General features: G+C 42.9%; 2 protein-coding genes across 2 annotated transcripts in view; both read left to right on the top strand.

Annotated features, from left to right (window-relative positions):
- The window catches only part of mmp15a (matrix metallopeptidase 15a), a 162,993-nt gene extending 137,836 nt beyond the window's left edge, over nucleotides 1-25,157 (top strand). The window contains exons 6-10 of the mRNA XM_084334407.1: nucleotides 1,630-2,033; nucleotides 3,997-4,135; nucleotides 9,273-9,423; nucleotides 12,706-12,821; nucleotides 22,360-25,157. Coding sequence (XP_084190533.1) covers nucleotides 1,630-2,033; nucleotides 3,997-4,135; nucleotides 9,273-9,423; nucleotides 12,706-12,821; nucleotides 22,360-22,859 — 1,310 coding nt within the window. The 3' untranslated portion in view covers nucleotides 22,860-25,157. The remainder of the gene's footprint in view (nucleotides 1-1,629; nucleotides 2,034-3,996; nucleotides 4,136-9,272; nucleotides 9,424-12,705; nucleotides 12,822-22,359) is intronic.
- A 32,162-nt stretch (nucleotides 25,158-57,319) lies between these two features.
- Nucleotides 57,320-129,821, top strand: LOC311245348 (uncharacterized protein; the record flags this gene model as incomplete). Its single annotated transcript, XM_084335191.1, has 35 exons — nucleotides 57,320-57,403; nucleotides 57,565-57,592; nucleotides 58,763-58,922; nucleotides 59,144-59,257; nucleotides 79,518-79,590; nucleotides 81,583-81,607; nucleotides 83,787-84,099; nucleotides 85,193-85,345; nucleotides 86,651-86,701; nucleotides 87,182-87,241; nucleotides 88,262-88,321; nucleotides 92,945-93,004; nucleotides 94,827-94,886; nucleotides 96,674-96,733; nucleotides 102,341-102,411; nucleotides 103,703-103,882; nucleotides 104,799-105,046; nucleotides 105,433-105,586; nucleotides 107,130-107,298; nucleotides 111,652-111,747; nucleotides 113,222-113,373; nucleotides 115,360-115,569; nucleotides 117,685-117,893; nucleotides 119,883-119,933; nucleotides 120,360-120,446; nucleotides 122,764-122,828; nucleotides 123,080-123,202; nucleotides 123,742-123,883; nucleotides 125,279-125,438; nucleotides 126,036-126,133; nucleotides 126,760-126,843; nucleotides 127,002-127,120; nucleotides 127,513-127,659; nucleotides 127,953-128,136; nucleotides 129,257-129,821. The coding sequence occupies 35 exons, from the start codon at nucleotides 57,320-57,322 to the stop codon at nucleotides 129,512-129,514; spliced, it is 4,308 nt and encodes a 1,435-aa protein (XP_084191317.1). The 3' UTR covers nucleotides 129,515-129,821.
- Nucleotides 129,822-135,000: the final 5,179 nt, after the last annotated feature.

Here is a 135,000-nt window from a genome sequence, read left to right as displayed (position 1 = left end):
TTCAGTTATACATAGTCTGATGTTTTCAGCAACTATTTTCTAACATGCATAATGTGTTTAGAAACAACTCTCTGAATTTGCTCTAAGAAATGTTTAAAACGTCCATTGCTCCCTTAACTTAATTGTAACAAACAAAATCTTGATTTGTTGTATTCTATACTCCAGATTAATAATGCATTCTGTTATTGGTTGTGATGACCCTATTTAGAACATATGAAATCATCTTGATAAATATGGGGAAATGTGGTCAGCCAGCTTCATTAAATGTATGATTATTTTCTTTCTTTGATTTCTTTGATCCGATTGCATTTTCACCACAAACACATCGCTCCAGGGTCCACTTGGAAACAGACAGAGACCTCTCTTTAGCAAACCAGAGTGCGTTGTTTGGTGCAGATCCAAGTTCAGTTTTTGTGTTCTCATCTCCACAAACAAACAGAGTTCCATTCGATCACACTAAACAAGGAAGGTGTTACGTCATGTGAAAAAAGTAGTATTTAATCTCTTCCCTGTGTTCAGTTAAGCCAACCTGAACCATGTCGAGGTGAATTGTATATGGGTTTATAATGTATGGTTTCTGGGCTGTGAAACGGCTGTGAAATGTGTTTTGAATCTAGGCAGTTCTAAATATTCTCAGCTGTATTTTTCGGAGTGTGTCCAAGTGCCATGTGTCAACCAGCACCAGTTGTTGTCAGTCTAGATTGCGTAACTCTCTCTCTCTCTCCTCTCTCACTCTCTCTCTCTCTCTTTCGTCCTCTGTGTGTGTGCATGTTTTCCTCTCCATAGCGACCAGTGGAGCTTTCTTTCCAAAGCAGTACAGTAACATTCAGTCCCTTGGGCTTGCAGCCACTGCAGTAAACGGACATTTCGACTTGCTATGTGCGTGTGTGCAATTCTGAGGGAGAGGAGAAGTAGATGAAGAGAGGTCAAAAGGAAAAGAAAGTATAGTGAGATAACACTTTAATGTCTCCAGGGAAGAAAGGCAGAGAGAGAGAGAGAGAGAGAGAGCGAGAGAGAGAGAGAGAGAGACAGATGTTGACACGAAGAGCCTTTGCATGAGAGAGAGAGACAGATGTTGACACAACGAGCCTTTGCATGAATAATAATAATTAATTGCATTCATGTAGCGCTTTTCTAGACACTCAAAGCTCTTTACAATGTAGGGTGGAAATGGCCTCCTTCACCACCACTGGTAGCACCCAACCTTGGGCTACGCAGGCTCAATGGCTACAATACACAGGCACCCGGCACACATCACACATCACAATGGCTGAACGGCTCAGGAGACAGGGATTGATATCAGTCAATTAAGCGGAAGGGATGATTAGGTGGCCTTGATGTCAGAGATCTGATTGGGAATTTGGCCAGGAACGTCAGGGATCGATAAGATCGAGAGAGTGTGAGAGAGAGAGAGAGAGAGAGAGAGAGAGAGAGAGAGAGAGAGAGAGAGAGAGAGAGAGAGGGGGAGAGAGAGAGGGGGAGAGAGAGAGAGAGAGGGGGAGAGAGAGAGAGCTCTGACATTTGTTCTCAATGGTACGTTTACATTCTGAAGGAATTATAGTATTATGTTATCTTAGCGTACAATAATAGCTCTGTGTTCAACTCATCTCTCCATCTTGTCGTCTGCAGGCCCGCCTCTCATCACCGATACTCCGCCCACATCTGTCCCTGACCCCGCCCCTAAGGACGACCCAGACGACGAGGTCACCATGTCCCTCCCTCCTCCCGAGCAAGACCCCACTCCCCCTCCCACAGACTCCCCACCCGAGGACACCGAAGACCTCCCGGTCGACCCGGATCCTAGCCTGACCCCGCACCTCCCCATCCCCAACCCCTCCTCTCCCCGGTCTGAGCCGGAACCCGTCACCCCTACCGTCGGGAGGGATGTCCCCCGTTCTCCACCGCCACCGCCGCCTCGGCCTCCCGCTCCCCCCCCCCGGCCCACCATGAAGCCTGATCACCAGACGCCCGACATCTGCGCCGGCGACTTCGATACGGTCACCATGCTGAGAGGGGAGATGTTTGTTTTCAAGGTGAGAAACTGAACCGATCTGCCGTAGGCTGGCAGGGGGATCGAATTAATATAGAAGATCCATTCTCATCATCTTTCTATTGTAAGGTGATTTAAAAGCATCTACCATACAAAAAACTTTTGTTATTGTAACATATTTATAACCGATAGCCGATAGGGCATACTCAGCTTACAGTCTATTCTTCTAATATTTTTATATTCATATTTCATTTTATTGCCTATATTAATGTCTTTCCTCATTACCCTGCCCATACCTGTACCTCCCCCGCCCCCCATGTTGCTATGATGCCCAAATTTCCCCAAGGGGATCAATAAAGCGATATCTTATCTTATCTTAAAAGCTTAGCCCTGCCAGCTAAATGCTAAAAGGATCTAAGAGAATCATCATAGATGTGTTTTCATTCTTTAATTAGCTGATGAGGCTCTACATACAATGACAAAAAGTATTATATGTCACAGTGTATTTAGAATCTTTGGTTACATTTCACATTTCTGTAGATGTTGCCTTAAGAAATATGCGAATAAAAAGCGTATATTGCCACCTACAACTCATAAATATAACTCAGGGATCTGTTTTGAATTATACCCAAAATGTATACAGTTAAAATACCTCAAATTGGGGATGTAATTAGTTACAGACCAAGAGATGGGATTGTATTGTTTCTATCTAAGCCGTAAGGGATTCAACCTTACTCTTATGCTATGCGGTTACCTGTGTTGTTTAATCACCTGTCATTTACCCTCATTTACTTTAAATCTGCATGGATGATTGTAGAGTACATGTTCACTGGGTCACAGTTACTTTGATGCACAATCAACAATCCTTTTATGATATCCCTGTAATCTCAGCGATATCTCTTTCATTCTTACAAATAGCTTGTCTTGTTACATTAGCTTTGATTTTTTTAACGTGTTTGACATAAAATAAGATAAGATAAGAAGAATGTTATTGTTCCCATAGGGATATTACTTATTTTTGTTCAAGGAACAATAGCTTTAGTGTTGGGACTGATCATTGTAAACCTTTATTTGGCATATGACGCGTAACAAGCGGACACTAGTCAACAAGCCAGTATTTTCTGGTGTTTTTACTACCCATGACCTAAGCAGGAAATTACATTTTAGATGTGTGAATTAATGGGATGTGGGGCTCCAGGGTCAGAATCCTACCTACAAAGCCATGCAGTGGGTAATGGCCCATGGGTAATTTAAAACAGGAATGTTCCTTTGACACACTAAACTTGTTTGTCCTGGGTCATTACTTCTGGTGTGGAGGAACCATGTCCTGGACAGCACAGACACAAACACATACTGACATGTGGCACGCGCTATCCTAACCTATCCTAACACATCCTAACCTACAGTATCCTAATCCATCCTAACCTACAGTATCCTAATCCATCCTAACCTACAGTATCCTAATCCATCCTAACCTACAGTATCCTAACCCATCTTAACCTACAGTATCCTAATCCATCTTAACCTACAGTATCCTAACCCATCTTAACCTACAGTATCCTAACCCATCCTAACCTACAGTATCCTAATCCATCTTAACCTACAGTATCCTAACCCATCTTAACCTACAGTATCCTAACCCATCCTAACCTACAGTATCCTAACCCATCCTAACCTACAGTATCCTAATCCATCTTAACCTACAGTATCCTAACCCATCTTAACCTACAGTATCCTAACCCATCCTAACCTACAGTATCCTAACACATCCTAACCCATCCTAACACATCCTAACTCATCCTAACCCATTTTAACCCAAACAGTCACCTCATCTCTCTCTCTCTCTCTCTCTCTCTCTCTCTCTCTCTCTCTCTCTCTCTCTCTCTCTCTCTCTCTCTCTCTCTCTCTCTCTCTCTCTCTCACACACACTCAAACACACACATGCACACACATGCACGCACACAGCATCTATAATACAAATGCTATATTGTCCATGTTTCCCTCAGGGTCGTTGGTTCTGGCGGGTTCGCAGAAACCAGGTCCTTGATAACTATCCCATGCCCATCTCTGTCTTTTGGGTCGGCCTTCCCACTGGCATCGATGCAGCCTACGAACGACACGATGGCAAATTTGTCTTCTTCAAAGGTCAGCTTAAACCTCTTTTCCTTCTGAATAATTAGTAGAAGTTGGTGAACGTCTCTGACACAATAACTGGACTCTATACTGTGTTTGAAGTGTCCGCTCTCTTTTGAGGCCACTTGATAGCCTTTTATGGATGAGTGCCTTGCTAAAGAGCACAATGTTGAGACTGGGAGCAGTTAATTTGTCAGACAATTGACCTATCTTAAACTGTGTTTGTCCGAGGGAAGCAACATTGGTGATTGGAGGATCAAGAGAAGAGGGCAGGTTTTGAGATTTCACTCATCTTTTTTTTGTATCTACTTTTTCTCCCCATTTTCTATTTTTCTCCCATCCCAATTTCATATTATCCAATTCTCCCCTCCCCTGTCTCGAACGTTGTTAGACCATGCCTCCCACTGGTCGGCTGCAATGTGGACCAAGCCTTGCATCACGTGTCCCCTCCGGTACACAAGGAGTCAGCTGTCTTTTCACCTGTACAGCGCAATCTCTCAGCGGTGAGGAGTAACGCGTGGGAGGCTCACGCTGCCCCTGTTGCTTCCTGATTCTGCTGTACAGGCGCACCAACCGACCTGTAGGAGTCGCTGTCCACAACGTCCGATCCCCACCCACCGGCTTTCCCACCCCCTAATACTGCCAATTGTATTAGTATGAACGACCAGCCAAGCCGGAAGCAACGCCGAGAGCTGGGCTCGAACCCAGCATATCCTGCCTTAGTGGCGAGCACCTTGCCCACTGCGCCACTTAGCCTCCCCAGGATTTCACTAATCTGTATCATATTTGCAGTCCATATGAAGGATAGACTGAACTGAGACCAAATAACTAAGTGTTTTCTCTCTAACGCAAATAACTATTTAAGAGATTTATCTAGAGCAAATAACTATTTAAGAGATTTATCTAGAGCAAATAACTATTTCACTGTTTTCTATAGAGCAAAGAATTATTTCAGTGTTTTCTATAGAGCAAATAGCTATTTCAGTGTTTTCTATAGAGCAAAGAACTATTTCAGTGTTTTCTATAGAGCAAAGAACTATTTTAGTGTTTTCTATAGAGCAAAGAACTATTTCAGTGTTTTCTATAGAGCAAATAATTATTTCAGTGTTTTCTATAGAGCAAAGAACTATTTCAGTGTTTTTTATAGAGCAAAGAACTATTTCAGTGTTTTCTATAGAGCAAAGAACTATTTTAGTGTTTTCTATAGAGCAAAGAACTATTTCAGTGTTTTCTATAGAGCAAAGAACTATTTCAATGTTTTATATTAAAGTGTAAGGTGGGGAATGAATCCTAAACATATGCTTTGATTTGAACTGTTCAGAATTGGTAGACAATGCAAAAGTTTTTCCTCCCAGCATGATTTTAGACCAAATGGTAATAATTCAACACAGCTATAAAACTCTGTCCAACACACACACACACACACACAGTTAAATACTCCTGCCTGTTAAAAAACTTCACCCTTGGCAAAATTACTTCACTGCTAAAACACGCGCACCAACCGACCTGTAGGAGTCGCTGTCCACAACGTCCGATCCCCACCCACCGGCTTTCCCACCCCCTAATACTGCCAATTGTATTAGTATGAACGACCAGCCAAGCCGGAAGCAACGCCGAGAGCTGGGCTCGAACCCAGCATATCCTGCCTTAGTGGCGAGCACCTTGCCCACTGCGCCACTTAGCCTCCCCCAGGATTTCACTAATCTGTATCATATTTGCAGTCCATATGAAGGATAGACTGAACTGAGACCAAATAACTAAGTGTTTTCTCTCTAACGCAAATAACTATTTAAGAGATTTATCTAGAGCAAATAACTATTTAAGAGATTTATCTAGAGCAAATAACTATTTCACTGTTTTCTATAGAGCAAAGAATTATTTCAGTGTTTTCTATAGAGCAAATAACTATTTCAGTGTTTTCTATAGAGCAAAGAACTATTTCAGTGTTTTCTATAGAGCAAAGAACAATTTTAGTGTTTTCTATAGAGCAAAGAACTATTTCAGTGTTTTCTATAGAGCAAATAATTATTTCAGTGTTTTCTATAGAGCAAAGAACTATTTCAGTGTTTTTTATAGAGCAAAGAACTATTTCAGTGTTTTCTATAGAGCAAAGAACTATTTCAGTGTTTTCTATAGAGCAAATAACTATTTCAGTGTTTTCTATAGAGCAAATAATTATTTCAGTGTTTTCTATAGAGCAAAGAACTATTTCAGTGTTTTTTATAGAGCAAAGAACTATTTCAGTGTTTTCTATAGAGCAAAGAACTATTTCAGTGTTTTCTATAGAGCAAAGAACTATTTTAGTGTTTTCTATAGAGCAAAGAACTATTTCAGTGTTTTCTATAGAGCAAAGAACTATTTCAATGTTTTATATTAAAGTGTAAGGTGGGGAATGAATCCTAAACATATGCTTTGATTTGAACTGTTCAGAATTGGTAGACAATGCAAAAGTTTTTCCTCCCAGCATGATTTTAGACCAAATGGTAATAATTCAACACAGCTATAAAACTCTGTCCAACACACACACACACACACACACACACACACACACACACACACACACACACACACACACACACACACACACACACACACACACACACACACACACACACACACACACACACACACACACACACACAGTTAAATACTCCTGCCTGTTAAAAAACTTCACCCTTGGCAAAATTACTTCACTGCTAAAACACTCTGAAATATGGCTGTGGATATTAGGAAGGGTGTTGAGTGTGGGTGTGTGTGTGTGTGTGTGTGTGTGTGTGTGTGTGTGTGTGTGTGTGTGTGAGTGTGAGTGTGTGCATGTCCATACACTACCTGTGTGTGTATTGTGTGTACTGTATGTGAATGTGTGTGTTTCTGGTGTCTTGTATGAGACTCGTGGGGTTTGGCTGCTGCAGCTGGTCCGTTACGACTCAGTCCAGACCAGACCAGCTCAGCTCCTCAACACACACACACACACACACACACACACACACACACACACACACACACACACACACACACACACACACACACACACACACACACACACACTAGGGTATGCCGAATATGAAAGTATACCATCATGGATCAATACAAAGGTATGGATATCGTCCACGATATATAAATATTGTTAAAATAACACCATAACTATATACATAATAGTAATATCACATTGTAATTTGTACTAGAAAGCTAAATACCATCGAATACTGCATAATACATAATACATACTGAAAACATTTGTTATTATGTTGTTATTATTATATTTTATATAATATTTTGGCTATATTGCCCTGCCCTATGACTCTCTCTCTTTCTCTCTTGTCTGGTTTGGTCTCCAAAGGTTTTTAGAACCAGAGCAAATACTTTCTAGCTACTGTAGGTGGACCGAGTGTGTGTGTGTGTGTGTGTGTGTGTGTGTGTGTGTGTGTGTGTGTGTGTGTGTGTGTGTGTGTGTGTGTGTGTGTGTGTGTGTGTGTGTGTGTGTGTGTGTGTGTGTGTGTGTGTGTGTGTGTGTGTGTGTGTGTGTGTGTGTGTGTGTGTGTGTGTGTGTGTGTGTGTGTGTGTGTGTGTGTGTGTGTGTGTGTGTGTGTGTGTGAGAGAGAGAGAGAGAGAGAGAGAGAGAGAGAGGGAGGGAGGGAGGGAGGGAGGGGGGTTGCTTCAGACTCCACTGCTCGGCTCCAGATGTTAAAGATGTTAATAGGATACTTTGACATTTTACATTTTTGTTGGTTATTCTCTTTAACCTCCATGGTCAGACAAAGGTTTATACATTACGTCATTTGTTTCCCCTAGAACGCTGTGTTTGCATTTCTTAGTGTTTCATGTTAAGACATGAGGGTTGCAGCTGCCTGTAAGCTTGGAGCTAGCAGCTCTCCCTGGTCTCATGGTGGAATGCCAACAATGCTCGCAAACACTTTCAGGGAAATCGAAGGACAAATGTAGAAACGTTTTTTCCACGCAACGCATGTCTGGTTAAGAAAAAACAGCCAACTAAAATCGAATTATTCATTATGATGGCCATTTTCCTCAAGAAGTCACTCATATTTATATAAACCCGCCTAAATATGAGTGAAAATGGCCATCATGATGAATAATTATTATATTATTATGTACGCTGCTGCTGGAAACACATGATGAAAACACTACTAATGCACTTTATGGGCTCGTGTAAAGAGGCCCGGGCATGTGGGCTGAGTCAGTTGCATTGGAATTAATAGGCAGCCATTGCAGTTAGGTGCCATTGTTGTAGTCAAGCCAAAGGATTTATAAGAAAGCTGGAAATGGCTTTCATTTGCAGTTTCTTATAAACTCCCTGCCTTGACTACAATCAGCCCCTTGTATACTGTACAATGCACCACAATGCATGTTTCAATTAGCAACCCAACTTTTTAATATAAAGGTAACAACTATCACCAAATATTACATTGTATTAATTCCATCTATTCACATTCTTCAGAATATATACTATCCTATATATGCTATTCTTGTTCACGTAGGCCTACTTATTTCCCTTGTACTTGTTTTCATGCACACGGGTCCTCTTATCTCCTTCATTCCAACCTGACACACGGTGGTTCGAACCCTCCTGTGCACCAGCTAGACAGCATGGCGTCGTGCTGCCGTGTGCTGGCCGGCTGCGGGGGTGGAAAGTAGCTCAACGTGAGAATGTGCGTCAGGTGACGTTGCAAGTATGGAATTCTTTGAGGAAAATAAGTGCTGGCAACGGTATGTGTGTAAATGTGCCTCTGGTCTCACTCTCTTCTTTTGTTCTGGATTGAAAGAATATATATGGGATTCATAAAGACTCCTATGTAGATAAGATAAAGATATTCCTTTGTTGATAACCCTTGGGTAAATTCTTAACAATGTACTGCTTGTCTCTTTATTCTGTTTCTCTCTGCAGAAGATACTGCGTGTATGTATTCACATTAAGCTGGAGAGCTGCTGCCTCAAACAGTCTCGTCTCCTCCTTCTCTTTTCTTGTCCTCCTTGACCATCTCTCCCTCTCTCTCTCTCTCTCTCTCTCTCTCTCTCTCTCTCTCTCTCTCTCTCTCTCTCTCTCTCTCTCTCTCTCTCTCTCTCTCTCTCTCTCTCTCTCTCTCTCTCTCTCTCTCTCTCTCTCTCTCTCTCTCTCTCTCTCTCTCTCCAGATGACAGGTATTGGCTGTTCAGGGAGGCTGACGTGCTCCCAGGTTACCCTCAGCCATTAGAGGAGTATGGACAGGGAGTTCCAACCAACAGGATAGACACAGCCATCTGGTGGGAGCCCACCGGATACACATACTTCTTCAGAGGGGACAGGTACACAAACACAAACCAGCCAGCGCACGAACACACACGTAACAAAAACACACAACAGCCTGCGCACATACACACTCTCCCTACCCATTCTTCCTATCTAATGCAGATATTATATTAGAATAGGAAATCTGCCCGTTGCACAAAGTGATAATTGCGTTAATTGCTCAGTGATAATTGGAGCAGACAGTTTTAGGAAAAAAAAAACAATAATCCCAATTTATCATCTCCAGTTGAACTCCTGGTATCAATTGCAATGCTTCAAGTACATCGTTAGGAGAGAAGGGATGAAAGGTGAACTGAGAAGCATGGTTGCTCAAATACATCCAGCATCCACAACATGTTTGTTAAAGGCTAGGCCAATTTTATTCTGATCAGAAAGTAAAATGAATGTGTGGGTAGTGAATTAGTGGTTTTGTTTTGGTTTGAGTTTACTGCCTTCCAAAGATTTGATGGGTTTGAGTGGGAGCTAGTAATTAGGTCTAAATAATAATTTGGCTTGGCTTTCCACACAGCACATTCACTTGTGATTTCTCTAAACGATCTAAAGGGTCTCCAGAGTGTCTGGCATGAGACCCTTTCTTTCCTTTCTTTACAGAGCTGATCGCTCATGTGGGAACCAGGGTTGACTCTGTGTTTTATTCTGAGTTTCTTGAATGGAGCGTGTCTTATTTCGCTATACATTGGTAGATACAGTACAGGGTTTTATCACGGTTGTGTAATTGAACCCATATGCAGACAAGGAGGGACGGTAGGCAGAGCTGGTCAAAACCCAATATGGGTATACTATATTTAATAGAGTAGTCAAGAGTCCAGGCATGGGTCGGTACACAGGGTTGTTGTAATGTCCAGGATATACACGGAGACATGAAAGTCAGACAGACTGGGTAATAATAGGAGCAGCGTCTCCAGATCTTCACCGTACAGGCTAGGAGAGAGGATGAGAATAGAGATTAGGACAAGGTCGATGAACAAGAGATCCAGGCGAACAATTTAAGCAACAGAGTGGAGAACAAGAACATAGTAACGTGACTAACGTGGTACGAGAGTTTACGATCTGACAGCTGCTCCACGTCTGAGGTGGGTTTATATACCAAACTGTGGTACGCGTACCACTAGTGGTACTTGGTGGTACTGCTGGTGGTACTGCTGGTGGTACTTGAAAACATTTCCAAAAAAGCAAAAAAAAAAGATTATTTTTTATCTTTTTTGCAGTCAGGCCACTGAACTTAGAAGCAGGCCAGGCCAGTGTTTCTGGTTGCGGTGGCGCGATAGTTAGATAATCTAAGTGGGGAACAACCAGGAGATCACTGTGACAGAGAGTAATGCAGTCTAAACAGTCATAAATCTTTAATTCAACTTCAGCCCTGATCATAACCATTTATTTTTAGATTTTTTTTGTAATTGCTGCTAATCATTGACACATGCCTAGCCTGTAATAATCCCCCCCAGAAATATTTACTTTGCATTTGATATATTGAAAATATTTTACTTTTTGTGTGTTTTCTTTTTAACAATAATTTGTGATGCCATCACACAAACTGGCATTTAAAGGGTAAACATTAAAAAATTTATTGAATATGTGTTTTCTTTTCTTTTTTACAATAATTTGTGATGCCCATCGCAAACACTGGCATTTAACTCTTTAAATGCCATGCCTGGTTTTCCATTTTACCGCTTGAATGCCACCATCCGCGCCAATGTTAACGTTAATATCGCCTAATCTATGTTTTAAATTATGGCTATGTGTCTAATCTGCCCATCGCATTATCAAAGACTATGTTCCAGACAGTGCTGTGAAGGCAGATTGTTTTTTTATCGCGTCGTTGCCGTTTCAGAGCAGTTAGAAAAGCCCCCGTTTTGATATAAAAAACAACTCATTCTGGAGCATTCTATGAAAATCGTCTTTTAGTGGAATATTCCACAACGTTGATATTCGTCTGCCTTTTTATGAATCGTTTTCAAATAAACGCTAGATGATCAATATTATACGTGCACGCACGCACATTACGGCCGCGCGCGGACAATCGCCTTGTTGATTTCCTCTCGGACTTTTACAGTGAAAACGAAAGAAGAGATTTCACAAAACAGCTTATAACTTCATCAAAATTACTCTGATTATCCTACCACTGATAACATAGAGTCCTTACCTGACATCAGATGGTATCCAACTGGTATATTCCAATTCCTGATCACCATTCGAAAAAATCGATACGTGTATGGATCCAACGCGACACAGTGGTTCTCCATGATCCGCGGAGATCTGAGGCTCCAGAATGAACTCTAGTAACCCCGGCTGGATCAGTGAACTGGAAAATGTGGAGTACCGGATTTTTTTCCCCATTCATTTTCATTGAGTCCATTCCAAAATCACTTATGTCATCTGGGAGACGACAGGGGGCGCTTTTTTCCACAGTGATCACCGGCGCAGCTCGGCAATACTCGGGTAGGCTCGGGTGATGCAATAATTTTTCAGATCGCAAAAAAAAAAAAAAAAAAAAAATTCCGAGAAATCTCGTGAGTGGCTAGCAACCACCTATAAAAAAACACGAGAAATCTCGTGAGTGGCACTGAAAGAGTTAAAGGGTAAAAATTTAAATATTCCTGCACCAGAATGCAGGAAATTAAGTTTTTGTAACAAAATAATTGTGTGTGTGTGTGTGTGTGTGTGTGTGTGTGTGTGTGTGTGTGTGTGTGTGTGTGTGTGTGTGTGTGTGTGTGTGTGTGAGAGAGAGAGAGAGAGAGAGAGAATGACGGACAATTGCTTGCTGTGTGAGAGAGAGAGAGAGAGAGAGAGAGAGTGAGAGAGAGAGAGAGAGAATTAAGTACATTTGCTGAAATACAGTTCTTAATTTTCTCACTTACTATGTGAGAATGTTAGTTCTGTGGAAGCGTTTGCTAGTTCTAGTGCTATCCCTTTGTACATTGTGGCTGTGTCTGACAAAAGTTAACAATAAATAATGGTATTAGGAATACATTTGCCTCCTGTGTGAACTGTGCATAGCTGAATAGACTGTATTTTAACGCCGGTCATATGGTGGTACTTGGAGAGCCAGCTACGTTCTCAGGTGGTACTTGGTGTAAAAAGTTTGAGAACCACTGATATACCATGATGTACTCTGCCTCCAGACTGCAGATCAGCTGCCTCGTGACGCACCATCTGTAACTAACTAATATAAGATAATGAGCGGTAGAGTGGGGAAGAGAACAGAGAGAGGCAGGAGTGCTGACATGGTAGAACCATGACAGGTTTACCCACAGTGTCTGTTATCTCTCTCTGCGTAGGTACTGGCGTTACCACGAGGAAACGCGCAAAACTGACACAGACTATCCCAAACCCATCAGCAGATGGGGTCAGATCCCGGCCGCGCCCCGAGGAGCCTTCCTCAGTGATGACGGAGGTAAGCTATAAATCAAGTCAAATATCCGGGTATATATAATAATAATAATAATAATAATAATAATAATAATAATAATAATAATAATAATAATAATACACTTTATTTGTATAGCACCTTCCATACAAGAATTGTAGCTCAAACTGCTTCACAGCAGTAAAAATAGACAGGCATAAAATGTGCACAAAATTGGCAGATAAAGAGCAATGCATAAAGTGCAAACATAAAACAAGCATAAAATAGACAAAGTCAAGAGGCATATAACATTAAATCACATAGTTTTTCACATTAGGATCTAACATCTTAACACTTTGAGTGCCAGCCATGAGAAATCTCGTTAGTTCATGCCATGCGTTGAGTGCCAAGAACGAGAAATCTCGTTATTTAATCGTAATTTTTTTAATTATCGATTTCAATACATTTTTCATCAATCTAGCCTCACGTTACCAGTGGGGATCTGTCTGAGCTCGAACAGGGAAAATACCGCCCCCTATTGTCTCTCCGGATGGTATTGCACCCATTGGATTGGACTGAATGAAATGGATGGGGAAAAAAGAGTCCGGAATCCACATTTTAATTGTCAGGCATGTAACCGGAGACGATCCCACTCATTGCAGAGCCGCAGAACAGCGTGGAATATGTGTTACCAGTACCCAGCATTGGATCAATAAACACGATCGATATTTGGAATGGCGATCAGGAATTGGAATAATCTTTTTGGAGAACATCTGATCTGAGGTAAGGAATCTATTTTACCAGTCTTGGGATAATCAGATTTTTTTTCACCTATATCTCAGCGTGTCCCATATGTGTGTGTGTGGCTGTGAGTGTGTGTGTGCTGATCAGGAAATAAGATACCGTAATCGATTTTTCAGCCCGCTTCTCTAGCGTGCATAAGTACACATATACTATCGATAATCTAGTGTTTATTTGAAAACGATTCATAAATAGGCCGAAAAATGACAACGTGTTTTGTGTATTCCAGTAAAGCGCGATTCCTGCAGAATGTTTTTATTTTTTTCTGGAAAAAACGAGCGTTTTTCAAAATGGTGTAAAACGGAAATGAACCGATTAAAAAACAATCCGTTTCGACAATGTTGACTGCAAACAAGTCATTGATAAGCGACGGGCGTATTAGACACATAGCCATAATTTAAGATATAGTTTACGCGTTCGCAAATGTGATCGCCCTCCCATTGACTACAGCGCTGGCACTTGAGCACTATTTCTGGTGCCCCCTGCTGGCACTCAAAGTGTTAATAGGCCTCTTTGTAGGGCTGGGCGATATATCGAGTATACTCTATGTATCGCGGATGTTCTACGTGAGATGTAGTAAATTACTATATCGTGAACATCGAGTACATGTTGTCACGTGATATGAGACTTGCTTTAGTGCAGAGCGTTCCTCTCATCATTATAGATAGCCCCTTTTGTGACTGCACTCGGTACATCACAGTCACAAAAGGGGCTACATTATAGACAGACCAGCGCGGACCTTAAATGACATGCAATTGTAATTTCATTACACAGACCAGCGCGGACCTTCAATGACATGCAATATAATTGTCGACGCAAGCAATGGGCTAACGTTAGCTGCTAAGTTAAACCATAAATAGGGTTAGCTCTAGCGTTAGCTCTCGTTAGCTCTTAGCATTAGCTCTAGCGTTAGCTCCTAGCTGTTAACCATGGAAGCGTTCAAAGCGGACTCCACTACACTAGTTCCATTCGTGAGAAAAGGGGGTGGGTTATATTGACGACGCTTAACAACAGAGGTTTAAAGATAACTTCATATTTATTGGTTATTCGTTTCTTGCATCCAGTTTCAATCTCCATGTGTTCAACTTCCTGTGTTTACATTCGAGTGTGACATCATCGCCTACGGCAGCTTATACGCTCAAAACGCAAACGTGTTCTCTCTCTCTCTCTCTCTCTCTCTCTCTCTCTCTCTCTCTCTCTCTCTTCAATGATTTAAAGTAGCCAAACGTTACAGTATAAATACTAACTGGATAGTTGATGATATAAACATTTCATTTCATTATCTGAAATATTCTAAAATCATTAAGTCTGCTATAACTATAAGCCATTATCCCTTTGTGTGATTATTGTTTTCTCACAGTAGTGTATATGTATATATATAATATATATATATGTGTGTGTGTGTGTGTGTTTGGCTAAAGTGGATAGAAAACACAGTACTGTGCAAAAGTCTTAGGCACCCAATAGTTTTTATATAAAATTGTCTTAGATGTAAATAATTTTTTTTATTAGTGTGTCAGTAGACTACTCTTAGTACATTTTCATTTAATAATTTTTTTAATTCATGGTTTAATAATGCAAACATATTTTGCAGGGACTTATTATAATCATCATATTGGCGTGACTGTATGCATCAAAGGGTTAAATCAAGCATTTTTAAGTGCTTTAGAGGAAATGTCAAAATATCGCGATATATATCGTGTATCGTGATATGGCCAAAAAATATCGCAATATCATTTAGAGGCCGTATCGCCCAGCCCTACCTCTTTGTTTACGGTTTGATTATCACTGATACACAGAAAATAGACATATAAAATCATGAAATTGGCAGATACACATAAGAAAAAACAAAGTGCTTCAGCACAGCAGTATTTTAGATGTTTAGAGCTGTCAGAGCCATAGGTCTTTTTCATATACTCATTATTTTCCCATATATATACAAACCTTCCGATTACCAGACGGCCGCTCTACCTCCTGAGCCACTGTCACCCAATATAGGGCTTGGGAATAAAATTTCTGGGGCAAATGTTACGGGATCCCATTGCCTGTGTGTTGTCAGGTGGATTTCTGTGGTTAAACGATGGTCTGGAAATCTTGTTGTACAAAAATCTGCCACAGAAAATTGCACAACCATCGTGGAAGAAACCACAGCCCCTCTTTTTCCTCTGTCAGTCCCTCTGTTTTTGTACATTCTGCAGTTTTAGTGATTTATCAGTGCTGATTTCTCAAATTGATATCAGCAATCCTGGTCAAAGTGGCGACAGGCGTCCGTAGCAATGTAGCAATGTAGCAATGCAGCAATGTAACGCCCACTTCCAGAGCCCTAGATTCAGTTCTACATTAGTAATTAGGGCTGAGTATCAATAAACAATAGCTATTGGTACTGTATCAATTGTTGGTATATTGATATAGACATCAAGGCATCAAAAGGTGCAGAATGGTAGCTAAATCAAATGATTCTGTGCAAATGGCCTGATGTGTCTAAGGCATAATGAGATGAGCTTTTTACAAGACAAAGTAAGGTTTGCGATAATATTCAGTACTGAAATAGGCATTGGCATTGGCATTTCAATAATATCCAATATCTACCCCTTTCACTCTATAAAATATATAATTTTCCTGGCTGACCCCTTCACGACGGCAAACCTGACAGAGGAAGGAGCGAAAATAGATATTTAAATAGTAGCTGAAAGCATGGGCTGATGATTCACCATGGAAGGACGATGGATTAGCAGAGTAGAATGAGGAGGAAAGATGGAAGAGAGGGAGGAAGAGGATATGAGAGAGAGAGATGGAAGGAGGTAAAGGAGAGGAGAGAGAGAGATGAATGGAAGGATGGAAGAGGGAGGAATGAAAGCGTAGAAAGCTGAGATAAAGGAGATGAGAGAGAGATTGATGGATGGAGGGGAGGACTGAAATGGTAGAAGAGTGAGGTGGAGGAGAAGAGAGGACATATGAGGAAGGAGTGAAATAGGAGACGAGTACGAATGGAGCAACAAGAACAGAGAGAGATGAAAGGAGTAGGGGGAATGAGAGGGAGATAAACAGAGAGCCGGGAAAATAAATAAAGATGGGATGAAAATGAAAGACAAAGAGTGAGTGAAAGAGAGAGGGGGTAAGAGAGAGAGGGGGGAGGGATAGGGAGATAATGAGAGAATGTACGTTTCCCATGTCAATAAAGCCCATTTTAATTGAAGTGAGAGAGAGAGGGAGAGAATGAGATAATGTATGTTTCCCATGTCAATAAAGCCCATTTGAATTGAATTGAATAGAGAGAGAGAGAGAGAGAGAGAGAGAGAGAGAGAGAGAGAGAGAGAGAGAGAGAGAGAGAGAGAGAGAGAGAGAGAGAGGCAGACCTGGCTCCCAAGCGAAGACAGACTATGCACCCACTGCACACAAGATGAGGTGGAAACCGAGCTCCACTTCTTAACAACCTGCCCCATATACTTCCAACAAATTGCAAACACCCAAAGAGACTTTGAAAACATGGACAATAACTCAAAACTCCCATACCTACTGGGAGAAATACAAGAATGTGCAAACACAGCAGCAAGATTTGTGAGCTGCTGTGACAAGAAAAGGACATCCAGCGGAATGCAACCACCATAAAGACTGTACAAGAAATTCCGTCTGTAATGTACTGATTTCTTTTGTTTTATCTGTTTGATTGTTTTGTTTTGTTTGGCTTTGGCAATGTAAATGTATGTTTCCCATGTCAATAAAGCCCATTTGAATTGAATTGAATTGAATTGAATTGAATTGAATTGAATTGAATTGAATTGAATTGAATTGAGAGAGAAAGAGCGAGAGAGAGAGAGAGAGAGAGAGAGAGAGAGAGAGAGAGAGAGAGACCTCTGGTTTTGGAGATTGGCCCATCCATTCTCTGGAAAGGACATTCCTAATGCAGACACTGGGCTGCAGCCAGACCTCATCTCCACCCAAACTAAACTAATGGTTTAGTTGCACTACAGAGCCGACCAGGGCCGACCAGGGACACATGCGTTATTTATACCATTCGGTTTCCACGTTCAAATTGAAAATGAAATTGTGATTTGTTTTGCATCTTGTTGGGCAACAGAGAGGATTTTCCACTAGATTCATATTGAATAAATATTACTTTGTGTAGTAAATATGTGTTACCGTTGGCATCGACTCAGGTCCGGGGTCTGGCTCCACTTGGCTCTGCTGTGGAAGAGTTTGTTAATAGTGGACGGTTCAGAAAACAACTGACAGAGTGAAGGTCACCAAGTTAATAAAAAAAAACAAAGGAGCTGAGTCTGCAGTTTCAAATCTTCAAAAAAGCTTAAAAATGTATTTGTTTGTTTGTACAGTGATTTACACGATTCTTGTATATATGAGTTAGAAGAAGAACAAGCACAAAACCGTTTACATTTGATTTAACCTTTATTTAACCAGGCAGGTCAATAAGGAATTCTTTACACAATTTACAATGACGGCCTGGCAATGGCCTGGCTACCTGCGCAAAAGTGCGCATGCATCCGACAAAATGTCCCTGCCAGGTCGTCAGTGAGTGAGTGAGTGAGTGAGTGAGTGAGGGAGAGGAGGGAGGGAGGGAGGGAGTGAGTGAGTGAGGGAGGGAGGGAGGGAGGGAGGGAGGGAGGGAGGGAGGGAGGGAGGGAGGGAGGGAGGGAGGGAGGGAGGGAGTGAGGGAGGGAGGGAGTGAGTGAGTGAGTGATCCCAATTTGCCATGCACAGGCAGTCCTGTGGAGAACAGAGAAATAGACGGTGTCTATTGTGGTTCATGGATTTTTTTCAGTCCATTTTGAGACTTTTCAGTTCATGTACACAAACAGTTAATATTAAAATTGCATCATGATCTCTTATGGAACCTATGGACGGTTTCCATCCAGGCCCTCATCAAAGTCTTTTAATAGGCAAACTGCCCGTTTCATGTTTTAGCAAGTCCAGGCAATCCTCCAGCCAAGAGAAGCAGGCTGGTTCATACTCCGACCAGTTTAACCCTTCTGTAGTGTGATAGTAAAGGGTTAACCTTCTGTAGTGTGGCAGTGAATGGGTTAACACACCTGTATTGTTGCAGTGAAAGGGTTAACCATTTGGTAGTGTGGCAGTGAAAGGGTTAAAATAATTAGTCTTTTGGTGGATAAACAACACGATGTCCAGAGCCAGTTAACAGTAACTCCCAGCGCTATTATCTGGTTCTTGGCGCAGCAGACATGCTATGGGACATACAGGGGGATTAGGGACATTATACTTCTAACCAGAATGTTTGAACAGCTGGTCGTTCCCAAAGCAGATGAGAAGTAATGAGCCTCGACAGCACACATCTGTGCCAGGCCGGCATACATCTAGGTGTTTGTTGTCCATCTTGGATAATCTAACAGGGGTAATATATATACTCTGAATCTTGCATTGTATAATCCTAAATATCACACATTTAGATGATGTCAAAGCCGATCTCCAAATTGTACTCCACGAGAAGTTGAACAAACGTATAAAGCAATCGAGAAGGTCATCTTAAGATACAGCTAAAAGTGATTGAATGCAAATGTGGGGTTTATTCACAGACATTCATGAAGAGTTTGATTTATAGATCGAAAATAATCATATTTTACTAGTTCCTAATGTAAGCAAACTCTTTACAGCCATATGATTATAAAAGTCCTATTTACCTGTCTAGTCTAGTCTCATCTACTGTCTTGTTAACTAGTCAGTCAACTGTCAGTTCTATGCACATTGTATCTTACTACCTCTTATGCACTGTGCCGCCTAGCCCCTTACGTGACTGCGATCTGCAAGCCAGGGGCTTGCAGATAGCAGTCACGTAAGGGGCTATGTGCCGCCTAGACTCATTACATCAACACTGTAGATGAGAACTATTTTATTGCACTATTTTACTCTGTCTATTCTATTTTACTCTTTTATTACTGTCTATTTTAAAATGGCCATATAATCAAACCTTAAACAAAGAGACTTATTAAGATGTTAGACCCTTGAACGTGCTGTATCCAACCAACTTACTGCTTATCTCTTACAGAATGACCTCCTAGACCCTAATCAGTCAGGCTTCAGGACTGGTCACTCCACAGAGACAGCCCTCATTGCGGTCACAGAGGCACTTCACTTAGCAAAAGCGAAAGGCCTCTCCTGTCCTGATTCTCCTAGATCTATCTGCAGCCTTCGACACAGTCAACCACCAGATCCTCCTCGCGGCCCTCGCAGGAATGGGAGTGGCTGGCTCTGCGCTGACATGGTTGTCATCATACCTCAATGACCGCTCCTACCAAGTGTCATGGAGAGGGACCCTGTCGGCCACCCGCCCCCTGCGGACGGGTGTCCCCCAGGGCTCGGTTTTAGGACCCCTTCTCTTCTCCCTCTACACTAAATCACTGGGTAACATTATCACGTCTCATGGCTTCTCCTACCACTGTTATGCCGACGATACTCAACTCTTCCTCTCCTTCCCTCCCTCAGATATCCACGTCTCTGAGCGGATCTCGGCCTGTCTGTCCGACATCTCCGCCTGGATGACGACCAACCACCTCAAACTGAACCTAAGCAAAACAGAATTGCTCCACCTGCCGGCCAAATCCTCCCCCCTGACCGACCTTTCCATCACAGTCGAGAATGCAGCTGTGACCGCGTCCCCGACCGCCAAGAACCTTGGTGTTGTCCTCGACGACCAGTTGAACTTCTCTGCTCACATCGCAGCGACAACCAGAACCTGCCGATTCCTCCTGAGCAACGTCAGAAGGATACGCCCCTTCCTGACAAAAGAAGCCACCCAACTCCTCGTCCAATCAACAGTCATCTCCCGCCTCGACTACTGCAACGCACTGCTCGCTGGCCTCCCGGCCACTGCCACTAAGCCTCTTCAACTCATTCAGAACGCAGCGGCCCGCCTGATCTCAAACCTACCGAAGTCGGCCCATGTCACCCCACTTCTTAGGGACCTGCACTGGCTCCCCATTGCTGCACGAATCCGCTTCAAGGCCCTCGACCTAGCATACCGTGCGGCAAAGGGAACTGCTCCCGCCTACCTCCGGTCAATGGTCTCTAACTACACACCCTCAAGACCCCTACGCTCTGCATCTTCTGGCCGCCTCAGACCTACTCCTATCCAAGCTCCGGGAGGGTCATCAAAGAGAAGTCGCCTATTCTCAGTCCTTGCCCCACAATGGTGGAATGAACTACCCACCCCAGTTAGGACAGCCGAAACACGTCCAATCTTTTGCCGTCGACTAAAGACGCACTTCTTCAACCATTATCTGAATTAAAAAAAAAAAAAAAAAAAAATCTAACCCTAACTAACCATACTGTCATGCACTTGTCCTAATAAACTAACCTACACTGTAGCACTCAACACTTTGATGAACATTGTTACTCAGCTGATAGAGTTGTGCTCTTCCTGATGGCTTGTCGTACAGAACTTGTAAGTCGCTTTGGATAAAAGCGTCAGCTAAATGACTAAATGTAAATGTAAATGTAGACCCTAATATGAAAAACGATGTGATTTAATGCTCTATGCCAGGGGTCGCCAATTAGATTTGCCCACGGGCCAAATTTTCCCCAAGCCATTGTGTGGCAGGCCAATGATAAGTGAACATTTTTTAACTGTAAAAAAAAAAACGACATATACATGTTTGCACTGTCTTTTTTCTATTATAAAGTGCCTCTCAGACAGTGCATTACACATGAACAGATCAGTAATTTGATTTTAATGCAGGTGCTCGCATTATAAATCGAGATCAGTAGGGTGCATTTGATTTTAAGCACCACAGCGGGTGTATTATACATCGAATGTATTATTATTATTATTAAAACACAACACTCACCGGCATAATGCAGGCAGCCCTGCCCTGGACTTGATATTGTTTCTGCTTCGGTCCTCCAAAATCCATGTTAATAACATGTTAAATGTCCACTCGCGTTGAATGCCCACCCAACTTGAACACAGTTGCTTGCTCGTGTTGCCATGTCAACAAGCGAGAGTCACCGGTTGCTTATTGCAAGAGTTACCTGTTGCGATAAACCCGTATTTTAAGAATGACACCTGTTTATTAAAATAAGCTTTATAGGTTGTAGGCTCCTCTTCTGGCTCATCATATTTCCCCGTTGCATTGCAAAGAAGTTATTCAAAGACGTTTGTTTTGTTTTTGCAAACGTTCGCTCGCCGGCATCCCAAACGCGGAAGTGAAAGTGAAATTCCATTGGTTCTCCCAGTCCATGTGACCATTTCTAGCATTTCAATTGGCTATAGTGACAGCCATAGATATGATGAATAGATAGATACAGCTTCAAAAGACACTCTGGCGTCACAACGAGTGAATATTTCCTGCGCGTAAAATAAACATCATATTCTCAAAATAACCTGACGGGCCAGAAATTATTGCTGGCGGGCCCATTTCGGCCCGCGGGCCGCCTATTGCCGATCCCTGCTCTATGCCTTACCTTGACCGTGTCTATTTTGCTGCTATCTATTTCATGCTCGTTTTATACTTATTTTATGTCTGCACTTTATGCATTGTTATTAATCTGCCAATTGTGTGCTCATTGTATGCCTGTCATTTTCTTTTTACTGCTGTGAAGCACTTTGAGCTGCAATTCTTGTACGAAAGGTGCTATACAAATAAAGTTTATTATTATTATTATTATTATTATTATTATTATTATTATTATTATTATTATTAATTATTATTATTATTATTATTATTATTATTATTATTATTATTATTATTATTATTATTATTATTATTATTATTATTATTATTATATTATAAAAACTGTCCTCTCTCTCATCTCCCAGCACACACCTACTTCTACAAGGGCTCCAACTACTGGAGGTTCGACAACCACAAGATGAAGGCAGACAAGGGCTACCCGCGCTCCATCCTCAAGGACTTCATGGGCTGCGCGGGAGCCCCTGACCCCGAGCCAGACAGAGACACAGACGTGGACGCAGACGGAACGGAGCCCACGGCGGACAAACCAATCGTCCCATCGGTCGGAGACGACGACAGGCACAAAGAGCCGGACAGAGACTCCGGTAGAGACTCCAACGCGGACTATAACCCAGATGACACGTACGACGACGGAGAGGACCGCGGGAAAGACAGGGATGTGAACGTCGTGGTCCAGGTGGCCGATAACGAGTCCAAGGTCATGACCCTGATCATGGTGACCGTCCCGCTGGTGCTCATCCTGTGCATCCTGGTCCTCATCTACGCCATCTTGAGGACTCTGCAGAAGAAGGAGACTCCGAGGGCTCTGGTGCACTGCAAGCGCTCTCTGCAGGACTGGGTGTGACGCGCAGAATTAGACCTGATAGAATGGGCTTTCCTTTTTTTTCTTTTTTTTTTTCAAATCGACAACATCTTGAATTGTCCTTTTGACCTTTTTGGTATCACGGCACACAAATGACTGAATCAGAAGTGGTCAATCGGTCCGGTATCAGCCGAGACGGTTGAGATTTTAGGATGTGTCGGTGCGGTGCATGAGACTCTTGAGGTGTGGCCACGGCAATCATTTTGCCAACCTCTCCAGTGGCAGTTCTGTGGTTCCTACTTCCGGAGACTCATGCATCGTCCACACGTGAAACAGTGGTCGCGACGACGTTACCAACATTCTGTGTTCTGTGTACAGTGGCCGTCGCTTGTCAGCCGAGCTGCAAAGGCGAGACTCGTCGTAATTTTCACCTAAATGTTGTGTATAAACCTAACCCTTACTGGAAACCTCACGGCTAACCTTAACGTGAAATAAAGATCGTTTTCTTTTTGATCTTTGATTTTTGAAGATATAGCGATTTTTTTACCCTGCAGCTTTGCCAAAAAGTGAGGACCGTGCATGAGAGTACCATGATAAACTAGGAGGAGCCCATTCTATCCATCTTAATTCTATGGTGTGATGGCAATATGGTGGGCGAGATGGCCTTTTTTGTGATTTTTTTTAATAAATATGGACACAGTCAATAATGCACATACTGTAAGTGCACATAAGGACAAAACTACAGATGCCCTTATATGGTACTTACATTTTGTACTCACACACACACACGCACACGCACACACACACACACACATACATTCCCCTGTATTTTGACTATGGTGCTTCAACCAATTTTGACTTTTTCGGTCTTTAAAACAGACAAAATCTGCACTTTTCTTTGGTATAGTTGTTATTGTTGTTCATTGTTGCCATTGTTTTGGTGTGTGTGTGTGTGTGTGTGTGTGTGTGTGTGTGTGTGTGTGTGTGTGTGCGTGTGCAGAGCTATCTGTGAATGTCCATATAAACACACGTACACCAGTGGGGAATCCAGTCTTCCAACCGGCACAGGAATGTTAGACAGCTGTGTGTGTTCTATCTAGACCACCACCCCCTGCTCGACTCCTCCTGTGTCTCTCTCTTGCTCTCTCTCCCTACCTCTCTCTTTGACACACACACACATATGCATACACAAATGTATGCGCGCGCACACACACACCACATGATGTAACATGCTGACACCCACACACACTCATCATGTCACATGATGTAAGAGACTTGAATAACATACATTAATACGAGTTATCTATGCATACACAATGACCATACACGCACGCACACACACACGTACACACATTACCCAAACAAAGGCACATACAGTTTAGCTTGCACACAGGCACCAGACCAGTGTACTCACACCCACTCTTACAGCAATAACAGTTCAGACGGTGCTATCCACTAATAACAGTTCAGACGGCGCTATCCACTAATAACAGTTCAGACGGTGCTATCCACTAATAACAGTTCAGACGGTGCTATCCACTAATAACAGTTCAGACGGCGCTATCCACTAATAACAGTTCAGACGGCGCTATCCACTAATAACAGTTCAGACGGCGCTATCCACTAATAACAGTTCAGACGATGCTATCCACTAATAACAGTTCAGACGGCGCTGTCCACTAATAACAGTTCAGACGGCGCTATCCACTAATAACAGTTCAGACGGTGCTATCCACTAATAACAGTTCAGATGGCGCTGTCCACTAATAACAGTTCAGACGGTGCTATCCACTAATAACAGTTCAGACGGTGCTATCCACTAATAACAGTTCAGACGGCGCTATCCACTAATAACAGTTCAGACGGTGCTATCCACTAATAACAGTTCAGACTGCGCTGTCCACTAATAACAGTTCAGACGGCGCTGTATCCACTAATAACAGTTCAGACGGCGCCTGGGCTGCCATGAATAGGGAGAGAGCAGATTTGTTCATATCTAATGAAAGAAAATGGAGAGGTAGTTAGAGAGGGATGGAGGAAGGAAAGAAGGAAGGAAGGAAGGAAGGAATAAAACTAAAGACGAACAATTCCTTTTTGTTTATGTTGATAGAACTTGTATTTTGGGAGGTAGTGTGAGTAGTCCCCCTGCCCCCAAATCATTCTGCAATTTACCCCTGAATCTCAAGTTAACAAGGGTATGTATCCCATAATTTCAGCTCAGTGGGGGTGTACCATTCCCCCTCTTGCTCAGTCTGTCTGTCTCTCCCTCTCCCCCACCTCTGACCCTCTCTCTCTGACTCTCTCTCTGTCTCTCCCTCTCCCCCCTCTTCTGACCCTCTCCCCCCCCCCCCCCCCCCCCTCTGACCCTCTCTCTCTGACTCCCCCCCCCCCCCTCTGACCCTCTCTCTCTGACTCCCCCCCCCCCCTCTGACCCTCTCTCTCTGACTCCCCCCCCCCCCCTCTGACCCTCTCTCTCTGACTCCCCCCCCCCCCTCTGACCCTCTCTCTCTGACTCCCCCCCCCCCTCTGACCCTCTCTCTGACTCTCTCCCCCCTCTCTCTCACTCTGCCTCTCTTTCTCCCCCCCCCTTTCTTTCTCTCCCCCCCTCTCTCTCACTCTGCCTCTCTCCCCCCCCTCTCTCCCCCCCCCTCTCTCTCTCTCTGCCTCTCATTATGTAGTTGGAGTCAGTATAGTTTGTGAGATCTGTAAAAACACCAGTCAACCACGCAGCATCAGTTTTCTCCAGGAAAATGTCACGTCAACACAAACGGCCTCTGGAGTTGAGAAAGACTAGTTGATTTTAACGTCAACACGTGTCTGCAGTTTACAGTACCGTTGTTAAAACATCTGGCCTGGTTCCAGGATTAGGAAACGTGCTGAGATAACAAGATAACGTTTAGCTGTCAGTTTCAAAAGAAAAGAAAAAAGGTCCAGATAACGGCATGAGGTTTCAGACACTGACCATAAAGTGAAGCTTGACGCTGTGTCTCTTTAAAAGCCTGTGGGGCAACTGGAGTACAGGCAATAAACTGGACTGGAGTTATAGGTGCTGCAGTAAGCAATGCTCTCTCTCTCTCTCTCTCTCTCTCTCTCTCTCTCTCTCTCTCTCTCTCTCTCTCTCTGTCTATCATGCACACATTAAAGATCAAAGCAAAATAAGTATGCAAGTCTCTCATCCCTCTCTATCTCTCCCCACTCACCCCTCTCTATCTTTCCCCACTCATCCCTCTATATCTCTCCCCACTCATCCCTCTCTACCTCTCCCCACTCATCCCTCTCTCTATCTCCCCACTCCCCCCTCTCTCTATCTTTCCCCACTCATCCCTCTATATCTCTCCCCACTCATCCCTCTACCTCTCCCCACTCATCCCTCTCTCTCTCCCCACTCCCCCCTCTCTATCTTTCCCCACTCATCCCTCTATATCTCTCCCCACTCATCCCTCTCTACCTCTCCCCACTCATCCCTCTCTCTATCTCTCCCCACTCATCCCTCCCTCTCTATCTCACCCCACTCATCCCTCTCTCTCTATATCTCTGTCTCTGTGTGTGTGTCTCTCTCTCCGTCTCTGTCACTCTCTGTGTCTCTCTGTCTCTGGTGTGTGTGTGTGTCTATGTGTGTGTGTCTCTCTGTCTCTGTGTGCGTGCATGCGTGCGTGCGTGTGTGTGTGTGTTACTGTATGTGTATGTTTATGGGAGTTAGGAGCGAGCGGCTTACATGTGAGAAACCTGTAGGCGACAGCAGAGTGGATGCGGGCCTGCTTTCCATTACACACACATGTTGCTGATTTAGTTGTTTCAGCCACAGAGGAGGGAGAGAGGGAGAAAAATGCAAGAGGGGGGGATAAAGAGAGGAAGGAGGGAGGGAGAGGCAGGCCCACAAGCGGTTATGGGAGGGGGCAAATTGAGGAAGATGGAAAGGATAGATAGATAAAGAAAGAAAGTGGGCTTGGTGGATAGAGGGAGGGGGGTGCTTAGGAAGTTGGCCAGCATTTCCTTTGCATGAGCGATTCTCTGGAAAAAAGAGGATGGGGAAAGGAAAGATGGAGGGGGGAAGGGCGGCGCTGGCGTCTTGCCTCGTGACCTAGATTGGCTAAACTCTCTCCGCTTCTTAAACTTTACTTTTCTTTTTTGCCTTTCTGTTTATCATCATGAGAGAGTTGGCTGGAGATTAATTCCTCTTGGAGCCTGTCATCCCACCCACCCCTCTCCCTCTTTCTGTCTCATTTTCTCTCTATCTCTTCGCCCCTGTAGCCAATGATTCACTTCCCCAGTTTTGATAAATCGTCTGATATCTCCGGACTCTAGCTTGAAGAAAGGAAGACATTGTTGTGGCTGTGTGTAAACTACAGTCGTTTAGATTTGCCACAAGTGAATGGCTGACAGTATATCCTTTTTCTCTTGTGTTTTGATCTTATCTTTGTGTGTGTGTGAGAAAGAGAGAGAGAGAGACTGCATGTGTGTGTGTTTCTCTGCAGGGCCAACCTCCCATTGTTGGCAAGAATCTCTCCATCTACTCACACATACATTCCGTCATCAACACACACACGCTTGTAAAAAAAAAAACACACACACCAGCCAAAACAAAATTGTATACAACACCCAAGTGCTGTAGTGTTGTAATATGCAACAGACTAAGGAGAACATTCTGTTTGTCGTTCTGTACAAAAAGCCACTAGAACCACGCTAGAACACCTATGTTTCGCGGCAGTGGTCGGTTGCCTTTACTTTTATATATGTTCCGGCTCATCGGTGGCAGGTATTATGTGCCAATATTATCTGTTACGTTGTCTGTATTTGTCTGTGATTGTTGGATCAAATGCGTGAGGGAATTCTTTTTTTTACTTCTCTCTACAAATTGTGCGAGGGAAGCTTTTCATGAACATTATTCAAATCTTTTATTTGATCAGTTGTAGTTTTGTACATTTTGTATGTTTGCGCTCTCTGTCTGATGATTGACAGGAGCGTAATAGATGACGATGATGATGATGCATGCAGGGCATGTTCTGTAAAGCCTGTACACTCCTGTATAGAGAATGAGTAAGACATTCACAATAAAGACATTAGTAAAGGCAAAGCAAGTCCCTCTGTTGTCTCATCCCTGGCTTCTATGCACTGACGCATGGCGTATACATATACAACATACATACACAACATTCAAGTATTATTCATTTTCATCCAGCTCATTGTAGGGCCTGATATTATCATTTGTAATCTGAATGAATACCATATTTGCTCACTAGAGGGCGTCATTGTACTTAACATTATGAAACCCGTTGCTTACCATCTCTGGATGTTCTCCCTATGAACAAGACAGTACAATATTTCACTGCACAGTTCTAAATCATACATTATACACTTGTTTTTGCACACATGAGTATATTAATTGTAAAAGTGGAATGGGTATTTGGAAAAGTAAGTTAGGAAAAGAGGTCAAGGTTATTGTTAGGGGATATTATGTTTATATTATATTATGAATGTCCTCACAAATATGATAACAGGCATTTATAAAGTAGGCTATGTATGTGTGTGTGCATTCTTGCAGTATGTTAATGTCTGTACAGTATGTTAATATACCTGCCTAAATAATGCACTGTACTTTAATGTTAAAGCGACAATGTGTAATTATTCTATTCATTAAGGTCTGGAGTGTGTACAGAACAAACCGAGACACCAGCACTTCAACGAACCACTCGCTTCCGCTGCTATACAGCCGGAAATGGTCTGGTGTGACCGGCTCCAGAGGCCATCGTTTCTTTGGATGAGTATTTTCTTCCGCAACAATGGAAAATAAATACACAGCCACTCTGACCACGAGAAAGTATTCACTCTGCAGAAAGTCTGCATATGTGCATAACAACATAAAGTGTGGTGGTAGTTAACAGTCAACATGAGCTGGTAGCCATTAACGCACACTAACGTTATGAAGCACACTCTCAGGGGCTCATACAGAACCAAGCATTTCACCGTAAAGTACATGTATTTTATTGTGACAACTAATAAACAAACTTGAAACTTGAACTTAACAGCAGCCTGAGAGAACAGCAGGCAGGACACTAGTAAACATAGAGTACTTATTATATTGTTTGGCAACAGAGGAGGTCATGGGTTGTTTTGACACAGGGTTCCTGGAGCAGGGGACACAAGTGGCATAATGTGTCACAATAGGGGTTGAAAGGATGAAGTCAACAATTCCTTTTACAGATGTATAATATGAACAGACAGGAGTCCCAGTGTGTACCTATAACTGCTACACATGTCCTTACTAAATAAGCAGCTGAAAATAATACGCCTTTCTCCTCTTCTCGTGAGGTTTGAAGTCAGATTTGAGTGCTACCACTTGAAAAGCACACATACATGTATAACACCTGAGTACACTAGAGACAGTACCACTTGAGACCAGTGGGTGCCACAATTACACATTGTCCCTTTAATGTACCTGTTAATTGTGGTACGCATGCACACAGTCTGTGTGTTCCTGCCCGTGTGCAAGTGTGAGTGAGTGCATCCCCTCCTGTGTCTTATTGACGCCAGAGGTAATCAGGATTAGCTGCCATCACAGATCATCCATCACGGCTTTACCTCTGCCCTTGCTTTCTTTTACTCCCTCCCCCCCCCTCTCTCTCTCTCTCTCTCTCTCTCTCCCCCTCTCCCACTGCTGTTTATCTGTCACCTCTCTTTCTAATTTTCTCCATTCCATACCTGCCTCTCATTCTCTCTTCCACTTCCATCTCCCTCTTCCATTCTTTTTCACTCCCTCACTTATACATACTCTTTCCAGCCTGATGACGTGACCCCCCCCCCCACACACACACATGCACACCTTTCTCCAACCTGTACCCTAAAGATGCTTTGTCAATTGTCCAATGAGGATGCAGGGCATTATAGTGGTGCCATATTTCAGCTGATGAGCTGTGGTGTCATCGGCCCATCCTACCAGCTTATCCCCACCTGAGCTGATAATGGGATCTGCTCAGGGCTTCCTGTTCTTCCACAAAGGGTTTTGCGGATCCCACTCCCAGACAGAGCAACAGCCCACCCCCCCATGGGTGGGCGTGAACTGTCTCGCAGTTTGAACTGTTTGACCTGCTGATTCGTTGGTTGGTTGGTTGACTGATAATCAGTCTACCTTTTCGAGCTGTCTATGTAATTCTCTGACTTCCTAATTGCTTATCCACCTGGTTGAGTTACTGTCTGACTGACTGGTTGACTGGCAGTTGTATGGCTGTTTTATTATTTAACTGTTCCTCTGACTGGCAGACTGGCAGTATGATTATGTCTATGTCTGACTTGTGTGTCTGATTGGTTGACTGGCTGGCTCGTGTGTCTATGTATGGCTTGTGTGTTTCAACATGTAGATCTGCTATTTCCTGCCTGTTGTTGTTCTATCTTACATACTGCCATTTGGGTGGGCACTTTTATCCGAAGCACCCTTTGAGCTACATGACTTTATCACCCAAGTTTCAGGTTTATTAGTCACATCTCCTTTTACAGTAGAGGAGTGAGAGTATTGATTATTGGCTCCTTGGTGTCCCCCTCAGCAGTCTCCTTGTTTCTCTTTTGCTCTTTCTGTTTCATTTAATTTAATTTACCTTTTCTTTATGCCCCCCTCCTTCTCCACACACACATAAACGCAGACATGCACACTAATTCTCACATGCACAGAAACAGTCAGCAAGTCTATGCGCCCTGTCCCTTTCATGAATTGTATACAATTAATGGCATGGCATAGCAGACATGACAAAACAGACATGACATAAGAGACATGCTAATCACATTCTTCCAATCACTTTCTCCTTGTACTCCCATCCATTCCTTCTTCTCCTCCCCCCTATTCTCTCATTCTTTCTTACCCCTCCCTCCCTTTTCTTCCCCTGCCCACCCAATCTCTTCCTCCTCTCCTCTCTCCTATATTCTCTCTCTCCCCCTCTCTCTCTCTCCCCCCTCCCGGCCTCTCTCTCTCCCCCTCTCTCTCTCCATCACTCTCTCCCCCTGTCAGTCCCTGCTCCTCCTCACGTTACTCCTCTCTCTCATCCTCCCGTTGGTCAACTTTAATCGTCTCTTGACGTGACACAACAGAGATAGAGGGATCAATGATTCTCAGATCGACTAATTCTCTTTGACTGCCCACTACCAGCATGGCACCTGTCCGTTAGTGAAAGGATAAGCTTATATAGACCATGATTGGCCGCGTCAGCTGGTTGGGTGGCGGCTGTAATGAGGATGGAATGGCGGCTGTGAATAAGGCAGGAAGGGTATCTAGGCTACAGTACAAGCAGGTTACTTGTCTCCAGTCTGTTTTTACAAGGTTAACCCTTTCACTACCACACTACCAAAGGGTTAACCCTTTCACTGACACGTGACAAAGGGTTAACCCTTTCACTACCACACTACAGACGGTTACAATACATTGCTAATGAATATTATATAAAATTTTGCAAAGTTGCCCCCCACTTGCCGGTCTAGGGAGCATAGAAGCCTATCACATGTCTCCTCCGATACATGTGGAGGCAGCCAGTCGCATCTTTTCACCTGACAGCGCGGACTCTCATTGGGTGAGTGTAACGCGTGGGAGGTCACACTACCTCATCCAGCTCCCTTCCTTGCTGAGCAGGCGCCCGACCGACCTGTAGGAGTCGCTGTTTACAACGACCAGGACCCACCCCACCGACTTCCCACCCGCTGACACTGCCAATTGTGTCAGTGTGGACGACCGACCAAGCCGGAGGTACCGCGGCAGCTGGATTCGATCCCACTGTCTGCAGTGGTAGGCAGACGCTTAGTCCGCTGCGCTACCCGGCCGCCCTTCAAGGGGGTTTTACTCAATATCTTCCGTGACCTTTTAAAATTGGTGAGCGTGTCGTATCTGAGAAAGAGCTATGTGGTTTCCTACCCCTGCTTCATACGACAGTACATAAAAGAAGGTGTGAAAGGTTGACATGACAAAAGTTACGGGATGGACAGGTGTAGTGCTGAAGACCTTTCTGTTGTCTTGGACTCGTCTCTGTTTCTGTTCTTTTGTCTATTTTGGCTTTGACTCGTCTTGGTCTCTTTTTGTCCTTTGCCTTCATTTAAGAATTTTCAAAAGATGCACAACATTCGTTTCATTCCAACTGGGAGGGAAACAACTTATTTAATGCAGAAATCCCATAATGCACTCTTAGTTGTTGCCAAGGAGAATAGAATAAGTCTTTAAGAATGTTACCTTTCAAAGGAGACCAAACTCGTGCATGTGCTATAAGTATAAAGTATAATAAATCGCAAATAACTTTTTTTCTTAGTCAGGTTTTTTCATACAGAATACTGAAAAAATAAGAGAAATTGAGATCAATCAAGAGTTATTTTTTTTTCAATTGTCAACTGTTCAGGATTGTACTTGAAAGTACTGCGTTTTAATTTGACCTCGAAGGTGCTTGAGTTTACAAAAGGTCCTTTGCGCTATATATTATTCCGAGTTTGTTGGCCCATGTCACCCCACTTCTTAGGGACCTGCACTTGCTCCCCATTGCTGCACGAATCCGCTTCAAGGCCCTCGACCTGGCATACCATGCGGCAAAGGGAACCGCTCCCGCCTACCTCCGGTCAATGGTCTCTAACTACACACCCTCAAGACCCCTACGCGCTGCATCTTCTGGCCGCCTCAGACCCACTCCTATCCAAGCTCCGGGAGGGTCATCAAAGAGAAGCCGCCTATTCTCAGTCCTTGCCCCACAATGGTGGAATGAACTACCCACCCCAGTTAGGACAGCCGAAACACGTCCAATCTTTCGCTGTCGACTAAAGATGCACTTCTTCAACCATTATCTGAAATTAAAAAAAGTATAATAATACATTTCAAAAAAATTATCTAGCCCTAACTAACCTTACTGTCATGCACTCGTCCTAATAAACTAACCTACACTGTAGCGCTCAACACTTTGATGAACATTGTTACTCAGCTGATAGAGTTGTACCTTCCTGATGACTTGTCGTACAGAACTTGTAAGTCGCTTTGGATAAAAGCGTCAGCTAAATGTAAATGTATTCCTAAAATTGCTGCACTTTGTTAAAAATTGCATTGATCTGTTGGTCTGTGTAGTAGCAAATACAGGATTTGGCTGCTTAAACATATATATTATGTATATTCATTGATTCACTCGTATACCAAAATCGATTTGAATTGAAACATTTTGCTTTTCGCATCAAATATTGATATGCGATTAAAATATGATTAATTTAGATGAATTAACTATAAAGTCTCAAATGAATTAGATTAAAACTTTTAATTGAGTCCCACCACTAGTCTTTATTTGTCAAGCAGCAACACACGCATGTAAGATGAAGTCTTTATGTGTCATGCAGAAACACACGCATGTAAGATGAAGAAGAAGTCTTTATTTGTCATGCAGAAACACACATGTAAGATGAAGAAGAAGTCTTTATTTGTCATGCAGAAACACACATGTAAGATGAAGAAGTCTTTATTTGTCATGCAGAAACACACGCATGTAAGATGAAGAAGAAGTCTTTATTTGTCATGCAGAAACACACACATGTAAGATGAAGAAGAAGTCTTTATTTGTCATGCAGAAACACACACATGTAAGATGAAGAAGAAGTCTTTATTTGTCATGCAGCAACACACATGTAAGATGAAGAAGAAGTCTTTATTTGTCATGCAGCAACACACACATGTAAGATGAAGAAGAAGTCTTTATTTGTCATGCAGCAACACACACATGTAAGATGAAGAAGAAGTCTTTATTTGTCATGCAGCAACACACACATGTAAGATGAAGAAGAAGTCTTTATTTGTCATGCAGCAACACACACATGTAAGATGAAGAAGTCTTTATTTGTCATGCAGAAACACACACATGTAAGATGAAGAAGAAGTATTTATTTGTCATGCAGAAACACACACATGTAAGATGAAGAAGTCTTTATTTGTCATGCAGCAACACACACATGTAAGATGAAGAAGAAGTCTTTATTTGTCATGCAGAAACACACACATGTAAGATGAAGAAGAAGTCTTTATTTGTCATGCAGCAACACACACATGTAAGATGAAGAAGAAGTCTTTATTTGTCATGCAGCAACACACGCATGTAAGATGAAGAAGAAGTCTTTATTTGTCCTGCAGCAACACACACATGTAAGATGAAGAAGAAGTCTTTATTTGTCATGCAGCAACACACACATGTAAGATGGGCGACACACAGGAACATACACACATGTATTGGGTCACTGATGAAATGTCTTTCTGCGCTTGACCCATCTCGTCCTTCCGCCCAAGGGCAGCCGGGAGCAGACATGGGCTGCGGTGTGGGCCGCGCCCGGGGACCAATCCAAGTGCTCCTGTCCGTCGTTGTCAGGGACGCGACCTGTTCTGCATGTTTTTCCATTGTGTTTATGTCTTTTTGGCAGGGAAACCCGAGCACAGGGAGAACATGCAAACTCTACACAGAAAGGCCCAGGAGATACCCCACCTGGGTACCTGGCAACCCGACAATATCATAGTGTGTCTACATTTTGGCCAATAGAACACTGTGCATGAATCTTTTTAAAGAAGAGAATATATGTCTGTGGATTTCACCTGGTCATTGACTTGACTTGGACGACTGAGCGTATTGAACCCTATATGCAGAACACAGAAAAGCAGACAGGTCTTTGTAAAACTCAAAAGCGGGTGTGTTTATTATAAAGAGTCGTCTGGTATCTGGGCAGGTATCGAATATACACGGAGGGGGTTCTCATAAGGTCCGGGGCGTGTGTGGGGGGCAGGGTAGTCAAACAGGCATGGGTCATAGAACGTAATGGGTACTCAGGCAGTTCGGGGAGTAAGCAAGGGGCAGGGTAATCCAACAAGCGAGGGGTCATACACAGGAACAGATACTCATACAGTCCGGGGAATAAGCAAGGAGAATGGTCAGGCAGGCGGAGGTCATACACGGAATCCAAGAGCACAAGAACAGGATGAAGAGCCAGGTAGCGGACTGAGGGAAAGGAGGACAACACAGGGTTAGACTGTCACAGTCCCTACCTGGCGCTCTCTCTCTCTCTCTCTCTCTCTCTCTCTCTCTCTCTCTCTCTCTCTCTCTCTCTCTCTCTCTCTCGTTAAGTCAGGTGCAGAATGCAGGTGTGATGCTGTCAGCGGAGCAGCTGATTGACGTCTGTGGGCCAATTACGTCAGTAATATAACCCCGCCCCAGATGTCATGAGGCTGCCAGATCGTAACTTCGTATTTCCCAGTTAGTCGTGTTATTCTGCTCTCGCTCGTATTGTTCTCTAGTCCATTGTGCTTCGACCATGTCTAATCCTTGTTCTCATCCTTCCCCGCAGTCCTACCTGGCTCTTCATCCTGTTCTCTGGCTCCCGACAAAGACGTGCTCTAACCCCTGCCTGCCTGACAAACTCTTCTTGCCTTTCCCGGAACGTATGAGGACCTGCACCCGTCTTGACCCCTGCCTGGCTGACTACCCTGTACCCGCTTTGACCCCTGTCTGGCTGACTACTCTGTTCCCGTGTATCAACCCCTGCCTGTCTGACTCTCCTGTCCCGCGCACGCCCCTGGACTGTACGAGTGTTCCCTCCGTGTATCGACTCCTGCCTGAATACTGGACCATTCTATATTTATTAAATATACCCAAAACTGGGTTTGAACAAGATCTGTCTGCCGAGTCTCATTATCTGCATATTGGGTTCAATACGTCAAACCGTGACAGTGACACGGGATACATGAACAACGGAATAATCAATAACGAGCACAAAATGCTATGACTGACTGATATCTGAGGCGGGGCTATATAGGTGACGCAATCGGCACACAGACGTCAATCCTATGGCTCCAGCACAACCTGAACTCCATTCCATGCCTGTGATAATGAGAGAGAGAGAGAGAGAGAGCGAGAGAGAGTGAGTAGACAGGCAGTGACAGAGTGTGACAGGACTAGATAAAGGTGGTCTTGACTACAGCCCTGCCAGTAAGCCAGCAGCTTCCAAGGTAATGCACTGTAGGTCCCACAGGGCGCAGAGGTGATATTCAGGATGATACCTATTTACAGATGTAAGCATTGTAGTCACACTGTCCACATGCTTGTTGTTACAGGGATGTGCCCACCTGCCAGGGAGAATATTATAGAACCCAAGCAGAAATACCCAGATAAAATAGTACTCCATTCAATAGTACTCCATTCAATAGTACTCCATTCAAAAAGTACTAAAATTTTTACTTACTTAATCCAGAACTATTTTATTGCACTGTAAAAAAAAACGTGATTTTATATGTCTGCACTTTATGTGCAGTATTTTACTCTGTCTATTCTATCTTACTCTTTTTATTATTGTCTATTTAAAACTGAATCAAACCATAAACAAGGTGGCCTGTTGGGATGTTAGATCCTAATGTGAAAAACTGTGATTTTATATGTTTGCTCATTTTATGCCTGTCTTTTTTCTGTTGTGAAGCACTTTGAGCTGCAGTTTCTGTAAAGGTGCTATAATAATTATGTAAAAGTACATAAGTATTTGATATGGAATGTACTTAAGTATGAAAAGTAAAAGTATGCAAACATGATGTTTGTGTATTCCAATGCCTAAAGGTTATGTTAAAGTGGTATGTGGTCACAGCTCTGGCCTAATAAGGTCAATATTGGCAGCTAATAAGGTCGGTCCTAATAAGGTTGGTCAATGTTGGTCCTCTTGAAGTTGGCAGACTTCAAATTTTGCCAGGTTTTCTATGCAATATGTTTTTCTTCAAAATAACTAGTAAGTAAGGAGTAAAAAGTACAATATTACCTTTGAAATTTTGTGCAGTAAGAGTATGAAGTTCCCTAAAGTACCTCGAAATTGTACATAAGTACAGAATTTGAGTGAAAATACTTACTTACTTTACTTTTAAAAGTCAGAGTATCTGGCTAAAAACACACTTGAGTAAAAGTAAAAAAGTTTCTACTTTGAAATGTACCTAAGTACTAAAAAGTAAAAGTTTAAACTTTTTTTTATCGCAAGGGATAGACCAGGGGTCTCAAATTCATTCCATTGTTGGCCAAGTTTTCATTTTAACTACACATGAATGAAACAAGCATACACTCACACAAGGTCCAATCAGCATGGGTATGGGCGGGTTAATTTTCCATTGATGGGGATTTGATTGGCTGTTTTTTTTTTATTTTTTTTTTTTGACCAGACAGCTGGTTCTTTTTAGCGTTTATCGCTTTTTCTGGTCAAGCATGACCGACAGAAACAGGTTGAATGGGATATAGATCCCATTCAAAATACGGCGAGTCCGGGAGTCGAACTCGTGTACCCCAGATCCGTGACGCGCACGGTTGTCCCCGACGCCGAAATAGCGCCGAGATACGCGGTGAGCTACTGGAGCTCCCTGATTGGCTGTTTTTAAATAAAGTGCGGCCGCAGGATTAATAAATTAATAACATTAACCTTAGTTCGGCCAGAGAAACAAATATACTAATTAAAATGGTTGGACCGGCGAGATTTGTACTTTGTACTTTGTAGGTCTGCATTTTAAATGTAAGGAGTAAAAGGTATGTTTCCCCCCCCCCTGAAATGTAATTGACTAAAAGTACAAGTACAAACCTAATAATACTTGAGTAAAGTACAAATCCCCCAAAACAGTACTTAAGTATTGTAACAAAGTACATTTACTCAAGTACATTACACCCCTGTACATAAGTACAGAATTTGTGTGAAAATACTTACTTTACTTTCCACCGCTGACTGTTGATACAGTCTATGGGGATCTTGCAGAGGAATTGCCATTGTCGATAGAATGTATACAGTATGTGACAAATAAACGCTATCTTTGCTAACCGGGAGGCTCCCATCCGCTTTCACTCAAATCACCCTGTTTGTAGTTGTTTGCTTGGTGTGGCAGGGTTGAGGGTTCACAACGTAGGTTGCAGGGTTGATTTCCACCCAGCCTGTGTTCTTTCTCTCTGCTAATCTGAGATGGCCAACAGTCCATCATGCGCTGTCCTTCAGGAGGCTGCAGGCTAATCCCGTTAGCCCAAGCAACTGGTATCCAAATCCCAGCAAAACTCCTCTGGTCACACAACGCTCTGGATATACCCCTCAGGCATGCAGAAACACCTCTAATCACGCAGGTAAGGAGAGGTCTATTGCTTAGATATTATCTCAAAGGGTTGTGTTGATAATCGAGGAATTGAGTATACTGCACAGGGGAAGTGAATGTACTGTGATCCCAGCATGCTAAAGCTTGATAAATAGGCTTATTGGTGAGTAGCCCGCTCTAAACGCCCAGAAAGGAGGTGTGGGTTTACTTTGTATACCTGTGTACACCTTGGACTGCATGCTGATAAAACGTAAATGTTCATGCAAGTGTTTAGAGTGAGTGCTGGATATTTGTTTTAGCATTGAGAAATTCCACAAGTCATTGTTTTCTTTATGTAGGGAGTTGCTGTGGGATAACCTTTGGTGTCACTACGACTGAACTTTCTCTGATGAGTTTCTAGTTCTAATGAATATCAGTGAAAGTCTGGGATTATCATGAAATACATTTGCATGGATGATTCTCTGAAAAGTATTTACAATAGTGAACAGAGGTTGAGAATGACCCAGCCAGGAGACTTTCCTTTGATGAAAATTATTTATTGTTGAAATTGATCAATAGTTCAGTTTGCAGTAATTCTAATGAGCCTACTTTAGGTGTTCGTAGCTAATCTGGGGTTTATGCAGGCTGTAGATTAGGAGGCAGCTAGAGCTCAATCCAATACTACAAACTAGAGATTAGGTCAGGAGAGAGACCTTTAATCTCTGTTGATTGGGGTCTGTCAGAAATCACCACCAACAACAACAACTTTCAACAATTCGTTAATAATGTATTTTCTAATGTATTTCTCCTCTTTCAATTTTGTCAAACATAACCATGTTTCTTACAATACGTTTTCTGACCAAACAGGTCCTGACACATTCTTTAAGAGGTTCTGTCCCATAGTCAATATTGGCAGCTCAATATCACAGCTCTGGCATAATAAGATCATTATTGACAGTAGAATATTACAGCTTTAACCTAATAAGATCATTATTGGCAGCAGAATATCACAGCTTTAACCTAATAAGGTCAATATTGGCAGCATAATATCACAGCTCTGGCCTAATAAGGTCGTTATTGGCAGCAGAATATCACAGCTTTAACCTAATAAGGTCAATATTGGCAACAGAATATCACAGCTTTAACCTAATAATGTCAATATTGGCAGTAGAATATCACAGCTCTGGCCTGAGGTCAATAATGAGAGTAGATTATCACAGCTCTGGCCTAATAAAGTCAATATTGGCAGCAGAATATCACAGCTTTAACCTAATAAGGTCAATATTGACAGCAGAATATCACAGCTTTAACATAACAAGGTCAATATTGGCAGCAGAATATCACAGCTTTAACCTAATAAGGTAAATATTGGCAGCAGAATATCACAGCTTTAACCTAATAAAGTCATTATTGGCAGCAGAATATCACAGCTTTAACCTAATAAGGTCAATATTGGCAGCAGAATATCACAGCTCTGGCCTGAGGTCAATATTGAGAGTAGAATATCACAGCTCTGGCCTAATAATGTCAATATTGGCAGCAGAATATCACAGCTCTGGCCTAATAAGGTTAATATTGGCCACAGAATATCACAGCTCTGTAATAAGGTCATTATTGGCAGCAGAATATCACAGATCTGGCCTGATGTCAATATTGAGAGTAGAATATCACAGCTTTAACCTAATAAGGTCAATATTGACAGCAGAATATCACAGCTTTAACATAACAAGGTCAATATTGGCAGCAGAATATCACAGCTCTGGCCTGAGGTCAATATTGAGAGTAGAATATCACAGCTCTGGCCTAATAAGGTTCATATTGGCCACAGAATATCACAGCTCTGGCCTAATAAGGTCATTATTGGCAGCAGAATATCACAGCTCTGGCCTGAGGTCAATATTGAGAGTAGAATATCACAGCTCTGGCCTAATAAGGTCAATATTGAGAGTAGAATATCACAGCTCTGGCCTAATAAGGTCAACATTGGCAGCAGAATATCACAGCTTTGGCCTAAGGTCAATATTGGCAGCAGAATAGCATAGCTTTAACCTAATAATGTCAATATTGGCCACAGAATATCACAGCTCTGGCCTAATAAGGTCAATATTGGCAGCAGAATATCACAGCTCTGGCCTAATAAGGTCAATATTGGCCACAGAATATCACAACTCTGGCCTAATAAAGTCATTATTGGCAGCATAATATCACAGCTTTAACCTAATAAGGTCAATATTAGCAGCAGAATATCACAGCTCTGGCCTAATAAGGTCAATATTGGCAGCAGAATATCACAGCTTTAACCTAATAAGGTCAATATTGACAGCAGAATATCACAGCTTTAACATAACAAGATCAATATTGGCAGCAGAATATCGCAGCTTTAACCTAATAAGGTCAATATTGGCAGCAGAATATCACAGCTTTAACCTAATAAGGTCAATATTGGCAGCAGAATATCACAGCTTTAACCTAATAAGGTCAATATTGGCAGCAGAATATCACAGCTCTGGCCTACTAAGGGCAGTACTGGCAGCAGAATATCACAGCTCTGAATTTCCCCAAGGGGATCAATAAAGGAATATCTTATCTTATTTTATCTTAATAATGCATTGGGTCTCATTCCCGAACGGATTTACGACCAAAAATGTCCCCCTAGGCAGATTTCTGCCCATGTAAGACATATTAGGGCTGGTAGCGCGATTCCACACATTTTCCAGAGATCAGATTTGAGCGTGGCTGAGAGCAGATTTAAGAGTGCTGAGGAGCACACTTATGATTGATTGACTAATTGAAAATGTTATTAACTTGACAGACTGTGTTCTCCTAGTGATTCCTTCATGTCAACTCTACAGGCCTCCTTGGAATTAATTACTTAATCATAATTAAAATAAATGACAATATTTGTACAATAAGAAATTACGCATTTGATGTCGGAAAAATAAATAATATGGATTCATCTGATCACAGAGCAGCTGGATTAACCATATCTGAACCAGCTATTTTGGACAAATGTATAATTACTTTAATTACTCAGATATTCAAACACAATTATGCAATTATTGTGAAATGATTGAAAATAATTATTATTTAATGCCTTCTGTGGAATTTGTATTTCTTATTTGTTACATATCTGTTTTAATGATTAATTATATACATTTGTGTTGACAGAGTCAGCTGTGGAGGGACAATAATATGTTCAGGATGACAAGGTTTCTCTCTTTAGCCTTTGGCGTGGTTTATTATCACATTGCACCCAACAGTACACATGAGACCTTCTCCTTATGAGAGCGACGGAGGAAGAGAAAGAGTGGGGAGGGAACAATCTCTTATATACCCTCTCACCTGACGTCAGCCCCAATAGCTACGTCTCCTTGCGCCTATAGCGCCCTCTTGTGGAAACAGTTAGACAGTTACATGCAATCATACATAACATCTAACTTCAACACTCCCACTTATGGTTGTCTTGTATACTGTACAACTTTACAAAAACATCTTTTAAAGAAAATAATACAGTTCAGAACATCAAAAAGGATATGGCAGTCAATATTACATAACAGGCAATATTTACACACCAAACATGGCCTCTGCAAATCTTCTCAATTTCTGTTTGGAATGAATGAATGAATGAAAACTTTATTTAACAGATTGCAGAATGGGTACAATACAGTACGGCTCAATACATACAATTGTTAAGGGGATGCAGACCTGAGAAAGACGTTTGTCTTGTTTCCATCAGGGTCCCCCATTTTCAATTCATATAGACATTTATGACATACATAACATACATGACATTTATGGCATAGGGACATATAGGTATTTAGTACTGATACATTTGTGACATAGGCGGTATTCAAATATACAGTACTGTTACCCCTAGATCCTGACAGAGTATATACATATGATGGGGAGGGGACTGTACATTAGGAGGGGGTGGGTGGGTGGGAGGGGAATATACATACGGCGGGGAGGGAATATATACATGCGGTGGGGAGGAGACTGTCTATTAGGAGGTGGTGGGGGTTTTGGGCATTTACGGTGGCCAGTTTCGAATTGCAGCCTCCCGTAGGTGCTCTTTTGGAGACAGGCTTTGTCATAGCGTCTGCTACCATGTCGTCTGTAGGACAATAAACATAAAGTGTCATCCTTTCTTCTCTGATGACAGATCTGATGAAGTGATATTTTATATCCACATGTTTACACCTCTGTCGGCACACAGGGTTTCTAGCAATTGCAATGGTTCCCTGGTTGTCTTCATAAACAACAGTTTTCTTATATACATAGGTATCCATTCCTTCGAGCAGTTGTTCTAGATAAATACATTCCTGTATTGTCATAGCTAGAGCCATGTATTCGGCTTCACAAGTTGACAGTGCCACTGTGGGCTGTTTCTTTTTTTTCCACAAAACCAGTGAGCTGTCTGTGTTCAAACTCACACAATACTAGGGCTGCAACTAATGACTATTTTGGTAGTCGACTAATCTGTCGTAAATTTTTTCGATTAGTCGACTAATCGAAAAACGATTATATTAAAAAAATAATAATAATATGGACATTGAGCATCTTGTCAGGACCAAACAACATCCCCAGTTATCCCATTAGTTCCCCCAAACTTACTTTCGGTCTGTTATGTTAAGCTAAGAAGTCTTCAGCTGGCTGGACCAGAGCTGAGAAGCCACTTTCACAAAGATAGGTAGTGCACTAATCGTTGCAGCCCTACACAATACCCTGTGGTACTTTGATTTGATTTTTTTGATTTGAAGTCTTTATTTCGAACATGCAATGAATACAACAAACAATAACAAAAAAAAGAAAAACAACTCAATCTGCATGTTCGAAAAGGAGTAGGAAGAAGTATACACTTATTTAATCCTACCCCTTTTCCACTACTCAAATGAGTGTACTTGGTAGTACTTCTTCTGCCTGTGGTGTCTGCCGCCCAATCTGCATCACTGTAGGCTTTAAGCCCTAAACCCTCGCTGCTCTTTCTGAAACAAAGCTGTTTATCTGCTGTACCTTTGAGATAACGAAAAACATGTTTTGCTGTAATCCAGTGCTCCTCTGTGGGGCCAGCAAAATGCTGTGACAATTTACTCACTACAAAACATAGGTCAGGGCGAGTACATGTTGGCAAATAAATGAGGCTACCTACAGCTTCTCTGTACATTTTTACATCTGTCCATTTCTGAGCATCCTCTTGGTAGTCTAGTTTTTGATCACATGGTGTTTCCCTTGTCCTACATTCTTGCATGTCAAAACGTTTCAGGATCTTCTCCACATATCTCTTCTGGGATATTTTTACACAACTGGCTGACTGTTCGAAGTCCATGCCTAGAAAATGCTTTAACCTGCCTAGGTCTTTCATTTTGAATCTGGTGGAGAGCATACTTTTCACCTGCTTTAGGTTTCTAGTGTTGTCTGCTGCGATGATCAAATCATCCACTTCTGTATTTAAACATTGATCCTCTTCTGTATTTAAACATTGATCCACTTCTGTATTTAAACATTGATCCACTTCTGTATTTAAACATGGAATCCACTTCTGTAATTTGGTTTTTTCTAGCTTACACACTAGCTTCTCTCCTTTCTCCTCGTAGCCTTTAGCTACAAACCTGGCTTTGTACTTGTTGTGGCCTTCAATACCCTCCTTGATTGAGTACACCCATTTTCCCCCCACTGTCTGTCTGCCCTCTGGTAACTTGGTTAGAGTAAAGGTGTGGTTGTCCTCTAGGGACCTCATCTCCTCATCCATTGAACTCTCCCATTTTCTTGATTCAGGGGACACCATGGCCTCTTTAAAGGTCTGAGGTACTCCACTCACTACTCTGTAGCAGTAATCAATGCTGGTAAGTGTACTGTCATCCTCGTCACTTTCTCTCTGGGCATAGTCTTTCAGATACTTTGGGGGTTTGTGTTCCCGTGAGGGATACCTCCCACTGCATGAGGCACGTGACGTCACCCTCGGGTGCTCCTCGTCATCGTCCTCTGGGGGTTGCTGACTGTCTGTCTGCACGACTGTGCTAAGTACACTAGGCTGAGGTGTCTCTGTTTCTTCACACCTTACTCTGGAGTCCAGCTCTGGCTCCTCTGTCTGTGTCTCGTTCTCACATGTTGTCTTTGTGACAAATTTGACTAGCCTGTGTTTCTGCACTTTCCCTTTACCGGGATAATAGACTAGAAAAGCGGGGCTTCCTTTGTCGTGGCCTACAAAGAGTCCTTTTTCACATCTGGACTCGAGCTTTCATCTGTCCTGCTGGTAAGCATAACACACTGATCCAAATTTGTGCATTCTAGCTAGATTACACTTTTTCCCTGTCAGTGCTGTATACAGGGTGGTGCCCATGTGCTTATTAAAAACACCTGTTTCTGGTGTAAGCGGCTTCTTGTACCGCATAATGCCATAGACTCTTAGGTAAGTCACCATCTATTAGCTTACACCTAGCCATTTCGAAAAGAGTACGTCCTTCCCTCTCTGCCACCCCGTTCTGGTGCGGGGAGCAAGGACATGACGTCTCGTGTCTTATCTTGTTCCTTCTCAACAGTGATTGGAACTCTCTATTTGTGAACTCGGTTCCGTTGTCGGACCTCAAGCATCTTATGTTGCCATAAGGGGCTACATCGGCAAGGAATTTCTCCGTGGCCTGGAGTGTGTCACTCTTTGCTTTGAGAAAGTAAACAAACACTGCCCCTGTACACACATCTGTAAAAGACTGTACATATTTAAAGCCACCTATGGACTCGTTGCTTACTGGACCGGCTAGATCTGTGTTAACTAGCTCAAGTGGTACCTTTACTTTTTCTGTGGGACTTCTGTTTCTCGATTGAGTAAACTTCCCCTTTATACACACTTCACATTCTTTGTCAGGTCTATGCTTTTCACCTTTAATGTGCATGCCTTCTGTCACTGCTTGCAGTTTCAGTAAATCCTCGTAATTACAATGACCCATGATCTTATGCCATGTCTGAATATCGTGACTGACAGTCACATTACACATATCATTATTATTACACTTGTCGTTGTCATTACACTCTGTTTGTAGATAATACATTCTCTTGTACACCTCTATGTTAAATCGCGTACCGTTAGGCTCTACAAGAACATCTTTACCTTCATTGAAGAACACTTTGGCACCGTTTGCAGTAGCAGATTTTACAGAGAATAGTTCTTGTGGGAACGAGGGTATGTACTGTAGAGAGCGTTCTTTAACGTCACTGTACACCGGCGCCCTCACTGTCTATGAGGCATACCTGTGCGTCTCCTTTCCCCTGCGCCAACCCGAAAGTGCGCTTCCCGTCTGCCAGCTCCATGCTGTGTCTCTCCGGCTCGAAGTTCTTGAATCGATTCCTGTCGTTGATGATGTGGGACGACGCACCTGTGTCCACGATCAGTCCCTTCCTTTGGACCTGCTGCTGCTGCATTGGCTGGGTGACGTACGCTGTCTGCGCCCCGAAGATGAAGTCCTCTCGTCCCGCTGCTCTCCGGGTGTCTTCTCGACTCGCCTCCCGTCCACCGTTGTCGCCATCTTGTCCACAGCCGCCATCTTGTCCATGCGCGTACCGAGCGCTCTGGTCACGTTTCTTTCTGCACACTTTGTCTGTGTGCCCCGTGGATTTGCAGAAGCTACACCAAACAGTCTTTGTGCAGTTATCTTTCCGATGCCCTTTTTCTCCGCATCGCCAACACGCCAGCTCCGTCGGGGGTCTGGTCCTCTCTCTCGGTGCCGCCCGGGCCTTCAGTACCCTCTCTCCCGCCTCCGCGGCGACTGGGTGTGTGGTAGCCTCTGCTACCATGTAGTGATCTCTCAACACTTTTAGGCTCTCTCTGCCTTTGTCCTTAGTGTCGCGGAATATCAGCCCCAAGCTTGTGTCATCTAGCAGTGGTGCTAACTCGCAGTATGCGTCAGCATTTTGCTCGATATCCTGGGCTTGCGCTTCCGCCGTTAGTTCTCCGGTGGGGGCCGTCAAGATCGTTGTCTTTAGTCCCACTCCGTGCATGCAGCACAATATTCGCTCTTCCCAGAGCTCGTAGTCCTCTGCCCTTCCATTGAACGAGGGCCATTCGCTCCTTCCTCTGGTCGCCATCCTCTTTTGATGGTAGGTGTAGCTTTAGCTCCCGTTAGCCTAGCCTTAGCCACGCGGTGCTCCCGGTGCTAGACTGGCCTATACTTCAGCTAAACTTGCTACCCTTATTATTTCACCCCTGCGTGATCTGGGCCCATAACCTGTTGACAGAGTCAGCTGTGGAGCGACAATAATATGTTCAGGATGACAAGGTTTCTCTCTTTAGCCTTTGGCGTGGTTTATTATCACATTGCACCCAACAGTACACATGAGACCTTCTCCTTATGAGAGCGACGGAGGAAGAGAAAGAGGGGGGAGGGAACAATCTCTTATATACCCTCTCACCTGACGTCAGCCCCAATAGCTACGTCTCCTTGCGCCTATAGCGCCCTCTTGTGGAAACAGTTAGACAGTTACATGCAATCATACATAACATCTAACTTCAACAATTTTATTTTTTTTAAGATTTTTTTTTAGCGTTTATCGCTTTTTTCTACTGGGCAGTCCAGTAGAGAGAGAGAGAGAGAGAGAGGAAGAGCGGGAGACAGAGTGTACCTATACTGTACGTAGGGCAGAGCATATATATAGTATCTACTAAATCCTAATGAAACAAGTCATTAATGGAATAATAAGCCTATACTGCGTTCATTCATTACGCGCGTAGGCTATACAGTACTGTGCGCGCACGGTGTGTGTGTGTGTGTGTGCGCGCGCTGCGGCAGGTGTACCACGAGCTGTTTGATTGATTGATTGATTGAAAAGTTTATTAACAGATTGTAGAATGGGTACAGTACAGTACAGCTCAATACATACAATTGTTAAAGGGATGCAGACCAGAGAAAGACTTTCGTCTTGTTTACATCAGGGTCCCCCATTTTCAATTCATCATAATATATATGACATACATGACATACAGATAGACAGTACTGCTACATCTATACATTTATGACATATCAGATTTGCAAATACAGTACTGTTTGTGATACAAAAAGTGTCCAGAAAAAGAGTGTATATACATTTGACGTAGAAACTGTACATTGGAGGAGGTTGGGTGGGTGGGGTGGGGTTGGGTGGGTGGCTGGGGGCTGTACATTGGGGGGGTTGGGTAGGGGGGGGACACTACACTGTACATTGGAATACTGACAAAGCCATACTTGGTCATTTACTGTACAACTGGGTTAGGACAATTGTAGGGGCCAGTTTCGAATTGCAGTCTCCCGTAGGTGTTCTTTGAGAGTGTTTTTGAAAGTGGGTAGTGATTCACATTCCTTTACAGCTTTGGGTAGGGCGTTCCACATTGATGTGGCATAATTGCGAAACGTGTTTAGTCCCTTGTTTGAGCCGAATCTGGGTTTAACATGATTTGTGGAGCTCCCTCTGGTGTTGTGATCGTGGTATTCACTGACCTTTGGGAAGTATTTTGACATGTACATGGGTACCTTGGTCGCGTAGTGTATCTTGTAGACCAGGCCCATTGCAAGTTGCTGTACTCTGTCGTCTACTCTAAGCCATCCTAGGTTGTCAAAGTGGGCAGGGGTGAGGTGGGTTCTACGAGTCAGGTCAAGCAGTAGTCTGTACTATATATGATGACAATACATTAATCTAATCTAATTTTTATGGGTCGCAAGACTCGCAAAGCGCTTCCGCCATTCCATTTTCACGCAGCTGCATCATTAGTTGCCTTATAAGGAGCTCTGGAGGCGTTGTTTTGTATGCAAATGACCTGAACGGGACGCGCTTTCGCGTTTGAGACATATGCCATTCCCCAACGCAGATATCTCAGGTGCGAACGCTTGAGACACTTAAGACATATTACCAGCGTGTTGAGGACTCAGAGAACTTGTCATTGATTCTGTCTCAGTCGGTTCCAAGATAAGTCTTCCAAAAGAACTCTTTGGAAAATATTGGGGAATGAGACGTTGGTAGCAGAATATCACCCAGCTCCTAAGATAGAAGCTGAATTCATGCAGAACGGCCCATAGTAACAGTCTATACCTCATAATGTTAATACAACTGCCCCATAATGCTGATCACTCGGGCCCTTTGGGTCCTCCCTGGGGGTCAGTGGGGGTCTGTAGAGTTCCGTCAGTTGTTCTGTGGGCCTGATCAGCAGGTTGACAGACTAGAATTTCCCTGGAATGTGAAGGAGGGCACATGGTGGTTGAGCAATTGCAAGTAGACTTAGTAATAATGATGTCATATGTTGACAAAAAGTAAGGCTGTGTGAGAGCCATGAGGTACTTCTCAGAAGTGTCGTGCTTCTAAGGGTTACACATTTTTTCAATCATTCCCGCTGAGTCCCACTCCTCCTGGGGAATGTTAATAGACTGCAGAAGTGACCATTTGTCTCCGCTATGTGGTTCAAAAGCTACAATACTATAAAACATTTTTAAAAAGCTTGAAATGTTTCTTAGCATTAATAAGTCTCCTTAAGGCCATGAATAAAACAAAATAAATGTACTTTGCACATGCCCCATAGACACACGGCTGTTTGGTTGATCTAGCCCAGGGGTGGCCAACCCGCGGCTCGCGAGCCGTATGCGGCTCTTTGCCCGTCAATGTGCGGCTCTTCCATCCATAAAAGACGTAGAATAAACGTAGACGTAGAATAAACATTTACAACTTTTTTTTAAATGGTCCATTTGCATGTTCTTGGTATCTGAATCTAGGGACATATATGGATCAGTGTCAGAAATAGTGTGTCTGTTACTAGGCTTGAGTAAATTGTAATGAACCAAAGGAGAATATCAATTCTATTTATTTTTTTTTTATCTTTGACTGTGAATAACACCATGCTAAAATTTACCAGACCTGAAAAATCTAAGCAAATGAATAAAGGGAAGATGATTAAACAGAAGGTTTTGTAGATACAGTACTGAATTATCTTTTTTATAATGTAAATTTCTCCACCATTTTTCATCATTTTGCAAGACGTTCACAGAAAGGTAGAGAAACTAACTGCGTTCTGTTTTATGGCAATAACGTTCAGGTTTGTGGGAGATAATCCCAAAAAATAAGAGAAATAAAAAAGTAAATCCAGAAGTCAGATGATTGACAGGGGCGTTTGTGAGCTGGGTAGGGTAGTTTTTCGAAATTTGAAAGCCCTGAGTCTCTTCCTTCAAAAGACTACACTCACTTTTGGATGTGCCACTTCCTCCTGTCAATATGCGTCGGTTTCCGACTCAATGCCCTGAGATTTCTATAATCTTATATTTCACTAATAACAGTTAAAATAATTGGTAAACAAACGTAATGCTGAAAATATACACTTTTACTGTATATCTCGGGCTTAAGAGGTTAACCCTGTGAGGCCCAAATTAAAAAGACATTAGCAACTTCAGAGGCCAGAGGGTGGGACATATAAACACATTTACTATCAAATAGCATTGTGAGGCTGAACAACAGGACCAATTGACTATACATGTGCTTAAAGGGGAACTATCTTATAAATGGCCTTTTTCAGTGTTTACCATTGTTTCTTAGCTATGTGGACTTATATTAATAGGATCTATGTCTCTAATTCTCATATTGGCGCATTCTTCCAATTCTCCTCTCACAATATTCACCCTCACTGAACTGAGTCATCTGAAAATGTGCATATCTGTGATGTCAGAGATTTCTCAGCTGCATAATAATGTGGCAGTTGATGTGGCAGTTGGCACCAGGCCACACAGTGGTTGGAGCCCAGCCTCAAAACGGCTTAAGATCTTGAGGTAGAAAAATGCGGTTTTTGAGTACTTGATTAGAAATACAAAACAATGAATTTTTTTTGAAAAAAACCTAGGTGTTCCATAGACTCACAGGAATTGTGTAAAAGTGCCCAAATAGTGAAAGAAATAGTAAAATAGTTCCCCTTTAACATTTTTTAAATAAATGGCTAAAAGTGATTTTGTAATTTTGCAACCGTGGGTCTCACAGGGTACTTTTAACCCTGTGAGGCCCAAATAAAAAAGACATTAGCAACTTCAGAGGCCAGAGGGTGAGACCTATAAACACATGAAGGGTGCCGTGACTGAAAAAAAAGGTTGAGAAACGCTGGTATATGGTGTGGCTCTTTGTGGTACCACAGTAATTTTTGTGGCTCTTAGTCTCTGACTGGTTGGCCACCCCTGATCTAGCCGAACACCCCCCCCCCCAGCTATAATACATTTATATAATATACATGTATTAAAGATCCAGTACAATGATGTTTTAATTCAGTCGGAAAATGCAGTACCTGTGGAGCCTCCTGAAGCAGGTCATGGTGTAGTGTTTTACAGTACCTGTGGAGACTCCTGAAGCAGGTCATGGTGTAGTGTTTTACAGTACCTGTGGAGACTCCTGAAGCAGGTCATGATGTAGTGTTTTACAGTACCTGTGGAGCCTCCTGAAGCAGGGCATGGTGTAGTGTTTTACAGTACCTGTGGAGACTCCTGAAGCAGGGCATGGTGTAGTGTTTTACAGTACCTGTGGAGCCTCCTGAAGCAGGTCATGATGTAGTGTTTTACCTGTGGAGACTCCTGAAGCAGGGCATGGTGTAGTGTTTTACAGTACCTGTGGAGACTCCTGAAGCAGGTCATGGTGTAGTGTTTTACAGTACCTGTGGAGACTCCTGAAGCAGGTCATGGTGTAGTGTTTTACAGTACCTGTGGAGACTCCTGAAGCAGGGCATGGTGTAGTGTTTTACAGTACCTGTGGAGACTCCTGAAGCAGGTCATGTAGTGTTTTACAGTACCTGTGGAGACTCCTGAAGGAGGGCATGGTGTAGTGTTTTACAGTACCTGTGGAGACTCCTGAAGCAGCCATGGTGTAGTGTTTTACAGTACCTGTGGAGACTCCTGAAGCAGGGCATGGTGTAGTGTTTTACAGTACCTGTGGAGACTCCTGAAGCAGGGCATGGTGTAGTGTTTTACAGTACCTGTGGAGACTCCTGAAGCAGGGCATGGTGTAGTGTTTTACAGTACCTGTGGAGACTCCTGAAGCAGGGCATGGTGTAGTGTTTTACAGTACCTGTGGAGACTCCTGAAGCAGCCATGGTGTAGTGTTTTACAGTACCTGTGGAGACTCCTGAAGCAGCCATGGTGTAGTGTTTTACAGTACCTGTGGAGACTCCTGAAGCAGGGCATGGTGTAGTGTTTTACAGTACCTGTGGAGACTCCTGAAGGAGGGCATGGTGTAGTGTTTTACAGTACCTGTGGAGACTCCTGAAGCAGGGCATGGTGTAGTGTTTTACAGTACCTGTGGAGACTCCTGAAGCAGGGCATGGTGTAGTGTTTTACAGTACCTGTGGAGACTCCTGAAGCAGGGCATGGTGTAGTGTTTTACAGTACCTGTGGAGACTCCTGAAGCAGGTCATGATGGTGTAGTGTTTTACAGTACCTTTGGAGACTCATTTTTTTTTGTATCTACTTTTTCTCCCCATTTTCTATTTTTCTCCCATCCCAATTTCGTATTATCCAATTCTACCCTCCCCTGTCTCGAACGTTGCTAGACCATGCCTCCCACTGGTCGGTTGCAGTGAGGACCAAGCCTTGCATCATGTGTCCCCTCCGGTACACGAGGAGGCAGCTGTCGCATCTTTTCACCTGTACAGCGCGATCTCTCAGCGGCGAGGAGTAACGCGTGGGAGGCTCACGCTGCCCCCGTTGCTTCCTGATTCTGCTGTACAGGCGCACCAACCGACCTGTAGGACTCGCTGTCCACAACGTCCGATCCCCACCCACCGGCTTTCCCACCCCTAATACTGCCAATTGTATTAGTATGAACGACCAGCCAAGCCGGAAGCAACGCAGAGAGCTGGGCTCGAACCCAGCATCTCCTGCATTAGTGGCGAGCGCCTTGCCCACTGCGCCACTTAGCCGCCCCACCTGTGGAGACTCCTGAAGCAGGTTATGGTGTAGTGTTTTCCGTGAGCTGTTTTATGGTTTGGTCACACTGGTTTTTGGCCATGCCAGGTTCCTTCGCATGCTGGTGTAAAACGTGGGCTATGATAGGCCTTTTTCATAATCATCATCATCATCATCATCATCATCATCATCATCATCATCATCATCATCAGGTGGCTTCTTTTTTCCGAAGGTTGCCTATCACTCTGCAACCCATTCTGTCCCCAATTCTTCTATCCAACTCCGTGACTCCGCCTCTCACTCCGCTCCAATCACAGACGTCGTCTACCCAGCCTCTTCTTGGTCTTCCACTTCCTCTCTTTCCATCCACCTTCCCCATCACCACATTCTTGAACATCTCCCCACTGGATCCTCTCAGAATGTACCCGCACAATTCCATCTCTTTTTCAACCTCTCCAGCAGCTGTCCTCCTTGCATACCCGCTCTTCTCAGTCCCTCCTCATTCTTGATCTTATCCTTCCATGTTATCTTCAGCATCTTCCTCAGCGTCCACATTTCAAAAGAGTATATCATCCTCTTTGCCTCTTCATTCAGCATCCATGCTTCTGCTCTGTATGAAAATACTGACATAACATACGTTTCCAAAATGTCTTTGTTTTCCAACTTATATGTTTCGTCTCAATAATTATTTGTGGTTCCAGAATGCTCTCTTTGCAATTCTGGTTCTTCTCTTAATGTCCATGTTAGCTCTTCCACCTTCACTGATCCAGCTTCCAAGGTACATGTACTCTTTCAGTCCTTCACTTTACAAACAATTCCTGGTGTTTTTTCAATGATCATTACTTTTGTTTTCTTTGTGTTTAGCGACATTCCATAGTTTTTACATTCGACATTCAGCTTATTCATCATGTCCTGTAGATATTCTTGACAGTTACAGATTATAGCGGTGTCATCAGCGTATCTTATATTGCTGATGTTCTCTTCGTCCAGTTTTACTCCTTTCCCTCCTCTCAGACCTTTTTTCATCAGTGATTCACTGTACATATTAAAGAGTACAGGGGACAAGATGCATCCTTGTCTTACTGTGGAAACACTTAAATGGAACAGGACCGTAATTAATGACCATAATAGGGGTGAGTCCTGGCGGCGTGTCAAAGTGTCCTTGAGCGAGACACTTAACCCCTAACTGTTCCCGATGAGCAGGTTGACACCTTGCATGGTTGAGACCTTGCATGGTTGCCTCCGCCGTCGGTGTGTACCGTGTGTGAATGGGTGAATGTGAGGCATAAGTTGTAAAGCGCTTTGGATAAAAAGGGGCATATAAATACAGTCCATTCACTATGTTTACCCTGCTGTGGAAAGGGCCTATAGATATGATGCTTGGTGTTGTGAAGGGCCAGATTAAACCGAATATATATATTTATTTATATATATATATTTAATTGTATTTGTATATTCTCTAATATTCCCTGATATCCCTTGTATATTCCTTGTACAATATGCATTGAATATCCATTCTAGCCTACTGAACATCCCATAATAGTCTCCATTCTACTATTGGTCGAGACCTTGGTGCCAGGCTGCCATACCCCTCAGACCCAGTTCAAACGTACCGCTCCACATGTACGAACAAGTCCTAGTTCCGCGTAGGAATCTGGCTACCGCACCACTAATGGGACTATTTGTTCATAGTGCGTATATATACTGCGCTACTAAAGTAGGACTTTCTTTTCAGTCCAGTTTCTTACCCTCCAATAGAGTCACAGACGTAAAGCCTCCCCGCGACGCCACGTGTGGGAGTAAGGCCAAGTTCGCCTACCATCGGTATTGAGACATCGTGTATATTAATATTTGAATAGTCATATTTGGCACTATATCGTCGAGTTGGACGTAGTCTATTAAGCTAATAATAGTCTGTTAATATATAGTGCTTCGTGCGGTGAGAATACTACCGTAGTCAGTACCCCATCGTTTCGGGCAGAGAACTGGCTGCTTACCCAGGGTGGTTGACCCCATGTGAAGCTGCACCCGAGGAGCCCCAGAGCCGACGAGCGAGTGGACCTGTATACCGGATTATTCTACCGACGACAGCCCGCCTTCCCAGGCACGGATTATGCTTTGTATACTTTGATTATTCCATGGATAAAGACCCCCGACACTGCCGTGTGTTGGAACCCCCCCCCCTGGAGAGGACGCAAGGTGAGGAGACGCTCTGCAAGACGAGGTCGCTTCACGTCTCTCCCCCGTGGACCGGAGAGAGCCGGCCCACAAAGAGTCCACCTGCTTTCATCTGTGGTCCAAGGATCGCCGGCGCATTGAACGGCACTACAGTGGGTTCACCTGGGATACCCTTGGCCGGACGAGGCAGCCGGATTCTACCCCCCCCCCCCCTCCTACTCCTGTCGGCTTACAAGCGACCGGATTAACCCCCTCTAGTGTATCTAGTATATAATCATTAAAGTATCATTGCTGTTATTCCTTAACTATTCCAGGTCGTATATTTACCACCTGCGCCTTCAGAGATTGGACATTCTCTATTGATATACCGACGAATACTCTTTGCCATAAAAGTGCATACTATTTCAATTCATAAATGTAATTAAGTGATTAAGTGCTTGTTCTACACACCATCGCTGTGTAAAAATAAAGACCTGTTTCGACTTCGTACATTTGTGTTGGATCCGTTTCATCTACGTGAGAGTGTTTATGATAATATATTTATGCCGTGTACTGGGTGGCCGAATATTAAGTACAAAGGTAGTGGTAGTAAGTATCATATCTAGTAATACAGTCAGGGAATTGTACCCCTCAGTTACACTTGGTGTTCAGTCATTCACTGCTCATCAGCTATAATCCTCTCAGCTGCTCCCACATTGGTTGACTTGAGCATACATGTGTCCTGCAATTTCGCAGGTCAAAGTTGAACAAAATGTTAACTTTGACCAAGCAAGCAAGGTAGCATTCCTTCCTTCACAATGGAAGGTGAACAGTGTGCCACACATTCTTTGTGTGGTTTTGAATGGTGGTGAATGAGAGATGAAAGGATATTCACACTAATGCGACCACGCCATGAGACTCCTCCCACATTTGCTTTTCAATCACACTGCACAATGACATGATAGAGATTTGAAGCCCTGCTGCTATTTTACATCATTTCATTGAGCAGTAATTAACACAACACAAGGATTCTGAGTCATCTGAGGGCATCACTGGAAAGCGACAGTTTCTCTGAAATAGGGGCAGCAAAATGGAGCAATGCAAAGTGAGTGAGATTATGGCAGAAAGACAAAAATAAAAAAGAAGAGAAATACAAATCCATCACTGCCAGCAAAGTGTCTCATATGATCTTATTATGTGAAAGTGTCTCATATTAACTTATTAAGTGAAAGTGTCTCATACAATATTATTAAATCATACAATCTTATTAAGGTGAGACAGCACCCCCAAAATTGCCTTTTTGCTTTTTTTTCTCTACGATATTGAGATTTTGTTATATTTTGCTTCCTAAACATGTCTTCTATGAAACTAGTGACAATAAAATGTCAATAACACACATTTAGTTGTTTATTTGACTTCATTTTGCCTGATTGCATCCATAAATGTGCACATATTTAATGGGGAAGTGCCTCATTTGCATATATAAACATAAAATTCAGGAGACTTGCAATATATATGTTCTTAGTTTATATGTACATAACAAACTGGGAAAGTTTCATAGTGATATCTATTAATTTTTTTTTGCCTATTAGGGGGTACTACTACACTATACTACACTGTTTGTAGCCTGTGTGTAGTTCTGTTCAGTTCAATAACATCATTATTATTATTATTCAGTTATCAGGCATGTGTTTAGGTTGTCTATTACTAATGGTTTGATTGGGTGTTGTGTTTGTAAATAGCTGTTTCAATGAATTTCTTTTGGCATTTTACAATACAAAACTTTGAGGACGTTTTCTGAAAAACTAGTTTTTATGCATTTTACTTACACACAAAGAGTTGGAACTCCATTTCCCTAGTACCTACACACACCAAACTTTCCACATTTCTTCCCATCCATATTATGCTTCTTTCTATAGAAAGTTTTGTTGATATATATCATTCATAGCCAGGTTTATAGTACATTTTATACCAAAACTAGGCGGAAAATAGTTTTTTTTATGACAGTAGACAGTATTTCCTGATGTACTGATAAGAGGACATATCCACAAAGTCTTTCTATACAAAGTTTCGTTTTGAATGTATCAACAAAATGAAACCAAGTTTTTTAATCTGGCATTATCCATTTTGGTGATGCGAGTCTTGGCGATACATGCAAATTATGTGCATATTTAATGGTGGAAGTGCCTCATTTGCATATATAAACATAAAATTCAGAAAACTTGTAATATATTTTTTCTTAGTTTATATGTACATAACAAACTGGGAAAGTTTCATAGTGATATCTATTCATGTATTTGTTTTCCCTATTAGGGGGTGCTGTCCCCCCTTAAGTGAAAGTGTCTCATATTAACTTATTAAGTGAAAGTGTCTCATACGATCGTATTAAATCATACAATCTTATTAAGTGAAAGTGTCTCATATTAACTTATTAAGTGAAAGTGTCTCATACGATCTTATTAAGTGAAAGTGTCTCATATTAACTTATTAAGTGAAAGTGTCTCATACGATCTTATTAAGTGAAAGTGTCTCATATTAACTTATTAAGTGAAAGTGTCTCATACGATCTTATTAAGTGAAAGTGTCTCATACGATCTTATTAAATCATACGATCTTATTAAGTGAAAGTGTCTCATACTGTACAATCTTATTAAATCATGCAATCTTATTAAGTGAAAGTGTCTCATATGATCTTATGAAGTGAAAGTGTCTCATACGATCTTATTAAGTGAAAGTGTCTCATATGATCTTATTAATTGAACGTGTCTCATACGATCTTATTAAGTGAGTGTCTAATACGATCTTATTAATTGAACGTGTCTCATACGATCTTATTAATCGACCGTGTCTCATACGATCTTATTAATTGAACGTGTCTCATACGATTTTATTAATTGAACGTGTCTCATACGATCTTAAGTGCTCTAATTTAAGGAGGAAATTGTTGCTTTGATCAGGGACAAATGGTATGGGATTATCATTGTTATGATTATCAACAATGTCTAAAGTGCAGTTTTCACAGACCTACATTTTATTCTATTTGATTCTAGGGATGAATCATATAGGTTTAGGTTATATGATACGTGCCTGGGTGCATTTCTGTATGTTTCTTGTGGAGTCCATGTGGATGGAATGCCCCAGTCTGGACATGTATTAAAGAGAATTTTTTTTTTAAAGCGTATTTTATGGGTTATGTTTATGGTTAGGGTTTGCATTAGACTTGGGTTTTAGAGGTTAGAGTTAGGGTTTCTAACATTCTAATGGAATGTTTGAAGTTATGCCACAGGTATATTAACGCAAACGTGTGTGTGTGTGTGTGTGTGTGTGTGTGTGTGTGTGTGTGTGTGTGTGTGTGTGTGTGTGTGTGTGTGTGTGTGTGTGCGTGCGTGCGTGTGTGTGTGTGAAACAGGATGTTTAACTGGGTGGTGAAAGTGGTCCCCCAGCCACCTGATGCTCCTGGGACTCTAGGAGAGGAGGCCAACCACACTACTGCTGTAAGAGACTATACAGATAGATCACACACACGCACACACACACACACACGCACAAAGAGGAAGCCAAATAATGAAAGATCATTAGTTAGAATGTACCATAATGTTCTATAATAATAATGATTTTCTAAAAACGTACATCCATCTCCACTGTTTCTTTGTAGAAGGCACCTCAGAAGCCCCCGCCCCCAGGTGAGAATACTCTTCTTGTCTTTAAATATTTCCTGTACAAGTGAATAAATGATGCACACGTCACACAATATAACTTCATTTTTTTTATCCACTTTTTCTCCTTATTTTTCAATTTTTCTCCCATCCCAATTTCGTAATTCCAATTATCTCCTCCCCTGTCTTGAATGTTGCTAGACTATGCCTCCCACTGGTCGGCTGTAGTGAGGATAGAAGCCTTGCATCACGTGTCCCCTCCGGTACACGAGGAGGCAGCCTGTCGCATCTTTTCACCAGACAGCTCGAACTCTCAGTGGCAAGGAGTAACGCGTGGGAGGCTCACGCTGCCCCCGATACTTCCTGTTTCTGCTGTACAGGCGTCATCCAACCGACCTGTAGGAGTCGCTGTCCACAACGTCCGATCCCCACCCACCGGCTTTCCCACCCTCTAACACTGCCAATTGTGTTAGTATGACGGCCGGCCAAGCCGGAAGCAACGCAGAGAGCTGGGCTCGATACCAGTATCTCCTGCGTTAGTGGTGAGCGCCTTGCCCACTGCGCCACCCAGCCGCCTACACAATATAATTTTTTTTTCCTACTTTTTCTTCCATTTTTCTATTTTTCTCCCATCCCAATTTCATATCGTCCAATTCTACCCTCCCCTGTCTCGAACGCTGTTAGGCCATGCCTCCCACAGGCCGGCTGCAATGTGGACAAAGCCTTACATCACGTGTCCCCTCCGGTACACGAGGAGGCAGCTGTCGCATCTTTTCACCTGAACAGCGCGATCTCTCAGCGGTGGGGGTCTGCGTGGGAGGGACACGCCGCCCCCGTTGCTTCCTGATTCTGCTGCGCAGGCGCACCAACCGACCTGTAGGAGTCGCTGTCCACAACGTCCGATCCCCACCCACCAGCTTCCCACCCCCTAACACTGCTAATTGTGTTAGTATGATGGCCGGCCAAGCCGGAAGCAACGCAAAGAGCTGAGCTCGATACCAGCATCTCCTGCGTTAGTGGGGCGAGCGCCTTGCCCACTGCACCACCCAGCCGCCTACACAATATAACTTGATACAAAACAGCGTGCACTACTAAATTCAGTAGATTGTATCTGTATTAATTTGTAAATGTAACTATCTGTATGACTTGATTCCTGTTTGCTGAAGTGACCTGTATGTATTTATGTGTATCTTGCAGCCCCTGCTGCCCCTGCCGCACCAAAAGCCCCTGCCGCTCCAAAAGCCCCTGCCGCTCCAAAAGCCCCTGCCGCACCAAAAGCCCCTGCCGCCCCAAAAGCCCCTGCCGCTCCAAAAGCCAAACCAGTGAAACCCACAGAGGAGGAGGCCTCAGATGACAGGTCTGCTTTTGTGTGTGTGTGTGTGTGCGCGCATGCGCGTGTGTGTGTGTGTGCGCGCATGTGTGTGTGTGTGTGTGCGTGTGTGTGTGAGACTGACTATGTGCATGTACTCGAATGTATAAATTATATTCCACATGGGAGTTCATTATGGACATAAATCAACGAATCAAACTCTAAACTAACAATCTGTCTCTTTTCACCGTCCATCTCTCTCTCTACAGTCAAGGCCAGACTGGAGTGCTAGGATGGCTGTCCAATGGTTTTGTCAGCGCTCTGCCCAAGCCCACCAGCTCGCCTCTCAGCAGGTCCAACTCGGATGCCAGGGTGGGTCCCCAGTGAGAGTGGTCTATCCTGCCTCACGGGACTAGTGCACTCTTGACCCATCCGGCCCTCATCAGTGTGTTGAGTGAACAATACAATGAGAATTGAGAATACAAACAACATTTTAAATTCAGATTTCAGATTCAGATTCAGAGTTTTATTTGCCACATGGAAACAATACAATCATAGAGTTTTTCATACAAAATCATAAATACCATACCATGGGCAAAAGGAGCAGGAAGAAGAATAATTCTTATAGTTACCTGCCCCTTATTCCTAAACTAAACAAGTATTACTTGATGGTCGCGTACAACCTAATTTACACAAAATAATAATTTATACCATATACAAAGAAAGAAACATTCCACAGTTTAAACAAGAAACAATTAAATGATAATAATAATAATAATAATAATAATAATAATAATAATAATAATAATAATAATAATAATAATAATAATAATAATAATAATAATAATAATAATAATAATAATAATAATAATAATAATAATAATAATAATAATAATAAGAATAAAAGAAAAAAATAAGAAAAGAAAAGATCTCACTATTCGGATCACATTTGACTTTCATACTGACTAAATTTATTTTTTTATAATTATTTTTGAATTGACAAACACTATTACATTCCTTAAGCTCGCTATGGAGAGAATTCTACAACTTTACACCAATAACTGAAGGACACATCTGTTTAAGTGTGGTACGTGCAAACTGATGTTTAAAATTAAATTTCCTACTACTAAACTCACTTTCTAAATGAAAAATATTTTGTAGTTTTTCTGGCAGTGTATTATTTCTTGCCCTAAACATAATTAACATTGTTTGAAACTTAACCATGTCTTCACATGTCACAAAAAGGGCAGCAAATTAGACCCGGGCAACTACCGCCCTGTTTCTATCCTTACATCCATCTCGAAAGTCATGGAAAAAATAGTATACGAACAGATCGAAAAGTACCTCGCGGAAAAAAATCTAATCTACGAATTCCAATCTGGCTTCAGAACATCCCACTCCACTGACACATGCCTTCTCTACTTGAACGACCACATCAAACAAGAGGTGGACGCGGCCAAATACTGCGGCATGGTCATGCTGGACCTACAAAAGGCCTTCGACACTGTCAATCACACCATTCTGATTGACAAGCTAAAAGCAATTGGTTTTGATAGTTTATCAGTGAGCTGGATACAATCCTACCTGGAGGGGAGGGAACAGATGGTGGAGGTAAACGGTACCCTATCCCCCCCCCTCACAGTGAGCTGTGGTGTTCCACAAGGAAGCATACTAGGACCGCTACTATTCCTAATTTATGCAAATGACATGTCGTCAGCTTGTGACTGCAACTTGTTCCTGTTTGCGGACGACTCCCTGCTGAGTCGTCCGACGGCTTCTCGGTTACAGTGGGTGACAATATTATCACAAGGAAAGATGAAATTACCTACCTGGGTTCCATCCTAGAGGCTAATCTTTCCTGTGACAAAATGGCATCCAATGTAATAAAAAAAGTCAACCAACGAACGCAATTCTTGTACCGGATCTCCTCTCTGGTAAACAAGAATACCCTGAAGACTCTAGCAGGAGCACTCATTCAAGGGTACTACGACTATGCTTGCACCTCATGGTACCAAAGCACCTCAAAGGCACTAACAAACAAATTACAAACATCTCAAAACAAGCTAGTCAGACTACTGCTTGACCTGACTCCTAGAACCCACCTCACCCCTGCCCACTTTGACAACCTAGGATGGCTTAGAGTAGACGACAGAGTACAGCAACTTGCAATGGGCCTGGTCTACAAGATACACTACGCGACCAAGGTACCCATGTACATGTCAAAATACTTCCCAAAGGTCAGTGAATACCACGATCACAACACCAGAGGGAGCTCCACAAATCATGTAAAACCCAGATTCGGCTCAAACAAGGGACTAAACACGTTTCGCAATTATGCCACATCAATGTGGAACGCCCTACCTAAAGCTGTAAAGGAATGTGAATCACTACCCACTTTCAAAAACACTCTCAAAAAACACCTACGTGAGACTGCAATTCGAAACTGGCCCCTACAAATGTCCTAACCTAGTTGTACAGTAAATGACCAAGTAAGGCTTTGTCAGTATTCCAATGTACAGTGTAAAATGTGTGTGTGTCCCCTACCCAACCCCCCCCCCCCCCCCCCACCTCCAATGTACAGCCCTCACCCCCTCACCCACCCAACCCCACCCCACCCACCCAACCTCCTCCAATGTACAGTTTCTATGCCAAAAGTATATACACTCTTTTTCTGGACACTTTTGTATCACAAACAGTACTGTATTTGCAAATCTGATATGTCATAAATGTATAGATGTAGCAGTACTGTCTATCTGTATGTCATGTATGTCATATATGTTATGATGAATTGAAAATGGGGGACCCTGATGTAAACAAGACGAAAGTCTTTCTCTGGTCTGCATCCCCTTAACAATTGTATGTACTGAGCTGTACTGTACTGTACCCATTCTGCAATCTGTTAATACACTTTTCAATCAATCAATCAATTCAAGTTTAATTATTCTAGATTTAATAAATAATGTGTTTGTGTGTTCTCGATAATTCACTTTGTGTGATTCTTACACAATGAGAATGGCTCCTAGACATAATGATTTTGAATGTCTGTAGGCCTACACCCCGTGTACATCTCAGTTGCAGATAGCTTGTGTTTGGTTGGCTCAGGTACTGTAGTCTAGAATCTTGGTTCAGCATTACATGGAAGCCACACTTTTTATTGATGTTTATTTAGTTTGTTTGTTACAAGCGATTTTGTTTCATGTATGATATTGTGAGGAAGGGGCAGGACTAGATAAGCATTTACTTCCTTCTGCTCCTTCTCGAACTCATTTGTTTATCATTTAATGAAGAGTGTAAGATTTTTTCGAGATAAAATAAACTCAACTCAACACTGACCACATCCCCAAGGAACAGGGTGGAAAGAAATCCCAACTAGAGCAAAAATCTAATTGTTCACATTTTCCGATCAATTCGCATGCGATTTACATGACTCCAGTCCACATGTGCTCATGTGTGATTTTCACAGTATCACATGTGAAACGTGAAGCTAACATGTGATTACAATACATTTTCATAATATGTGAAATACCGTAATTCCTCTAATAGTAACCGGGTCTCAAATACAAGCCGGGTCTCTATTAATGGCCGGGTGCGCTCTTGAGCTAACCAATTATAAGCCGGCCTCCTAATACAAGCCGGGTTACTAATATACTGAGCTGCATACTGAGCTAGTTACTTGATTTTACTTGAAAACGTTGAAATGACCAGTGACCACCTGTAATTGCACTGTTTACTATTTCATACAGTACTTGGTTTCAATAAATTAACCCAGTACATTTTACTGCGTTCAAACTGACACAAAATGTTGATTTATTCATTATGATCCGTTTGAAAATTTGAAATATAGGCCTCCCTCTTATACAGGCCTCCTCCTAATACAAGCCTGGTACCCGCTACAGTTGAAACAAATACAAGCCGGGGTTACTATTAGAGGAATTACGGTACATGTGATAATATGTGAAAACAAAGTGCACATCATGTCGTGACATCATGTAAAGCATGTCATTTTCCAAAAGCATGTAGGAAACATGATTAGGTGTCTTTTTTCCACAAAGGATCTATATAAAACTTGCTACTAAATTATTTTAATGCTCCCTCTTCACTTTATTTATTTGTAATTTTTTTTTCTTTTTTTTTCTTTTTACATCTACCAGTCAGGGGATAATGGAGAAAGGTACAGTATGTTTGTATGAAGATGTATGTTGGATATTGTGTACAAATTCAGTATTGTGTATAGTTCAAATTCAGTATTGTGCATAGTTCAAATTCAGTATTGTGTATAGTTCAAAATAAAATTATGTATTGTGTATAGTTAAAATTCAGTATTATGTATAGTTCAAATTATCTATTGTGTATAGTTCAAATTATCTATTGTGTTTGTCTATAGTTCAAATTCTGTATTGTCTATAGTTCAAAGTATGTATTGTGTATAGTTGAAATTATGTATTTTGTATAGTTCAAATTATGTATTGTGTATAGGGCAAATACAGTAAAACAATAGCATTTTAAAACTGCTGGAAAACGACAGTATTTTATTCCTCTGCATTGAAAATGACTAGAAATATTCTCTCTCTTTAACCTCTCTCTCTTTCTCTCTCTCTCTTGCTCTCTCTCTCTCTCCATTAGGAATGTTGTAATGGGCTGGGTGACCCAGGGTTTGAACAATTTTTTGCCGCAGCCTGAAGAGAAGTACAAAGAAATCGAAGACGAAACCGATGAAACAACGGAGGTGAGAGATGATGTCATCATTCTGTGACTTGTGATTCTCGTGATGTCATCAACAAGTCAACAACAATAAGAAGAATGTGAATAATAATAGGCTTAGGATATCCTAATTTCAGTGGCAAAATAATGGCATTGAAGAATGAAGATGAAGATGAAGAATAAGTATGATACTGACCCACAGTCTTACGTTTGAAACAAATTAAGAGGAAGCTTTTCATATTAAGCTATTAACATGGAATAAAAATGTATGTACTAATGGTAGTTTTGACTATTGACTACAAATTTGATACATTTTATTCATAATGTACTTGTTTTATTAGAGGTCCAAAAGTTCAGTACTGGAACTGAATTGTTTTAGCTCTTCTTGCTATTTATCTCCTCCTCCTTCTCCTTCTCCTATCACTTCCCCCACCCCTTCTCCTTCTCCTTTCCATTTGCACACCCCTTCTCCTTCTCCTTCTCATCGTCATTCTCCTTCCCTTCCTCCTCCTTCTCCCCCTCTTCCACTCCCCTTCCCATTCTCCTTCTCCTTTCACTCCCCATTTCCTGCCCCTTCTCCTCCTCCTTCTTCTTCCACTCCCCCTTCTCCTTCCACTCCCCCTTCTTCATCTCCTTCTCCTCCTTTCTCCTCCTCCTCATCCATCTCCTTCTTCGTCTTCTTCTTCTTCTTTCGCCTAAAGAGTATCTGCAGCTCAGAGACCCTGAAGTGAAAATCCATCCTCAAATATCCATACTTTACATTATGCAAGTCCAATGATCTTGGACAGTTCAGTCAGTATCTACAGTATAAACACAGACATCTGTCTCAGAAATCAGACCATCAAGGTTTGTTGTAATGTCATCAAGCGACACTTCCATTGTAAATGCCAACTAGTGACCGACTTTGTGGGCAAACATTTTTGTTTGAGATGTTACATGCAAATTAGTTTTATTTAAAAGTAGGGCTTACAGCTCTGAACCACCAAAGGTACCCATATCCGAGCAAAACCAATATAATGTAGAGCAGCTGCATGCCTATAAATCACATCAATATAATCCAAGACTGAAAGAAATACTGCGCCCGTCTTTATGCACTGCAATCTATTCTTAATGAGTGTGAATAGAGTGAAATCTATTTGCTAGCTACAGTAGTTCTGAAACTATAAGTGCAACAGAGAAGCTGGGAAAATTACATTAACATTCCACAATAAGCTTTTTCTGACATAATTGACATCATTGGACTGGTTCAAGGAACATACATATACTTGCCATCTTCCCCAGAGTCAGACGATTGATATCAGTTTCATCTCTGTGTGTCCAGTAGCCCCAGAGAGAGGTCCAGGAGCATGATAGCCTAGCTTAGCACAAGGAGTGGAAGCAGTAGGAAGCAGCTAGCCTAGCTCCATCAAAAGTCAAGAAATACAACTCATAACAATTCAAAAGCTAATGCATTCTCCACTTGCACAATGTGGGGGCATCATATCACATTGTGATACATATTACAACACATATAACTCAATTAGTATCGACGTGGCATCTGTTAGACCCATGTTTGATATTCTGGAAAGTTGAAAAAGTGACGATAAAGTTGTTTAATTGACGGGAGAAAAGTTGCTAAACTCAATGTATTGTGATGGGACCGGAAGAAGTCTGCAGGGCTAGAGACGTAACCGGATATGACACCCCCACATTGTGCAAGTGGAGAGAGATTAAATCAACCTTCTCGCCTGACAGGCATTTTAGCAAGAGGGCCTGGAGGCTTTAATAGCAAATAACTGGGTTATTTTATTTTCATAGTGAGGTTGCAAATGTATACTCCCTATTATTATTGTCTTGAAACTCCAGTAAAAATCCAACAGATTATAGATTTAGCTCAGTTTCAAAACTACTGTCAAAGCTATCTTTACTCTTTTTTTTTTATCCACTTTTTCTCCCATTTTCTATATTTTCTCCCATCCCAATTTCGTATCATCCAATTCAACCCTCCCCTGTCACGAACGCTGTTTCTTGCCTCCCACAAGCCGGCTGCAATGTGGACTAAGTCATACATAGCACAAGTCCCCTCCGGTACTTGAGGTAACAGCAGTCGCATCTTTTCACCTGTGCAGCTCGATCTCTCAGTGGCGAGGAGTAACGTGTGGGAGGCTCACGCTGCCCCCGACACTTCCTGATTCTACTGCGCAGGCGCACCAACCGACCTGTAGGAGTCGCTGTCCACAACGCCCGATCCCCACCCATCAGTTTCCCACCCCCTAATACGGCCAATGTGTATTAGTACGGACGACCAGCTAAACTGAAAGCAAATGTGGAGCGCTGGGCTCGAACAGGCAAGCCCAGCGTCTACAGATTTCGTGGCGAGCGCCTTGCCCACTACGCCACGTAGCCGCCCAAAGCTATCTTTACTCTTTATGTTATTGTTTTTATGTAACATTATATTTTCAATAGACTATTGTAAGGAATACCATAGACCATTTTTCAAAATTATATAAAACTATAGTTATTCCAAAATGTTTAAATATACATATAAAATAAATACTTATATTTAGACCTAAACCATTTCTAAATTGTACTTAGGAGCAATAGGCAGCTGTTGATTGTGGGCAGAACTTGGAAATATTTTCAAATCCTTCAAAACTTAATTTGACAATATACTACCACGCCGCGCTAGGTAGCTAGCAGGCAGCTACTGTATGTATATGCGCCCAACTGTTATGCACATAACAAGTGCGCATGTCACTAGAGGGTTTGATAGACAGCTTGCTCGTTCCAATCACTTGGTCATTCGTTTAATTGGATATCATTGTTTTAGCTCCTGCCCCTTACCGGAACAAAATATGTATTACTAGTACTATTGATTACTGTCGAGATATAATAACAAATCTTTTTTTTTTATCTACTTTTTCTCCCCATTTTCTCCCATCCCAATTTCGTATTATCCAATTCTACCCTCCCTTGTCTCGAACGTTGTTAGACCATGCCTCCCACTGGTCGGCTGCAATGTGGACGAAGCCTTGCATCACGTGTCCCCTCCGGTACACGAGGAGGCAGCCGTCGCATCTTTTCAGCTGCACAGCGCGATCTCTCAGCGGCAAGGAGTAACGCGTGGGAGGCTCAGGCTGCCCCCGTTGCTTCCTGATTCTGCTGTACAGGCGCACCAACCGACCTGTAGGAGTCGCTGTCCACAACGTCCGATCCCCACCTACCGGCTTTCCCACCCCCTAATACTGCCGATTGTATTAGTATGAACGACCAGCCAAGCCGGAAGCAACGCCGAGAGCTGGGCTCGAACCCAGCATCTCCTGCGTTAGTGGCGAGCGCCTTGCCCACTGTGCCACTTAGCCGCCCTATATAATAACAAATCTAAAATGTTGCCAAAAATCTGCGGCCGCCTATTGATCCTTTAAACTGTATTTTCATTCAGGTCCAAGACACCGCAGTGGTAAGTGATGAAAATCAAGGATAAAACATCTGACCCCTAGTATTGCCGTGTTTGTGGATGCCATGCAATTTCCACTCTCTGGACCAGCTGTGTTATATACTAATAACACATCTTGAACAAATGCTGTGTTGAAAAGTACCCAAATGCAACATTTGTTGCTCCAATTATATAATATATATTGGGATGTACCTGGTTTAAGCAGTTGAGTGTAAAATGTTTAACACATCCTCTTTTGCTGTTAGATAGTGTTAGTGCTAACATTAGATAGCTACCAAAGGTTTGAGCTAATGTCAGCTGCCGAATGTGGTACAGTATATATATATATAACGGCAAACGAGGATGTTAGGTGTTTTGAATTGTGGGATAGATAGAACATCAACTTCAGGAGAACCATGTTAATACAAACTAGTTTTTATATAGCGTTAGGGGAAAGGTTATGCTAAGGATGGCTCCAGTGAGCCATGATTTCAGAAACGCCCCCCCTATAAAAATAAATGGTGAAAAACAGTTTAACGATCTAACTCCACAATTCAGTACTTTCTAACATATATAATGTCTTTAGAAACAAATCTCAACTTTTGCTTTACCCGTACATGAATAATTCCATAGATACTGCGATAAATACCTCGTCTCTCCATCCCTCTTGACTTAGCCGCGCCCCCCGCCCCACCACTGCCTCCCAGTTTGCTCCAGTTGCCCCCTCCATCATCTGTAAACTCATCAGCTCATCCAAACCCACAACCTGCTCTCTCAACCCCCTCCCCTGCTGATATGCCTCCCTATCCTATGCCCCTACCTCACCAACCTCTTCAATTCCTCACTGTCCCATGGAATTGCCCCCTTCAACTTCAACGCTGACACTGTCACCCCAATCCTCCAGAAACCTGGTCTTGATGCATCCTGCCCCAACCACTACTGGCCAATCTCCAATCTGCCCTTCCTCTCAAAAACCCTGGAATGCTTCATCACCACACAACTCCAAACCCACCTGCACTCCAATAACCTATTTGTACCCCTCCAGTCGCCCACTCCACAGCACAGAAACGGCCCTCCTCAAAGTTCTCAATGACCTCCTTACCTCTGCTGACACCGGAGCCCTTAACCCTTTCACTGCCACACTACAGAAGGTTAACCCTTTACTATCACACTACCGACAACCTGCTGTTGTGTGGCAGTGAAATGGTTAACCTTCTGTGTATTGTCGCAGTGAAAGGGTTAACCGTTTGGTAGTGCAGCAGTGAAAGGGTTAACATCCTCATCCTCCTGACCTGAGTCCAGCCTTCGATACAGTGAGCCTCAACATCCTGCTCACCAGACTTGAACACCTTGGAATTGAAGGCACCGCACTCAGCTGGCTCCGGCCTTATCTCTCCAACAGATCACACTTTCTCTGTCTCATCCACTGTCTCATCCACTGTCTCGTCCACTGTCTCATCCACTGTCTCGTCCACTGTCTCGTCCACTGTCTCATCCACTGTCTCGTCCACTGTCTCATCCACTGTCTCGTCCACTGTCTCGTCCACTGTCTCGTCCACTGTCTCATCCACTGTCTCATCCACTGTCTCGTCCACTGTCTCATCCACTGTCTCGTCCACTGTCTCGTCCACTGTCTCGTCCACTGTCTCGTCCACTGTCTCATCCACTGTCTCGTCCACTGTCTCGTCCACTGTCTCATCCACTGTCTCGTCCACTGTCTCATCCACTGTCTCATCCACTGTCTCGTCCACTGTCTCGTCCACTGTCTCGTCCACTGTCTCGTCCACTGTCTCGTCCACTGTCTCGTCCACTGTCTCGTCCACTGTCTCATCCACTGTCTCGTCCACTGTCTCATCCACTGTCTCATCCACTGTCTCGTCCACTGTCTCGTCCACTGTCTCGTCCACTGTCTCGTCCACTGTCTCATCCACTGTCTCATCCACTGTCTCGTCCACTGTCTCGTCCACTGTCTCGTCCACTGTCTCATCCACTGTCTCGTCCACTGTCTCGTCCACTGTCTCGTCCACTGTCTCGTCCACTGTCTCGTCCACTGTCTCGTCCACTGTCTCGTCCACTGTCTCGTCCACTGTCTCGTCCACTGTCTCGTCCACTGTCTCGTCCACTGTCTCGTCCACTGTCTCGTCCACTGTCTCATCCACTGTCTCATCCACTGTCTAATCCATTGTCTCATCCACTGTCTCGTCCACTGTCTCGTCCACTGTCTCATCCATTGTTTCATCCACTGTCTCATCCACTGTCTCATCCACTGTCTCATCCACTGTCTCATCCACTGTCTCGTCCACTGTCTCATCCACTGTCTCATCCACTGTCTCATCCACTGTCTCGTCCACTGTCTCATCCACTGTCTCGTCCACTGTCTCGTCCACTGTCTCGTCCACTGTCTCGTCCACTGTCTCGTCCACTGTCTCCTCTCGTCCACTGTCTCATCCACTGTCTCATCCACTGTCTCATCCACTGTCTCATCCACTGTCTCGTCCACTGTCTCGTCCACTGTCTCGTCCACTGTCTCATCCACTGTCTCGTCCACTGTCTCGTCCACTGTCTCGTCCACTGTCTCGTCCACTGTCTCGTCCACTGTCTCATCCACTGTCTCGTCCACTGTCTCGTCCACTGTCTCGTCCACTGTCTCATCCACTGTCTCGTCCACTGTCTCGTCCACTGTCTCGTCCACTGTCTCGTCCACTGTCTCGTCCACTGTCTCGTCCACTGTCTCATCCACTGTCTCGTCCACTGTCTCATCCACTGTCTCGTCCACTGTCTCGTCCACTGTCTCGTCCACTGTCTCATCCACTGTCTCGTCCACTGTCTCGTCCACTGTCTCGTCCACTGTCTCGTCCACTGTCTCCTCTCGTCCACTGTCTCATCCACTGTCTCATCCACTGTCTCATCCACTGTCTCATCCACTGTCTCGTCCACTGTCTCGTCCACTGTCTCGTCCACTGTCTCGTCCACTGTCTCGTCCACTGTCTCATCCACTGTCTCGTCCACTGTCTCGTCCACTGTCTCATCCACTGTCTCGTCCACTGTCTCATCCACTGTCTCATCCACTGTCTCATCCACTGTCTCATCCACTGTCTCATCCACTGTCTCGTCCACTGTCTCATCCACTGTCTCGTCCACTGTCTCGTCCACTGTCTCATCCACTGTCTCATCCACTGTCTCGTCCACTGTCTCGTCCACTGTCTCATCCACTGTCTCATCCACTGTCTCGTACACTGTCTCGTCCACTGTCTCGTCCACTGTCTCGTCCACTGTCTCGTCCACTGTCTCATCCACTGTCTCGTCCACTGTCTCATCCACTGTCTCGTCCACTGTCTCATCCACTGTCTCGTCCACTGTCTCATCCACTGTCTCATCCACTGTCTCATCCACTGTCTCATCCACTGTCTCATCCACTGTCTCGTCCACTGTCTCATCCACTGTCTCATCCACTGTCTCATCCACTGTCTCGTCCACTGTCTCATCCACTGTCTCGTCCACTGTCTCATCCACTGTCTCATCCACTGTCTCGTCCACTGTCTCATCCACTGTCTCGTCCACTGTCTCGTCCACTGTCTCGTCCACTGTCTCATCCACTGTCTCGTCCACTGTCTCATCCACTGTCTAATCCACTGTCTCGTCCACTGTCTCGTCCACTGTCTCGTCCACTGTCTCGTCCACTGTCTCGTCCACTGTCTCGTCCACTGTCTCATCCACTGTCTCGTCCACTGTCTCGTCCACTGTCTCGTCCACTGTCTCGTCCACTGTCTCGTCCACTGTCTCGTCCACTGTCTCATCCACTGTCTCATCCACTGTCTCGTCCACTGTCTCATCCACTGTCTCGTCCACTGTCTCGTCCACTGTCTCGTCCACTGTCTCATCCACTGTCTCATCCACTGTCTCGTCCACTGTCTCATCCACTGTCTCGTCCACTGTCTCGTCCACTGTCTCGTCCACTGTCTCGTCCACTGTCTCGTCCACTGTCTCGTCCACTGTCTCATCCACTGTCTCATCCACTGTCTCATCCACTGTCTCGTCCACTGTCTCGTCCACTGTCTCGTCCACTGTCTCGTCCACTGTCTCGTCCACTGTCTCATCCACTGTCTCATCCACTGTCTCGTCCACTGTCTCGTCCACTGTCTCGTCCACTGTCTCATCCACTGTCTCGTCCACTGTCTCATCCACTGTCTCATCCACTGTCTCATCCACTGTCTCGTCCACTGTCTCATCCACTGTCTCGTCCACTGTCTCGTCCACTGTCTCGTCCACTGTCTCGTCCACTGTGTTCCCCAAGGTTCTGTACTCTGCCTATTCCTTTTCATCATCTACATCCTCCATCTCTGTCAGCCTGGACTTCCATTGCTATGCTGATGACACTCAGATATACCTCAGCTCCAAATCCCCCCACAACCCACGCCTCTCTCACATCGGCTCCTGCTTGACTGCAATTAAAAGCCTGGATGCAACAAAAATGTCCTCAAACTTAACAACTGACCTCCTCATCGGCTCCAAGTCCACCTTCAGCAGAATCAACAACATCACACTCACCATTGATGGCACCACTGTTTCCCTTTCCTTCCAGGCACCAAACCCTGACACCGCATCACCCAGTCCTAAAAGACTTTGGCTTCTTGTCTCCCATCGGATCAATTACAAAACCCTTCACCAACCCGCCCTCCCAAATCTCACTGACCTCCTACCAACCCGCTCGGTCCCTCAGATCCACCTCAGTTTCCCTTCTCTCCACCCCCTTTGCTCCCCCAATGTACAGTTTCTTCGTCAAATATATACTCTCTTTTTTAGACTCTTTTTGTATCACAAACAGTACTGTATTTGTAAATCTGGTATGTCATAAATGTATAGATGTAGCAGTACTGTCATGTATGTCATATATGTTATGATGAATTGAAAATGGGGGACCCTGATGTAAACAAGACGAAAGTCTTTCTCTGGTCTGCATTTGTGTGTATTGAGCTGTACTGTATTGTACCCATTCTGCAATCTGTTAAGTCAATTTTCAATCAATCAATCAATATCAGAGTCCCTCACAGTTTTCCAATCGAGCCTCAAGACCCATCTTCTTTTAACCCCCCCTCCACACACACACACACACACACACACACACACACACACACACACACACACACACACACACACACACACACACACACACACACACACACACACACACACACACACACACACACACACTATCATTTCATGGTCTCGTGAAATGATATGAAGGTGAACTTTTATATTATGAAATCATTACAATGACAAAATAATTAGAATTACAATAAAGTGATAAATATATTCAAATTTGTGGTGTCATTGTGGGCCACAGAACATCCTGCTGTGCCACAAAGAACTAGGCTATGTGTAAACTGATTTGAATATAAATGTCTATTCCACTCATGGAATATATGTATTCTGGCAGGATGTATTTCTATTTTACATTTATTTTTATTTTCCTTTAGGTTTATGATGTAGTAGAAATGCCAGGTATGTATTTTATTATGATCTTTTTATAATGTTTTATTTGTATCTATCCATCATTTGCTTCTATTAACCAATGTTAAAAGAAAAGTAAAACATATTTCGAAATATGTCAAAAAATATTTTTTTTAGACATACTGTACTTGCAAAATATAGTGGATTAAGTATAGGGGTGGTGCATACATTAGGGACAATTTGTTGGAAATAACGCTTAGCCTCGCTTTCTCCTTGATACAATTACAAGAAAATTAACATACTTTCTGTGATTGGTTGTCAGATTATGATCCCTACCCAAACATCCCAGTGGTAGAGATGTTGACTGAGGACGAGATGTCAGAGGTCGAACCGCCTTCATCGTTCCCTCCAACGTAAGGCAGACACGCACACACACACACACACACACACACACACACACACACACACACACACACACACACACACACACACACACACACACACACACACACACACACACACACACACACACACACACACACACACACACACACACACACACACACACACACACACACACACACACACACACACACACACACACACACACACACACACACACACACACACACAAGATACATTTGGAATCAAACATACACACAAATGTACAGTATATATTTTGGTAATTGTGGGAAAAGGGGAAATTAATACAGACTGTGTGATTATCCAGATTAACCAGTTAATGTGTACATTTCCTGTTGGGTCTGTAGATGTGAGATTTACTGCTTTAATGTGGGTGGGAAAAAGCATCACAGCTGTGTGCATGTCGATGACATGGTAAGCACATTTAGTTTAAATGAGTAATTGAAACAGATTAAGATATCAACCACCAAGTGAGTTTCAGCAAGTGATCTCTATTTTAGGTTAAAGTTAGGCATGAGGTCTCCAGTAAAGTTAAGGTTAAAAGTAGGGTAAGGGTTATTGAGGCTAATAATCTGTTAATATGGCTCTACTACAATGAACCCTTGATGGCTGATATCCTAATCTGTTTAAATTATTCACTACAACACTTAAAGGGGCACCTCACCAAAAAACAATGCTGATTTATTTGCACATAATCTCACACATTCATTGAGAGTAAATGAGTTTGAAAATGGCCACCGGTGATGTTATCAGGGTCATTGAATCCTTGTGTTGTGTTAATTACAGCTCCATGAAATGATGTAGATGAAAAGAGGAAATAGCAATACCATGTCTTATGATTTCATTGAGCTGTAATTAACACAACATTCACAACACAGGTGATTCAAAATGTGACCCTACATGGAATGTACACATTCACCAGTTAATATATACATTCACCTAAACCCTCCTACTCCTACAGGCCCATTTAGAAAATCCCTGAACATGAATTTGCATCGGTTTGTGATAGATTATTAGTTACTGGGTATTTTAAAGTACCTCATAATTGGTACGATTTTGAAGCTAACAACTAGGGCTTTCCAATGATATAAAATATGTGTCAATCAATATTATTATTCTTCATATGTAGTTGCACTTGAACTTGTTGAACTTAAACTTGAAGATAAAAATGGATTTTCAAGCACTTTCCTTACTTGGGATCAGAGAAATTAGAGTATGGAATGTAGACAATCTTGTTGGCAATATAGAACAGCTGACAGACTAGAAATAGCATCTATTGTTAAAAAGTTATGAATTAATTAATGAAACTAGATTAGATTAAAAAAAAATCTTTGTTTTTACATATTAGATATTATTCATAACAAAATGTCATGTGTGTGTTAAAAATTGTCTTCAAACTTACCCCGTTCTCTTCCTAGAGCCTTGTCTTCCTCCATACTCTCTGCCTCCCTAGAAGCATCTTCCCTGGGGGCGAAGGGTAGCCAGAGCCCTCTGGATCTCGACTTCCTTGTTGTTAGCCAGCTGTCATCTCGACTTCCTTGTTGTTAGCCAGCTGTCATCCTCCGTTCTGGGTTGATACAAATTAAATATATTATATATAGAATATGACCCAGTAATGAATCAACTAAATACAGCAATGTGGTTATTTGAAAACATTGCATTCACTAAATAAATACGTTGTCTGTTGGGCACGAGCGGGCGCTCACCGCGTCGTGGGCGTGCACACAGTATGAGCAACGTTAGCTTCCAGCTCAAATTTTATTAAATATATTATATATAGAATATGACCCAGTAACTAAATACAGCAATGTGGCTATTTGAAAACATTGCATTCGCTAAATAAATGTCACAGCTTCACCTTCGCCAACTTAGCCCACAGCTATCATCTAGCAGCAGCAGACTGAGACCGACACACAAAGCACGTTTCCTGTTTTTTTTTCAGACATTGTATCGGTACTTTTAGAAACAAGCTTTTTGAGTGGAAAATATTACCAAAATCTCTGGAAAAACATCTCACAAGCACTATAGACTGTCAGAAACTTTAACGAATGCTATAATATGGCAAATAATTGCCTATAAAGAGTACTTACACTGCCGTTTCAAACTGCATGCAGGGCTCATAATCCTGGGAAGAAAATTATTCCATGACCGCTCGCTATGGGGCTTGCGGAGTAGCCCATGTAAAAAAAATCTGCATCTGCCCTAAACTGCCTGTATGGGAAGAATTCGCCTGGCAACAGGCTCTAGCTGGCGTCGACGCCTAGGTAGCGCCAGGAGTTTTTTTTAAATATACACATTAACCAGTTAATATACGCATCCACTAGTTATTATATGCATTCACCAGTTATTATACGCATTCACCAGTTATTATACGCATTCACCAGTTAATATACACATTCACCAGTTAATATACACATTCACCAGTTAATATACACATTAACCAGTTAATATACGCATTCATTTGTTAATCTTGCCTAGGGACTGCAGTTGAAAACTAGTTACCCAGCTAACACTGGCATATTGACAGTGGTGGTACTTTGTCTCATTACTTTCTTTTATATATTATATATATACACATTTACCAGTTAATATACACAATCACCTCGGAGTTGGTGAATGTATCACACACACAAACACGCATCCACACACATAGAACATGAACATGAACACAGTGGCTCGGGAGGTAGAGCAGTTGATGCCCGCTCCTCCCGGGCAGCGTGTCGAAGTGTCCTTGAGCAAGACACTTAACCCCTAATTGCTCTTGATGTGCAGGTTGGCACCTTGCATGGTTGCCTCTGCCATCGGTGTGTGAATGTGTGGAACAAATTGTAAAGCACTCTCTCTCTCTCTCTCTCTCTCTCTCTCTCTCTCTCTCTCTCTCTCTCTCTCTCTCTCTCTCTCTCTCTTTATGCTGTAGAATGGTGAACTGGATAAAGCTGGCCATGCCGCAGCCTGCAGTGATTCTGCCTCCAGGAGCTGTACCCATAGAACCTCAAGTCGGGTCCGGTCGCTCCTCCCTGGACAAATGTACACACACACACACACACACACACACAACACACACGCACACACACACACACACACACACAATGCTTATTTTTTATTTACTCTTGAGTATGTCTTTCCTCTCTAGTTCTGACTTCACCGCCTGAGTCTCTGAGTGCCATTTCTCTTGATACTGATGGAAAGGCCTCTGGGTATGTTGTCACCACAGCACCACATAAGGTAGCAGATTAGAACATACTGTTGAACACTAGAACATACTGTAGGACACTAGAACATACTGTATAACACTAGAACATACTGTAGAACACTAGAACATACTGTAGAACACTAGAACATACTGTAGAACACTAGAACATACTGTAGCAGGCTAGAACATACTGTAGAACACTAGAACATACTGTAGAACACTAGAACATACTGTAGCAGACTAGAACATACTGTAGAACACTAGAACATACTGTAGAACACTAGAACATACTGTAGCAGACTAGAACATACTGTAGAACACTAGAACATACTGTAGAACACTAGAACATACTGTAGAACACTATAACATACTGTAGAACACTAGAACATACTGTAGAACACTAGAACATACTGTAGAACACTATAACATACTGTAGCAGACTAGAACATACTGTAGCAGGCTAGAACATACTGTAGGACACTAGAACATACTGTAGGACACTAGAACATACTGTAGAACACTATAACATACTGTAGCAGACTAGAACATACTGTAGGACACTAGAACATACTGTAGAACACTAGAACATACTGTAGCAGACCAGATCAGAACCGTTGGACATAGTATGTGGGGTGCCTCAAGGATACATTTTAGGTCCTCTATTATTTTTGATATAATTATGTCAATGACATGCCAGCATCTGTGAAATGTAAACTATTATTGTATGCAGATGATTCAACACTTCTGGTGCCAGGATGTCAGGGAGATTGAGAGAGCTCTGAGTTCTGAGCTAGAAAGTGCCAGAGAGTGGCTCATAGATAACAAGCTGTCCATTCACCTAGGCAAGACTGAGTCGATCCTTTTTGGCACAACAAGGAGATTAGGCAAAGTCGATTACATGGAAGTCTCCTGTAACGGAGCAGTAGTCACAGGGAAAACTAGCGTCAAATACCAAGGACACATACATCTGTCTCAAGACTAGTCCTGCATGTATCAACAAATGCACATGTTGTGAATTTATGTGTGCCATTATTACTACCAAATGTAATAATTGTGGAATATTACTATAATGAGCTGTGTGTGTATGAACCAAGAATCTCACTGTAATGTACCTGTACTTTATACTAGGGCTGTCAGTTTATCGTGTTAATTAGATTAATTAATTACACAGCAAATTATCGCGTTATGAAAATTAACTAAAAAAAAGAAAAAAATAATTTTTAAATTTTTTATAAATCTCATTCATTCCATAAGAACGTAGAATAAACATTTACAAACTTTTTTTTTAAATGGTCCATTTGCATGTTCTTGGTATCTGATTCTAGGGACATCTATGGATCTCAGGGAATGTATTCCCAGTGTCAGAAATACTGTGTCTGTTACTAGGCTTAAATAAGGAGTAAATTGTAATGAACCAAATGAGAATATCACTTCAAATTATTTATTATTTGACTGTGAATAACACCATGCTAAAAATGGACCATATATGAAAAATCTAAGCAAATGAATAAAAGGAAGATGATTAAACAGAAGGTTTTGTAAGTAAGTAAGTAAGTAAGTAAGTATTTATAAAGCACCTTTCATACATGTCATGTAGCTCAAAGTGCTGTACACAAACATAGGCATATATAACGATAAAAGCAATAAAGTCACAGTGATCAGTTAAGATCAATGTTTTAAATAAAAAATAAAAAATAACGTAAAAATGAAAACAGTCATTTGCGGACCAGTTTGGGAGAACAGGTCCGCACAAACATGTCCGTTCAGTAGCAACCGGAAGTAGGAAATGCACTAAACCAATGCACTTGTACAGTAGGTACAGTAGCAATGTTAGCTCTCATAACGTTAGTATAGTTACGTTTTTATTAGTGGTCGTGTATTGTATGTACAGTACTGTAGATACAGTACTGAATTCTGCCATCCGGACACATGCAATTTGAAATATGATTATAGAATATAAAATAGCAGGCCTAAAATGGTTATGCGATTAAAATGCGATTAATTAGATTAATTAATTACAAATCCTGTAATTAATTAGATTCATTTTTTTTATTCGCCTGACAGCACTACTTTATACGTGACAAATAAACTACTACTACTACTACTACTACTAGAGCAGTCTCTCTCATGTGAATCTAGTCTACTACTACTAGAGCAGTCTCTCTCATGTGAATCTAGTGCTGCCAACATTATATACAAGCTTGCAGGCAAACATAAATTCCTGTATCGGAATACCAGGCTTTTTGAACTTGCTGTTAAAAAGCTGTTAGTGTCATCCTTGCTTCAGTGTCATTTTGACTATGTGAGCGCAGCATGGTACTGTCGACTACATTTTTTAAATAAACTTCACGTGATGCAAAACAACACTATTCGGTATAGGTGTGCCTCCCAGAACGCATGTAGGAAGTGCCGAATTCATAAAGGTGGGGCTGCTACCAGTGCACCTCAGGGTTGAACAGATAAAACTGAACCACATGTTCAACATAGTAAATGGTACAGCCCCAAGCTATCTGAAGTATCAGATCCATAATGGTCCACATGCAGCATGGACAGGCCAGTGTTCGCTCTTGTAAGGTGCCGCGGGTCAAATCTATGGCTCAGAGCAAATTTTTCTACACCGGGATCTCAACGTGGAACAGCCTTCCACTTAGGATAAAACTGTCAGGATCTAGAGGAATATTTAAAGGTCAGGTTTGCTAATTTCTCTGGGGTAAAGTGGCCGGATAGCTGTCAGGTCATACTTGGATTATTGTTTTAATGATGGTATAAGAAATGCGCTATTTTATGGTATTTGGTCAGGATGTTATTGTCTTGTTTTTAGATATGTAGAATATGGATTTGTTGTATTGGACTTTGCTTTATGTGTTGTTTTATGTTATTTGTATATACATGTCCTTTGGTCAGAACATCGGGGACCATGCTGGAAATAAGTGTTGTCACTTTTGCATGTCATCCCTTGGATTTGTTGTGTCTTTGGATCCATAAATAAAATCAATCAATCAATCAATCAATCAATACAGGTAGAATCTGTAATGCAGTCAAAGAGCGACCTCTAGGCAAATAAGTCCCGCTGGGTATTATACTATGATTTCATCTGATGGTGTGGGTTTTGTTACTTATTATAGTGTGAATTTCTCCAGACCTCTCTTGGCTGAGACTGAGGTGTGGCCAGCTATAGCAACCTCTTCCTTATACCCACTCAAATCCAACCCACACATCAGACCAAAACAAAATAATTTAAACCAAGCGGGCGCTGTTTGATGGAATGACAGTTTCCTTAAATTGAGAGTTTACATGGTTCTCTATGCCGAGAGAAAGTTCCAATCATTAGTGACTCACTACTATAGATAAACTATATATTATTGTTTCTCGCAGAGGGGATCAAGGGTCATTCAAAACACTAGTCCCCCATAATTCACACTATGTCTCTATTTCATTTCTCTACCTGTCTTTCCTGCAGTGTGGTTGGCTGGTTCTTCTCAGGACTGGGTCTCAAGATGCCTCAGCCTATTACTAGAACCAAAGACGAGATGGTAGGTTAGCAGGACCAGCTGATGTTTGACATGTGGGTTTTTTTCTCGTTTGATTTTTACCTTTATTTATCCAGGAAATGTAATAGGAGCACAATTGCTCTTTTCCTTTTCAGCAAAACAGTGCTTTACACATGTTGTCCCTTTAGTGCCTTGCTCAAGGGCAGCTCAACTGTTGATGTTGTTTTTGTGGAGGGGAGAGAGCAACTGTGAACCATTTAGTTACAAGCCCACTTTTTTTTACTTTTAGGCTACTGTTGCCCCCAAACAAGGTGGACATACTTGCAAATCAGTGGCTGGGTAGTGTAGAGGTAAAAGCACCGGGTCGGCTGGGTAGTGTATAGGTAAAAGCACTGGGTCGGCTGGGTAGTGTAGAGGTAAAAGCACTGGGTCGGCTGGGTAGTGTAGAGGTAAAAGCACTGGGTCAGCTGGGTAGTGTAGAGGTAAAAGCACTGGGTCAGCTGGGTAGTGTATAGGTAAAAGCACTGGGTCGGCTGGGTAGTGTAGAGGTAAAAGCACCGGGTCGGCTGGGTAGTGTAGAGGTAAAAGCACCGGGTCAGCTGGGTAGTGTAGAGGTAAAAGCACTGGGTCGGCTGGGTAGTGTAGAGGTAAAAGCACTGGGTCGGCTGGGTAGTGTAGAGGTAAAAGCACTGGGTCGGCTGGGTAGTGTAGAGGTAAAAGCACTGGGTCGGCTGGGTAGTGTAGAGGTAAAAGCACTGGGTCGGCTGGGTAGTGTAGAGGTAAAAGCACTGGGTCGGCTGGGTAGTGTAGAGGTAAAAGCACTGGGTCAGCTGGGTAGTGTAGAGGTAAAAGCACTGGGTTGTCTGGGTAGTGTAGAGGTAAAAGCACTGGGTCGGCTGGGTAGTGTAGAGGTAAAAGCACTCACCTACCACCGCAGAGACCTGGGTTCAATCCCCAGTAGCCATACTTCCAGCTTGGTCAGATATTCAAATGAACCCAATTGGCAGTGTTCGTGGAGTGGGGTATTAATCCTGGTTGTTGTTGGGTATTACTACTGGTTGGTCAGGACGCATTCAGCATGAAGGGGATCTGGGGGAGATAGCGTGAACCTCCACGTGCATGATGCTTTCCCAGTGAAACTCCTCGCTGTCAGGTGAAAAGAAGCGGCTGGTGTCTCCATATGTACAGTATCATATCATGTGGTAGTCTACACCCTCCCCAGACCGACAGAGGAGGCATGTGGTAGTCTACATGCTACCCAGACCGACAGAGGAGGCATGTGGTACTGTGGTAGTCTACACCCTCCCCAGACCGACAGAGGAGGCATGTGGTAGTCTACACCCTCCCCAGACCGACAGAGGAGGCATGTGGTAGTCTAGACGCTACCCAGACCGACAGAGGAGGCATGTGGTAGTCTACACGCTACCCAGACCGACAGAGGATGCATGTGCTACTGTGGTAGTCTACACCCTCCCCGGACCGACAGAGGAGGCATGTGTTAGTCTACACCCTCCCCAGACCGACAGAGGAGGCATGTGGTAGTCTACACCCTACCCAGACCGACAGAGGAGGCATGTGGTAGTCTACGCTCCCCAGACCGACAGAGGAGGCATGTGGTACTGTGGTAGTCTACACCCTCCCCAGACTGACAGAGGAGGCATGTGGTACACCCTCCCCAGACCGACAGTACGGCAGTGCAACGACCAGGACCATGACACACATAGGGAATTGGCATAATGACTCAATTGTGGAGAAAATGGGAGAAAAAACAAGTGAGTGCTTGCAATTCAACACAGAAAACAACATAGAATGCACTGCTTGAAATCTGCTAAACTAGTAGAATCTGTGCCTTCCTTCCCTATGTTCTCCTCTCCCCGTCCCCTACCTTCTCTCCCTCTCAGTCCCTCTCCCCCTCCCAGCATCCTCCTCTCCTCTGCAATCCTCCACAAGATATATCCTGATATGAAAATAAAAACATAATTAAGAATATATCAAACATTTTGACTTACAGCAATGTTTTCATTTTACTTCCAGAGTCCAGCTGACGTTTTACAGAAAGGTGAGTTCAACGTATATTTATTTGTATTCATCCTTTATCTCCTAGTCTCACTGGAGCCAGTGCAACTTCTACAATAGCTACACTGTATCATAGGACCACAGTTCACAGTTCAAATCAAGTGGATTTATATCATAATTCGTCACCAGATGATTATATAATGATGATGCATAATGATCATAAATGGAATGAGATAATAAGACTGATTTTCCCTCAATTGTAAAAAAGAAAAAAACATTTAAAAGTCATAATCACTTACAGGAGATCGTAGGAAACGCTTCCTCAAATATTTTTGGGTTGTATTTGATTTAACTTCTTAAAGGAAGTTTAAATGTCCATCGAATTATTAGTTATAAAAAAATAAGATGTAAATTTTATTTTTTAACTCCCATCCCACTAATAAATACAAAAGACGAAAGATATAAAAAATAAAAACCAGTTACTTCATTTTTGCACAGAGATACATCAAAGCGTTTCGACTTTCATTAAAGTTATTTATTGGTGAAATATGGTGATTTGGAAGATAATGTATCTTTTGATGGCCTCTCTTTTTCCTCCTAGTATTTGAAGAGGTGTGTTTGGAGCGATGTGGGGTTTGAGCCAGACGGTCGGAGCCTAACTCAGTCCCTCTTCTCCTTCTGTTTCAGGGGGGAAGGCGCTGAGAGCCCCTTAAACAGCAGGAGAAGACGACTGGGGGAACGCTCTGATTCACAAAGAGACTGACTGACATTCAATCTCACAAACAGGCAGGCAGACAGACAGACAGGCAGGAATATATATATATATATATATATATATATATATATATATATATATATATATATATATATATATATATATATATATATATATATATATATATATATATATATATATATATATATATATATATATATATATATATATGTTTGTTTTTGTTTTTTTTGCCAGGTTTGGCCCATTGAGATCCAAGATCTCGTTTACAAGGGAGACCTGGCCAAGATAGCAGCAACAGACTATCAGAATAAAACACCTATACATTACAGATACAAGTATACAATTACAAAGTGATCAGATACAACATTTGCACACAGAAAACCTATAGTTTAATATATATACTGTAAATGCACATATATTATTGTATCAGATATATTAGACATGCATTCATATCTACTGTATGGCAATGTACTGTATGCGTTTCCACTTTATCATCAAAGCCTGTAGAAATAGGTTAAAAGGTTAAAAGACAAATGAAATAAGATAAGATAAGATTAGATACAAAATGGCATGGCAGCTAAACATGTGATGTGAATGTAGATTGAATGTGGTAACATTATTTATTTTTTTACATTGACGCTGTTAGTTAATATTGGACTAAACCAGGCTGCTATTTCTGAGTTATGTTTGGATGAGAATTTTCGAAGCACTTTTTCTCTGTACCTTGATGTACTCAAAGACATTTTCAAATTGTGGGTTTAATTTAATTGTATTATTTTATATAATGTTCAAGTTGAATGCTGAACCAAAAAAGCTTTTGCTATGCCCAAAAACTAAGGCTTAAAAAAAGTATATACTTCAAATAGGCTTACTTTGCACTATGATCTCTTTCCATCGCCTTGAACTGTGAAACTATGAGTTTTGTGATACTGTTCATTCTATAAGTCTCATTCGACTTGACTTGGGAAAGACATGCAATTTAAATTGAAAAAAATAAATATGTATATTTTTATTTTATTCAGTCTTGTTGACAAGATGCCTGAATATGATAGCAGCTATATATTTTCTATTATATATACTATTTATTATATATATTGTATATTATTATACAATAAAGATATTGCCTGAAATGTGTTGTGTTTTTTTATCCACCGTTATAGCCTGCTAAATGCACACACACACATACACACACAACACACACAAAATTATAATAAATGGCTGTATCTTTCCCACTGCATCATCTGAACTGAAACCTTTAACATTTCCAATGTGACATCAATACACCAAACCCCTTCCTGACCATTTCTACCCCTATCTTCCAACCTAAACCCACCAGTTAGTTATTATTCTCAACAGCCCCCAGACAAAATGACCCCCCCTGCTGTGACCTGGTAGTTGACTGGGCTGAAGTCATAAACACACACTGTCTAATAAATCAATTTAAATATGCAGAAAGACAAAAACTACCTTTTCTACCCTTCAACAGTTTCAGTGAAACTCAAACCCGACATAGTTCTAGAAGATGTGGACTCAGACAACGAGGGTAAACAGGAGAACAAGGCCCCATCTAAAACCTCAAGAGTCCGGGTGCCGCCCACACCGACACAGCAGGCTCAGTCAATGACCTCGTCGACTACGGCCGCACAGTCGACTAACACCGAAGCACCCGCACAGAATGTCGCGGACACTGCCAAGATCACTCTGGAGGACGCCGAGACCCAGACGGGCCGCTGGACGCCGTTCATCGACAGCATCAAGAAGGAAGCTGAGGGGGTTGCCATGGCTACCATGGAAGAACGGTAATGGGGGGCAATGGAGATGAGAACTCTTGACAGCAATAGTGATACTGAGACTTGTTTACAAGATACAGTAATAAGACACCAATTATTACAGATTTGTTGATATATTTCAAATGTTTCAATGTGTGCATTGACTTGCACAGAGCAACTGTTGTCTCTTCCAAAATTGAGGACAAATGGCCATTCTAAGACCTCTATTATAACCACTTGCTGTTGTTCCTTAGAGGCTACATTAACCCTTTCACTACCACACTACAGAAAGTTAACATTTCACTACCACACCCTACAGACGGTTAACCGTCTAGTGTGGTAGTGAAAGGGTTAACCTTCTGTAGTGTGGTTGTGAAAGGGTTAACCCTTTGGTAGTGTGGTAGTGAAAGGGTTAATTTAGTCCCATTTGCCAATCCCCATCCGAGCATCCCAGCTGGAGGCGGAGCCAATATCTGCAATGTCCATTAGCTCAAGACATGTGTCATCACCTTGATGGCTCCTGAACCATAACGAGATCGAATTTATCTATCAGATACCTGTACATTTCAATGCAAGATCTTACTGAAGGCCCCTCCACCTCTAAACATTCTAATTTAACCCCTGAATATATTCTACAGTGGTAGTCATTGAAATCTCAAACCCTGCCCTCTTTTCCTTGATCCTTCAATTACAACTGTTGCCTCCCATGTGTGTGTGTGTGTGTGTGTGTGTGTGTGTGTGTGTGTGTGTGTTGACCCATGTATAGGGATTTTTAAATGTAGCAAATGGGGATTTTTGATTGAGGAGGTAGAATTATATGTATACTGCAATTTCAAATAACATGATCAGTGCCAACTTCTCCCCAAGCTACAAATTGTACATTTTGTACAAAATACAGTATGAAAAATACAAAATATTCAACAAAATGCAAATATTCAACTTAAATAACCAAATAAATGTCAAGAATCATAATGCAAATTTAGGTTTTTTACATGTTTTCCGAGATCTCTGGGAGCTCATAATAATCACAATGATATGTTTGGCTCTAACAGGTAATTAGAAAATAATATATATTATTATTTTTAAATGTATTCGCTAATTATCCTGTGTGGTCCCGGTCCAGTCTCATGCAGGAGCGTGTTGAGATGACACGCATGGCTGAGGAGGTGGCCAGGCAGGCTGCAGAGGCGGCCATCAGACAGATGACTGCTGAGAACCAGAAGGAAAACTCTATCAACCTCTCCATCTACAGCGAAGACCTGCTGGAGGACGCAGAGTATGTGTGTGTGAGAGAAAGAGAGAGAGAGAGAGAGAGAGAGAGAGAGAGAGAGAGAGAGAGAGAGAGAGAGAGAGAGAGAGAGAGAGAGAGAGAGAGAGAACAAAAGGAGGGAGAGAGAGAAACAACAAAAAGAGGGAGAAGGAGAGAGAGAGACAGAGAGAGACACAGAGAGAGAAACAACAAGAGGAGGGAGAGACAGAGAGAGAGAAACAACAAAAGGAGAGAGATAAACTACAAAAGAAGGGAGAAAGAGAGAGACAGATAGAGACAACAAAAGGAGGGAGAAGGAGAGAGGGAGAGAGAGACAGAGAGAGAGAGCAACAACAAAAGGAGGGAGAAAGAGAGAGACAACAAAAGGGGGGAGTGAGAGAAAGAAACAACAAAAGGAGGGAGAAAGAGAGACAGAGAGAGAGAGAGCGAGCGAGAGAGAGAGAGAGAGAGAGAAAGAGAGAGAGAGAGCGAGAGAGAGCGAGAGAGAGAGAAAAACAACAAAAGGAGGGAGAGAGAGAAACAACAAAATGAGGGAGAAAGAGAGAGAGACAGAGAGAGAGAAACAACAAAAAGAAGGAGAAGGAGACAGAGACACAGAGACACAGAGAGAGAGAAACAACAAAAGGAGGGAGAGAGAGAAACAACAAAAGGAGGGAGAGAGAGAAACAACAAAATGAGGGAGAAAGAGAGACAGAGAGAGAGAGGGGGGAGAGAGAGAGAGAGAGGGGGAGAGAGAGAGAGAGAGAGAGAGAGAGAGAGAGAGAGGGGGGATGGAGAGAGAGAGAGAAACAACAAAAAGAGGGAGAAGGAGAGAGAGAGACAGAGAGAGACAGAGAGAGAAACAACAAGAGGAGGGAGAGACAGAGAGAGAAACAACAAAAGGAGAGAGAGAAACTACAAAAGGAGGGATAAGGAGAGAGGGAGAGAGAGACAGAGAGAGAGAGCAACAACAAAAGGAGGGAGAAAGAGAGAGACAACAAAAGGGGGGAGAGTGAGAGAAAGAAACAACAAAAGGAGGGAGAAAGAGACAGAGAGAGAGAGAGAGAGAGCGAGCGAGCGAGAGAGAGAGAGAGAGAGAGAAAGAGAGAGAGAGAGAGAGAGAGAGAGAGAGAGAGAGAGAGAGAGAGAGAGAGAGAGAGAGAGAGAAAAAAACAACAAAAGGAGGGAGAGAGAGAGGAGCATATGTGCATGTGCGCTTGTGCACATAATCAAGTTGGCATACATGTGTGTTTATGTGCCTGTGTGTATATTGATTCTAGCATCATGTGTTGTGTTGTATTGTAAATGTGTCTCACTGCTCGTGGTAACCAGGTTGCAGGTTCCAACAGATGAGGACAATGGGATGAAGAATGGAAGCACAGAGTAAGGAACCATCGATAGAGAGGTTTTGAGCCTCTCAATAGGGAACACGAAGAACGTTATAATGTTTCATAGAGTCCTATAGGGTTTGTGTAGTCCATAGGCTTAGTTTAACTTAAGACAACGTAGTCACCCCTATAGAAGACATTTAGCATAGGTTAGATGTTTTGTAGTTTTGGTACTTTTACTAGCCAATTAGTAAAATGCTATTATCAGTGTTTATAAACGGTATCTATATGTGAGAGTGTGTGGGTGAGAGAGAGAGAGAGAGAGAGAGAGAGAGAGAGAGAGAGAGAGAGAGAGAGAGAGAGAGAGAGAGAGAGAGAGAGAGAGAGACATGTGCACATGGAGATTGACCATGAACGACAGAGAAGGATGCGGACATGTGTGTGTGTGTGTGTGTGTGTGTGTGTGTGTGTGTGTGTGTGTGTGTGCGCGTGTGTTGTATTGTGTTGTGTCTCACTGTGTGCTCATTATGACCAGGTCGCAGGGTCCAACAGATGAGGAGAGTGAGGTGGAGAGCAGGCAGAATGCAAACACAGAGTAAGGATACAAAGGATACAAGCTAATGTCAGCTAGCAAATGTTTCAGCTCACGCTAGTTCGTTTTACAGTCTATGGTTAAGACCATCACTTGCGTTGTAACTGTAACATTCAGTAGCTGATCCTAATAGACAAAGAGGACACTAGACGCTTTGCATTGTGGGACAGATGGGACACTCTTGATAGCTTCACACATGGGGGCAGCCATTATTTATACAGTCCCCCCATTTGAGAGAGGTTATACCGGTATGTTGTATAGAATAGAATAGAATAGAAATACTTTTATTATCCTGAGGGAAATTTGACACTGCAAATCGCTCAACATTAAACATTTAGACAGAACAGGTCACGAATAAGAATAACAAAACAAATCAAATAGCCTAGGATAAGAATAGAAAAAAAATTAATACAAATGGAATAGAATATACAGTAAATAAATACAGTAAAAATATATTGAAGTCTACAGTAGGTGTAATATTGCACTGTGCTTCCTGTGGCGTTCAGTGCTGCATTTAGGTAGTGTGAGCCTTTCATGTGTTTTAACGAGCCTATATTCATAGTATTTCCATGACATTTCTTGCCAACCAGAATGGCTCAGTGGCACAACTAATTGGCCTCGTTGTCATTTAATGATAATTACCTGCTAGTTGATTACAATAACCTGTTGTTTACCAATCAAATGTCTGCAATGTAATACTATGAAGAGAGAATGAATGAAGGTTTTCTCACACATGTAGGAGTGATACAGTGAGTATGCATGTGTATATACTGTATACACATGTAGGCTATGTATGTAGGCTATTTGTGTGTGTGTGTGTGTGTGTGTGTGTGTGTGTGTGTGTGTGTGTGTGTGTGTGTGTGTGTGTGTGTGTGTGTGTGTGTGTGCGTGCGTGTGTGTGTGTGTGTGTGTGTGTGTTTGTGCACTCACACATATGAGTATTTTGACTCTATATTCCTGTGATGTGTTGTATTGTGTTGTGTTGTATTGTGTTGTGTCTCACTGTGTGCTCACCGTGACCAGGTTGCAGGCTCTTCCAGATGAGAAGATTGAGGTGGAGATCAGGCAGAATACAAACACAGAGTAAGCAACCAAGAGCATTTGTAAAACATAGGCTAGTCAACAGGCGTAGTTAAAAACCCATCCTCTCATTTACAGGTTAGTTTAAAAGTGAATGTAGCCTCCCTAGATCATAGGACTTGTTGCATTGTAGCCTACCATAGAATTTGAATGTAGTTTGAGTTAATCCCAATTTGCAGCTGGCCCATGGGCCGTTTTTATTTAATTGTCTTGTAGCTGACTGTGTGTTGTATTTACCTTTTAACCCCAGGTAGCCTATATTAGAATTTCCCAATTTTATAAAAATGCAGGAGACACAAAAATGTAAATGTAAGTCAGCTCAAGCCACTTTCAAGTCAGCTCAAGCTGAATACAAACATTAAGAAACCAGGAACACAAGGGATGTATAATAAATATCATGAATTACTTGACAGCTAGGGCGGCTAGGTGGTGTAGTGGGCAAGGCACTCGCCACCAGTGTGGAGACGCTAGGATTCGCGTGTTCGAATCCAGCTCTCCACATTGTTTTTCAGTTTGGCTGGTCGTCCGCAGTAATACACATTGGCCGTATTACGGGGAGGGAAAACTGAAGGGTGGGGATCGAACGTTGTGAACAAGCGACTCCTACAAGTCGGTTGGTGCGCCTGCGCAGTAGAATCAGGAAGTGTCGGGGGCAGCGTGAGCCTCCCACGCGTTACTCCTCGACACTGAGAGATCGAGCTGCGCAGGTGAAAAGATGCGACTGCTGTTACCTCAAGTACCGGAGGGGACTTGTGCTATGTATGACTTAGTCCACATTGCAGCCGGCTTGTGGGAGGCAAGAAACAGCGTTCGTGACAGGGGAGGGTTGAATTGGATGATACGAAATTGGGATGGGAGAAAATATGAAAAAATGGGAGAAAAAGTGGATAAAAAAAAAAGAATTACTTGACAGCTCTTGTGGGAACCTTGGTCCAGATATAGTCAACGGTCCTAGTAGTAGTGTAACATGAAAATAAATGGATACATAGGCTACCGTAAATAAATAGGTACATAAATAAATACTCATCTTCTCATTTGTAAGCTGACAATTGAATAGTGAGATTGTCAGATTGTTAGGCCTAGTTGTGTTGTGTGCCCATAGTTTTAAGATGAGTTACTCATCCTAAACATGTAGACGCATGCAGCTGTGCCCTCACAGGAAAACAACAAGGGACTCTATTAAATATGGCCGCCCCCAGGGGAGCATGTCTATGTTCCCCGGGTCCGATGTTCCCCGGGTCCTATGTTCCCCGGGTCCTATGTTCCCCGGTAGCGATAGCAGGGGCGTTTTTTGGGTTAGAAAACATTGGGGGCTTCAGCCCAGGGGGGTGGAGGGGGGGGGGTCACCCCCCTCTTTTTTTTTTTTTTTTTTTCTTTTTTTTTAAGCACAGAAATACGCAATTTTTGATTAATTAGAGATGAATACTGAATAACTAGAATCATTAGAGGTTCTCAAAGTGAGGTCCAGGTCCATGAGAGGGATATGGGCAGTCCCTAGAAAATTCAAAGTTAACAGGACCAAATCATCAGTTTCTTATTTATTTATTTATTTAGCCAGATAAAACATTGATCTGGTCCAAGAAGCCCCAACAGGAGTACAAATATACATATATACACATATATATACATATAATATATATACATATACTGTACATACATACACATATACACCAATAACAAAATAAAAACACAGTTAATTGTAGATACACAATCAGGTTTAAGCACTATAAAAATGCAGCAGGTGAGTTCACCTGTCTTCAACCAAAATGGAAGGAGAGTGAAGTACTGTACACAGAGAACGTGAAAATATACAATACATTCACCAAACACTACACAAGACAACCAATGATGCAGACTGATGAAAATATACATTTTCTCCCATTTTCCCAAATCAGTCAACATGGAGAATCACAACAAAAAATTATCTTGCCAGATCCAGCTAGGCAAAGAGATAATGTCTAGTATTTTCTGTTTACATTTTTTCAAAAAAAAAATTGTGTTACTGTAATTTTAACCTGTACTGGATACAGTATTTTATGTTTGTCTGATATTGGCTGAGCTTACAGTGTTATGCACATAGTAGCATGAAAACTGGGACATGTATTGTTGTGATTCTCCATGTTGAAATGTTGACTGATTTGGTTATATGGAGAGAAAATGTTATTTTTTTCATCAGTCTGCATCATTGATTTGGGTATATGTAGATAAATAAATTATATTTTCATCAGTCTACAGCATTGGTCTTGTGTAGTGTTTGGTGAATTTATTGTATATTTGCACATTATCTGCGTACTTCACTTACAGTACTCTAATCACTGAGAAGTAGAATTGCTAAATGTGTTTTAGGTTAAGCACAGCAGTGTGTGTAACTGGTTCAAACAGAATTAAGTCATTATGTAACGTGTGTTTCATATGGTAACAAAATTAGTGTATGGTTTTGACAAGTGTTTAATTTAGCAAAGGATCTGAGGTGTTCTGATAATTGTGTGTGTGGTTGTGCTAATTGTGTGTTTTGAAACACCGGGCCCCGTTTTCAAAATCATGCTTAGGCAATCGAAAAAAAACTATTGTGTGTTTCATTATATACATATGTTTCAGTCTTCTCATTAAAAAAAGATTCGATTTTTGGGTCTTTTCCTGCCTTTGGTCCGCTTTGCATTCACATCTCAAATGAACCGCAGCAGGGTTCACTTGCAAGAGTGAATGAGCTTTCACACCACCCCAAACCAACCGGACTATCCGAGGTTCGATTAAAGCTTATTATAGGACACTGGACATGGGTATGGATGGCTCCAGGTGCTGCTGCGTTAAAGTGCACATCTTCAATATCTGTACTATTTAAAAGCACAGTGCAGGACACACTCAAAGGTTATCGCACATCAGAGATGGCAGTGGACATGTATGACAGGACAAAGGCCAGATTGAGGAACATACTACCAGCCAAAGGAGGAAGCAGAAAAGGATGGACGAGTATGTAGTTGAGTCATCTTGTGGCACAAGCTCAGACCTCTGCTCAGGAGATCAGCTGAGACAGAGACTGTTCTATCCAGTCGTCGACAGAATGCTGCAAGAGCTTGAGAGCAGGTTCTCATGAGTTGGATAACAATTTATGAGAGGCATACAGGCATGTTATCCAGCCTCAGACCAGTTTCTCTCAGTGGAATTGCTGCAACCCCTCGCCACACATTACAATATCCAACTATTGCCAGAGGAGATCACAGTTGCAAAGTGTTTCCTGGTCAGGACAGGCAGAGATGCAGTCCCTACTATCCAAAGTGTCTTTTCCCTCCTGGATGATAATAATAATAATAATAATGCATTTGATTTATAAGGCGCCTTTCAGGACACAAAAAAAAAAGTCCACAAATCGGTGAATGAAAGAATTATAGGATCAAATGAAAACTACTTACTAAAAAATGTTTAAAAGTACTAAAAACCAACAAAAAATACCAAACACTAACAAACATTCAGCACAGACAATGGGGATGCTGACATAAAAAAAAAAAAAAAAAAATGTAAACAATTTTTTTTTTTTTTTTTTTTAGATCCGGGGCTAGGAGAAAAACATCCGGGGCTAAAGCCCCGGAAGCCCAGGGCTAACGACGCCACTGAGCGATAGATAGTCAGACCACCAGCCCTGATTCCAAACTCTAACCTTAACCAACTTCGAAAGAGGGCCTAAGCTTAACCAGTTCAAAACAAGGCGGACATTAATAATTAATAAAATAATAAAAATGTATTAAATTTTCAATCGATCAATCAATCAATTGGGGAACATAGGACCGGGGGAACATAGGGATGACCCCGTCCCCAGTAGGCCTCCTGGTGATGACTCATGCTTCTAATACACCCCACAATGCAAAGCATTTATCACACCTACTTTTTCTGTTAGCTAGTGTTAGCACCAACATTAGCTACCAAAGGATACAAGCTAATGTCAGCTAGCAAATGTTTCAGCTTACACTAGTTTGTTTTACAGTCTATGGTTAAGGCCATCTTTGAATAACACTCACTAGCGTTATAACTGTAACATTCAGTAGCTGATCCTAATAGACAAAGAGGACACTAGACGCTTTGCATTGTGGGACAGATGGGACACTCTTGATAGCTTCACACATGGGGGCACAATTATTGATACAGTTCCCCCCATTTGAGAGAGGTTATATGTTGTACTTTCATGTGTTTTAACGAGCCTATATGCATAGTATTTCCATGACATTTCTTGCCAACCAGAATGACTCAGTGACACAACTAATTGGCCTCGTTGTCATTTAATGATAATTACCTGCTAGTTGATTACAATAACCTGTTGTTTACCAATCAAATGTCTGCAATGTAATACTATGAAGAGAGAATGAATGAAGGTGTTCTCACACATGTAGGAGTGATACAGTGAGTATGCATGTGTATATACTGTATACACATGTAGGCTATGTATGTAGGCTATTTGTGTGTGTGTGTGTGTGTGTGTGTGTGTGCGTGTGTGTGTGTGTGTGTGTGTGTGTGTGTGTGTGTGTGTGTGTGTGCACTCACACATATGAGTATTTTGACTCTATATTCCTGTGATGTGTTGTATTGTGTTGTGTTGTATTGTGTTGTGTCTCACTGTGTGCTCACCGTGACCAGGTTGCAGGCTCTTCCAGATGAGGAGATTGAGGTGGAGATCAGGCAGAATACAAACACAGAGTAAGCAACCAAGAGCATTTGTAAAACATAGGCTAGTCAACAGGCGTAGTTAAAAACCCATCCTCTCATTTACAGGTTAGTTTAAAAGTGAATGTAGCCTAGATCATAGGACTTGTTGCATTGTAGCCTACCATAGAATTTGAATGTAGTTTGAGTTAATCCCAATTTGCAGCTGGCCCATGGGCAGTTTTTATTTAATTGTCTTGTAGCTGACTGTGTGTTGTATTTACCTTTTAACCCCAGGTAGCCTAATTGCTTTAGAATTTCCCAATTTCATAAAAATGCAGGAGACACAAACATGTAAATGTAAAGTCAGCTCAAGCCTCTTTCAAGTCAGCTCAAGCTGAATACAAACAGTAAGAAACCAGGAACACAAGGGATGTATAATAAATATCATGAATTACTTGACAGCTCTTGTGGGAACCTTGGTCCAGATATAGTCAACGGTCCTAGTAGTGTAACATGAAAATAAATGAATACATAGGCTACCGTAAATAAATAGGTACATAAATAAATACTCATCTTCTCATTTGTAAGCTGACAATTGAATAGTGAGATTGTCAGATTGTTAGGCCTAGTTGTGTTGTGTGCCCATAGTTTTAAGATGAGTTACTCATCCTAAACATGTAGACGCATGCAGCTGTGCCCTCACAGGAAAACAACAAGGCACTCTATTAAATATGGCCGCCCCCAGGGGAGCATGTCTATGTTCCCCGGGTCCGATGTTCCCCGGGTCCGATGTTCCCCGGTAGCGATAGATAGTCAGACCACCAGCCCTGATTCCAAACTCTAACCTTAACCAACTTCGAAAGAGGCCCTAAGCTTAACCAGTTCGAAACAAGGCGGACATTAATAATTAATAAAATAATAAAAATGTATTAAATTTTCAATCGATCAATCAATCAATTGGGGAACATAGGACCGGGGGAACATAGGGATGACCCCGCCCCCAGTAGGCCTCCTGGTGATGACTCATGCTTCTAATACACCCCACAATGCAAAGCATTTATCACACCTACTTTTTCTGTTAGCTAGTGTTAGCACCAACATTAGCTACCAAAGGATACAAGCTAATGTCAGCTAGCAAATGTTTCAGCTTACACTAGTTCGTTTTACAGTCTATGGTTAAGGCCATCTTTGAATAACACTCACTAGCGTTATAACTGTAACATTCAGTAGCTGATCCTAATAGACAAAGAGGACACTAGACGCTTTGCATTGTGGGACAGATGGGACACTCTTGATAGCTTCACACATGGGGGCACAATTATTGATACAGTTCCCCCCATTTGAGATAGGTTATATGTTGTACTTTCATGTGTTTTAACGAGCCTATATGCATAGTATTTCCATGACATTTCTTGCCAACCAGAATGACTCAGTGGCACAACTAATTGGCCTCGTTGTCATTTAATGATAATTACCTGCTAGTTGATTACAATAACCTGTTGTTTACCAATCAAATGTCTGCAATGTAATACTATGAAGAGAGAATGAATGAAGGTGTTCTCACACATGTAGGAGTGATACAGTGAGTATGCATGTGTATATACTGTATACACATGTAGGCTATGTATGTAGGCTATTTGTGTGTGTGTGTGTGTGTGTGTGTGTGTGTGTGTGTGTGTGTGTGTGTGTGTGTGTGTGTGTGTGTGTGTGTGTGTGTGTGTGTGTGTGTGTGTGTGTGTGTGTGTGTGTGTGTGTGTGTGTGTGTGTGTTGTGCACTCACACATATGAGTATTTTGACTCTATATTCCTGTGATGTGTTGTATTGTGTTGTGTTGTATTGTGTTGTGTCTCACTGTGTGCTCACCGTGACCAGGTTGCAGGCTCTTCCAGATGAGAAGATTGAGGTGGAGATCAGGCAGAATACAAACACAGAGTAAGCAACCAAGAGCATTTGGAAAACATAGGCTAGTCAACAGGCGTAGTTAAAAACCCATCCTCTCATTTACAGGTTAGTTTAAAAGTGAATGTAGCCTAGATCATAGGACTTGTTGCATTGTAGCCTACCATAGAATTTGAATGTAGTTTGAGTTAATCCCAATTTGCAGCTGGCCCATGGGCCGTTTTTATTTAATTGTCTTGTAGCTGACTGTGTGTTGTATTTACCTTTTAACCCCAGGTAGCCTATATTAGAATTTCCCAATTTTATAAAAATGCAGGAGACACAAAAATGTAAATGTAAAGTCAGCTCAAGCCACTTTCAAGTCAGCTCAAGCTGAATACAAACATTAAGAAACCAGGAACACAAGGGATGTATAATAAATATCATGAATTACTTGACAGTTCTTGTGGGAACCTTGGTCCAGATATAGTCAACGGTCCTAGTAGTAGTGTAACATGAAAATAAATGGATACATAGGCTACCGTAAATAAATAGGTACATAAATAAATACTCATCTTCTCATTTGTAAGCTGACAATTGAATAGTGAGATTGTCAGATTGTTAGGCCTAGTTGTGTTGTGTGCCCATAGTTTTAAGATGAGTTACTCATCCTAAACATGTAGACGCATGCAGCTGTGCCCTCACAGGAAAACAACAAGGGACTCTATTAAATATGGCCGCCCCCAGGGGAGCATGTCTATGTTCCCCGGGTCCGATGTTCCCCGGGTCCTATGTTCCCCGGGTCCTATGTTCCCCGGTAGCGATAGATAGTCAGACCACCAGCCCTGATTCCAAACTCTAACCTTAACCAACTTCGAAAGAGGGCCTAAGCTTAACCAGTTCGAAACAAGGCGGACATTAATAATTAATCAAATAAAATAAATTTATTAAATTTTCAATCGATCAATCAATCAATTGGGGAACATACGACCGGGGGAACATAGGGATGACCCCGCCCCCAGTAGGCCTCCTGGTGATGACTCATGCTTTTAATACACCCCACAATGCAAAGCATTTATCACACCTACTTTTTCTGTTAGCTAGTGTTAGCACCAACATTAGCTACCAAAGGATACAAGCTAATGTCAGCTAGCAAATGTTTCAGCTTACACTAGTTCGTTTTACAGTCTATGGTTAAGGCCATCTTTGAATAACACTCACTAGCGTTATAACTGTAACATTCAGTAGCTGATCCTAATAGACAAAGAGGACACTAGACGCTTTGCATTGTGGGACAGATGGGACACTCTTGATAGCTTCACACATGGGGGCACAATTATTGATACAGTTCCCCCCATTTGAGAGAGGTTATATGTTGTACTTTCATGTGTTTTAACGTGCCTATATTCATAGTATTTCCATGACATTTCTTGCCAACCAGAATGGCTCAGTGGCACAACTAATTGGCCTCGTTGTCATTTAATGATAATTACCTGCTAGTTGATTACAATAACCTGTTGTTTACCAATCAAATGTCTGCAATGTAATACTATGAAGAGAGAATGAATGAAGGGTAGTGTGTTCTCACACATGTAGGAGTGATACAGTGAGTATGCATGTGTGTATATGTATGCACATGTAGGCTATTTGTGTGTGTGTGTGTGTGTGTGTGTGTGTGTGTGTGTGTGTGTATGTGTGTGTGTGTGTGTGTGTGTGTGTGTGTGTGTTTGTGCGTGCGTGCACACATGTGAGTATTTTGACTCTATATTCCTGTGGTGTGTTGTATTGTGTTGTGTTGTGTTGTGTTGTGTTGTGTCTCACTGTGTGCTCACCGTGACCAGGTTGCAGGCTCTTCCAGATGAGGAGATTGAGGTGGAGATCAGGCAGAATACAAACACAGAGTAAGAAACCAAGAGCATTTGGAAAACATAGGCTAGTCAACAGGCGTAGTTAAAAACCCATCCTCTCATTTACAGGTTAGTTTAAAAGTGAATGTAGATCTAGGACTTGTTGCATTGTAGCCTACCATAGAATTTGAATGTAGTTTGAGTTCATCCCAATTTTGCAGCTGTTTTTATTTAATTTGATTGTAGCTGACTGTGTTTTATTTACCTTTTAACCCCAAGTAGCCCCCTATGCTTTTACCAAACGGTTCGTGTTTCCGCGTTCCCGTTTTGCGCTCTGATTGGCCACGCACGTGTCTGGTCATGTGACATGTGCGCCCAATCGCATGACGCGCCAATTTCCGCCTCGACCAGCAGCAAACTACCTAACGCCAACGATCCACACTCTAACCTTAACCAACTTCGAAAGAGTGCCTAAGCTTAACCGGCGAAAGAACTTGCCGTCACTCACACGATTGGGCGCACATGTCACATGACCAGAAACGTCAGTGGCCAATCAGAGCGCAAAACGGGAACGCGGAAACACGAACCGTTTGGTAAAAGCAATCAGGCAGCCCCCCCCCCAGGTTTAGCAACCTGGCAACGGCCAGTCCCCTCTCAACGGTTCCCCTGGTAACCAAGCGCACCACCTCCTTGTTGCTCCTCTCAAGACACGCAGGGAGATGATGGTGTAGACTCAAGCGCATCGAACGAGACATATTCCGTCTCTTATCGTGCTCAACTTTGAATTTCATTTTCAACCCGAAATCGACTCATTGATGCTCGTCGTGAATACAGATTGATGGAGTGATTACCCGGTGCGATCGAAATTAGGCTACTGGGTGTGAAAGTGAGTATAGCGTCAACCTGGTGCACGGTAATGATTGCTTTGACAAGTAACTGTTAATGCTGTCAGTAGCCTGAGGTTATTTGCCCATATATTTGCGCATATTAGAGATACATTTAATGTTACGCCGAGTGGCACTGTGGCAGGCCTAACGAGCCTATTCTACTAACTTTCTGCAATCGCAGTGTTGTAGAAACTGCAACTTTAGATTTATGTATGTTAGCCTACAGGTGGTAATTTAGCTAACGTTCATCCCTGTCGTTTTAGAATAGCATGCTATCGGTTATGTCACATCATCAGATATGCAGACGCTTTTCTGCCTACTCAAACTAAATTGTCGTTCTGTTTTTTCTCTCAAAGTCGATCTGTCCAGACTCCAGTTTGAACAGAAAGGAGTGCGCGTGAGAGAGAAAGAGAGAGAGAGGCCCATCACCTATTCACACCAACCTACCCTACCCTATGTGACAATCTTTCACACAATAAATAGATTATCCTTGTTTGGCTGGGTTTACAAGGACCAGATCCAAACCAGAATTCCTCGTAGCTCTCTGGATAGCTGGTGAAACCACACGATTCATTAACTGGTTAACATTTCATGTGTTTTGATACCTCATTACTTGCCACAAAGCGTTACAAATGACAAATTAACCATTTCTGACGTGGAGGCTAAATGCAGCCTGAAGTGTGTCCATGCATGCAGAGGCTTTTTCCTCGCTGTGTGTGCAGGATGAGAGGGATTATGTTGAATGACACCCCTCCCTCTATCCAGCTCCAATGAGGACCATTCTCAATCACTTAACTTACAATCATTTAATATGGGGGGGGGGGGGGGGGGGGGGGGCAGGCAATCAGAGGGGCTAAGTCACAGACATAATTAGAGTTAGAGCAACCTTTCAGGGGGAGCTGTGGTGACTTCCATGGGTTTATGTGGTGTTTGAGACACATTCTCAGATACAATGGAAGCCTGTGGCAGTAGTGAATTGGCAGAACTTTTAGTAACAGTAAAGGATTATAATCATTTAAAGGACCATACCAGTCTTTTTGACACATGGGTTCCAAGTCAGTTTTGCCATAAATGGAAAAACATGTTATCAAGGCAAAACTGACTTGGAACCCATGTGTCAAAAAGACTGGTATGGTCCTTTAACGGTGAAGGTAATCTAATCCACCACCCACTCCTTAGGCTGCGGTTACATTAAAGGGAAAACAACAACGTTTCATTTCACTTTTCTGAACGTTGCGTTTATGCAGTCAGGTTAGACGCCGTTTGTCTCCTGTATGCGTGGGAGATATTTGTCGCGTGCACAAGCCAGACAGAGAGAGAGAGCACAGAGCGTGCGTGTGTGCATGTCATATTTAGGCATAATTTCAGCCAAGAAATCAGAGAAGTCAGTGATGAAGTGCTTATTGTATTTTGGGGGTCGGTATATCACAGCGCACAGTACAGGGTGATCAAAACATATTCAGCTCGAAGCTGGAGAATGAGACCGATGACAGTTGTTTACAGTCAAAGTTTTGCTTGTACACGGTTGCAATTCCCCCTCCTCGCAGTCCTCGGCCAGTCGTCCGTGGAGCGTTAAAATACGTACACACAGGCGGCAAGAGTTCAGAAAAAAGCTTGACTCACCAACGCTCTGCCAAGTCTCTGTGATGCACAAGAAATCCAAATTACGGGGGATGGAGAAGTCGTTCAAGATAAAAGTCTTATTTGCTAGCGATCTAGCATTTACCAGGGCTATCCTGGCGGGAGCTGGGACCTGCCGAGCCGTCCGAGGCGCTGCGGGGGTTTACCACTCCTCTGTGGAGTCGGGGAGAACAGAGGCCTGAGGCTGCGGGGGTTTACCACTCCTCTGTGGAGTCGGGGGGAACAGAGGCCTGAGGCTGCGGGGGTTTACCACTCCTCTGTGGAGTCGGGGAGAACAGAGGCCTGAGGCTGCGGGGGTTTACCACTCCTCTGTGGAGTCGGGGAGAACAGAGGCCTGAGGCTGCGGGGGTTTACCACTCCTCTGTGGAGTCGGGGAGAACAGAGGCCTGAGGCTGCGGGGGTTTACCACTCCTCTGTGGAGTCGGGGGGAACAGAGCCGGGTATGAAACTCCTCATGATGGTGGTGGTGATGATGGGTACCAGCCAGGTACTGTGATTATTCAATAAATATAGTTCTCACGGCGTGAGAGGGACGAGGAGTTGTGATGATGAGCCCAAGATAATAAACGCCTGTTTATAAAGAACCAACCTGTGTCCGTGTCGTCTATCGGTCTATCCTACATTACGCTTGTGACGGAGACAGACTTTTCGGAACCTTCATTTGGGAGAAATAAATAATACGTTTAATAATAAGTAAGACAACGGATACGTTTAACGAATTCCATATAAATCGATAGTTTATTATCCGTGACCTGCCATGTGTTTTTGACTTAATCATTAATCTGGACCTTCAGAACAGTTTGTCTCGAACATTGGCTATAGGCTTCTAAAACAATTTAATAGGCTAAACTTCATTTTAAACTTCTTGAATTTTGTCGCGTGCACAAGCCAGACAGAGAGAGAGAGCACAGAGCGTGCGTGTGTGCATGTCATATTTAGGCATAATTTCAGCCAAGAAATCAGAGAAGTCAGTGATGAAGTGCTTATTGTATTTTGGGGGTCGGTATATCACAGCGCACAGTACAGGGTGATCAAAACATATTCAGCTCGAAGCTGGAGAATGAGACCGATGACAGTTGTTTACAGTCAAAGTTTTGCTTGTACACGGTTGCAATTCCCCCTCCTCGCAGTCCTCGGCCAGTCGTCCGTGGAGCGTTAAAATACGTACACGCAGGCGGCAAGAGTTCAGAAAAAAGCTTGACTCACCAACGCTCTGCCAAGTCTCTGTGATGCACAAGAAATCCAAATTACGGGGGATGGAGAAGTCGTTCAAGATAAAAGTCTTATTTGCTAGCGATCTAGCATTTACCAGGGCTATCCTGGCGGGAGCTGGGACCTGCCGAGCCGTCCGAGGCGCTGCGGGGGTTTACCACTCCTCTGTGGAGTCGGGGAGAACAGAGGCCTGAGGCTGCGGGGGTTTACCACTCCTCTGTGGAGTCGGGGGGAACAGAGGCCTGAGGCTGCGGGGGTTTACCACTCCTCTGTGGAGTCGGGGGGAACAGAGGCCTGAGGCTGCGGGGGTTTACCACTCCTCTGTGGAGTCGGGGAGAACAGAGGCCTGAGGCTGCGGGGGTTTACCACTCCTCTGTGGAGTCGGGGAGAACAGAGGCCTGAGGCTGCGGGGGTTTACCACTCCTCTGTGGAGTCGGGGAGAACAGAGGCCTGAGGCTGCGGGGGTTTACCACTCCTCTGTGGAGTCGGGGGGAACAGAGGCCTGAGGCTGCGGGGGTTTACCACTCCTCTGTGGAGTCGGGGAGAACAGAGGCCTGAGGCTGCGGGGGTTTACCACTCCTCTGTGGAGTCGGGGGGAACAGAGCCGGGTATGAAACTCCTCATGATGGTGGTGGTGATGATGGGTACCAGCCAGGTACTGTGATCATTCAATAAATATAGTTCTCACGGCGTGAGAGGGACGAGGAGTTGTGATGATGAGCCCAAGATAATAAACGCCTGTTTATAAAGAACCAACCTGTGTCCGTGGCGTCTATCGGTCTATCCTACATTACGCTTGTGACGGAGACAGACTTTTCGGAACCTTCATTTGGGAGAAATAAATAATACGTTTAATAATAAGTAAGACAACGGATACGTTTAACGAATTCCATATAAATCGATAGTTTATTATCCGTGACCTGCCATGTGTTTTTGACTTAATCATTAATCTGGACCTTCAGAACAGTTTGTCTCGAACATTGGCTATAGGCTTCTAAAACAATTTAATAGGCTAAACTTCATTTTAAACTTCTTGAATTCACATTTCTTTAGTTTGCAATAATGCAACTGCAAGCCAATGTTCAGAGACATATTACCTTTTATTGGTTTATTGGTTCAAATAGCCTAACAATTACAAATAAAAGGCAATATGTCTCGGAACATTGGCTTGCAGTTGCATTATTGCAAACTAAAGAAATGTGAATTAAAGAAGTTAAAATGAATAACAGGCTGAAAAAACAATTAGCCTATTTAATAGGTTAAACAGTGTCAAAACAGTTACATGTCTTTTACTCTTGAGCAATCATATTTATTAGAGGCTCCATTTTTCGTGGACGAAAAATACACAGTCTATAGATATCATTTTTCCCGACATAATGCTACCTGCCTCGACAAAATCCGTGACTCGGTTGCGATACAGATGAATTATCTTCTCAGAATAGTATAAGTGGCTTATCTTTTATGCGTATTTTACATCTTGAGCAATAATATTTGAGTCTTGTTCTAGCAGCGTTCTGTGATATCATCATCCTGTCATATCAAGGGCACGCGGACGTCGGTGTCTAGTGCGCATGGGCGTTCGGCGTGAACGGCTCCGTATCTGGCTCGCGCAGTTTACATGCCACCATTCCAAGGGAGTTTTGACATCGAAAACCCCATTTGAGCGTTGCCGCTACGAAAACGAAAATGCCAGCTAAAACGGCGTTGCCTTTTAACTTGGACATGCAAACGAAATAATTTGAAAATACAACATTGCTGTTTTCCCCCAGTGTAACCAAGGCCTTAGAATTGAACAAACCACATGCTTTCTTGTCTTTAAATGTGATCTGTACCCAGTTCAGAACAGACATTTAAAAAGAAAAAAATAAATACTTAAGACTGCTACATGAGTTGACTGGTCTTCACATCCTGCCTGTCTTAGAAATGAGGAGTTTCTCGTTGAAGAGGAGGAGGAGGAGGTAGAGGCTCAAAAACCTGACAATAAGGAGCCAGGTAAGGAGTATCTCTGCTGTTGATTAAGATAAGATATTCCTTTATTGATCCCCTTGGGGAAATTCACGGTATGACTACTGTGTCCTGCCTGAACTAATGCTGAAGCTCCATTTATGGAACATGCTGGTTCTCTCTGGTGCCCCCCTGGGCAGCTCTCTCAACAGCCCCCTGATATATATTAGAATTCTTTGTCATCTCAGGTGTGAGGGTGAGTAATTATATGTGTGGAGCAGCCGCAGGGCATTTCAGAAAAAGAGAGCTTGCACCAGTCTATTTTACTTTGTTCTTAGACAACTTAGTCAATTTAAAGGTGCTGTATAGCATTCAGTCACTAGAGCAGACTAGAGCACCATGCATGCCATTTATCCAATCAGGTGCATTCCACATAAAATAAAAAAGAATAGGGAGGGGATAAACATGTATACAACAACATTTATTTTGGACCCACCAACATTTATAATTAAAAAAAAAATGGGGGGAAAGCAATAATTTTCTGCACCTTTCTAAAAGTATTATTATTTTTAAAGGATTACTCTACATAAAATCTTTATCTATAGCACCTGTTACAAAGATGAAAACAGGAATGTCCAGTCGTTGCTTTTCTTTTTAATCAAATCTTAATTTATTTTATTTTTCTATTAGTTTACAATTTCTAGTTCAATTCACCAAACATATCACGGCTGTTTCTAATACAACAATCAAGTCGAGTTCAGAGTTCAGTTCAGAGCAGCAGCCCTGTCTCTGGCAGGAGCTGTCCACTCTTGTGTGGTGCTGAAAGACAGATATTATTAGTGGTGGCAAACAAGCAGTGCTATTTTCAACTTCATTAAGGCAAATAAAAACAAATAAAACAAAACTTTATCAGCCAACTAAACTATGTGTGTGTATTTTATATATTACTTTATGAGTCTGTAATGAAAGTGTATTTTATCTATATAATAGTTACAACAGCACCTTTAAGAATCATCAGAATATTTAAAGAAAACAAAAACGGGAGGATTTTAAGCACTGACTTAATCTCCAAATCCTTTCCAAATCATCGATTGAAATCTTGGCTATTGAGGATGATTTTACACGTTTAGTTCTTGAAAAATGATTAGCCACCGGCTAGTAAAATGGCTGACAAACAGCAACAAAGACTTTCTCTTATAAAAGTCTATATTTTTTTTTAAATTCCTCTCAAACCAAATTGTAATTTTGTGTGTGACATGTTGAATATGTTGAATCTCTCGTGAGTGTACGGTTAACTAAAGGTTTGGAATCTTTTAAAATCCAATGAAATCTAACCCAGAACCAGAGGAAAAAGCAGAGCCACAGAGAACCGCCTCAACCCCAGAAGAACCAGCTAAAACCGCTGAACCGGACCCCAAACCGCAACCAGAACCAAAGACCAAAGAGGCCAAGACAGAGGCCCAGCCTGTGACACAGCAACCACAGAAAGCAGAGGAAGGGACCAAAGCCAGCAACGCTGGTGCAAAGGTAATACACTCATCTCAGCATAGAAACCACTGTTTACAGTGAGTGTTTCCCTCAGGGCTGTAGCTGCACCACTTGTGACTCAGCTGAATTGCCCTGTGTGAATGAGGTGGGTAATTGCTTGTTCAAGTGCTTTGAAACCATTCTGTCCTCCCTTCTCCCCTCTGTCTTTCTGTCTTTGTCCTCCTTCCCTCCTTTCCTCCCTTCTTGTCTTTACTCATGACTCACTGTCATATCGATAACTAAACATTTACAACATTTCACCACGTCATTCGGACCAAATAATAAACTTAGACGCCCATTTTAAATGTTTAACTTTAGAAACACCACATCATAGCAATCAAGTCAACAATAATTCCCCCATCGTCCACCATCTGTTCCTGGTTTGTTTTGCTTCGCAGGAGGAGGAGGCTGCTGCAGATGAGGGCACTAGTGGTATGTACAGCTTTTATTTTTTTTTCACAGGAATCCTTCTCACTTTCGTCTGATGACTGAAAACCATGCAGCTTCCCTTTCAACTATTTATACTGCATGATAAGCAGTGTCATTCCTGACTGACTGACTGACTGACTGGTTGCCTGGCTGTCTGGAAGCCTGTCTAACTAAATTCCTATTGGTCTGTCTATAACAGTTTAATTCCAGTATGTCTTTCTCTTTCTTTTACTGTCTGATTGACTACCTGAAGTTGTCATTGAATATCTAACCTAGTCTATCTGATAAGAATACCGGTCTGTCTGTCTGCATGTGTGACTAAATGCCTGTCCAAATTATTACCTGACTTCCTGTCTAGACTACAATCTGACTGTCTGAGTGCCTATCTATCTTGCTGTCCCATCTGTATCTCTCTCTCTCAGCCCCAGCCAGCTGCAATGTGCTTAAGCGCTGCCTAATGCGCATTCCCCTCGCCCCAGAGTGCCTCGGCAACCTCAACGCCTACTTCAAAGAGAACGGCATCACTCCTCCCAAAATACCCTCTGGGTTCCCCCAAGTTTCCAAATACATACCCTCCCTGCCCCCTGAGCTACGCCAAGAGCTCTCCCAGATCCGTCTCACCCAGGTCCCTCTGAATATCGCCAGCACGTTGCGTGAGATTTTCCCCACCGGTTCTGTTGGTCCAGAGGGTCAGAGACAGTTCCTGGGGCTCTCTGTGCCTCCTCAGGTGTCCCAGACCTTGTCAACCATCCCCCAGACTCTGTCAACCATCCCCCAGAAGCTTGCCACTGTCCCCCAGAAGATTTCTCAGTTGCCCAGGCGAACACGTCAGTACTACCTCAACATCCAGAACCGCCTCAACAGCCTCATGCCCCAATAATGCCTAGGAAACAACAACAACAACAACAGCAGCAACAACAACAACAACAGCAACAACAACAACAACAACAACAACAACAACAACAACAGCAACAGCAGCAGAAGCAGGATCAGAAACAGAAGACCCAGACAGACTTAGAACTCAACCGGCTAGGTCGACACTCCCCTCTCCCTCCCCCTCAATCCCCCCACCCTTACCTCCGCTCCCGCTCCCCCTCCCCCTCCCCCTCCCAGTCATCTCCCAGCGGTAGCACTTTAGAGCTGCCCAATGTGCCCTCTTACCCCCGCCTGCCCCCCATCGTCAGCCCCCCATCCCGCCAGCTCTCGGGCCGCTCCAATCCAGCCTTCCACATTGAAGATGACCCAGACATTTCCTACAGACCCACAGGTGAACTGGTGACAAGCAGCGGTGAAACATATGTTGGGTGTCATTTTGTTTATGTGATTTTAATGGCCGTAAACGGGCAACATTTTGAGGTGATTTGATGGCCAATCTCTCCCAACAACTGTGACTGACTACTTTGTCATTATAATATTGTAGCTTATACTTATATCCAACCATATTGATTTTGCGATTGATTTTGATCACTGTCCCTGCTGAAGACAATATCGCCTATTCCTGTTGCCTTAAAAAGTTGCCGGTATATCATTGCCTTTAAAAAGAGGATCAACCAAGAGAGCGGCCAGGCCTCAGAGGAGAGAGCATGGGCCAGAAGTGGCCCTGTCCTCTAAATCATTGGGACTCTTCCCCATGCCTGGCCTAACTCAGCCACGGTTGGTCCTCTCACACAGCCTACCTTGTCCTGAACCCTGGCCCTAAACCCTGGCCCATATCCAGTCATGTTCTAGAGACTCATGCTGGTGCTCTGCACTACGTTGCTGCTCTGAAGCCAGTTGATTAATGAGCCAGTTTATACATAGTAGAAAAGACTCACGCACATCCAAAGTGTAGTCACGGGTGCTTGACTCAAATAGATATGTAAAGTTGTGAAAAAAAGTCAGCACACCGTCTGCAGTGTTCCCAGTTTATACACTCACATTTGGCTTTGTTAGTGTTATTATTCCAATAAGTAAGACATACTGCTCACTGACATGATAAAAATGCCAGACCTTTAATTTTTCAAAATGGAAATGAAATGTCAAGGACATTTTTCATTTTGGGGCAAAAGCTTTATTTATTTTTGGTGGGGTCTTTTTTTAAGTGAAAGATTGTCCACCTAGCCATCTTTTTTATTTCATGGCTGTGTTGATTGTGTTGTGTTGTGTGTTGTGTTGTGTTGTGTAGTTTTTGCACAATGTTGTACATTTTGTACATTCATCATGTACAGTAATTTATATATAATATATATATATATATATATATTTATATATAATTTATCATTTATATATATATATATATTTATATATATATATATATCAAATTCATGAACTATATATATATCTATATCTATGAACTATATTTTCAATTCATGAACTAGTATCTAATCTGTAATCTGTAGGTTTGTCCACTGTGTTTTGTGTGTGTTTCCATTATTGTTTTTATCATAGCAGCTCTTGTGTTTATCTTCAGTGTGCTGTTAGCTGTCAATCCTATTCACCTATTTTTCTGTCACAAGACGTTCTGTCCTTGTCTGTGGTGTCTGTTGTATCCGTCCTGTGATGTCATATTTGCCTATGTTTTGGGACAGTAAACTATAGTTGTTCTTTTTTGCTGTTGAGTGTTTTCAAATCATTGTTGTAACATGGTTTAACATAGAGGCTAACAAATACCTATAGATCTAATCTAAAGCTGACGGTCTCTTTGGTTTCATATTATAATAAATATACATTAGTCAACATAAGAAAATTACTAGCTCTAGCTCACTGTCCCAATACTCTGTTCTGGCGGTGGATAATGTGTGTACTGAAGGAGGATATTTCTGTCTTTGCAGACAGTTCCAGGCTCAGCCTTCATCCCGCCGTGAATGTGGAGGATGTTGACTCGAATCGTGAGAGAGGAGATGGAGGGTTGCGTCAGCACAACATCCCCCAGATCCTCACCCCCCAAGACCCCAAAGTGAAGACCCTGGCTGTCCCCATGGCCCCTACAGGACGCCAGAAGTGAGACATCTTTTCCTCCCACTAGCAGCTACAGACCAGCAGATATATCTGTGGAATAGATAGAGAAGGCATTTGTTTACAAATGAACATTGTTTGATTTGTCACTTGGCTGATCTCACTAGGCTACAGCTTCCATGGAATGTAACTGGAAATGGCCACTTTGTAAAGAGACGAGGAAGCTCAGAGCCACCGATTGACTGAGATTTGGACGGTTTTCTGTGGTGGCAGCCTTGTTGTTATATACGGCGGTGCAATGGATAACCCTACACATTTTCAGCCAACAGTGTTAGTGATTTTGAACGATAGTGTATCTGTGGGATTTTGAACGACTGTATCTGCGTGATTTTGAACGACAGTGTATCTGTGTGATTTTGAATGACAGTGTATCTGCGTGATTTTGAACGACAGTGTAGCCTATGAAAGATTACAGCGTTGACAGCTTCCTCGTTGATTGTTATCACCGTCTGTGAAACCCCTGCGTTGTGTCTTTAGTTGTTGATGATGGTTATCTTACTGGCTGTCACACACTGTATCACCCCGTTCATGCATCTGGGCAAAATAATCAACTCAAAACGTGATCTCTTTCTAAGTGGGATGTTTATTTTCATATACATACAGAATGAAACAAGTTGAAAGTCTTTAAAAGGTGAAGAAACTAGATTAATAGATTAATCTCTCGATACCCGCACGATGGTTGCAGCCTGGTAGCCTGTAGCTATATGTTCTATTAGCCTGTAGCTAGCTCTGTCCTCATGGTTGTTTCCCTTCCCCCTCCCAACCCCCGTTCAGAGAGCTGGGAGCTCAGCTCAGCTCAGCTGCTATCGATGTGATCCGTCTCGCCGTCGCAACCTCGTCTGACTCAAACCGGAAGAACTCACAGCTATAAAGTATTTTCCCTAGCAACGGCTGCCAGCCCATAGCAACGCCATATTTAACAATCTCTCTTGTTACTAAGCGACGCAATGCCAGCCGCTCGTTAACTCTGACCCAATACAGACGTTGCTACGGGCTAGCTATCTCTTAAAAATGCTGACATTATTTCTAGCAGGAATGACCTCGACTGGGCTCCTTATCTCACTCTGGGCTCCCCACCCAGAGCGCCTTGTCTGTTTCTACAGCCCTCAGAATTTAACACACACAGAGGATCCGTTAAAATGAAATATCTATAGAAATGTACTGTACTTTACATACATGCCTGTCATAATTCAAGTGAAAACCAGTGATTTCCTTCACCTATCTGTGTGATTTTGAACAACAGTGTATCTGTGTGATTTGAACGACAGTGTATCTGTGTGATTTTGAACGGCAGTGTATCTGTATGATTTTGAACGGCAGTGTATCTGTGTGATTTTGAACGACAGTGTATCTGTGTGATTTTGAACGACAGTGTATCTGTCTGATTTTGAATGACAGTGTATCGGTCTGATTTTGAACGACAGTGTATCTATGTGATTTGGAAGAACAGTGTATCTGTCCTTTAATGTATGTCTTTTTTCTCTTCCCACATGCCTTTCCTCCACAGTAGAGGGACAGAGAAAGAGTAAGGATGCTGCAGCATGTATCTAGACTCTCTAGCTGTGTCATTAACCCTTTCACTACCACACTACAGAAGGTTAACCTTTCTCTACCACACTACAGACGTTTAACCGTCTGCAGTGTGGTAGTGAAAGGGTTAACCCTTTGTCGTGTGGCAGTAAAAGGGTTAACCTTCTGTGTTGTCACAGTGAAAGGGTTAACCCTTTTGTAGAGTGGTAGTGAAAGGGTTAAGACATAACTTGATTGTACTGTACTAGATCGTCCATTTCAAAATAGTTTTCCTCTTTTCAGTGCTGTCTCTGTATTTCATGTTTAGTGTCTCCTGCCCTCTACTGCCTGTGTCTGTAATAGCATGTCACTTTATTTGTCCTGTTATAGGGCTTGAGTTTACCAAAAGAACCTTGATGCTAGCATCACGTTTGCTCCATAATGAAATCAAAACGACGGCTGGGCGTATCCCACTGGCTCACGCCTCGAATACTGTATGTGTCAAGATTGTAATGGCTTGAGTTGAGTTTGAATTACAGTTCATCTTGTCAAGTCCTGAAGTAGCCAAATCTCTCACTATATAAGTGTTTTAGCACCAAACTGCTTTTGGAAAACCAGCCCAGTCTATTATGTTTGTTGGTGTTGTTCTGTGTTGCTCTGTGTTGTTCTGTGTTGTGCTGTACTGCTGTAGTGTTATGGTGCTCTCTGTGGTACTGACCTTTGCATGACTTGCAGTGATATATCTTTTGCTAATGACTTTTGCATGACTTGCAGTGATATCTTTTTTGCTAGTGACTTTTGCATGAATGTTAGTGTATTATAGCAACATCTAATAAAGAGATGAGTGATGATCTTGCACTTGTCTCGTCACTACGTGCTTTTAGAATTCTGTAACTAGGTCACCTACTTAAGTATGCTTTCTCTCTCGCTCTCTGTTTCTCCGATGTGCATCATCCTGTTCTCATACACACATCGCACACACACTCGTGCACGCACACAAACACACACAAACACACACACACACAACCGGAACGTTGGCCTGTCCATCACATCTGTAGTGGGAGGAATCGTGGGACTATCTGGACTAAGATGTAAGATATTCAATCAATAATCATTATGGCCTCATCCAGGATTCATCTGTCCATCAGTTCATATGTCAGCTGTGCCGTCCAGCCATCACACACCTTTCAACTGCATCTCCATCATCCATATCATCTGCATTGGTCACAGTCGTGCATAGAGAATTTAAACTCTTACAGTAATTCTTCCAATCTTATACTAATTGTTTATTTCTGTTGTTTTAAAATTCTGTCGACTACATGATACATGATACACAGCATATTCATAATCATTAGTATCATCTGTCCATCCCAGATCGAAATGTTTAATGTTGCACCACAGAAAACCAGGTCTAGACACAATGACAAAAACGATGATGTTCCCATGACACCCCACATGGAAGATCTGTGATCATAGGACCAACACTAGGAGCATAATTCAGTTTGCTTGGGACCAAGCAGACATGTTGGTGCTGTAGAAGGTCTTATGACAGCCATGAGTTGTTCATATCTTTAAGTCAGTGACTAGACCTCTGCCATAGGCTATAAGGGTCTCCCTAAAAGCCAAGCATCTTGTGTTAGTCCCATAGAAATAGAATAATCAAACTTAACCCTAACCCATTATTCTATAACTATGGCCCGCCCCTTACCTTAACCTCATTGGACGTCACGCCTCTTATCAAGCGGGCAGAAAAGTGGCAATTTTTAGGTCTGAACTTGAGTTGTAGAAAAACTTGTTACTCAAGTCTTTCTGTAGTAGTTAGTAGTCCAGAGGTAGTATTTCCCCAGAAGGTGGTATGGCTTACAAATCCAGACGGAGCCATAGCCTGAAGCCTTATGTAGTACATATCCAAATTTCATAAAGATCCATTCAGAAATGAGTGATTAGGAGTGATTTAGGTAAACTGTGTACAAAGAAAAACTCAGTTTTCTCATAGAATAGACTTCAATTAATTCGGCTGTTTTTCTCTTCCTGTTTTCCTGTTTTAGTTTTTTTAGTTTTTTAGATTCATACATGCATGTGGGATATCATTGGAAAGCCACACTCATTGGCTACAACGATCCACAATCATTTTCGAGATCGGATCTAGATTGACGGAACTACTGCAGCCTGAGTCGTGAGTGGTATTTTGCGCAATACCGTGTACTTTGCACAAGCCTCAAATACCGGCATGTAACTCGAGAACCACTGAACAGATTTTGACGGACAGGCAACAAATAAGCCTTCAATTTGATATATATATTGTATTACAAAATATGCACACCCGAGCCACTAGGGGTCGCCAAAGTGCCAGTTGCAAAAAGTCCGAAAAACTTCCCACATATGGGCTGTCGCAGGCTAAGAGGAACCACCCATTGGAAACATTGGATACATGATGCAGTACATGAGATACTTGGTTGTTAGGGAATCCCTATAGGCTATAAACCATGGGTTGTCTAAATTATCACAAGATTAGACCAAAATATGTACTGCTGCAAGCATATAAATCCAATCTTCTACTGCATGCAAGCAACAGTGCACGACTGTACAGCACTGAGAGAAATTGTTTGCAAAATTCTAAATATCTCATGTTTTCAGCAGTGACAATATGTATATTCAGTTCTACTTTAGATGAAAATTAGTGCAGTGGGAGTGCCTTCCTAACGCCTGATGGATACAGGATAGACATGCGTTACAGTGATACTTGGGAACCTAAATGAATATGAATTTATGTTACGCTCCCTTTATGTGTTGTCTTCTGAATGGTTCTGTGTGTGTTTCTCTCCATAGTAAGAAACTATACTCTCAGAGTGAAGATGATGATGAGGGAAGAGAGACTCCTGTCAGAGCATGGAGCCAGTCCAGCCTCTACGGCACTGATGATGTGTGAGTGGCTACATTATGCACACAAACACACAGACATACATTACACACAAAGAAACACCCAGACATACATCACACACACACACACACACACACACACACACACACACACACACACACACACACACACACACACACACACACACACACACACACACACACACACACACACACACACACACACACACACACACACGCACGCACGCACACACACACACACTAGAATTTGATCATTGTATACATTTTTGTATACATGGAATACTTTATACTTTGGCTGCACTTGGTGACTTACGACACCAGTGACACCTATGTCAACATGACCGGTATGACTTAATCTAACACATCCCATAACAGCATAATGGTGTTTTGTTGCTACGCCATCCGCGTCTATGCCAAATACAACGCAGTTCGGTTTCCGGGTTCCTCTGATTGGCCACTAAGCCCACGTGACCGCGCGCTAGCACGCCCCCCTTATCGCCCGCTGCCGCGCTGTGAAGCGGAAAAGCCAGCGGGCGGCGTGAGGCGGTGATTGCAGAATGGGTACAATACAGTACGGCGCAATACACACAATTGTTAAGGGGATGCAGACCAGAGAAAGACGTTTGTCTTGTTTACATCAGGGTCCCCCATTTTCAATTCATATCGACATTTATGACATCCACAACATACATGACATTAGCCGCCACGGAAGAAGACGGCCGCTGCTGCTGAAACCACCGCCTCGCGTCGCCCCGCTGGCTCTTCCACTTCACAGCGCGGCAGCGGGCGATAAGGGGGGCGTGCTAGCGCGCGGTCACGTGGGCTTAGTGGCCAATCAGAGGAACCCGGAAACCGAACTGCGTTGTATTTGGCATAGACGCGTCCCGCGTCCCATCCATGTCTTGTATGATATGTTGGTGGCAGTGTGGCGCACTGATGCCTCACAGTAAGAAGGTCCTGTGTTTAAACCCCGGCGGGAGGCCTTTCTGTGTGGAGTTTGCATGTTCTTCCCATGTTTGTGTGGGTTTCCCCTGGGTATTCTGGTTTCCTCCCACACCATAAAAGACATGCATGCTAGCTAGGTGACTCCTGCAATTTCCCTTGACATGGCATTAAAACTGGAGTTGGTCCCCGAGCGCTAGAACGTATTTTACAAATAAAGAAGTTCCTTCCTATTTGTATGTATATATGTATGTACCCTATCATCCTAATGTATATAACAGAATGTATATCCCGGACCGTTTGATTGTTTATTGTTTATTATTATTTGTATTCTTATTCGTGACTTTTGTTTCTGACTACCTAAATGTTTACTGTTTACTGTGAGCAATCTGTAGTGCTGAATTTCCTTGGGGATAAATAAAGTATTTCTATTCTATTCAATTTTCCTCTCTGCTCTGTATACAGATGTATTTTGTAGGGTTTTCAGAAACTATTTCCTGTATTCCTCCATGTATCTTATTTGAATACTGTTACTGTATATGTTTTCTGCTCCCAGCCTGAAGGAACGTCCGGCGTCGTCAGCCAGCCAGACCAGCACTGTGGTCAACGACCGGCTTCAGGAGCTGGTCAGAATGTTCAAGGATCGGACAGAGAGAGCCAAGGAGAAACTCATAGACCCAGACAGCTCAGATGATGACAGTGTCACCTGTGAGTTCACACACACCTGGGGCGTAGGTTTGATGTGAGCTTTGGTAGAGACACTTAATATGTGAGCGCACAAAGTGCGAGCAGAACATTTCTTTGGCAAACTTTTTTTTTTTTGCTACAAAGAGCATCAGATAATCCTGATGACCTCCTGAACGGATGCATTTGGCCGACATCTGTACTTGCTGCATACAAATATATAGCAACTTCGGTCCAAAAAACCTCACCACAAGAAAAAAGATGTCAGAGATAGCCTACAGGGCTTTTCTATATGGTCACTGACACGTTAGGATGTGAGATTTACAAAACGTTTGGTTCTGCTTATGAGACGGTCAGGCAAGAATAAAAACAGATAAAAGAAGCAGGACGACTTCATGGTCAAATTCTTATATTACAGATAATAGGATAGCTTGCTGTCGACCTGCACTTTTGCAACAAAATGGTATTACTGAAACTACAGTTTTCACCCTGCAATGTATTTGGTATAGGGACAATTCGTATGTCTGTGGCTTTGGTAGGGAAATGTCCCTAGTGTCCCTATATAAAACTACACCTATGACACACACTACACAAACACAGAGGACTGAGAACTCTTAACACAAACATGTGCACAACAATGTAGACACGCACTGCACATACATACTGAACATTTAATTTACATAATCACTCTTGCTCGCTCGCTCGCTCACTCACTCACTCACTCACTCACTCACTCACTCACTCACTCACTCACTCACTCACTCACTCACTCACTCACCCACCCATTCAATGTACATACTATATTATACTGTATGTGATGGAAAGCATTGTCATCACATAGGGGTCACCATATAATAGAATATGAGTAGAGTAGAATTAGACAGAATAGATCATAGTAACATGAGTGCTACCGTATGTACAGTGAGTAACATGCCATTAGAGTAGCTTGTGCTTTAGGGCTTACAGTGCATTTTAATTCCAGATGAAAACACTCTATCACTCCCACTACACCTGGAAATATCCACTCTTTCAAAGACACCACTACATCAGGAAACGCCCACTCAGTTAAAGCCACGCCCACCACAACTGGGACCGCCTTCTGCTCACATGAAGCCTGAACCACACCTGAGACAACCCACTGCTAGTCAGCTGCAGGTGAGCTGTGCCAGCAGAGCAGCTTCTCCCTGTGGTCCCATAGAATTAGAATCGATAGAAAAGACACTTTCTGGTTAGATGGCTTAGACCCCTTAGATGGCTGCTGTATCATTTTGATCATGTTGTTTTGGAAACAATCATTGGTTTATGTGTGGATAGTGCATGAGGAGTGGAGTTAGATATTCCACACAACTGTCACACGAATGTTTGGTCAAATGGTGTCTTTGCCATGGCAAAAAAATAAATAAAAAAAATGTCCCCATGACATATCACATCAAATTCTAAAGCATCTTCATGGTCAAGTGGACCAGCCGAATATGATACAAGAATATTGACTGGAATATGAATGCCAGTTCTATCTATTTTGGCTCTATGGCTCCACCTCTTCACAGCCCCAACGTGTAACCCAAGATGGTATACCCAAGTCAAAACCTTTAAGATATTCCACACTGAAAGTAAATTTTTAGTGTATATACATTTGATATGTGGTAAAAATAAATGTTTATTAAACGTTTTATTAGTTCGACATTTCATTTGTCTAGCCAAACTTTCTAGCCAGTCATATAGTGTACTGGACATGTGACCTTAGATCAGTATTCTTACACTTAGGAGTGTGATGAATCAATCCAGGCTGCCATGTTTATGCCCCCAGTTCAGTGTGTGTGTGTGTGTGTGTGTGTTTGTGTGTGTGTGTGTGTGTGTGTGTGTGTGTGTGTGTGTGTGTGTGTGTGTGTGTGTGTGTGTGTGTGTGTGTGTGTGTGTGTGTGTGGTGTGTTGTCCAACTCAGCTGACCTTTGGCCTCTTCCGTATGACCTCTGTGACCTCTTTTCTTTTTAGCTCCTACTCGGGCCTCAGGTCCAGACCCTGCTCCAGGGGCTCCGAAGGAAAAGGAGGGGGAGAAAGAGGCGGAGAGGGAGGCGCAGCCTGGCCCCTCGGGGAGAGGAGGAGTAGAAGGAGGAGAGAGGGAGGTGGAGGAGGAGAGGCGCTGCTGCAAGGTGAAAACGCCTCGGTGGATACGATCCTGTCTCCTCTACCGCTTCCCCGCCAGCATCGACCCTTTCACCAGTGAGCCTCCAGACCCACCCACTCCCGTCCTGCTGACGCTATCCCTGCTGTCACTGTCTCCTGAACTCACTGTCTCCTGAACTCACTGTCTCCTAAACTCACTGTCTCCTAAACTCACTGTCTCCTGAACTCACTGTCTCCTAAACTCACTGTCTCCTGAACTCACTGTCTCCTAAACTCACTGTCTCCTAAACTCACTGTCTCCTGAACTCACTGTCTCCTGAAGTCACTGTCTCCTGAACTCACTGTCTCCTAAACTCACTGTCTCCTGAACTCACTGTCTCCTGAACTCACTGTCTCCTGAACTCACTGTCTCCTAAACTCACTGTCTCCTAAACTCACTGTCTCCTGAACTCACTGTCTCCTAAACTCACTGTCTCCTGAACTCACTGTCTCCTAAACTCACTGTCTCCTGAACTCACTGTCTCCTGAACTCACTGTCTAAACTCACTGTCTCCTGAACTCACTGTCTCCTGAACTCACTGTCTAAACTCACTGTCTCCTAAACTCACTGTCTCCTAAACTCACTGTCTAAACTCACTGTCTCCTAAACTCACTGTCTAAACTCACTGTCTCCTAAACTCACTGTCTCCTAAACTCACTGTCTCCTAAACTCACTGTCTCCTAAACTCACTGTCTCTTAAACTCACTGTCTAAACTCACTGTCTCCTAAACTCACTGTCTAAACTCACTGTCTCCTAAACTCACTGTCTCCTGAACTCACTGTCTCCTGAACTCACTGTCTAAACTCACTGTCTCCTAAACTCACTGTCTAAACTCACTGTCTCCTGAACTCACTGTCTAAACTCACTGTCTCTTAAACTCACTGTCTAAACTCACTGTCTCCTAAACTCACTGTCTAAACTCACTGTCTCCTAAACTCACTGTCTAAACTCACTGTCTCCTGAACTCACTGTCTAAACTCACTGTCTCCTAAACTCACTGTCTAAACTCACTGTCTCCTAAACTCACTGTATTGTGCTGCCAATCTGCTAGTCTCCTAACCCTGCCTATCTGCTAGTATCCTAACCCTGCCAATCTGCTAGTATCCTAACCCTGCCTATCTGCTAGTATCCTAACCCTGCCTATCTGCTAGTATCCTAACCCTGCCAATCTGCTAGTATCCTAACCCTGCCAATCTGCTAGTCTCCTAACCCTGCCTATCTGCTAGTCTCCTAACCCTGCCTATCTGCTAGTATCCTAACCCTGCCAATCTGCTAGTATCCTAACCCTGCCTATCTGCTAGTATCCTAACCCTGCCTATCTGCTAGTATCCTAACCCTGCCAATCTGCTAGTATCCTAACCCTGCCTATCTGCTAGTCTCCTAACCCTGTGATGCCTATCTGCTAGTCTCCTAAGGCTGCGGTTACATTAAAGGCAAAACTATTTCGTTTAATTTCACTTTTCAGAACGTTGTGTATTGGCAGGCAAGTTAGACGTTGTTTGTCTCCTGTATGCGCGGGAGGTATTTGTGTGTGCGCCTCGGTCGGGAGTGTGTGTAGCACAGCAGAGCCCCGCTCCGCTTCAGACAGATAGAGAGAGCACAGATGTAAAGTCCGCGCCTTGCAAACGTCCGAACGAACACTCGATCACCATGCGTCGGTGTCTACTGCGCATGGGCGTTGGGCGTGAACGGCTCCATATCTGGCTCGCACATATTACATGGCACTGTTGCAGGGGAGTTTTGAAAATGAAAACCCCCTTTGAGCGTTGCCGCTTGGAAAACGAAATTGCCTGCCAAAACGGCATTGCCTTTTAACTTGGACATGCAAACGAAATAATTCGAAAATGAAACGTTGTAAGTGTAACCATGGCCTAAGCCTTTCTTGCAACATTTATCCCACCATTTTCTGCCATTCCCGGCACCTAGCTGTCTTTGAAAACCCCAATGCTATTCTTCCTCAGAACCAAAGTCATCTTCTCACACTGTTGAGGTTGTAGGCTGTTATCAACACTCATCTATCTTCTATCTTATCCTAATGATCATGGACAACAACACAGTATCTCCTCTACCATCACTGTCCATGCTCTGGGTGTTCATGGTGACCTTAGCCAATGTTGATGGTTGATCCCCCCCCCCTCTCTCCCTCCTCCTTCCCCCCTCCTCTCTCCAGACCTGATGTATGTGCTGTGGATGTTTCTGGTCACCCTGGCGTGGAACTGGAACGTTTGGTTCATCCCGGTGCGCTGGGCCTTCCCTTACCAGACGCCCGACAACATCCACTACTGGCTGCTGTGTGACTACTTCTGTGACCTCATCTACATCCTGGACATCACCGTCTTCCAGCCGCGCCTGCAGTTCATACGGAGAGGGGACATAGTGGTCAGTGGTAGCCGGGGTGTCAGGAAGGGTTTATAAATGAACGCAAGTTTATTTATATGTAACGGATGGTACCGCGAAGTGCAGTCACGAAGGACTCCAGATGTTGTGGAAGTGACTGGGGGGAGTAGCGGTGCTATGGGTTAAACTCACTCTCATCCTCAAAAGACACATAGACATGTTACAAAGCGGTGAGTTCACTTCTTGGTATAGCGGTCTGTGCTGTTGCCCGTGGCGTGGGAGACCCGGGTTCGAAACTCCCTCGGGCATCGAAGTTTAAGGTGACGATGGTAAATGGCTGCTTTTTTATATAGCTCTTTTATCCAAAGCGCTTTACAATTTGTTACTCACATTGAGTGAGTGAGTGAATGGGTAATTTACCCATTAACTCACACATTCACTCACACATTCACACACCGACGGCGGAGGCAACCATGCAAGGTGCCAACCTGCTCATCGGGAGCAATTAGGGGTTAAGTGTGTTGCTCAAGGACACATTGATACGCTGCCCGGGAGGAGCGGGAATTGAACCGGGAACCTCCGGATTGCCAGACGACTGCTCTACCTCCCGAGCCGCGATGTCACAACCGTTACATATATAGCACACTTTCACACAGAGAGGCAATTCAAAGCTGTGTTTACAATAAAATAGATAAAAAGAAATGCAAGGAGATCATAAAGAGCATAAAAAAGAAGAAAGGTGCCATTTTCAGTGGGCTGTACTCACACGTAACCAGTTAACACCTTTTTAAGCTCATATATATGTAGATTATAGTATATAATATCGGATTGATGTGAGTTACATGAAAATATGGTATTTTCGGGCGGCCGGGTAGCGCATCGGACTAAGCGTCTGTCTACCACCACAGAGACAGTGGGATCGAATCCAACTGTGGTGGTTCCGGGTTGGCCGACCGTCCATACTAACACAATTGGCAGTGTTAGCGGGTGGGAAACCCGGCGAGGGTGGGTCCTGGTCGTTGTAAACAGCGACTCCTACAGTTCGGTCGGGGCGCCTGCACAGCAAGGGAAAGATCTGGGAGAGGTAGTGTGACCTTCCACACGTTACACTCTCCCAGTGAGAGTCCGCGCTGCCAGGTGAAAAGAAGCGGTGGGCTGGGTACACATGTGTCGGAGGAAGCATGTGATAGTCTCCGCCCTCCCGGACCGACGGTAGGGGGTAGAGTGCGCAACGACCAGGAAGGGGATTGGGAATTGGCATAACGACTAACATTGGGGAAAAAACGGAAAAAGAAGGGGGAAAAAGATAATTCAAAAAATATATATATGGTATTTTCTAAGGAAATTAAACATTTTAAATATCAATCTATATTGGTCATTACTGGCAGTAATGCGTAGTACATACAGTAGACTGTAGTTTATAGTTTACTCTCTTTTCCTTCTACCACTGCATCACTGGTGGTGCCATAACAATAGGAGAAGACAGTGGATCTGTGGGCTAAGGCACACACTGTGAACTTGCAATGTTGTGGGTTTGAATCTAGCTTATAACTAACAGTATGTAGCTTATAACTAACAGTATGTAGCTTATAACTAACAGTATGTAGCTTATTACTAACAATGTAGCTTATAACTAACAGTATGTAGCTTATAACTAACAGTATGTAGCTTATAACTAACAGTATGTAATTTATAACTAACAGTATGTAGCTTATAACTATCAATATGTAGCTTATAACTATCAGTATGTAGATTATAACTAACAGATGTAGATTATAACTAACAGTATGTAGCTTATAAGACAAAACATTGAAAAATACACATTGACTGCTGCAAAGTCAATGCATGGGTATCATTTGGGAAAATTGGGAACGTTTTTCAAGTTGACTTACAGGAGATGCTTGGTTGTTGCTGGACACTGATCAATAAAACACTTAAGAAGAGAGAACATTTGTGTATTTTCCTCCCTGTCTGAGAATTATGTAAATCATTGTTGATTGATATACAACATTCTGTTTCCGTTTGTTACAGTGTGACAAGAAAGAGATGAGGAAGAATTACATGAAAACTACTCGTTTCAAGGTAAGTTTGATTTGAACACAGGGGCTAGCAGGGTATATTCAAACCTTTATTAAAACTGGAAAAGCAACTGAGGTTTCCCTCATTACAACTTGATTGACAATGGTTGGAGATCAAGGTTTTAAATTCTGCAACAGAGGGGAGAATCTCAAGCTGTTGGAGTTCAATCCATGAGCTAGGGGCTTCTTAGCGAAATGCAGATTTACCCTGTTCTGAGCAAACTCAAGGGACTTTAAAGACCAGTCGCTAGAATGGGTTCCATAGGTTCCAAAATTCCATTCCAATGATGATGTTGTATAAGGATGTAGCTTACCAATAAGGGCCTTAAAATCAACCAACCAACCAACCAATTAATATTCCATCCATCCTTTGCTAAAGCACCACTGTGTTAGTGTTCATTAGATGACTGTGGGTCTCTGTGTGTTTCAGCTGGATGTAGCCAGTCTTGTTCCCCTGGAGCTGTTCTACTTTAAAACAGGCATCAACCCTCTGCTCCGCTTCCCCAGGCTACTAAAGGTATAGCTAGCCTACTATTATATTTATTATTCATTATTTGTTACGGTTATTTGTTAAATGAATACATAAATAAATGTATAAATATGATTTATGATTTACATAATATTTGAAAAGCATTTGTAATTGAAATAGTTTACACATTAATACGTTTCGATGGAGGGTGTGTCTTCATCAGTCACATCTAATGTCTGCGTTGAAACATTAGTCTACAATAAAAGGTTTACATCTCTCGACTACATTTCTGAAGTCTCACCATGATTCAAGATTGTCCTACTCTGAGAGCACCAGACAGGCCTACTCTGAGAGCACCAGACAGGCCTACTCTGAGAGCACCAGACAGGCTTACTCTGAGAACACCGAGCACCAGACAGGCCTACACTGAGAGCACCAGACAGGCCCTACACTGAGAGCACCGGACAGGCCTACTCTGAGAGCACCAGACAGGCCTACACTGAGAGCACCAGACAGGCCTACACTGAGAGCACCAGACAGGCCTACACTGAGAGCACCAGACAGGCCCTACTCTGAGAGCACCAGACAGGCCCTACTCTGAGAGCACCAGACAGGCCCTACACTGAGAGCACCAGACAGGCCCTACACTGAGAGCACCAGACAGGCCCTACTCTGAGAGCACCAGACAGGTCTACTCTGAGAGCACCAGACAGGCCCTACTCTGAGAGCACCAGACAGGCCCTACTCTGAGAGCACCAGACAGGTCTACTCTGAGAGCACCAGACAGGCCTACTCTGAGAGCACCAGACAGGCCTACACTGAGAGCACCAGACAGGCCTACACTGAGAGCACCAGACAGGCCTACACTGAGAGCACCAGACAGGCCCTACTCTGAGAGCACCAGACAGGCCCTACTCTGAGAGCACCAGACAGGCCCTACTCTGAGAGCACCAGACAGGCCCTACACTGAGAGCACCAGACAGGCCTACTCTGAGAGCACCAGACAGGCCCTACACTGAGAGCACCAGACAGGCCCTACACTGAGAGCACCAGACAGGCCTACTCTGAGAGCACCAGACAGGCCCTACACTGAGAGCACCAGACAGGCCTACACTGAGAGCACCAGACAGGCCCTACACTGAGAGCACCGGACAGGTCTACTCTGAGAGCACCGGACAGGTCTACTCTGAGAGCACCAGACAGGCCCTACACTGAGAGCACCAGACAGGCCTACACTGAGAGCACCAGACAGGTCTACTCTGAGAGCACCAGACAGGCCCTACACTGAGAGCACCGGACAGGTCTACTCTGAGAGCACCAGACAGGCCCTACACTGAGAGCACCAGACAGGCCTTCTCTGAGAGCACCAGACAGGCCCTACACTGAGAGCACCAGACAGGCCTACTCTGAGAGCACCAGACAGGCCCTACTCTGAGAGCACCAGACAGGCCTACACCGAGAGCACCAGACAGCCCTACTCTGAGAGCACCAGACAGGCCTACTCTGAGAGCACCAGACAGGCCCTACTCTGAGAGCACCAGACAGGCCCTACACTGAGAGCACCGGACAGGCCTACACTGAGAGCACCAGACAGGCCTTCTCTGAGAGCACCAGACAGGCCCTACTCTGAGAGCACCAGACAGGCCTACACCGAGAGCACCAGACAGCCCTACTCTGAGAGCACCAGACAGGCCTACTCTGAGAGCACCAGACAGGCCCTACACTGAGAGCACCGGACAGGCCTACTCTGAGAGCACCAGACAGGCCCTACTCTGAGAGCACCAGACAGGCCCTACACTGAGAGCACCGGACAGGCCCTACACTGAGAGCACCGGACAGGCCTACACTGAGAGCACCGGACAGGCCTACACTGAGAGCACCAGACAGGCCTACACTGAGAGCACCAGACAGGCCTACTCTGAGAGCACTGGACAGGTCTACTCTGAGAGCACCGGACAGGCCTACACTGAGAGCACCAGACAGGCCCTACTCTGAGAGCACCAGACAGGCCTACTCTGAGAGCACCAGACAGGCCCTACACTGAGAGCACCAGACAGGCCCTACACTGAGAGCACCAGACAGGCCTACACTGAGAGCACCGGACAGGCCTACACTGAGAGCACCAGACAGGCCCTACTCTGAGAGCACCAGACAGGCCTACACCGAGAGCACCAGACAGCCCTACACTGAGAGCACCAGACAGGCCTACTCTGAGAGCACTAGACAGGCCTACACACCGGACAGGCCTACACTGAGAGCACCGGACAGGCCTACACTGAGAGCACCGGGCAGGCCTACACTTCCTTTTTTAGTAATGTCTCCCTTCTAACCACATTTGTCTTTGTACCCCGATCGATTTCTCCAGATCAATTCTTTCTTTGAGTTCAATGAGCGTCTGGAGGCCATCCTGACCAAAGCCTTTATCTACAGGTGAGGTCTAGACCACTGCAGGTTGACCGTTGGTCCAGTTTGTGCACACTTTATAATTACATAAGCAAGTCTACTCCCCCTTATGTTTCTATTTCTTTTTTTCTTTCTTTCTATCTGTCTGTCTGTCTGTCTGTCTGTCTGTCTGTCTGTCTGTCTGTCTGTCTGTCTGTCTGTCTGTCTGTCTGTCTGTCTGTCTGTCTGTATGTCTGTCTGTCTGTCTGTCTGTCTGTCTGTCTGTCTGGGTCTATCAGAGTGATCCGCACCACCACCTATCTTCTATTCTGTCTTCACTGTAATGCCTGTCTGTTCTACTGGGGTTCAGCCTACGAGGGACTGGGATCCACCAAGTGGGTTTACGACGGCAAGGGCAACAGGTTGGTGATGGAGACACACATTTAGAATCTTTATTTATGTCCACATAAAGACAATGTTTAAAGGACACAAATATTATCAGTGCACTTGTACATTGTGGGTTATTCTGATACAGTCGTGCCCAAATTGATAATGGCAACCAAAGTTACACACACACATGGATGATGAACCTGACAATCTACACACACACGCATGCATGCACGCACGCACACACACAGACACACACACACACACATGTGCACACACACATGTATGCTGTTATACTTGTATGGGCGTTTTACTGACATTCATCCCCTAACTCCATAACCCTCATCCTTGTGTAACATGCACACACTAATCCTAAACCTACTGTACTGTAAACTCTAACATTCAAATGGCCCAGTTACCTTCATTGATTGCTACTTTGATGTTACATGAGCTTATCTCTCTCTCTCTCTCTCTCTCTCTCTCTCTCTCTCTCTCTCTCTCTCTCTCTCTCTCTCTCTCTCTCTCTCTCTCTCTCTCTCTCTCTCTCTCTCTCTCTCTCTCCCTCTCCTTACAGCTACATCCGCTGCTACTACTTTGCTGTGAAGACCCTGATCACCATCGGGGGTCTGCCGGATCCCACCACACTGTTTGAGATTGTCTTTCAGCTCATCAACTACTTCGTGGGGGTCTTTGCCTTCTCTATCATGATTGGACAGGTGGGTTCCTGGTCCTATCTGTACTACAGTGACACTTAACCCTTCACGTCACCTGATACCTGATAAGGCCCCTGTGTGCTGCAACGCTTTGTCAAATATTCAAATATAAGAAATGTTTCTCAGTATCCACATCCCATACATAGCAATACGTATGGTGTAGACACCTCCTAGTGTACACGCTGTAGAGTTACATCTGTTACAGCTGCTATATTATTAATATAATTCATATTTGTATTGGTAGTATTATTGTTTTTTTTGTTCTTTTATGTTCATACCTCCATTACGCTTTGGGGTTATCATACATTTGGGTGTGGGGGTGTTACATGTGGGGTGTGTTTGTACCCTGAAAACAAAGAACAGAGAAACATAGAACCACAGGGAACAAGCAACAGTATGCATACACAAGACAAAACCACAAGTAACAAGCAACAAATACAAAAGCCAGTAGGGGAACAATCAGGGTAATGAAACCAAGGGGAGGGGGTGTGGGAGGGACAGGAGACGGAGAGAAAGTAGGGAAGGGGAAAGGGAGGTGGTAGGTTGGAGGAGGGTGGCTATCGGTAGGGAAGGTTGTATGCTTGGGAGAACAGAAATGTGGAGAGTGAGGGAGAGTCTCTGATGGTCTGAGGGAGGGTGTTTCAGAGTCGGGTGCAGCTCGTGAAAATGCTCGGTCTCCAAAACCTTTTAATTTAGATGATGGAATGTAACATTCTACAGTACCTCATAGACCAGCAATGTCATTCACTCACTCACTCACGCACTCACTCACTCACTCACTCACTCACTCACTCACTCACTCACTCACTCACTCACTCACTCACTCACTCACTCACTCACTCACTCACTCACTCACTCACTCACTCACTCACTCACTCACTCACTGTTAGCCACTCCCCTAGTGGCGGCTCACAGGTGTGGCGCTTCCTGTAAGACCAGTGCAATATATTCCTGATCCCCTCGTGGTAGATTGCAATGACTTGGACATTTTGGCCTCATAACAACCATCAGCTTTGAATATACATTTCTGCAAGGATCATTCGGGACCTGTTTTGTCTTCTCCTCAGCAGACTTTTGGGTCCTAACCTAGTCATTGAAAAACAGTGCTTATCTACTGTTTTTATTTGATATATCAAGGACATTGGTGTCATACAAACACATAACAGACAGATGATCAAATCAGTTTCAGAATAAGACACGTATCATTTAGTTAATCTAGAAACTTGGTCCACTCTAGCTCATTGAATGAATGAATGAATGAATGAATGAATGAATGAATGAATGAATGAATGAATGAATGAATGAATGAAAAAAAGGAATATGTCACAGTTATTTCAGTGTAATTTGATTAGAATATGTATGCTGACTCTTGATTGGCTCATGTTGTCTGTCATCCAGATGCGTGACGTGGTTGGTGCAGCCACGGCAGGTCAAACATACTACCGGGCCTGCATGGACAGCACCGTTAAATACATGGCCTCTTACCGCATCCCCAAAGATGTCCAGAACCGTGTCAAAACCTGGTACAACTACACCTGGCAGTCACAGGGCATGCTCGGTAAGGGGACGTGAATGTTTGTTGTAATGGGATATAATATCTCTTCTATGTATGTGAAATGTATCTAGAAATACAAGGAGAGAGAGAGCAGAGGAAGTCAGGCCCATTCATGCTGGGGGGGGGGGGGGGGCACGTGCCCCACCAGATCTTTCGACATTGGATTTTTTTCACATTTCTATTTTATTTGATTACTATAATTTATTTTTACAATATGTAGTTATGATCATTTTAGATTATGAGTCAAACATATTCTTCTAATTATGTCATAGATCATATCTCAAAAGGTCACACACACACACCCTTTCCCTATGGCATTGGTTTCTTCCAAAAGTTGCAGGATGAAATAAATTCACAACAGCAGTAAGCAGGCAGCACTCTGCTGGAGGTGGAGATGTCGGCTACAGCTCACCTGTGAATGTGAATTTATGTAAAGAAATGTATGCAAAGTTGCAAAGGAGAGTAAGGGAGAGAGCGTACATGTACGTGTATGTGTATATATGTGTGTGTGTGTTTTTGAATGAATTAATACATGTTTTTGTTTGCATTCATTAATAGCATCTATCTGACTATCTCTCTTCTAATGTCTCTGCCATTCAGATGAACAGGAGTTACTGACTCAGTTGCCAGATAAGATGCGTCTGGACATCGCTATAGATGTCAACTACTCCATCGTCAGCAAAGTACCTCTCTTCCAGGTAGGCCTCATGGGAAACAAGAGAACGGGGCCAAATATGGCTTCATACAATGTTATTTTTCTTATGGAGAACACCCACACAAAAATGAACTATAGTAAAACTATGTTATTCCTGTGTACTATTTACTGTACTAATACTATAGTTATACATAGTATATATTTATATATATATATATATATATATATATATATATATATATATATATATATATATATATATATATATATATATATATATATGGTAGAAAACCACAAGAAAACAGCACCTTATGATATAATATTCCAAATATGGAAATACTCTGATGAATCATAGTATATGTGTATCATAGTATATATCTATAGTGTGTATGAAATAATACTATAAATATGAATCACTATAGTATTTATGTGATCAAATAATCTATAGTGTATATGGAAAGAAATGGTGGGTTTTACTATTGTTCATTGTGTATGGGGAAGATAATTGATTGGGACATTTTGCAGTACTGAATTCAGAATAGATATGTACAACTTTGGGAGGCAGGGGGTGGCAGGTTGGGGTTCCCCAATGGCTGCCTTGTACGTTTAGTTTATATTGTTATGTCAGGAAAGCTTTAAATGGAATACTGTGTTGTTCCCTACTGCCAGGGCTGTGACATGCAGATGATCTTTGACATGCTGAAAAGCCTTCGCTCTGTGGTCTACCTGCCAGGGGATTATGTCTGCAAAAAGGTACTGTACTACAGGAGCTGTGTGTGTGTGTGTGTGTGTGTGCGCGTGTGTGTGTGCTCGCGCGTGCAGATGTGTGTATGCATAATTACACACACAGAAATGATTACAGCAACTCTGTATTACATCATTCTTGGTGTGTCTCTCTCTCTCCCCCTCAGGGGGAAGTGGGACGTGAGATGTACATTATAAAGGCAGGAGAGGTGCAGGTGGTCGGGGGTCCCGATGGCAAGACGGTGTTTGTCACACTCAGAGCAGGGTCTGTGTTTGGAGAGATCAGGTGAGTCGCTTTTTTTGCTTCGTTTTGTTGTTTTACCTCTTATTACTCATTGTGAAAAAACATTGAAAACAAGGAAGCAAGGTAGTCATTTTAACAGACAAGTCGTGTAAAAAAACAAACACACATAAGCATTTCAATGTCAAACATTTTGAGGTTTTTCATTTTGTTTAGAGACATGTCTCCACCACTGACCAGAGCAGAGCTATTCTCATACTATTCAAAGTAGCACTAGTAGTGAACACACATGTTTTGCAGAGATCTGTGAAGGAATGGAAATGGGTTGCATTTGTTATGATCACATTTTCTTAATTGGCCTAATTAATTGGCCTTAATTGGAAGATAAAAACATGTATTTCCCTTGTGTCACACTTTAAACCTGTGCTCTCTGGCAGTTTGTTGGCGGTGGGAGGCGGGAACAGGCGGACGGCCAATGTGGTTGCCCACGGTTTTGCCAATCTTTTCATCCTGGACAAGAAAGACCTGAACGAGATCCTCGTTCACTACCCTGAATCACAGAGACTGCTCCGCAAGAAGGCCAGGTGAGAGAGAGAGAGAGAGAGAGAGAGAGAGAGAGAGAGAGAGAGAGAGAGAGAGAGAGAGAGAGAGAGAGAGAGAGAGGGAGAGAGAGAGAGAGAGAGAGAGAGAGAGAGAGAGAGAGAGAGAGAGAGAGAGAGAGAGAGAGAGAGAGAGAGAGAGAGAGAGAGAGAGAGAGAGAGAGAGAGAGAGAGAGAGAGAGAGAGAGAGAGAGAGAGAGAGAGAGAGAGAGAGAGAGAGAGAGAGGCTCAGGTCTTTCTCAGTGGGATCATTCTATTATGACTGTCCCTAACTTCAGGAAGATGCTAACTAAAGACAAGAAGCCGGAGCCTAAGCCAGAGCCCACGGAGCCCCACATGGCCCCTCCCCGCACCGAGACGCCCAAGTTGCTGAGAGCAGCCCTGGAGATGACAGAGAAATCCTCTGGGCTGAAAGGAGCACTGGCTAAAGTCAAGGGCAAGACGCCCTGTGTCTCCCTACAGGTAGGCCTACAGCAGAAGGCTTTTGTGTGGGTTCTTATATCCAAATTAAGTTTAAAGTTCCCATATTTTAGTACTTTTCAACAAGTTAAATAGGTCTTTGGTGTCATGAGAAACACTTCTAGCAGCTTCTATATTCCTCGGTTTTAGTCCTGTTCTCAACAGGCTGTTTCTGTGCATTTACATTTTACATTTACATTTAGTCATTTAGCTGACGCTTTTATCCAAAGCAACTTACAAGTTCTGTATGACAAGTCATCAGGAAGGGCACAAATCTATCAGCTGAGTAACAATGTTCATCAAAGTGTTGAGTGCTACAGTGTAGGTTAGTATTAGGACAAGTGCATGACAAGTGCATTGCTTTTTTTAAAGCGAGCTGCTTTTATCATACAAATATAATAATTATCGTACGTCTAGCAATGGTGCGCGAGCCTGTACTGTCAAACGAAATTCAGATCAAATATGACTCAAGATCCAGCAATATCATATCAAACTTACTGTAAACTTACTGTACATATGCCAGAAACATATTTTAGGTTTAACTTTAGATACAAAAGAGAAGGTTTACGAGTGAGCCACCATATTGGACACATATTTGAACGCCATCTGAATGCATGACGTTTTTTCCAAGATCTCTTCACACACATACACACACGTTATTAACTACATTGATTGTGGCTGTGATTCTGAATGGCTTATTTCAATAGGGAGCGTTCTTCAGCTGAACTGCTGAAACTGGACTATGGATATACTTTTAGTGCTCTCTCTCTCTCTCTCTCGCTGTCTCTCTCTCTCTCGCTCGCTCTCTCTCTCTCTCTCTCTCTCTCTCTTGCTCTCTCTCTCTCTCTCTCTCTCTCTCTCTCTCGCACTCGCTCTCTCTCTGTCTCTTTCTCTCACTCTCTCTCTCTCTCTTTCTCTCACTCTCTCTCTGTCTCTCTCTCGCTCTCCCTCTCTCTCTCTGTCTCTCTCTCTCTCTGTCTGTCTGTCTGTCTCTCTCTCTCTCTCTCTCTCTCTCTCTCTCTCTCTCACTCACTCTCTCTTGCATGTTTGGGTGCACAGGAATAACTTGTGAGTTCTTGAGAAGGTTGGCGTTCTCCTCATCCTCCTCTCTCTCCTCCTCTAGCCCTCCATCTCCTCCTCCACCCCTACACCGTCTCCAGGTTCCAGCCCCGGAGGAGGCACGCCCACCCCCGACGGCTCTGCGATGCTACGCCCCGCGTCCCGCTGTCATGACGATGGATCCACGACTCCGCGGTCCGTGTCCCGTTGCCATGCCGACAGAGAGGGGGGCACAGCACCCCCCGTGGACCCAGGGGAGGAGGGAGCCGAGGGGGACGAAGGGAAGGAAGGAGGGAAAAGGAAAGAGAAGAGGAAGCAATGATGCCGTTGGAAGGAAGCCCGATGCTGTATTCTATACGTTCCCATATTGTCCCATGTGACACGCTCACTTGACCACTATAATGTTTCTTCGTTTTAACTTGTATCTGTCGAGGGGAGATTTTGCTGAGCGTGTCGCTCTTTTTCCAAACATGTTACTAGATCTTCAAAGTTGAAAGAAACAACCTATTTGTTGCTGCAGATAATCACTTATTCAGACCCACTGAATGTACATTCAGCAATAATACACATTATCTGGAGATGGTCCCACAGGGGTTGAGCTGTGTGCGTTTGAATACAATATGTGTGTGTGTGTGTGCTGTCTGCGTATGTTGTGTTCAGGTTCTCTGATCCATCTGTCACAGTATCCTAATGCCTTCTGCTCTCTTATCAACTCCAAGCCATTTTGTTTGTTCTTATTGATCGCCCCTTATGTATTTATGTGAAAGAATGCCATCATTGGCTTTGTCTGGTTACCCATTCAGAATGTAGACACATTTTTATAGTAGCGACATAAGGGGGGGAAAATTTGGCTATTCGATTTCCAGTTAACTTGGAATTTAACTCAGCGTTGTGATTGTGAGACGGAGTGGGGATTCTGGATGGGCTGTTATGTGTATTGGTACCTCATTTCTTATCATATGACTCTATATTGCTGTTTAACTCTCTTCAAGTTACAAACTGTCAAATGCTTTTGTTGGTGTTATTGTTGTTGCTGTTGTTGTTGTTGTTTATTCAATGTTTACAGAATATCTTTGCGAAAATGACACTATAATTTGCCTTATTTATTTATTTTTGTAATTTTATCATTGTATCATGTGGGCATATTGTATGTAGTTTCAACTCTGATGAGTGTGTTTTTACCGCATGATCTGTTTTCTTTGCCACGCTGTTCCCAGTTGGAAGTACCCTCTGGGAACCCCTAATTAAAGGTAGACTCCTCCTAGTCCAATGTTAGATAATCCTGGATTATCAGGCGTTGATTATCAGTCTACCTTTAATTAGCGATCTCACATCCACACGTTGAGGAGCTCCGGTTCCACAATCAGCTAGCTCTGATTACCTCAATATTGGACCTTGATTTGACATCTCTCTCAATGTTATCAATAACCTATATAGGCTACATTCATTCATTTTGAAAACAACGTATATGTACAGTATATGTTTTTATGTTTATAGACATTTTGTTACTAATTTGATATGATTTGTACTGTAAATATTTTTTTTTGATGTGTAGACTGATCTAAAACAATTGTATCAAAATACTGCTTCACGCATTATAACTTTGATGTGTCAATGTATTGTCAAATGTAGCGTAGGGTCGATGTTTAGGTGAAGTTGCCCTTCAGCGCTGACCTGAAATCAGCAAACTGTACATATTTGGACACTTGATTATGATCGAAGCACTACTTCTTAGCACGGGACCTTTTTTGTGCTTATTGGGTGATAATGTTCCTCCTGTCGTGGTCCTGGTTCACCACTGTTGGAATGAATGGAGAGGGAACACTGCAGTGGACAAGATGTTCTCCAAGTCATTCAGGATGTTCTCCAAGTCATTCAGGAGGGCAACTTCACTTTGGAACGACATTGGAACAATGTTTTTATTAGGATAATACTGTGTGCGGTTTTATCATTGGTGTAGGCCTAGATGGATCACTTTTTATCCCAGCCTCAGAATAATGGGCTATTTTAACCAGCTACATATACTGCCAGACAATCTGTAGATAAGATCAATGTTTATATGATTTATATCTACTGTGTGTGTGTGTGTGTGTGTGTGTGTGTTTGTGTGTGTGTGTGTTGTGTGTGTGTGTGTGTGTGTGTGTGTGTGTGTGTGTGTGTGTGTGTGTGTGTGTGAGAGAGAGAGAGAGAAAAAGGAATGAGAATCAAAGATGCAATGATATCCGTTATTTTTTTTATAGTATTGTCAATGGTCCGTGTAGTTGTCTTGTTTTGTGGATTTTGTTTAAATAAATTACGGTTTTCAATATATCTGACTTTGAATTTGATATCTGAAACAGAGTGATTTATCTTAGGCCCCAAGTTAATTAATTGTGAATGTGATCAGCAGACCAGTGACATTGGTTCATTAATGAATGGTTTTACCCAAAAGTAATTGTGAGGAGAACAAAGTGACACCAAGGCAGGCTCACAGGTTTATATACCCCAGAGTTTATTAAGTACATGGCAGATACTTTTACATCGTTGGTCATGTACACTCTGAGCCAACAACCACAAAGGAAGTATTGTTGACAGGGTAAACGCAAAGAAAGCTAAAATTATAGCAACCTAACAACCTGAGCCTCTGTGCCTCCTTCTAGGTAACAACCTGAGCCTCTATGCCTCCTTCTAGGTAACAACCTGAGCCTCTATGCCTCCTTCTAGGTAACAACCTGAGCCTCTGTGCCTCCTTCTAGGTAATAACCTGAGCCTCTGCACCTCCTTCTAGGTAATAACTTGAGCCTCTGTGCCTCCTTCTAGGTAACAACCTGAGCCTCTGTGCCTCCTTCTAGGTAATAACCTGAGCCTCTGTGCCTCCTTCTAGGTAATAACTTGAGCCTCTGTGCCTCCTTCTAGGTAATAACCTGAGCCTCTGTGCCTCCTTCTAGGGCAGGGGTCAGCAACCTTTACTATCAAAAGAGCCACTTTCCCCCCTCCCACAAAATAAAATGCTCAGGGAGCCGCACAACCTATTTACCCTTAAAATGAAGATAACACTGTATAACGTTTTATATATCCCCAAGCATACCCCACATTTAGTATAAAACGCCTGACAATTGCATACCCAAAGTCATTTGCGATTTATTATACTTTATACTTATAGCACACAGTTTGTTGCATTAATGGAATTATAAAGCAACAAAAAGAAAAATGTTGACTTTTTATTGCAGTTTTTACCTGTTATAACAAAGGAAAACCTCAAACTCTTATGAAGAGGAGAAAAAATACTGGCTGTGTAGACCTATTTTTAAATAAAACACAGAAGAGGAGACAAAACACTGGTGTCTGTAGACCGACTTTGAAATAAAACCCTGAACTATTCAGGTATATTTGAGTCCTTCCCTTATTTGTGGAACATTTATAAAATAAAAAGTAGTCCACTTTGAAAAAAGACTACCATGTGTAGACCTACTTTGAAATAAAACACAGAAAAGGAGAAAAAACACTGGCATCTGTAGACCTACTTTGAAATAAAACCCTGAACTATGCAGCTCTATTTGAGTCCTTCCCTTATTTGTGGAAAATCTATAAAATAAAAAGTAAATTTTTCGTTGTTCGCAAATTTCGCACCACATATCAGGCATACAGGTAAGCATGCATCGTTATAGTCGTGAAAGCAAAATCAATCTGTCCACGCTGAATTAAACCCTCTATTTTCCTCAGACTTTCCTTTTTTTGGATTTATCCATGGTTAGCTTACTGGGGGGTCGGAAACTCAAGATTAGCCACTTGCAGACGGCAGGGAGAGGCGCAGGGTGTGACGTACTGTATATTTTAGTTGATGAAATATTTTTGTTGACTAATTATTTTAGTTGATGAAATATTTTTTCATTTCAGTGTCACAGAATGACATCGATCTCCAAAATAAGAGAACAAAAAAGAAATAAAAATAAAAAAAAGTTTTTTTTTATTTTTTGGGGCAGGGAGCCGCAGCTGATTGGCTAAAAAGCCGCATTCGGCTCCGGAGCCACAGGTTGCCGACCCCTGTTTTAGGTAACAACCTGAGCCTCTGCGCCTCCTTCTAGGTAACAAGCTGAGCCTCTGTGCCTCCTTCTAGGTAACAACCTGAGCCTCTGCGCCTCCTTCTAGGTAACAACCTGAGCCTCTGTGCCTCCTTCTACTTCTAGGCATGGGCGGAGTTTATGGGGGTGCAGGGGGTGCATTGCACCCCCTGGTGGCCGGGGGTGAAATTGCTTTAAAAAAATAAAATAAAAAAAACAAATTATTTTTATTTTAATAAAATTATAATAATTGTGAGAAACAAATCTGAATTCTATTATGTTTTGTTTTACAATACATTCATTTTATAGTAGTAATCATGTCACATTATAAGGCGAACCTTCTGTAGTGTGGCAGTGAAAGGGTTAACGCGCGGCCAAGCACCAAGCAGCAGCAGCAGCCCCGCGCGATAGATTGTAACGCTTGTACAAAGCCACTTATTCTGAGATGATAATTAATGTATCTGGATAACCAATGCACGGATTTTGTCGAGGCAGGTAGCGTTATTTCGGGAAAATTGATATCTATAGTCTGGTATATTTTTCGTCCACGAAAAATGGAGGCTGTAATAATTATTATTGCTCGAGACCGAGAGTCTCTATGAATAATAATAATTAGAGCCTCCATTTTTCAAGTCAGTTAAAAATGATCCCCCGTAGTGCTGTGTGTGTGAGTGTGTGTGTGTGCTGCTGTACTACCTAAATAAAATAAAAAATTAGGGGTTAGGGCATTGTAAAAACGCTAAAATAATAAAATAAAGGTCAAAAAAATCGGGTATCGTTCGCCGAGCAGTCGCACCCCCTGGCGTCAAGTTCAAACTACGCCTATGCTTCTAGGTAATAACCTGAGCCTCTGCGCTACGAAAGGCTTTCTCTGGTCTGCATCCCCTTAACAATTGTGTATTGAGCCATACTGTATTGTACCCATTCTGCAATCTGTTAATAACATTTTCAATCAATCAATCAATCAATCAAACCTTCTAGGTAATAACCTGAGCCTCTGCGTTACCTTCTTTTTACGACTCAGGTAGGTGTGTTGAACCCAAATGCAGTACAGAAGAAAGGTGCGGAGACGGTAGTTGCTCTTCTCACCAAAAACAGTGTTTCCTTTTTTTATTATTATTTTAATTTATTTTTTATTATTTTTATTTTCATTTTTCAACAACATACTGTTGGGGAAAATGTGTATGAGGTGGACTAGTTTAATATAGGTCAACTAGCAGTGCTGAAAGACGTCTGGCTGACGTTCTTAAAACAACTTGGACAGAGGGACATTTCAGTACGGCACATTGTGTGCTGGTAATCTTATCTTGTTCTTTTCTCTCTTTCATACATACACAGCACACACACACAGACACAGGCACAGCACACACACACAGACACACGGACACGCACATACACAATACACACATACAATACACATACGTCTGTACGCAGACGCACGCACACACAGACACACACACACATACACACACACACACACACATCTCACTCTCTACATCATATCGTGTGTGGATATCATATCTTGCTTATCTCTCTTCATGTTCTCTCTCTCCGATGTTAAATCTACGTATCATCTTAATGTACGTCATGTCAGATCTGACATGATGTGATACGTCATCATATCTGTCATGGGGGGGCAGGACTGAGAGGGGATTTAGGGACAGGCAAAGGGATCCAGGGGAGAGGGTTTTTGTTCAAGCTGTGGCGATCCTCTTTGACCCATAGCTCTTGCTGTTAAAGAACTTCTTTTCTTAAATAAATTACCTAT

This window comes from Notolepis coatsorum (assembly GCF_963971535.1).
Source record: "Notolepis coatsorum genome assembly, chromosome: 18".
NCBI classification, from domain to species: Eukaryota; Metazoa; Chordata; class Actinopteri; order Aulopiformes; family Paralepididae; genus Notolepis; species Notolepis coatsorum.
This window is presented reverse-complemented; position numbering and strand designations above follow the sequence as displayed.